Below are 144,179 nucleotides of genomic sequence, written 5' to 3' on the forward strand. Positions count from 1 at the left end.
TTTAACTGGTCATCTATTTATTTTTCTGAGAACCTATTGACCTAATAGTGATCTTTGTTCCAGAGGCTGAAGGGCTAGAATAAATTATCATTTCTCTTCCTTGGAGATGGACAGAGATAAAAGAGAACATGTGTAGTCTTGACTTAAGCTCAGAAGACTGGGCAATATTTGGTAGAAACAACTCCTACCACCCCAAAATTCAGAAGTTTATTGACTTTAAGATTTAAACAAAATACTTAAGCACTTTCCTATTCCTAAGATTTAAGATGTCAAAATCAGGTCTAGGAATAAAAACCCTTCCGTACTAATAATTTCAAGGGTAGAACTCTACATAACATAATAGAACCTTATGAGCAACTCTGTTGCATTGAAAATTCATGTAAGCCACATGAGCAAGCCAAGCCTTTGAGGACAGGCCCCAAGAATATGAATTCTAAATCGCAGGTTATCCTATTGGCAACTGTGGCCAAAAATTTAAAGTACAAGCTTCTTGTCATGTTCTAGAAACCTTTCATGCTGTAGCACTTCAAATTTTGTGGTTTCATCTTATCTACTACCACCATATTCTTTCCACATCCTTTTTCCTACTTTTCAAGACATAGCAAACTACTTGATACATAAAAAGTGCTATTTGCTGAGAATTTCTAATGTGCCTGACAGCTGTCATGCAACTGTTCATTTCACTGTACACAATTTCATAAGATGAACATATCACTCACTGTTTTATTGATAAAGAAATTTAGTAAAGGCCCAAGTGTGGTGGTACATGCCTGTAATCCAACTATGTGGGAGGCAGAGTCCAGGCAAAAGTGAGCCCATCTGGAAGAGTGAACTCCAAAGCAAAAAGGGTTGTTGGGGGGCTCACCTGGCAGAGTTCTTACTTAGCAAATGTGAGGCCCTATGTTCAAACTCAAGTACAGCAAAAAAGAAAAAAAGTGAAAGAAAGAATTTGATCCTTAGTTTAAGTAATTTTCTTATCATATAATCAGTAATTAGTATTTTAATATGAATTAAATGCAAGAGAACCAGATTAGATACACATAAAGCAACAGGAATAAATCCTAAAAACTTGATCTGATCAGAAAAAAACAGAATCCAATATTCAACGTCATTTACTAAAGTTAAAAACTGTGTTTAAAAAGCATTAAGTAACATTTAGCAGAATCTTTGCATTTGATTAAGTGGAGAAGAAAGAGAATAAGGTATGTGCATAAAATAAAATGGATGAATAAAACAAAACAAAGGGCTTAGCCAAATATTATATGCTGCGACCAGGAGAGAGAGAGAAAAAAAAACTGCTATTATAATATGTTAATAAGAACAATTATGAATTTCTCTATGATGTTTTTAAATGTAAAACGCAAATTCTTTGTGTATGTTACTGAATGAAAACATTAGTTGTCAACAGTTGAGATTTTAGCAACCCCTCTTTATTATTCCCAAGTGTACTAATGTCTTAGTAGAGAGCTGGGAGAACAGTACTAACTTTCCAGTTGTATTTGTTGTCTACTACATGTTTGTTTTTAAGCATTCTTTTTCTTAAAGTCAAAAATCTCTGAAATGGAAAGTTGTTAGACGTTAATTTTCTTGGTATACTCCTTAATTTATTCTTTTGACAAAATCATGTCTGTATCTTTGTCTCCTTAGACATATGTTCTAAAAATTGTGCTAAGTTCCTTAATAAATATAAAATATTCCTGATGATTATGAAGTATGACATTGAAGTCTCTCAAAGTCTGATCATTTACCTTCAAAGCTTATCATGGGCAGTATTGAATTTAGTCCTTATGTCTACATCTACAACAATTAAATCTATGTCATCACATGCAGGTTGTTTTAATTATGTAACCTCAACCCATCATTCCAGGAAAAACTATCAAAGAAAGATGAAACTGCAGCCCTGAATAGCAGAAAGTGATAGTAGAATGGGACTATAGCAAGATATTTGATCTACATTAGATTATTCTTCTATGTATTTGCCAACATTTTACTTTCCTTGGTGTTCATCTGAATATATATTTCTCACCAAAATTACTGGCATAAGAAAATACTTAAAATGTGATATCTAGTCTAAAAACAATCTAACGTTCTTTTTCATTGTTGTTGTTGACTGACTAAATCTGGTTCTAATATTGTGTGGAATTTCCAAACATGACCCTGGAACAAGGCAGAAAGCAAATGTCAACATATTTCCTAAGGTATTAAAACTATCAAGAGGAAGTTCTAGTGTTTCCTTAAACACACACAATGTAAAGTGAACCAAGATATGATGTCATGCTTTGTTGAAATATTTATTTTCATTACAACTCATACAGTTCTTCAAGGTCAAAATGACACTCCTCTTACTAGAAAATATGGGATTTGAATTACATAAATCATTCTTCACTGTTTAGAAAACAAACCATGAATTTACATGAATTTTTGACAGAATTCTAGGGACTAGATGGTATCAAAATTCAACGATAAATGACGATATTTCTATTTTAAAAGCTTCATTGGAAAAAAGTTAACTTTTGTGGTTATGTTGAAAAAAAATGCAAAGACCAGTACAGCCTATCCTTTTTTCTTTAGAAGTTGTGGAGGCCTTTTTTTCAGCAGTGTGATTCCCTGACATCCCCCTACTCTGCCATTCTACTAAATTTCCCCTCACATCTTCTATACAGCCCCCTCCCACATACACAGGACAGAAGTGGAACAAGTGGAGAAGAAAATGATGAGAGTAATGCCGAGGGAAGACAGCAGCGTGTTTAACATCACAGGATCAGAGGGAGCCCAGAAGCAGAACCTAGAAAAATCCTTTCACAGCATGCAATATAGAACAAAAATCCCCAGAAAACTCAAATACTACTATTATCATGTTTCAAAACAAGAAAGCTAAGAAAGGTGACAAAAGGACCCAAGAAAGGAGAGCACATACTTTCAGCCACCTGTGTGTCGGGTGGAAAGTTTTCATCAGAACCCTTTAATTCTTTCCTTTGATGTCTAAGCCCAATCAAGACAATAATGTGTCCTTGAACCAAAATGAATCCTCCAGGATAGACTATCACTCTGGGTGATAAACAAAGCTTTTAAAGACATAAACTAGCTCTGTAGGAGGCCTTCACTCACTCCAAGAAATCTTTTGATTAAAATAAAAATGTATGTAGGAGCAAAGTTGAATGAAGACATACAAAAAGCTTTATTTCATTTGGAAGAAATAAACATGAAAATGAGACCTCTTTGATACCTCTACAAGGGTAGACAAATTGATCAAACCAGCCAGTAAGAAGAGAAGAGAAAGAACAACTTCTGTCAATTACCTCAAAATTTTTACTTTTAAGAGAATAACCATCAAGTGTTGAACTACCCCTAAGTAATTCTTTTCTACAGTCTTCCCCAACTTGCACAACAGCAAGTAAGAGCATCTGCTCAATGTCTTTAGTAAGAAAGCTGAAAAGCCAACGAGTTAAAGGAAGCTTGTGACTTCTGATGTAATGACATTCTATTTTGAGGCAGCCTTCTCAGATGAAGAGATGAATACTGGGGCAAATCAAGAGAAAGAAATCAAAAAGCAGGTGAGAATTGCATGAATAATGGAAAACAAAAGGAAGAAATTGGGACTGGATTTCAACATGAAGAAAAGTTCTAATGGAAAGGTTCTAATTCATCAGTAGACAGCTACAAAAAAAGTGGAATCTTTTGCTGCCCAATAAGACTGGAAATATGGAAACACTTGTTACTAGGCAGTTCACAAAGCAAAGCATGCATAATAATTGAAAAATTTAACCATCCAGGAGAATATTCTAGCAGGTATTAAGTGTATTATAACATTTCTGACAACAACTTCCACGAAGAGATCCTATATACGCACAACTCTTTTTTCAAATCTGAGGGCTGAAATTTCCTGGTAGGAGAAGTTCAAAATGGAGGATACTGTTCGCATATTAATATGTAATTTCTCAGAGAATGCCAAGTACTTAAACATGGCAGAGAATCCTGTCACACCAGTTACTTCAATTTCTCCCAAAGGACATCTTTTCTAAACACCTACATGGTGTTCAGAGAGGAGGCAGGTTGAGTTTGGTGACAATTGGTTGAGCCTGGTTAGTTACTGTCTTTCTAGGAAAACTGAAATAAATGAAAACCATACATGAATCAGCATTTCTAACCAGCCACAATGTTCTGCTGGAGACTGATGGTTTGTAGAGGAAAGATATTGTGGTAGACTTCACTGTAGAGGAGATATAGAACAGGTTGTTTAATTTTCATTTTAAATTATTCTTGAAAATTTTTAAAAATGAATAAATTACAGAAATGTTGAAATGCCAATGTGTAAATAAGAAGACAGAATTTAAGAATTAATTTTAATATCCTCTCCTTATTTATCATCTTGCACTGAAATAAAAGTGAGTATGGTAAAAGCACAAAAATTGAACACACATTCTTACTATTCAAATTACTGGGTCAAGCCCTCAAATCAAGTGTGTTCAGAAATTAACAATTCTTGATTTGTCTTAATAAGTAATAAGGAATGGGAAGGCAAAAATAAGAAATAAATATGCATTGCAAAAATTTGCTTAAACCAATGTATTTTATTTTTTCTTATTAAAAAATTCTCATTTTAAAATTATAACTGCTAACAACCATAGACACAAATACATTAACAACTAGTACTGTGTGTTGTTAAAAGTTATGTATAATAACCTGTATTGCTGAAAAAGTATTAAGTGTTTGGAAAAAGCATCAAAAACATCTATAATTGTTAATGTCCATATGCAAGGTCAAGCAATTTGAACTACCTTTTTCAAATAATTATAAAGATTCAGGGTGATTAATTTCTGGTTTTAGGTGGTAGAGAATATTAATTTAAATGAATAATCAATTTAGAAATTACTTTAAAAACACCTGGCCCTTAAACATTTTTAGCAATTTTGTTTCCTGGCATAAAATATAGAAACTTGGGGAATACAGCTCACAAAATGAAGGAAAAAATTGCTGGAAGTATCCTAATCTCAGCAATTAGAAGCAAACACTATTGAGTGTCAGTATATTTGAGAGCGAGAGAGAGAGAGAACAGAGCTAGGGAGACTTTCTCATAAAATTGGATTTTGACTGTTAAAACACTATGTGAAGGATTTACCTTGTCTCATAGCAACTTCTCAGCCACTTTTCCTAATAATTTTGTTTTCACATCTTTGAGTTGTAGTCATTTCATTTTGTTGCAACAATTCTCAAATATTTAATTTCAGGCTCTCTTTATTCTTCTGAAAAACACCGAGAACTCCAAAAACCTTGTGTTGATGTTGATTATCTGCTCATAGTTCTCCTATTAGGAGTTTAAAAATCACAAAAATTTTAAAGCTAATTAACTCAGGCAACAATAGCAATAATAAATAGCATGTTTTGGTGAAGATAACACTCCTCAACAAGTGTTTAAGAAGAAAAAGTTACACTGGTTTACATTTTTGCAGACTCTTTCAGTCTGGTTTAACAGAGGAGAGTCAGCCTAATACCTACTTTTCTACTCCACCTGCTGCAATATGGTGTTTTGGTTGGAATATAGGAGGAAAATGCAGCTTTATGTGGCTATGTTGACAGAAAAAGAGTATCACAATAGCCTTTTTGAAAAATTGTGAATATTGTTCTTCGATGCTCCATGCACACAAAAAATACCTTCTTCTTCTTCTCTTTCTTCTTCTTCTGGCAGTTCTGAGGTTTTGAATACCATCTGAGTCATGCCCTCAGCACTTTTTGCTTAGTCATTTAAGATAATGTCTCACACTTTTCCCCTGGGCCAGCCCCAGACCACCATCTTTCAATCTTCTTCCCTCTACCTCTGATGTAGTGGAAATTATAGTATGCATCATCATGCCTGGCTTGTTTTTGCAGTTAGGGTCTCACTAACATTTTTTTTTCTTGTCCAAGGTGGACTTAAACTGCAATCCTTCTATTACTGCTTCCCAAATAGTTTGGATTACAGGCAACAGCCAATGTACTAGATCCATGTGTATTTTCCTAATGATTAATTACCAATGGGAATCAGAAACCATGTCAGTATACTTTTTGCAGCATTGACCTATCTTATACTTTAAATGATCTTTCACCCTTACATGAGTTTCAATACCTTTCACTGCTCTGAACAACTTGGTTCTCAGAGATACAGATCCTCCAAATGTTTGACACACTTCATTGCAAAATATTTTCTAAATTATACCCATTGCCACCATTGCTGATTTTATTTTAATAAGATTTAGCAAAATGTATGCAAGTTTTTAAAAAATTGTGATTTTCACTTGAGAGCTCAATATTTATCATTTGCAATAATCACAAACAGCTGCTTTCTTTGAAGTGATGCTCAAGTCAGTTTTGGGATAATATCTGCCAAATATCCAAGTCTGAATAACCGTGATTTGTATATCAGTAATTATTTCAAGTAAAACTGGTGCACTATTAGAAAAGTGGCTTGCTCGGCTCATAGCTCAACCATGCAAGTCTTTTTCCTCAGGACAACCATCGCAATGCAGCATGTGGGACTTGCCTTCCAATTCTGTCAAGCAGAAAGAATTGCAAGCAAAGTAACCATCAGTCTTTAATGTTATTAAAAAGTACTTCAGATTCACCAAAGACATTCTTAAGAGAAAATGGCATTTCCTTTTGACATCAACTCACGTGAATGCAGATTACAGTAACTATGCGTTTCATTTTGTGCTAACGTCATGCTCTCTATTGAGGAATAAATAGTTCTACTCACATTGTTTTGGCACTAGAAGTACACAGATACTTTGGTTTTGGAAAAAACCAAAAACCAGATACAAATAACTGCTGTGAAAAAACTTCTGAACCTGTGGACCCACTGAAAGGCTTGCAAGGACTCCCAGGAATATGTGCACTTTATTTCCTGAACTTCTGTTTAGAGAACTTTTCTGATAGGATTCCTGGAGAATATACGAGCTTTCTCCACTCCTGTTTCTATGTATTTGTTTATTTATTCATTTATTTACTTATTTACTTATTTACCTTGAAGGTACTGGAGTTTGAACTCAAGACTTCAAAATTGCTATGCAGACACTCTACTGCTTGACTCATATCTCCCCTCCCTTTTGCTCTGGTTATTTTGGAGACAGAGTCTCACTTTTTGCCTGGACTACAATTCTCCTATTTTAACCTTCCTGCCATCACAGGAATACCAGACAAAGGTCACCATGCCCAGCTTTTTTTCCATTGAGATGAGGCCTTATTAACTTTTTGTCTAGGGTTGTCCTCAAACTTTGATCCTCCAAATCTCAGCTTCCTAAGTACCTAGGATTACAGATGTGAGCCACCATCACCAGACTTCTCATTGTCTTATTTAACAAAAAAATTAACCCAGATGATTTCTTAAAAATTCATGTTGGAAAGCATCCTCTCCTTCCCCAGCCAACCATCAATGCTAGCAAACCTGGCCACTATTCCTCAAGATTGGGACAGCCATGGGACTCAAGGAAAGACTGAGGCATGGAACCACCACAGGACACTGAGGAGCAAGCCAGCTTCAAGCAAGGTGGTACACTGGGCCAGATCGTGGAATAGAGCAAGGACATTCATGAAGAAATTGACGAAATCCAAATAAAGTCTGAAATGTGGTTCATGGTAATATAAGAATGTAGGTTATTTAGGTTTGATAAAAGTCCACCATGTAAGATAGCAACAATGAGAGAAACTTGGTGAGGACTACATAGGGAACTTTCATCATTATCTTTGCAACTTTTCAATAAATCTAAAATTATTATGAATTTTAAAATATTTAAGTTTTGGAGGAGAAAAATTTTAGGGAGATCATATTATTCCTGCTCAAAATCCATTTGCTGCCAATCTCACTCAAACTTGAAGCCACAGTGCTTAAAATTCCAACATAAACTGGTAGATACAATTATTCTAATGTCCTTTTCTGCTAGTCTTTCCTTACTCCAATTTCTTCCCCCTTGCAGGGCTCTGGAGTGGTTTTCTGCTGCAGTAAGCATAGGTCTGCCTCAGAGCCTTTGCACTTGCTTTTCTCTCTGCCAGGGACATTCATCTCCCTGACAGAAGAAGGGTTTATTCTCTCTCGCTTTCTTCTAGTTCACCCTATTCGATCTGCTTTGACCATCAAAATACTCTGGTGGTCCTTATTCAGTTTTTTTCTGCTTTAAATTTTCCATTTGGCATTACCATCGAACTTTTGCTTATTTGTTTATTGTCTCTTCATCCTGGAATGTAATCTACTTGAGGACCAGGTACTATTTTTCAACATTATGTCTTATTTCAACATTACATCCTTGATTAATTTTATATGTATGCTAAAGTCTTTCAATGATATTAACAAAAATTAGAAGGGTTTTGAAAATTTTCTTTTCTTAAACAAAATAGTTGAAAAATATATGTTTGTTCTCAAAACTGTGATTTCTACTTGTCAGAAAAATCCATAAGTTTGATCTTAAACTTCTCTATCCTATAAAGTTCTAGACAGATTCAGGGGAAAATGGACTGAATATCAAAATGGGACTGCATTTCAAGGGTTTGTATCATTAACTTATATATTATTAATATGAATTAGCAACGTGAATGTTACATCTTATGAATTCTTCTATTTCTGGTAACATGTCAAGAATGATTGGTAGAAAACCTGTTAATAGATAATATAGATAATATCTTTGGGACAGTATTAATTTTATCTATGTGTAGAACACAAAAACAACCTGGGAATAGATCAGAGGTCTTTTTCCTAAGATAAAATTTTTCTTAAAGGGCACATTTTTTATGTTTATCTACTTTTTTCCACATGACATGTAGATCTGCATCTTAAAAACGTATATTCCTTTGTTTTAATTCACGTTACCAGATAAGTGACAATCTAAGTAAAAAGCACACAATATTAGAAACAAAAGTCCTTCAGGGTCTGATTGCATTGTCCTTCACTAATTGTGCCTAACAATTTATTCAAACTTTGAAACCTTTTTAAAAATTATGCTTTACATCGTTTATAAATAACAATAGAAAACTAAAGGCTACACTGCTCTATTTTTAGTTACCGTATTTCTTAAAAGACAAATGGTTTTCTTTATAGGTTTCCAGAATTATCAATGATAAAAGAACTTCACTGAACTCTTTTTTCTAAATTTGAGATCCACAGATGGTTATGATTGGCCTGAAGAAAAATAATGTTCTACTTTTAATATTGACAGAACTGATACACTTAAAAATGTGAGACAATGGTTCCCTATCCCTACTGCCTCCACTGCCCTGCTACCCCGAAAGTTGAATCTGGATTCTGGATAATTCAAGCTTAGTAGACCTGACAATAATACTTGATATATGGCAAGGATCTAAGTGTTTTGAAGTTACCAAATTATTAGAGCATACAAAAACTTTCTGAAACCATAAATACAACCAGTTGTTTCATAAAAGCAATACACTTGCTGCCTAAACAGAAGTGAAGAACCCCATTGATTTAATCCTACCTCTGAACTAATTCTTTTGGCTTTTTAATTTGTTTTCTGAGAGGTAATTTTTTTCCATGATGATATTCCATACATGCTTACAGCATGCCTTAACTAATTCTAAACTTTAGGTGTATGTGAATTGTCTTGTGAAAGAATTGCATGCCATACACTTCATTTAAATTTGCTTTCCTTATGCTGCCTTTGCTTCTAGTCAAGATTGCATTTCAAGTTCATTTTTTGAGATTCTCTTCTGCTCCAAACATAGCAATGTGCAAAACAGTATGGAATAAGGAGGAGGAGGAAAAGCAAAAGAAGGGGAAGAGAAAGGAGAGAGAGAGAGAGATGACATTTGATGTCAGCAAGCTATATCATTCTGCAGCAGAGGAGACTGGGACTGGTGAGTAAACAAAGGTGAGTCTTCAAAATGCAGGTTGCCATAGCAGAAATTTCATTTACTATGATGTAATGAAGATTGTACACAACATCGTGAATGTACCTGAGCCAACCTTAGTTCCTAAAACAAATGTCTGGGATATGATCTGTGTTCCCTATCCTATATTCCCAAGGTTCTTTAAAAGCAGGATGAAACTAGCTGCTCCAGGTCACTTGAGACCGTGGTTGAAATGTCATCCATACATTGAAAGGCACAAGGAAGGGAACTTGGACTTGCAGTCAAGACCAAACCCAACTCAGGTATTGGTCTTCTCACACTGAATGCCTTGCAGGGAGGTTTTCATAATGAACAAAGACAAAAGATAGGGTCTTCCTCTGGAGCACAGGCCATTTTTGCTTATTTTCAGTATAATAAACATTATCTTCCTTCAGAGCAAGGGAAAAGTATGCTTGATTGCTACCAATAGAAAAGATTTGGGTTCCCTAAACATGGGAAACTTAACATTCTGTGTACACAGGCATAACTTACCCTCTTTGTGTTGTCCTGTGGGACTCAGAGCTCAGAGAACTGTTATAAATGCTAATACTACACATATTGCTATTGTTCTTTAGTATAAGGCTTTTTATCTTTGATCCAGGAGGCTTGGGTCTTTTACCAGTATTCAGGAAATTGTGGCAGGCTAACTTTTTAACTTGCAAATAGAATAAACTCTCAACCTCTTGACAGTTGTTGACAATATTAAAAGATTGAGGTGACTCTCCATTAAATCATATGGAAAAAGTTTTAACACAAAGTGTTAAGGAAAAAAAGAATCTCAAAACAATGTATGTATATGTGAATAATGCATATGATTATATGTAACAATATGCTTGTATATATTCTATCTACATATAAACATGTATACACAGTATACACACACATATAAAATGTATAAATGTTTGGGGAAAATTCTGAAAGGGTATGTATCAAATAATTACATATGATTACTTATTTATTAGAGAAGAAAGGTGATCGGACATTTGGGTTACAGGTGATTTGAGTGATGAATAGAAAGGAGAAAAGAGTTCACGCAGTTGGCTCCTGGTCCATCCAGTTTCTTTGTGAGTGGATACTAATCTCTTTGCTAACTGGACTTCCATGTAAATAGACTAATAAAATTTGTCAGGAGGAAGGAACCTTATTCACAAAATTCCCCCATCAAGATGATCCCTAGTAAAGGATTGATTATTCCTAGTAATTAAATCCTGGATTTATAAGTTTATTAAGAATGGTTCCTTGTAAAATGTATTATAAATTATAAAACTATCTTTGGTATAAAATGGAGATATTTCACAATTTGAATGCTCCTGACCTTATAAAGTAACCCTGCAGGTCATTACTTGGAGGCCTCATATTTGATTCTGGGTCAGAGATAAGAAGTGAAATATAGGAAGAAATACCTGGAAAGCCACATGGATGTCCCAGAAACCTCTCTGTTTCATCATCTGTGCTTCTTGATTGAAGTTAGTTGTAAAGCTTGATATTAAATGTGATATCTGATGTCTATGAATCACTTTAGCAATCTGATGCTTTATTTTTTAATGCACTACTTTAAACTATTATGTTTTGATTGTTTTTGACAAAGCCATCAAAAATTTACTAAACTGTTTTTAGTACCTCTTGTAATATTTGTCTAATTAGAACTATAATTTTCTTCTTTTTATATTCTTTCCTTGGATTCTATTTCAGTTTCCTCCTGGGCATTTTTCTACCTTTCTGATAACTCTTCATTTAATAAGCATTTACTTTATTCTAGATACTTTACACATTTTTATACTCATAATACACTCACATGTTTTATTATCTCGCTTCATTTATTTTATAAAGGAGAATAATGAGGCTCAGAGAATGAGATAACTTGCTTAAGACACACATCCAGTGAATTATAGAACTCTTGGGAATCTTTTAAGATTCCAAAGTCTGAAAATTTATGTCTTTACCCATTTTTTTCCTCTCTGAGTATTGTTGTTTTCTTAAAGTAGATTTTCTTATACTCCTGTTCTTGGTCCAGATAGGCATTTTAAACTTTTTTGGATCAAAAGCCTGTTCAGAGTTTGCTGAAAATTAGACTTAATTCCTGGAAACACACATGTAGAAATAAATATAAACATTTCATACTTCTTATAGATTTATAGTAAAATATGGTCATGTCAGAAGGTCCTTGTCTACACATTTGCTCTAGTGATCTCATCAAGTCTAACAGCATCAACTCACACTTACGTGTGTCGCCTGTAGAGAAAACTTCGGCTGCACTGGTTCACATCTTCCAAGTGCCACCTCAATGTTCATTTGTGAAAAGGGCAGAAAGTTCCACGGGGACTTCTGCATATTTCATGCTGACCAAATTTAGCACCAACAAACCCTTAACTAGTTTTCTAAACACTTAACTAGTTTTCTGGGTTATAACTCAAATTACTGTGAGAGCTAGGTTGGCCAGATTACATGTGGGATGTTAACACCTTTGGGAAGATAACATAAGCCAATGGTGTAAGAATTTACACATTAATAGCCTCACCTCCTGTCCTTCAGATACACATTTTGTGGCCATATCTTGCACCGTTCTAGGTAGTTCCTGAAGGAATTTGAGCCCCGTGTCTGTAGTGCCAAACTCAATGAAGTTCTTAAATGACTTTTTCTTCTTTGCCTATCTCCCTCTCCCAGCTTGCTCAGTCGTGCTCTCAGAATTGCTTCCCAAAAACCCTAAATGCAAGTTCTTATTTCAGACTGTCCTTTAGAACAATCCAATCCAAGCTAAAAGAGAAACTCTCAAATTTGCTTTTCTAGTCATGGCCTTTTTTTTTTTTTTTTCTGTTGACATCTGTTCTTGCTTATCGAACTTCTTGAAAAACGTTGAATTTTATATTGTTTGGGGCCTTCTTTCTTAGCACAATCCATTTATCTAATGCTCTTTATCATGGTTAATAATATTATCATGAGGGAAATCTGCAACATTAAAAACAAAACAAAAACCCTGGTGCTACCCTTGAATCTTTCCTCTTTTTCATTCTCTTATTACAAAGTCCCATCTTCTTGATTTTTAATTTATCTCCTGAATGTCTTGGTCTACCACGCTAGGCCCCTGTTCTCTAACTCATTGCCACAGTGTTGGTAGCCTTGGGTTTTAGACAATCATTTCCCTCTCTAGTTACATTTGTATGTGTTCTCACTTTCTTCTCTCTTCCTAATTTTCAATATCTTCCACCTTATTTGCATAAATTGTTATCTCCAAAACAGAAATTTGAAACTGTCACTTCTGCTTTAAATTATTACACATACAATAAAATCTGAATTCCTTGGCATGATTTACAAAACAAAACAAAAAGGCAAAAAAAAAAAAAAGATAGAAAAACTCGACTACCCAGTTTAGCCACAGCTTAATTTTAAGTCTCATGGTGCATAGGTTGTTTCTCAGCCACATTAAACACTCCCTGGTGTTAGAAGACTTTGCTCTTCTCCCAGTGTTCTAATTTGTAGATGCCTTCCTTCTGCCAGAATGTCCTCCCTCCTCTCTCTTGTCTGCCATAAACCATCTTTCAAGAACTGGCTGAAATGACATTTTTATCATGCTTCTTCGTCTTCCCAAGCTGCAGTCTTTTGAAGTCCCATTCAGTTTTCACATTTCTCTACGTAGTCTCATGATGTCTTTTGATGATTTGCTCATGTACTATTTCTCTCAGTCTACTATGTGCTCTATAATGCAAGAACCAGCTCTGATTTATCTTGTCTTCCCAGTGCCTAGAAGAAAGTGCCCACTTCAAGAAATGTGTGAAACTCAGTTGAACGGTCCTGAAGATGTCAAGAGAGTAATAGATGTTGCACAAAAACTTAGGGGAAAGAGGGTGATGTACTGAAGAGAGCCTATATATAAACAAGTCATTTGGGAGAAGTGAAGAGAGATAAATAAAACTGGGGCTCAGATATAAAAAGGAAAGCCAGAAGTCAAAAGATAAATGTCCATAGACAGATTGTGCAGAGAAGATCAGTACAGATGATACACATAGATGTTCAATTTCAGAGCTGGCACTAGAGCAAAAAAAAGGAAAGCCCCCTGAGTGATTAGTGCTAAGTTTACAAACACTTTCAGCTCTTAAACTGCCATGACTTCAAGATTAATTTAGCTCAACATTTCAAATTATTCCTTTAAAGTTATTGTGCACATAAAAGTAGCAAGTACACAATAATGATAAGTGATTTAAATGCTATTTCTACTTTAGAAATAACGTCATTTCCCTTTTGAGAACCTTGGTGCTCTGGGATTGTAACTCATGAAGAATGTTGGGCATGAGTTTCTGAGTTTCTCATGTTTTACCTGATGGAAAAGCCAGAGGTGGAGCCCCATGAATAGTGCTATTAGGCTGCCAAAAATTCTCTGAAACTTTCACAAATTAAAAACTCAACATTCTTCATCACACAAGTAACTTCAGAGGAAATAGTTTTGATTTATAGTGTTAATTCATTTTTCCAGATGATATTAGGCAAATAGAAATGATTTGAAATGCTTTCTCATTTTAATATAGAAGATAGGTTAACGAGATTCCAGACTTGTTATGATGTTTTAACTTTGTGAATTCATAGGAAAAGGATCTCCCATGGTTTTGATGAGAATAATATTTTTCCCACAAGGATAGTGTTCTTTTTCTGTGATTCTGTAGTGACTGGACAGTCTCTAGGGCCATAATTTGATGTTCTATGAATCTTTTTTTTGACACACTGCCAATGATCCCTGCTAATATTTGTTTAGTACTGTATTATTGCATATCGGTCTCTACCATGTTTTCTGTTCACCTGGGCTATTTTGCCATGGATGTCTTCTCTTGGGAGGAGATAACTAGAGTTTCATGCCAGTATTATTCTGTAATTTTGCTGATATAGGTGACTATCATCAAAGACATACATATACATGTGGTTCACCAGAATATGAAAGAAATCTGTATCTCTGGCTGAGTTGAAAGCAATCAGAAGATACAAAACATAAACTAGAAAATGACATAAACATAATTTTTAAATGAGTGAATACTATTAACATGTTGCAAATATAAGCTTAGAAAGTGATTTATGAGGTGGGGTGCAGTGACTCTCCCGGTAATCTCACCTTCTTGGGAGGTGAAGATCAGGAGGATGGTAGTTTGGGCCAGCCTTAGCAAAAACAGTAAGACCGCATCTCAACACAAAAGCTGGGCATAGTGCATGTGCCTTCATTCCAAATACACAGGAGGTCTAAGTAGGATAATGATACAGGCCAGCCTGGAGAAAAAACATAAGATCCTAATTGAAAAGTAACGAAAGCAAAAAAGGCATGGCTCAAGTGCTAAAGTAAACCCTGAATTCAATCTCCAATACCATTGAAAGGAAAATAAAGAAAAAGAAAATTGATTTTTATTCTTCTCTTTTGATGAAGTCTAATAAAGGATATTAATATTTCTTTTGTAAGAATATATAATATATATGTATTATACACACATACATGTATGTGTGCCTAAATCCATACCTTCTAGCTCTCTCATTACCTTGTAGGAGTTCTTGGACCATAAACTACCCCTGAGGATTGATTCCGCACGCCCTCAAATATGACTTTTCATAAGCCAACTCCTTTAAAAATACTTTTCATATATTTCTCAGACTGCATGTCAAATCAGTCCCATGCAAACAGAATACTTTTACTACTTGCTTTAGTGCACAGTGTTGAGAGGAAAAAATTTAATATATCTGAGACATCTACATTAACGCAATGCTGGAATTCTGAAACTGCTTTTATCTGCCACATTTCTCAAATGAAAGCGGCAGCTAATTTTTATGGTAGTTAAGCTGTGAACCTCACTCACAATCTCGCCTGTGTGGATGTGCCCCTTCGGTGTTATAAGGCAGTAGTCTTTATTCTGCATCTTGGACTTTAAAAGTTGCTATGGATATATGAACCTATCACGTGGTCATGTCTACACCGGCAAATCTTTCCAAAGTGTGCAGCAAATTCTTGACAGAATTTGCAGGCCTTTCAAGAAATTACAGTAAAGTTTCCTGGCATTTCCAAGGCCTGCTTATAGAGGAGACTGTGGTGTAGCTAAACTCCCAGAGACACTGGAAATGAACTTGTCAATAGTTCTGAGTAAGTTTGCAGCAATCTGCCTGTTGTTTGCATCTCCTGCTGTCTACCTTATAATAACTTTGTACTTCACACACAGGGAAAGTGTAAATTTTCCAGTTTGAACAGAGGCTATAATTCAGTATTTTGAAGTAAATATTGTGAAAAGAGTTAGGCTAAGTCTTTCAGAGAAGTTTACCATTAGCAGCCAAAAAAAAAAGGCTGCAGATAAGCAACTTCTATGAATGTTTAAGTGGCTTGGAAAGGGATTATGTTTTAAATATTCTTCTACTTTTATGTAAATTGAGTATGCTAGAATCCTTGCTGTGATACTAATAAACTCCTTGTATCACCCACAGTCAACAATATCTTTTCTTTAGCTGTCCTGATTATATGAATGACATTTGCTATTGGGAAATCCCCTACAGAGTAGCTTGAGCTCATATGTGCCTAGCCACAATACCAGTAATGGCATGATCCTGAGGGGATTTGAAACCCTACCTCAACAAATTTATTTCTGTTTTTCAACATATATTCAAAGCAGTACTTTGGCATTGTAATGTGATTCTTGACAGGGCTAAGGTAAATTCATCATGCTAAACTGAAATGCTTCTGGCAGATGTCTACTCTGTAGCAATCAAATTGTGTGTACTGTAATATATGACAACCACAGTGCTACTTCTAGTTGTAAAACTTACAAGTATAATACTTTATTAATGCAAACCTGGAATGTAATTATGCACTGTATTATCCCACCATATTTTTTCACTTAGAAAACTTTTTTGCAGACAGTTTACCAACTTAGAAATAGTGGGGATTTTTAAATGAATCTAGAAAAAAATATAACTTTTTCATTACAATGGTATTGAGGCATTTTGATACTTCTCAAAATCACATGCCTGTTGAAGTTTAAGAAAGCATAAAAGTGAAATGTTTTCTCTTATTAAATATAAACTTTGCTTTCCATGGAAAAAGTCATTTGTCCCAGGCGAATGATCTTCTTTAAAGAAATGATTAAAATGCCAGCACTAAGCACTGAAATATTTATTACATAGATAGTTTTTGCAATAATCTCTGTCTAGATATCTGCACCGACTTAGTACAATTTATCATATTTTAGTCTAAGAACCTAAGACTTATTTTGCTTAAAAGAAATTGTAACCCAAATGAATGGCACCTTTTTGACTTCTTAATAAATGGAAAGTCTCAGTCTGTAACTTCTGTTCTCTGTCCTGCTTGTTCAAGACAAAAACACTCATGGAATCAAAGTATCAAACCTTTTAAAAATCTGAAAAATTTAGGTTTTAAGGTTACAGTTTGGGTACCCATTGTGCCTTCCATAATTTTAACAAGTATTTGCATGAACAGATAAAAGCCCTCAGCTCCTATTTGATGATCCAGTTGCTAGATGCAAATTGAACTTCTGCCTGGGGAGCTGCATTGAGATTCCCTTCAAATACCAGACTCTACCACCAGGGACAAAAAGAAGCCAAGTGAATTGCTTTTGCCCTGGAGGCTGTCTCCACTTCTCTCTTGTTATTCTTAATAATATTCTTTAAAGACCTTCTTGAAATTTCATCACCATTTTCAAGGTGAATTTAAGTATTTACATTTTAGTGTAATTATTTTTAAAAACAAATTTTCCATTCCTTGAGCATTTTGTACTTTATTATGACAACAAAGTAATTAAAAGAAGTATGGGCCAATTTCTTAGGACTAAGGAAACATAATGTGTGATGCATAGAACACAAGACAAATTAGGCAAACTTTCTGGGCCAGTAAACACCCTCCCAGCCTAACACAAAAATTGGAACATGCACAATTGAAAGTTTGAATCAGTTTGTGCAAAAAGACAAAGACTGGCAAGAATATAACTTTGGGAAATGTACTGACTAATTTTAGAGCTGCTGAAGGCCAATCTAAGAGATTTGAGTCATATAATACCAAGGACTTATGACAGGAACTAGACTTATTCGTTAAGCTGGTTACAGAATTAGTCATTTAACCAATCAATTAGCAACCAGTAGATGGCTAGTGATTTGTTGATTTAGTTTAAAAGGCTCAAGCCAGAGGGTGTGTGTAACCTAGTAGGAATTTTCCTCTCAGTTATTATACTTCCCTTATTCAGTGTGCTGCTTAGGACTGCATGACTGATTCTGCCCATTATTTCAGTTATTCATACCGTACATATGCATAAATATTCCCGAATTCATTCACTTAAAAATATACAAACATATACTTGAATATCTCTTATCTGCCTGGCACTCTGAATATCCTTTGTCCATGTCACTTTGATCCTTGTCTTCTTTTCACTTCTCTGCTATTTACCGTTTATTCCCACATACACCCTGGCTTACATACAGCATTAGCATCCTAGGGAACCAGAATATTTCACTCTGATACTTATCTCTATCTCCCTAGTTCACCTGCCTTAACACTATATATGTTGTCAGCAAGACCATATAAACTGTCATAGGAATAATGATGAAGGTTCCTAATACTGATGAAAATGTTTACAAAGTACCTTCAAATTCATTATCATGCTTAAGGAAAATATGACACTTGTGGCCTGACACAAAAGTTCTTTAAGACTCCTATGAACTTGACTTTTATATAACATTCTTGTGGTTGTTTTTTTATGTGAATACTGGACATATTTAACAAATTCATTCACCTGGGATAGTCTTTTAAATGTCTTGCAGAAATGTGTTTAATTCAGTTCCTTCTTCTTGATCTAACCTCGTAGCCAATGCCATGGTTCAGGTCCCCATGATCTTTTGATCTTTTGTTTAAATCAACGCTTAGCCTTTCAAGTGCTTATGTGACTTCATTGTTCATTGCCTTATCATCCATACTGCTACCCTAATAAGAACATGATCAAAAAGTAAGTTTGATCTCACCATGTCCTTGATTAAAGTCCTCAGTAGGCTTCATATTCCCTGCAGGACAAGGGATTTTAGGTGTTGTCTTGTTGTACTCAGCTCTGCTTCTTCTCATTACCCCCTGCTCACCATCCTCTCCAATGCTACTGCAACTTTCAAAGATGCTGATGGTTGTTGACTTTCTCCAAGTCCTATTTTGAATGTTTCCTCATCTGGGAAAGCTGCATGACTCTCTGAGGGAGACTTGCTCTCTCCCTCTACTCTCAAAGCAATTATGTATGTCTCTAAATTGATGTACACTCTCTCTCTCTCTAAACTTAGAAGTTATTGATGAACACCATAACATCATAGGGTCTGGGTACAAAGTTAGACAACTAGATGTTCCTTGGTTGTGTGACTATTTGAGGAATCAATTAAACTGTTAAAACTTTACTACTATTATACTATTTTATCATAGAAGTATTTGTCACTGAAGACATAGATTTCATATTAACTTGTCATATTACTATTGGTTACATTGATATAGAATCCACCCAAAAGAATGTTTCTGGAAGATTCATTTCCAAGCTAAGATTTTTGCTGTGGGTTTGTTTATGATGATACTGATTTTTGAGTCATTTCAGGTTGTGCAGAACAAAGGAAAACCTCATCATCTCTAGGGATCCTACAGCTTTCTTTGTAAACTCAATCATATCATTCACAGTAATGATACCCTCTTTCATTGTCTCCCTCACTACCAGCTTGTAATAGTATCAAATGATAGCACGGAGGATGGTGATCATTGAAACAGAATTATTGAAACAATCACTAGTGTATTTGGAGTACTTCTTGCTATAGCATATGTACCTAACTGTCTACTTTAAAGAGACCTAAACATCCAAAAGACCCATATTAATGACATTACTTTGATAAATTTTAGAAATATGCAATGACCAGATTCGATTCACATACATGCATGTGCCCATGCACAAACTCACACTCCCTTACTACCTCATTAGTCAGAATACTGGTAGGAAACAGATGGCACACTCAAGGGACTTAATTGAAGGGAGTTTAATAAGAGTTTGTATGTAGAAGAATAATAGGTTGTGAGGAAATTAAGGAGGGAGTTCAAAGAGTTAGGAACCAGCAAGAGTGAGAAACTATCCTTCTTTATGCCTGAAGTGACAGGGGAGAAAGCATTAGAGATGGGAGAAGAACCACCACACTCAGGAACCTCAAATGTGCAGGAAGAGGATGAGAATTAGTGACTTGGCTCTGTCTTACATATTCTGATTTCCGACCAATACCAACCCTCAACCAAAGGCCATTGAAAGCCAAAAAGAAAAGCACAAACAGGAGGCAAACAGTTATGATTTTCTGTTTTCTTCAGGGTCCAAACCAGGGTAATCATTCAAGGCAGGAAATATGGGAGATAAGAAACAAGGTAGGCAAGATTTCAGTCCCATATGCCTATTCTAACTTCAAGTAAGAACCATGGTGATAAAATCTATTTATTATAATAAGTAATATGTAAGATTTCATAGGAAATAGACCAATCTAAAAGAAAGATCCATGAATACAAATCAGGTTTCCAAGATCTATTACTAACTAACAAATGTTACTTTAGGAAACAAACTTCAGCAAATTGTCCCAGTTTTTACATCTGTAAAATGGAAGTGAAAATGTAAATCTTAAAAGAGTCACCATGTTTGTGAAAATCAAATAAGAAAATGGATATAGTTTCTTTTTGAAAAGTTAAACAGCTCTCCAAATGTCAGGCCCTATCTGTCACTTTTGGATGCTATCTTATAAAGCTGGTCCCTGGGTACGTGCTTGCCAATCATCACATCCTCTCTTTTTGACTATCTTTCCTCTACATATGGAGCACTTCACCCAACTCTAACTTAAACATGGCATACAAAGAAAAGATAAGCAGTAAGAAAATCCAAATGTGTTGGCAATACCACTGCATGTTAAAAAGAAAGAACTAGATTGACGTTGAACTTCGTTTTCGTGGTGCATAACTCCTCTTTCCATAGGTCCTATTAACTTCAAAGGGAGCTCCATGCATGTAAATGATTATATTTATTGGATGCGCTAACTCCTTCTTATCCTCCAGGCACAATTAGAAATATCATAGAAAAATGAATGTCAGAGACTTGGATCCATATTTGATATTCTATGGGAAATTTCCCATAGTTACAGATGTTAAAAATCCTGCCCAATGGTCCAGTTATGAATTTATAGTATTTCCTCTTCCATATCCTTAGAATTATTTTGTCTCTAGTTTTAGAATATTCTTCTAATATTAAAGGAAAAAATATTCTCTTTTGGTCCAGATAAACTGGTGATGAAATCTTCACTGTTGTACAATTTGTTATAGTCATAAAAATTTAGACTACAGCCCCTGTTTTTCCTGAGATTATCCCACCAATACTTAGAGCAACTCTGTTTCTACTTCAGGTTCGCTTTGGGAACTGCTATTAGAGTCAGTGTCTAGTCTGACTCTAATTCCAGGATGTTCAGTTTAATATTATATCTACTAAACTATACAGTAATTTATATGGTTATTGTAAATTCAGGCCATTATCAATGTTGTTAAGTAGATAGAGAGATTTCTAGTTGAAATCTCCCAAATCAATGAAAACCCATGGTATTCTTATGGAGCTCTGTACTTTTTACACCAATTTGTTGTTTGTTCATTTTAAATTCAGCAGTTTCATGCCTCATGATGGAAGTGTCTCTAGTACTGACTGTGACAAATAACTTTATGTCCCCACTCTATCCTATTAGTAAATATAAAGGCCTTGTGAATGTTATCACAGACACATTTCCTCAGCAATATTGTGTGTATATCTGTACAAACTCATCTAAGAGGGCATGTTAACTTTTTAACTGTACACTCTTTTAAAGTGAGACAAGAAAGAAAAAAAGAAGAATCTGCTCCAGTACTTAGAACTATTATGAAAGAGAAAATGTTATAATTAAGTGATGAAGAACTCGTATTGGAAATACAGCCACATGTGATGGGTGGTTTGAAAGATACAAATACTTCTTTTAAAAATGTTCTGTAAGCAATGTGGTACAAAACATTCGTTGTAACTAGCCTTACAGACAAACAAAACCTATCAAAGTAATTTGGATCCATTTTGAATTACCTGTAAGCAGTAAAAAAGTCAGGGCAGTTTAACTTTAGTAAATATTTATAGAGCAAAACAATCCAAACTCTATATAACAATCAAATTTCTAGTAAAAATGTGTGTAAGTAGGTTTATTTTGAAAGGCAAAGTCCTACTCCCAGTGTCATAACCAATTAAATTCTCCAGGTAATGACCCCATTTGCATAGTGAGTAGAACCCACAAGTGGGAATTTTAATGGGTACACCACCTGAGTACAGTAATTGAGAGTGACACAACTTGAACTAGTTTTGTGCTTACCCCACTGAAAATTCTACTCATATTATTTTTAATGTCAAGCTACAAGTCAAATTTCAAGATGATGGATTTGTTCTTTTTTAAGCACTGAGTCTGAATAAAAGAAATACTTTAATTCTGTTATGCATTGCATATCTTTGCTTTAACTAATCTGTAGTTCTGTTTCTCACCATTGCTTCATTTTCTTCAGTGATTGGAATTTAATTTTATTCATTAATTTGTGAATAATTAGATAAAAAATAATGTCCTCAGAATCTAAATTGGTTTAGGATTGCAATTTAATGTACTTTTACCAGAATATATATTATAGTTAAGCTGGCAAAAAGGTTTACTAAATTGTAATTGTGTAAATATGCCCAATTATTCTTTCTGATGACCTAATAAATTCTAATACCGTATGTATTCTCGGGGTATTTCATTCTTTCTTCACCTCAACACCAATAAAACACAATTTCTACACAGCTGATCAGAGATCCCTTGTCTTCTGAAGGTGTTACTTTTAAAAGATATTCTCCTTATCTCTAGGGCACTATTCACGTCCTTGAAAAAATTGTGCATTTTGATTGAGGGATCATAGATGTCCACATTAAATTATATAATAAAGGTGATTTTTAAACTCTTTAAGAGTCAGTCACATCTGATGAACTGTGCTTTCTAGGTTTTTGAGATGACATTTCAAAACTTCTTTTGTTTCACTCTAAGATTGCTTTCGATACTGTTTGTAGGTGTTTGACACCACTCTGCCACATCTGTAATTGGCAGAGCATCCAGCAGTCAGGCTCTGTACATCTTTACACTGCAACCTACCAAGTTAAGAAATGTATTGCTTCAATATAAAACAGCAGGCTGTTTTTAGACATAGTTACTAGTGCACAAGCTTTAATATGGCTTGGCTTCATCCTATAATGAGATCTTTTGGTTCCCTGCTCAACAGGCTTTTATTCCTTTGCAAAAGGCTATGAACTATGTCAAGTGGATCAGCTGCTTTTGTACACCCTCTTTCTTGGCTTTGGAATGTAATTCTTTGCTTCTACCCCTTTATGCATCAGACAGAACTTAAGAACCTTTTCAATTTTTCAAGCTAAACTTAGAATTTGTTTGAATTTGCTTTTCACCATTTTCTTAATAATTACATTCTCAACTAAACCTCACAAAAAGAACTGCCTGGAAGTGAACACCTAATTGCAGAGCTATACTTTGTTTTTAACACATGTATCTATACCCCATGTTGGTAATGTGTCAAAGGATGTTTTTTTAAAAATGATTTCTTCTCGGGCACCTCACAACTAAATTCAGCTTCTCTTGTAGTACTTAAAAATGAGATGAATATAAACAAACACTAGCAAAAATTTCTAGCCACAGTGCAACTGGGAGGCAGGAAATGACTTAATGTTGACCTCTGGCTGCTTAAGAGCTTTAGCTGTGACTCTCATTTAGCTCTCTACTATCTTGATGAAGAACAGAGTGGTGCAGACTTTTGCTTGGAAGGAAACTGCTTTCCAGGTTGGGTTTGGTCATGGCTTTGCTTATATTCCTTTTCATCCCAGTTTGTCTATTGACTTCTTTAAAATTTTATCATGCAATATTTTGACTCATTGTCCATTGGCACTTTGCAATGAAAAATACACAGTAGGTTTAGTCATCAATGATAGTTTTTGCAAAACTGGCTCTCCATATTAAGGCTACATCATGACATTATCTCTTATCCATACCTCTTCTATTTCAACTCAATCTTCTTAAGATATTTAAATAGCTAAATAAACAAAAGCAACTTCACTGCTGGAGCTGAGAGTATTCTCGACACTTCCTTGAGGTTTCTAGTGCCAAACAAGGCACAGAGAAAACACTTATTTAGTTTATTGCTTATAGAGGTGCATGGAGCTGAAAGAGTTGAAAGGACTCCTTTGCAATATCCAAATTTTGATAAAAATATAAATGTTAAATGTGGAATAAACTCTATCAATATATTAATCATTACTTAAAACTGGTATGATCTAAAACATTAATGTAAAAAATGAGAAAAATGGCATTTGATAAAATTTTACTTTGAATCTCAGACTACATTTAGTAATCCTATAGGTTTACAAGTCACAAGTAAATGGAGGAGGCAAAAGGGTCTTGAATATTTGAAAAATAATTAATAAACTATTCCTTCAGAAGAGGGGTAAATCTAAGCACTTGATTCGCATTCAAGAAGGCAAGCCACAGAGTCCCTGGGCTCCAGCCCTAGTTATGTTAGGCACTGATGCTAGATGTTTATAGCTTAGAATCTAGGGCACTGAAAGAGTTTACATGGATAAAGAATGGGAAGTTATTGCATAAGATTATTCAGATAACACTGTCCAGGTGAGGAAAATGAATACATTTTGTTCTGTAAGAACAGAACAAAAAATCAGTTTTCTAAATAGTCTTCTCCTAAATAGTCATACTGTCTTGTTTTAAATATTAACTCTAAAACATTTTCAAGTATTGTGCCATTGGAAATACTGCACAGAAAATCTTGTGATGATTAATTTTTGAATAATCACTCAAAAATCCAACACCTAACTTTAAAAATGTTTCAGTATTTTTACTTGCCACACATTTTCAGAATATATAAAATAATTTCATAAGTTAAGATTTAATTCCCTAAATAAATAAATGAAATCAAGCTACTAAAAAAGTACAAAACTTGTATTTTGACATATTGTGACTTTTTAAAAGAATACTGCATTTTGATGTGATTTGTAAAATAAGATATTCTGTATCTTCCACAGTTTACTTATGGGCATAACTCATGTAGTTTACATATGGAAAGATTAGGAAATCTTCAGAAAGGGATGTAACAGGGTAAAGAAAAACTTCAAGTTTTAAATTATTTTTCATTCAAATATAAATTGATTAATGTATTAATTAGATATGAAAGTAGGCTAAATAACAATAAAGAAGTCATATTTTTAATTTTACAATATTCAGAATATTACAGGTCCAGTTTAAAAATATTTAAGTTTCCCCATTTTAAAAAGCGACCAAATATATAATTGTAAATTGCAGCACTTAGCCATTATGGTCATATAATTCAACAACACGTTTTGCATACAGAAATTCTAAAACATATTGAACCTATTTTCACATTTTCCTACTTTTCTTTTTTTGTTGTTTTCTTTTGAATTATTCAAGATGCTTTATGGAATGACTGCTTGGAGTAGACAACTGAGGAAAGCACTAACACACAGAAAATAACAATTCTGGTATTCACCAATGTTCTCTGTTACAGAGAAACATTCTTTCAAATGTTCTAATATATTAATCCCAAACAATAGTAAGTTGTACTTAAATATCAGACAAACTACTTGATTGAAAAATTTTTCAGAATAAAACTCAAAATGGTCTAACAATTCTAGGAGGTTTTATATGCCTAGAAATAGATGTTAGGTTTACAACCTAATATATAAATAAGTGTTGGTATATGGAAATATTGAGATTCTGGTTATATCTGATGTAACAAATGAAAAACACTCTTTGCAAGAGGAAGACGACAATTGTTTACTAAAATTATATTTATAAACCCAACTGTCTAAAAGTTGTGTGTGTGTGTGTGTATGTGTTTGTGCAAATAGCACTAAGAGGGACATTCAATAGTTTGCTAACTTTTTGTTCTTTTTTTAAAGCTCTTAAATAAAAATAACAATATAATTAGATTAGAAACTAGGTTTCATCTCAAAGGAAATCCATAGGTGACATTCTCATGTTTCAGGCTTTAAAAAAAAAAAAAAAACTAGTCCAGTTCTCTTAAAAGCCTAGATTTGCTACAGGCTTCCTAAAAATATGCTGTTGTTACTATCAATTTGATTATCAGCCAGAAGAACTGAAATAACTAATAATTCCAAGGCACACTTTCAAAACTCCTACAGTGACTTATATTGACTTAAACCAAAGTACAATTTTGGAAAAGATCAAACTCTAGAACACATGAAAATTTATTCTCCCTTTCATTTGAGCCACACAGTCTCTATTCCTTAGTAACTATGTATCTAGTTACTGACTTATTTCATTACACTAAAGGATCTTTATAACATGCCATATTGGTTTAATTTAACATAAAAATTGTAACACTCAAATTTGGTCACAGTAGTGGACTTGTAAGTTTCCTCCTGCCTTGGAAGGATTGGTTTGCATCTAGAATTAACTGTGCTTAAGAAATACATCACTGGATAAGAGACAAACCAAAACAAATAGACCATGCCTCTAACAGACTTATATCTCCTAAAATAAAAGAAAACCTTTAAATAAGTGAAGATCAGAATACCAAGAATTTAATATAAAAATCTAATTTAAATAGAATTTGCCAAGTGTTCCAATGTCTTTGTAAAACATAGCTATGTTAATAAGGTATTATGTTTTCATCAAAAATGTTATCAGACCATTTAAGTTATATGTAAGAAAATGAATATTCTTAGTTAATTTGAATTTTATAGGTTTTTTGTTTTAAAAAAAAAAGCTGTATTGCTACAAGTAAAAAGAAAGTGTGCTGAAGGCATTTTTCTTTTAACTGATTAAAGGCACACACAGCTCAGGCTGTCCACTAAAAACTTTGTCCTAAATCTAAATAGCCCATTCCAGTAGCAGATGAATCGCTCATCCTAAAAGGCATCCTCAAATTTCACATTCTCTTCAAGCCTTCCTCAATATTCTGGTAGTTCTCATCTGTTTGGTCCCTTGGCCTTTTGTGTTTCTCTCTTTTATAATCCTCTCTTCAGTATTCATTGTAGTATGGCTCATTCTTTTTAGGTCTCTATCCTCAGCTACACTGCACACTGCTGTGGATGGGAGGGGAATGATATTCTTCTCACAGCCTGGTCAGCAGAGCATCCACAATCTGCACTCAAGTCTGCTGAGCAAGTGGTGCAGGCGGACAGAGTATAGAGATCAACACAGGATGCCAAAGACTTTTCTTTAAAATAAAGAATGCTTACTTTTAACCTCTAACAGATAAATGTAAAAATAAGTGGTCTGATTTAAACACCCACTGGAAAAAAATATTTGGAGCAAAGGGCTCCTGAGAATGGTTAGAAAAAAATGGAACTATCAAGAAAAAGGAGGAGACACTTAACATTTTGGGGTATATGTGTGTGTCAAAATGTCCCTCAGTTATTAGAATCTATTAAAAGTCTTCAAAAACTAGTTAGTTAAAGTTTCACATGTTAAACCATGTAGATTTGGTGAGAGAAAAAAGCTTTCAGAGATAATTAAAAATGAGTTAACAGTGCAAATACTGAGTTACTTCAAGAGAATCTTACCACGTGCTTTTCTTCCCTCTTAAAAGAGAAATTTTAAAACGTTCTCCAGTTTTAACACAAACAAAAGATAAATATTTACGAAGGAAAACAAATTCCACAGCACTCCATACAGATTTCCAAACAGTCCGATGATTCACAACAGGCATCCATGATGCCACAATCCATGTCACAAGGGCAGTTACAGTCGTCCCCCATCTCATCTCCACAGCAGCAGCAGCAGGCTTCCGAGGTGCAAATGCCACAGGAAGCTTGTCCCAGGACGATATTGCAGAGGGTCAGGAATTCACAGAACAAGCACGCCAGGATACAGTGGACGCAGCAGTCTTCATTGTCAGTTGGAAGGGGAATATGTAGTGAGAGAGAAAAGGAAACAATATATGTCATCAATAGACTGAATAAGAATCAACCAAACTTACAACCCAAATGACAAGCAGCCCTTGAAGATATTGTGATCTGAGAGCTCTAAAAAAAGCTTAAGTAAAATTTTAGATGAGTGATCTTTAGGAGATACATCATTAGAAAAAAATAATTGCACTTGTGTGTATTAGTGTGCACACGTGTGTTAGATTATTAGTTGACACACTGTGCTGGCTGTTGGCCCCGGGTACCATTTCCTTATGATTCTCACCCACTGTTAATATGGCCTGTTACAACACTGGGCTGGAACAATTCTGTAACATTTATTAAACAAGAATTTCCTTCATTTGCTCCACAAATACAGTTCAACACTGGAAAGAAGAAAATATGAAATATTGAGTGTATTATTGAAAATTTAATTTAATTCTTAAACAAACCAGACTCCATTAAACTGAGACCCATGTTTTATTTTCAAATTACCCCAGTTTCTCATTTTCAAATTTTTGCTTCTAAATGAATTTAAAGAAAAACAGTGAGGCCTTCAATAGGGTCCAATCATTGTTAGTAGAATAGCTCCTTTACCTATTTCTAACAGAAATATAACAAATATGAATAATAAATTGACTTTACCGCTTCCTTTGGTGGCAAAGGTGAACGAACTTTGCATTCCTATTATTTCCTGATGCCCTTCTAAACAATGTTTAACAAATTTCACAAACTGGTAAAAAAGTCAAAAAAATCAAAGAACTCACAATCTAATTAAGTTTACTATATTATATTCACAATTTCTAAAATTATTTAAGATTTTGGGTCAAGTGGGAGAGACAATTGGAATAATTTCTGGAGGACTTTAACTCATGCAATAAAATCTTTTAAGATCAATGTTTGAGACATTTGTTCTAAATCAGGAATATTTGTGACTTCTTTGTAGGATTATTTCTGGTTTATTTTGTAGGGTTTTTTGTTTGTTTTTATATTCTGTGTGATGCAAGTTTTAATAAGGGAACTCTATCTACTTCCTGCAACAGTAACAAGAGACAACAATCTTACCTTTGTCCTATTATCCCACGTCCTTTAGATTTATTGCTTGACACTAAACTTGCACACCTTTAATGGAATTTCATCAAATTGTGTGAAAACCAAAAAATGTGGGGAACCTCCTCTCTAAAATAGCTTGTTGATGGTGGCCCTGCTATTATGGGGAAGAATGCCCCTCCTTCTATAATGCCATGCCATTCTGCATGTAACTGTGAAATGACAATTCTTCTAGCATCACCATTACAAATGTAACAGATAAGGGAAAGCAAACCCCCAAAATTTCAACTCTGCAGGACTGATCTTAACCATCCCATTATAAGACCCCAAGTCCTTAAACACCCCCATGTTTCTTGGCAGTCTCGATTTTAAGAATTTATAGGGTGAAAGAAAATTTCACTCTAAGTGCCAGAAGGCAAGAAGGGGAGTCAGAAAAGAACTCAGAAAGGACTATAGAGTTGTTTGTAGCATTAAAAGCTTAAACAGCACACCAATATTTTCTTTCCTTCTTTTTAGTGTCACATCTATCTCACAATGATGGCTCTTGCAGAAACTGGAAAAATATCATGAAGTTGTGACAGTTTCTGGGTCTCTCCATCTTCCTCTAACGTTGATATTTGGCAGAATCCAATTATTTCAGAAGAACCCTCCATGGCCTTGCAAAAAGTTCTGTGATTTCAGAGTGTCCAAGATTTCCCTACATCTACATTTTTTTCTATAAACTTACATCCTATTATCTGTTTGCTATTTCTCTGTCCAGTTGAGATTTTCCAGGATTACATTGCCATCATGATTTGTAAAATATTTGAAAAGTTAAAAAGAGTTACTTGATAAGGAAAGTGGTGTTTGGAGACAGGTGTGTAGCCTCCTGTAATTCTAGCACTGTGGAGGCTGAGGTAGGAGGATGGAGAGTTTGAGGTCAGCCAGAGCTACATAGTGAATTCAAGGCCAGCCTGGACTACTTAGCAAAACTTTGTCAAAAAAACAAAGAATGGAAGAAAGAAAGGAAGGTAGGCAGGGAGGGAAAGAAGAAGAGAAAAAGGGAAAATGGAAAGAAAATATCCCTGATTTCAATTGTCTATAGGCCTGTCTAATTGAGACCTTAACTTTCTATTCCACTGCAAGAATTCTTAAATTTTATACCTGGGAGAAGCTATCTGTAAAAGCTTACTTGGCACTGAAGAATAATTAAGTGAGTATTCTTAAAATGCCAGGAATAGTAATTGAACATGTAGATTGTTTATATACTAATCAAACATTACATCACACATACAAGTATTTGTAACAAATATCAATTATAAAAGAAAACAAACTTGCCTCAATCAGCCTTAGAAATGGAGAGTTTTAGTGTAAGTTTCTACACAATCTATCACAATGGAAATCATACTGTATGAATTCCTGTGATTAGCACTTTTTGCTCAATATGTTTGGGATTTGCTCATATGTTTGGGATTTACTCATATTCATGTAGCTATAGGGCACTCATTTTCCAGATATATAGTATCCTATTAAATTAACATACCTTAATTGATTTATCCATTCAAATATTTATGGATAGTTTGGTTGCTTCCAGTGTTAATGCTATTTCAAACATTGCTATTTGAAACAATTTTATGAAAGACTCCTGGAATACACACGCTAAATAACTAGCAGTAGAATCATTAGGTCACATGATTGCATAAATTTAATCTTACTGGGTAACACCAAACTTGTTTCAAAAGTAATCGGATCTAAGTTTACTCTTACCAACCAGGCACAATACCGTTTACTGATACACATTCTCACCAGTCTTTGAAGTGGTCGTGGTTTAATATATGCTAATTAGTTGAGTGTGAAGTGGCATTTCATGGTGGTTTTACTTTGCATTTCCTTGCTTATTACTGCATTTACTTAAGTAACATTTTTTCATGTCGGTAGACTATCGAATTTCCTCATCTTTGAAATGGGTCTTCAGTGTTTTCATGTTGCCCTCTCACTATTCTGTTGAGTTGCTTCTTTTTTCTTACTGGTTTGTAGAAGTATCTGATATACTCAAGATACCAGTCCTTTGTCAAGTATGATTGTCTTCTCTCAATATGCAACCTGCTTTAGTTAAAATAAAATAACAAGAGATGACTTGATGTTTAGACCTTAAAGAGTTTGAGGTGATGAAGCGAAATACAAATTAAATCTTACATTGTACCGAAGATATGGGATTACATGGTGTAGGAAGTGAAATGGCAGATAGACAAATTTTAAGAATCAATCAATGAAAAGACAAACAAGAGGCATTAACAATATTTGGTAGCAGAGTGAAATAAAATTATTAGTGTCTGAATCAAAATGTAAGCCCAGCCACACTTAAATGTAGAAAGGGAGAAAAACAAAAGCACATAGGAGGGAGAGACTGAATGGAATTAGTGTAAAATTCACAGCCCTCAGGAAGAAGAGCAACAGGAGTGATGGTTAAACCAAACAACTCATTCCTACTCACAAAGATATTCATTCGGCAATTAATATCTCTTCTAGATCTTAGACTGTAATGACACATCTTACCGAAATTAAAAGCCTTAGCTAAGAAATGAATCTCTTCAACCCCTTTTTAGCCAACAAGAGCTACAAATTAAGTAATTTTAAAATGCTTTACTTTTAGTAAGCAAAGAAAATGAAATAAAAGGTCTTATATCTCAAACATTCCTTTTGCAATGTATCTTCTACAACATAAATTGATTTCTATGACTAAGACGTAGGAGCGGTTGCTTTACATAGAATGGGAAATCCAGCATCAATGCAGAAAAAGTATTTGTTGTTTTCAATATTAAGAAATTTGTTATCTCAGGAAAAGAAATGTTTTCATTACTTCCACTTAAAATATATATTTAGGAAACTTACTTGTACTAAACTGTTTTAAGATCTTTACAAAATATTGACTTTTTAAATCCTAATAATATTATTAGGAAGTAGTACTGGTACTATCCCCAGTTTGCCAGTGTAGAGAGAGAAACCTACAGAAAATTAGAAATTTTACCAAGGTCATAGAGGTAGCAAGTACAGGTCAGGTCCTACTGGGTCAGTGCTCTAACCCAGCAGGCCATATTTCTGGGGATCTTCCTTGGAAGATCAGTTACAAAAAAAAAAAAAAAAATGCTGCTGACTTGTTTTCCTCACCATCTATCTGTTTTTTAGCCTTAATTCATGTTCCTTTGTAAAAATGATCCTGAAATTCAGTTTTAATGAAGATTTGATAGTAAGTGTTAACCTTCAACATGAAATACCAGTCATCACTCAGTTGGAGAAGTGATAAATTGCCAGTCACATTGTTGAAATAGGCACAAGAGAATAGGCAGCCTGAAGAGAGCAGGGGTCTCAATGAAAAGAAATCTGCAAGTCTAAAACACAGAAATTAAGGTTCACAAGACCTCAGAAGACTAAGCTCTTTGTGTAAACATTAAAATTTACAAAACATAGGTGTATCTTAAAACACAGATTCTATGTAATTTACTAGAAATGCATTTTGGAAAAAGAAACGAAAGAAAAAAGTACTTAGGTTACTCTGAAAAAGCGAATCTATTAACAAGCACCCAGAGAAGATAAAGCAAAATGCATTTTAAAGATTATAGAGATATTAGGTAGGATGTATCTACAGAAAACAAATTCATTTTCTATGTCTAGTAAGTAAAGAAATTAAAAAATTGATACCTAGGTCCTATCAAACCAATTAAATAGTCTGATATTTATTCCTTATCCCCCAAAAGTTTTTGTGTTTTTTCAAAGTCGTGTTGCATAAAGAGTAGTTTGTAACTCAGGGTGACAAAAAGGCTAAAATAAACTGAATAAAAATAAGTGTTCTGTCCTTACCACTGACAAGGAATATCAGGGTTATAAAAGGCATTAAGATGGTGGTTTTTTTTTAAACAAAAACAGAATGTAAGAAATTCAAACTCAGCTGGGCCTGATGGTCCACACCTATAAGCTCAGGCAGGACTCAGGAGGTTGAGGCAGGAGGATTGAGAGTTCGAGTCCAGCTTGGACTGTATAGCAAGATCCTGTCTCAAAAAAACAAACAAGCAAAATATTTTCAAACTCAGGAAGAACTGAGTAAAGAAATAAATTTTTCAAAAGATGAGACTTTTGCATGCATGTGTTTCTGTCAGAAATAACTTTTCCCCCCCCCGTTCTTGAGGTTTTCAGTTTTTATGGTTTTATTCAGTCATGATTTGCAGTATTGCCAATAGTGTTTAACCTTTGAGAAGCCAACTGGGTTCTGGGAAGGATGCCTGTCCTACACAGTGCCAAACAAGAATTGCACAATTCAGTATCCTGAGAGGAGAATTCAGCACAACAAGTGGTGGCTACTGTAAATTTAGGAAAAACAAAGGAACATACCAGCAGCCAAGCAGCCAAAAAGAAAGCATAAAAGGGAATCCTTAGCACAACATTTGATTTAAAAACCAAACCAAAACCTAAAAAAAGAAAAAAAAAGTTCACTGTTGGAATTTCTGCAGTCTTGACCAGAAATGTAATTTTTGAGGCCTATGAAGGGTCATCATTGTTCTGGCCATGCAGCTTTCCTATCTGTCACCATTAAGGTTAACAACTGAAGTCAGATTAAACAACATCTTAGACGACTGGTGAAAATACCTACAACTGATCTAAGGACATTTGTACTGTTTAAAATGAAACCGAAGGTTCATTTCTATAAGAACAGTCAGATTATAACAAAATTATCCCAAATTGATTTATCCAATCAGTGTGTGGCCAAAAATATACCAGGAGTTATAAGGAAGGCAGTTTGTTAGGGGCCCTGATTAAGAGCCATCAAAAAATATTTATACAATAAACCCAGCTTTTCTATAAACAAGTTTTCATTTCTTTGGTTTCCTTCTTTGAAGATGTGGTGTAACAGGTGCTCTGAATTTCTTGGAACAAAGATACCAAACAGCTGAAGTGGAATACAGGAAAGAACAGAGAGCAGAGAATTCTGAGAATCACCCACAACCCATTTTTAGTGAATGTAGATTTGTATGTGTCTTATCTTGACTAATCTCTAATAGAGTTTCCAATGACTTAAAATGCTTGAAAATGCTTTCTTAACTGGATACCCGACATGTAAACTACATACTGAGAAACAGAGGTTCGTTTTCATTTAACAGGCTAGCAATATGTCAAAAAGCAACCATGGATTAGTACTAGTGCCGAGTTAAGTGCAATTAGTAATTCAGAAAATCGCTTCGAGATCACACCTGACACTGCAGCTCTACCATCACTCTTGGCATGCTAAGACTCACATCTGCCCAGTGGTGGTGTGGCACTATTCATTGTGCAGGGGCCCAGTTGGTATGGATGTTCCTCCTACAGCTTCACTGTGCCTGTTGTTTCTCATACAGAATCAAAAAGCAGATTAGAAGTAGGTTTGGGTTATTCAAAATCACAGCCAAGATGGCTGAGTAGCTAGCCTTTGAAAATTCCAGCTGTGAGGGATGAGACAAAAACATCTTCAGGGAGTTCTGCTCATCAAGTGTGTGTATGTGGGGGGTGGGAAATATTTACTTATTCTGTGCCTCAGCTCCAAGTATCTCATCCCTTAGACAGGGGACACACAGCATTTCTGGCCAACAGCCCCGAGACTGACCTTCAGCTTGAATAAATTGGCCTGAAGTGCACCTCCTACACAGAGCCCTCTGGCACACAGCTATCCCAAGAGCTCATGTGCCTTCGCCAGAAGAGTACAGTCAACATTTTCCTAGTGGAGAACAAAGTGAGGTAGGTCAGGAGGTAAAAAGAAAGCTAAAGAGCTACATTTTTTCCACTGTAGCACACACACACACACACACACACACACACACACACACAAAAGACCACACTTTGGGAAACTGAACAACATTCTTTATTATTACTTCTCTTCTCCACAGATTCAAAAGAATCTTGCAAAACAAAACAAAACAGTTCGTCCTCCTATGTCCCATGAAGGGACTCCTCAATAACTTTTCTACCACATGTCCAACTCCTGGAATATAACCCCATTCTACGGGAGGAGCATTTGTATTTTAAATTAGAGCAAGTAGATAGTCCAGATTTTTTGTTTCTTTTCTTTGTCCTGTTGGCTGACCCGTGGTTGATGCATATTCCAAAATCTCTGAGAGATCTGAGCCAGTATTTGTAACACCGGCTTAAGGAGTCCTGTGTAAAGAGTTCCATTTCACAGTGGAGGAACATTACACATCTATCAGAGTTTTTGTTTCTCAGAAGCTTAACACAGAAATTTGAAGAGGAGTAAAAAGTTCGTTATTAAAGTGTTAGTGTTCATTTTAAAAATTTTACATATAAAGTTAGTATTTGGGCAGAGAGAAGGGAAAAAGGGGCTAAAAAAGCTCAGTGTTGCAAATAGTATTTAATTTATTTATTAAATCTTTACAACCTTTTAACATCATAAATTTGATAGTGTGAACATTCCTCATAAGTTATAGTGAAGATGAAAAGGTACAATATCTATAAATGCTCAACAAAAAATTTAGCAGGTAAGAGCTTGTTAAATGTTAGTGATGATGTCAAAATATTGCTTCTAGGAAGACCACACCTCCCCTCTTACCTATATCCCATCTGCTCTTAGTACCACCCAACATGGGTCCGTTCTTGATGTGACTAAGACTTGTAAAGGGCTCTGTGCATAGTTCACAAGCATGAAAATGCAGAAAGAACTAAGAAACAACTCAAAGAGATAGAATGCACAAAAGGCAGAAACAGAAGTCTGCCCAGAAAGAATTAGTAATCTTGTGTCTGAACACAGCAGAAGATTTAAAAGAGATAATGTATTTTTTTCCATATTTCAATTATTATCCATTTTTTTCAGAAGCTAGAAAGCAAAAATGGAATAAGATCATACGTTCCTATTCAATGTTGTTTTAAGTTGGCCAGCTGAAAATATCTCTACTGTAAAACATGTACTAATAAACAATGTTGAATACAGTTTGGGGATAATAAAGTTTAATTTAGATCTTTAGAGCATTTTCTTAGAAAGAGTCAATGACCAACAGTCTGCTCCAGTTAGTAACAACTCCCTTTGTAGGCAGAACAAAATAAATGAGACTAAATCCTCTAATTTAATATTTGAATTAAAGTCATGTTTAAAAAATCTCTCAAATGCTTAATTTAATATTTTCCCCAATTTTTATTTTCTCAGCTGTGTTTATTTCACAACTCATATTCCAGCTTCACCTCTTCATATTATTTCTTGGTTTAAACATTGTGCAAGGTATATAATGAAATCAGGTTTTTTAAAATCATCATGTTCCTACTATAATGAAGTCTAGGTAAGATTTCAATGGTGATGATGATGATGATAAGCAAATTAACACCTACCCATATCTGATGCTTTCAGTCACTGACATTAGCCTATGACAGAGAGCAAGAGAATTGGCCAGTCATCATGAAGGTGGTGTAAACAAACATAGCAAGAGGAGGCTGAGGATTTCACAGCATTGGGAACAAGCAAATTCTCCAGGCACTTGATTGACCATGGCTCACTCAGTAAGTGTCCAAAATGTACTTTGCAATCTAGAGGGCTGAAAGGTCCCCAGCAAGGCTGTTCCTGCAGGCCAGAGGCAGCATCCCAGGCAGGAGGCAGGCTTCCCACAGGCAGGAGAGGCCTCTCCTAAAGAAGGCCTCGGATGCGCTCCCCAGCACTGACAGAAGAGACAGGCCCCAACCAAAGAAGCACAGCAGTGTAACACACACACCAGGGAAGATGAAGAGCAGCAAGCAGAGTGACAGGCTGCGGTGAAATGAGACACCAAAGCATGTTTCAAAGCAGTGCGCAGGAGGTAAATCCTGTTATTTATGGAATTAATTTGTGAGTCAAGGATAGCATTGTTACTCTTTCACATCCCCTCCTCTCCACCCATGTTATCTATTATTACCATGAGACTTTTTTTTAAGGCACCATCATAAGCCTCAGAAGAACAAGCCAGCATGACTTGAAATTTTAAGGAATAAACACATCCACCTCAATTTAGTGTACAAACAATTCTGGAGCCAAAAATAATGTAGGAACATGTTGTTTGCCAGTACTCTCAAAGTGACAAAAGTAGAAGAACCTGTTTGCCTTGTACAAAAACAATTTTGTAGTCTTGTGTATTACTTTAAATTATGGAAAAGAAGATAAAAATAAAAATCCTCTTACTGAAACAGCTTCCCATTCCTTTGTATTTCTTCCTGGACACCCCCCAACTGAGTTTTGTCTGAGTCACAGCTCATTATCTACCATTACCATTTGAGTAGGCAAACCCCAGCACTACAAAAAGAAATCTGCAAGTGTCTGGGGATGTTACTGCTGTTTGTATTTGGTTTAAATGAGGCTATTAGCAACAAGGAAATAGCATACTTGGGGAACAAAAACAAAGGTATTTCAATTAATAATCACCCCTCTCTCATCACAAGTAGCAGGGACAGCCAAGTACTATCCTATTCATGAGGTCTGTGAGACTGGAAAATTAAAACTGGCTTTCTGGTCGAGGCTCTATTATTAATTGGCTGAGTAATCTTGAGAAAGTCATTTGACTCTGTGTTGACATGCATACAGTGCATATCAATTAGAGATCTCCAAGCTCTTTTGAAGCACAATACGTATATCAGGATGGTATAATCTGTAACAAGTAGGTTTGCTTAAGTCTAGCTCAAAATCTTCTTTTTGCCATTGCTGGGCTTAATGCTAAATACAGATTGAGTATAAACTGGAGAAGCCCAGGAGCAGAGGGCCATAGTGCACTACGAGCCCAGAGAGGCCTTATGGCAGAGAGTAAATGTGGGACCAGCAAGTAAGGTTCACATAAATGATGGACAATGATCAAAGTAGAAACTGTGTACTATGGTTTACAGAAGACATGAGCTACAGCATTAGCCACAGAAGACTTTCTGAAAGTGGTGAGGTAAAAGGAAAGGGAAAAAATTGAGTAGATAAATAATTCTTGACCAGCACAAGAGCCCAGAGACATAATGTTGATGGTTAAATGTTCATTCAACAAAACTCCATTGAGAATTTGGCTATATGGCAGACACTGCCCTAACTGTACAGATGAATCTCAAGGAACACACTGTGCAGCTAAGAAAAATTGCAGTTGTAATGCAGTATGGTAACAACTGTGAGCCGGATAAACCCATGGTCTAGGAGTGTAAGTAAAGATTGGGCAAGCTAACATGCCAAGTGATTCACAAGCATTATGCTCTCATCAAAGCTAATCTCATGAGGTGCACCCTGGGCTCATTTTAGAGATTAGGAGACAAGGTAAAAAAATTCATATAATTAGCCCAAGGTATGAAGCTATTAAGGGGAAGGTTGAGGATTCAAATTAGGTCTACATGCTTCCAACGGTTGTTCTGATCATCAAGATATGTTGTCTCTGTGTGTTATTTTATTAGTTTTTATTTTTATTTGGCAATCCTTTATACAGTGCTTCTACTTCTCAGGTACCGTCATAGGTAACTTATAAATATTTGTTCATTAAATTCTCATAACAATTTTATAAAATAGATGCTATTATTAACCCTATTTTACCAATGAAGAAACTGAGGCACAAATAAATAGAATACTTATTATTATTTAGACTTGTAAGATGGAACTCTGAAGATTATGAGAAGAAACCACAGGGCAGAAGGAGAAAGTCAAAGATCAGGGGAATTCCTAAGCTAGGTATTGAAGAAGTGCATGCTAGGTGAAGCCAAAAATTTTAAAAAAGAGAGATTGTTCCAGCTAGTGGGACAAAAATATGATAGTTTTAGAATAAATTGGTTCAATATTGCTGGGGCCAGTGATATCAGATAGAACACCTTCAGTTTTCCATGTCAGAAGCAAGTAGCCATGATAATATAGGGTCAATGGGGTCAGGTAGGTGGCTTTGAGGAAATATAAGGGGATAGAGTGAGAAAAAATGGAAAAACACTGGTGGAAGCAGTGATGGAAAGAGTCAAGTATGACTCCCTGGTTTCTGGAGCCCTTTACCAAGGAAGAAATGTAGGTAGAAAAATGTTGTAAAATTGATTATGTGAAAGGTGTTGATGTCTACATGAGATATGTTAAGTTTGAAGATACTCAAGGGAGATGTTCTAGAAGTGTCTGGAGCCTGGTCTGGAGCTTGGGCAGCAGGTAGATCTGGGTTAGGGAGTGAGATGTGGCTGTAACCTTCATAGTGAATAGCATTATGTCATTGCTCTGGGAGGGGAAAAGGTACAGAGTGACAAGAGATTAAAGGAACTAATAGCACATTTGAGGAAAGGACCGAGGAAGAAGAGTTGCCAGAGAAGACAAGGCGTTAACAATGGAGTAGAAACTGGAAAAGGGAGGTGCCACAGAAGCAAGAAAGAAAGCATTTCAAAGAGGCCATGTCAGGTATTCTGGCCAGAGAAATCTCAATGATGTGGTAAGAGTGGAATGAATATCCATGAGGTGAGGTGTGACTATAAAGGCAGGAAGGAGAAACCAAGAATGCTGATATCCTTTCAAGAAATGTGTCAAGGGACCAAGAAACCTGAGGAAAAACTACAAAGGGACACCCAAACTCAGAAAGGATGCACACATGCATACACCCTCACACACATACATTTCTATATAGGAAAGAAGCACAGAAGTTTACAGTTCCCAGGATGAGAGTTCAAACAAGGACAGAGCTACTGAAGGACAGGGCTACTGACAGAAGTGAATGAATGACTGATAAAGGGCTCTGCAGTAACAGGAAATGTGCTGACACAGGAAGACAGGCATTTCCTCCTTTGAAACAGAGGTAAAAACAGTCTCAGCTTTAGGTAACCTTGTAGGAGGGCATAGGGTAGAGAGACCCTGAAGAAAAGCTGATGGCCTCCTCTGCCTCTGGAGAGAAAGGCAAAGTCAGAGAGTTTCATTAAGGAAAATAACAATAAAACAGGACAGTAACTGTGGAAAACAGGAGCAGGCAGGTCTGCTTATCTTCCTAGTTCACTGTTGTACCTCAGGACCTGGAAGAGTGACCATTACAAGTAAATGCTCATGAATGACTTTACAGATGAATTCTAGGGGAATTCTGAGAATGCTATTGACACCTGAGGCCACACATGCAGTGAAAGCAATTTTTATGGTTTCCAAGACTTCTTCAAATTATTACTGCCTGATATAGACAGAAGTTGTAAAGACAACATGAATTTCTGGTTCTGAAACAGGTATGCCAGGGTTGTGAGCAACTTAGGAGTTTCACCAAGAGATCCAAATCTGTATAAGATAACAGAATATATGAGAAGCCATGTTTAGATAGACAGATGATAGATAGATAGATGATGGATGGATGGATGGATACATACATACATAAATACATAGATACCTAGCTTTCTTTTTTTAGTCAATCAGGATTTACGAGTCGACAGGCCCATATTTACTTTTAAAAGTGAAGTTTTAAGGGCAGTAGAAAAAAATCTGAAGCACTCAATTAAAGATAAACTAGGACCCCTCCACAGACTCTAGCACATAGGCCTTGGTATACAGCAGACCCTTAATAAATTGTTGACTTTATGCAACTCATTTGTATGGCCAGGGGTAAAGATGGCTTGCACTTTCCCTTCAACATCTATCTCCTGTCAGTCCACAGAACACACTTTCTAGGAGTTATCTACCATAGATATTGAAATGTTAATTCCAAAATAACTATACTTCTGTTATTCTAAAATGCAATTTCTGCATCCCTTACTGAGCATAAGTATTAGGAGAAAAAAAAACTTCAACTTCCAGTGTCAAGTTTAAATTATGTTATGCTTTGGGGAGATATTATTCCCTGAGAGGTCCAGTTCCTCCAGTTTGATTTCCCAAGAGAAGTCACAGAAGAAATTTAGACAGGTTTAATATGTCTTTGGAAAACTAGTGTATTAATAAATTTTACTCTTTTCTTTCAATTATTGTCATATTTCCCCCAAACTCTCAGATTTCCCAGTCTTCTAAGTGACAACAATTATTTATTTATATGAATATTTTTCTTCTTTAAAATAAGAAGCAGGATTAATTTCCCAGAGCAAACACTTTTATAATTATTACATTTTATTCTTTTAATTGCCTCCTACATCTACTTCAGAGGATGACTGCCACCTTCCTTCCATCTTCCCTTCATTCAAGTACACAAGAGGAAGGGAAACAAGTACAAATTACTAGAGCCCTGTGCTTGGAAGGAGGCCTGGGGTCACACTAGTGGCATACCAATTCGAATCCCACAAGAGCCCTGAGAAAATGTGTCACCAGGTTGTTGACTTGGAAGAGTTTCCTCTTGTACTTATTTATGGAGCTCTAAATAAAGATAAACCAAATTGTGTCATACAAAAGCCACAAAGTCAATTTTCTCCCATCTTCTGTATCCTGGCATTGTTGACTATGTATTGGTAAAATTATAGCTTTAGAATATAAACATAAAAACAAGAGTTACTTAAGAATTTACTATTTAATGTCATTTTAATGTGGAAATCCTTATCATTTCAACTTCACATGAGCAAAAAAGAATCTAACAACAAATCTATGTTTTCTGCACTGTGAAAACTACATAGAAATGCAAATTTACAAAACTTATGTTAAAAAAGAAATCATTTTTGCTACAAAGATTGCTAAAGCTGAAAAGGGGCAAGAGCAGATATTTCTGGATTTTTGTTGTGCTGTTAAAAAGAAAATATTTTAAAACTTTTAAGCTAAAATATTCAGGATTTTAAAGGCAATCAATGATGTCAAAATAATTACAATAATAAAAGTTGAGGTAGAATAAACATGTGCTTCTTTTTAAATATACTAATAACAAGATATATACTCAACTAGCAAAAATGCTTTGTCTTCCTTATTATGCTTATGTCCTTTCTTCAACAAAATCAGTGATAAGGGGAGAACAGGACCTGCCTGAAACTGAAGGGGAGGGGGAAGGGTGGGGGAGGGGAGTAGGGTGAAGAAATGACCCAAACAATTTATGCACATGTAAATAAATAAACAAACAAATAAAAAAGATATAGTGGTGATCTGATAACTACTATAATTTTAGAGTAATTAGCATAAACAATATTTTATAATTTCTACAACTATAATATGATATGAAAATATTAGGGACAAAGTCACAGATACGAATGCTAATACTAATGATACTGAAGTAATTAATAATTGAAAAAAAGTAGTAAATTTCACTTAAAGTTAAGAGGTTAGTGAACTTAATTTTTCTCATCCACTTGCTAAACACTCCTTCCTCCACCCACTCCCCCTTACCCTCCACCAAAGCTTAGGATCCCTGAACTTAAGGGTAAATGTTTCACTCATCTAGCATATTCAACTTAAATCTTTTCTCTTTCTTTCATACATATATATTTATGCATGTGTATGTACACATACACATATATGTATAACTTCTATAACATATACATACATATAGATAGATAGATACCATGATCTCCCCTTTATCTCATTCGCACACTCTGGTAGCTGAGAATTACACATATAAATTATAAAATTGTATTAATTATAAAATAATAAAAGATGCTCACAATTATAAAAGGTTTTCTTTCATAATTGGTTAATGATATGTGTATTTTAAAAAGTAAAAGCATTTATAAGAGAGAAACAAGTTTTTCTTTGTTCCTTCAATTGGCTTTGGGAGTCAGGGCCATTTGGGAACCTTGACTTTTAAAAACTTCTACACATAGCTAAGTAATAACATGTTTTGAAAATAGAAATCAATTCATAAGCCACAAGAATTGAATTCAAGCTAGAAAAAAACATTGTTGAAAAAGTTTTGAGTTTGACATGGAGATTTTTGGAGCTATTTGTTTTAAGATATGTACCTATATTCCGAAACAGCAAGCTAATAGAAAACTATCTCAAACAAACATTGGAACATTGTCATGGATCACTTCCATTTGGACCTTATCAATTATAAATAAAATTATGCAAAGTATCAACCAAAACAGGTAAAGAGAAGAGAAGGAGAGAAAACAAGCAAAAGAAATGAGAAGAGAGAGGAAAGGGAGATGAGGGAGAGGGGTGGGAAGGGCCACACACAGAGTATGGACTTGGCAGGCTGGCTATCCAAAGATGGACATCTCTTATTAAAGCACAAAACAGACATTCTCCTCCACAGGATGGCCTGTTTCGCTTCCTGTTCCTTCACAGTCTTCATATGGAAAAACTCCACACTCAGAGTTAACTGTCCTGCAATATTAAAATTCTCATTTCCCAAACATTTCAGTATCTATTTAGTTAGGTAAGCAATTGATCTTTGAGTATATGGAGATGGAGTCAGGGGAAACACAAAAAGAAGAATTGAAAAAGCATAGTAATAAAACACTGGAGGGAAAACAGGAAATTTATGAAGACACAAAAGACAGTAATAAAGAATGAAGAATATAGTATCATAAGGGAAAGTTTCAGTTCAAGACAAAGGAACATGAATATAACTATAACCCAGCGAGGCTTAAAATTTTAAATGTTCTCTCTTCTGAAGATTACCAATAAGCAGACTACATGGTGTTTGGACATAAATTAAAGTTTGGATTACACAGCTTGTTTAAATATACCAACTCTTCCATTCACAAAAATGCAATTCATTTTTCAAAAAATAAAATGCTTTAACTGAAGTGGTAAAATTTAGGCTAAAGTAAAATACAAAATCTAAAAAAAAGGTTTTGATTTATCATGAACTGAAATTTTACTATCAGTGATTACCTCAAATTTTTAAAGACAAAAATTGCATTCAGAATTGGTGGTATAACTCATTTTCCTAGCATGTGTTAGACTCTGGGTTTGATTCCCAGCAAAACACACACACACACACATACATACATATATTCAAAATAATCTTCCAATACTTATTCAATAAACAATACTCTGATACTATTTTTCTCTGTGTATATTGTTTATAAGCTACAAAATATTCATGAGTCATCACCCAGTTTTTGTCACATGATTCAAAACATCTTCCACATCCTGTGTTTTCTTCCAATAACTTCCTTCTTTGAATTGTAGTATTCTCCAGGGTCTAGTGCCATTTTTGTAACTATGAAATAATTTTCTGAACCATTCTAAAATGAATAGAAATGTTCAATATATTTATCATCATCCAAATGGTAAATAACTTCTTAGGTAGAAGGTCTCCAGAGCTCAAATCTACTATTAAAAAAATCCTAGCAGTCATTGGAAAGATCTCCACCTAAATGAGTAGAAAGTATATCATATGTATAAGGTACTGTAATATGAAGGCATTATAAAAGATCACTGTCTACTCATTCTCACTTTTTTCCTGGTTCCTCTTCATTTGCCAACTTCCACATAATGAAGTGGCCCAGGGCTCAGTTCTTGAAATATTTCTGTACTTTATCTAGTTTCTGGGCAGTAGTTCTTAACCCTGCATTCATATTTGAATTATATGGGAAGCTTCCAAAAGATGTTGACTCCTTGGACACATTCCATTTCAAATGAATCATACTCTCTGAGAGCAAAGTCCACAGCTTTATTTTATGTTCTACTACATTTCCCCTGAAGCTGTTACTCCAAATACACAGATGCCTGGGTTGACAACCCCAGCCCCAGGTGACCTCAGCCATTATACATTCTGTACACTGACAATTCCCAAAACATATCTCGGGCTGCAGACCTTTCCTCCAAACTCCAGCCTCCCCTGTCCTACCACATATTCCATATTACCACTTGTATAGATAGGACATCAAGCCCAACATGTTCAAACCAAAACATAATCATCTTCCAATAACTGAACACTTTTCTACCCACGGTCTTCATATTTTACTTAAGGATAGCTCCACTCTTTCTCAGGCCAAAATACTGGGAGTCATCCTCAATCCCTGTCTTTTACTCCCACTAAAAGCTAAGTCTTCAGCAAATCCTGTTCTACCTTCCATATCTCATCACCTTCACCACTGCCATCTTGATCCTCTCCCATCTGAATCACTGCAACAGTCTCCCAACAGGCCACCCTTCTCAGTCCCTCGTGTATCTGGTATACTCTGAGCAAAAATGTAAGGTGCTATTTAAAAATGGTATATTGGATGACAGCAGCAATCTGCCTACTACCTGCTGCAAGCTTCCAATCTCAAAATTAAAAATGCTTATCAGTCCCTTCCATATCTCTTTAGTTCTTGGAAATATTTGATTTTAAAATAAGTTTTCTGAATATATACAATTGCTTTAATTACTTCAAGAATAATAAAAATATTAACAATATCCTATTATCTGTCTTATAAATTTAAGAGAAAAAACATAACTTTCTGCCATATTCTCAAAGAAATGAATCAAATCAAAATGATCACACTCACTGTATAAGGAATCACCACAATTAATCACAACTCTAGTTAGGTTAAGTTTTAATCTTTTCAACTCTTTATTCATGAGAATAAATCAATGAACAGTAGGTCATACTATAGCTAAATTTATTTTAAATATATTTTAAAATTAACTTACTGTCTTCTGTTTGTCTGAATTATGCAAACTAGTTACCTGGTTTATCTCTCCTTTACATTTCTTCTAACACTAAAACTATTTGTTTTATTTCTCATACCACGATATGTGTAAAAGCTATGATTAAATTCAGTTGAGGGCCTTATGAATGCAAACTATAAAAAGCTATTGACTTCCATTAATTTGTGGTCCAAAACACAAAAGTCAAAAATCTAGCACTCAGAATCACAAGGCCCTGTCAATACCTTTTATTAAAATGCAATCAATGGTCATGGAATGAGGCAGATGTAGGCACATGGGAAGGCTTTTTAATCACCAAATTTTGTATTTCCTCATGCCAAGTCATTCCATAGAAATTACTATGAAGCCTTTCAAAATTAGTCAACCAAACAATCCATATAGGGAAGAGCCAGTGGGGTCAACAATTCAGCAAGTGCTTCTCCTTGCTCAATTCTCTTGGTTTGATAATGGTTGTGTACTCAGTTCAGTGAACAGATTTGAAGTTCTAAAGAAACTATGTACTGACTTGTCAAAAAAGGTACACTATTCCTTCTTATACCTCAAAACATTTCCACTCTCCTGGATCTTTTCAATCCAAATACATTCAAATCTTTCCATCTTCAAACAAAACAACATAAACCAATAAAACAATCTCCTTCCACCTACATCTTTGCTCTGAACTTTGGCTATTCTAGAAGTGTTATTATCAATTTGATTCCTAATATTCTATAACCCACAAAATTCTGGCTTCTCCATGAAAAATGGCTCTTAAACAAGTTCACTAAATGATATCCATGTTGTTAAATCCAGCAGAATTATTACAGGATCCATCTTACTTTCCTGTCAGTGATATCTGATGCACTTTGGTACAGATCTCCTCTTCTTTCCCAAGCCTCCCTGGCACCAGGCTCTGCAGTTTGTCTCACTGTTCTTGCTTTCCTCTCAGTCATATAATCGTCCTCTTCTCTTTGCACTCTGACCTCTTCCCTAGGCTCCCTGTCAGTGTGGGCTCACTCTGACTTACCATCTGACATCACCTCTGGAGAAAAGTCTGAACTTTCCATGGGACTGTTTCCCAGACTTGCAAGTTGAGCCCACACTCCTGTCCCTCCTGCCCCACTGAACTGGCTGGCCTCCACTGATCTCTGAGTCACTCAGGTCTTAGCCATCTGAACTTTCCTCTGAAATCTCTTCTTAAGAAAACTCAGGATTCAGTTTAAAATGACTCCTCTGTGAGAGCAAATACTAGTAAGTCTGCTTGGTTCCAAACCTTCTCTCGAGCCCAACAGTGTTGTTCCAAATGCATTTTGGAACTCTTCTCTCCGATTATGTATCATCATTTCAAATTGACCGGCTATAGGGAAAAAAAATTTTATGATCAGCTGCCAACTACATTTGGCTATATTTCTTCCAGTTTCCTAATTCCTAGTCATTTCTCCAACTAACTGAGCTAAAAAATTAATGATAGTCCTGCTCAGAATGCATATCTGACTGCTATTCCAATTCTACCTAGAATTATCCCTGAACCAGGATCCGTCATTCAGTCCAGAACCACTAAAGACAGCCTGTAGGGTCTCTACCATGCACCCATACATGGTAAAACTCTTTGGGTTAAAAACATACTTTATTCTCCTGCCTGGCTGCTGTGCCTAAATAACGTTTGACCTGAAAAACACAAACAAAACAAAAAATCACCTACAGTTTTCACTAGTGTATTAAAAAAAAAAAACACAATAAAAACCTGAGTGTACAAAAAGGGACATAGATTTATTCAGTTCTTCCCATTTCATTTGTTTCTGAGTAGTCTCTTCACCCAAGCTCCCAAACTCTAAAGCTTCCTGGCCAATCTATCCGTAATTCCATTGTTTTACTTCCTCCCCACCCATCTCTTAAGTGAATGCTAAAATAATTTAAATTGTTAGATCAGTGGCCTGAGACAACTTGGTTACAAAAACAAAAACAAAACAAAAGTACCAGAGTTGGAGTCCAGACACAGCTGACAGCTTCTACCTCTTTCTTAAGATGCCTTGTAAAAACTGCTATAAAAGAACAACTCTGAGAGTTGAGGCATATTTTGAGTGTCTCCATTTCAATGTTAAATTACATATATGTCAGAACCTTGTCATATCTTGTCTTTGCTCTGCATCAAATGAATGGATATGAGAGTATGAATTACATAGTTAACTCACATTCAAATTCTAAAGGAAATGGATTTAAATGTTTAATTTGGACTCTATAGAAACGGTTGCCACTTATAAATTCTTCTAATAACTTTTAATTTTTAAGACAGCTGATTAAATATTTCAAGTAAAGAAAAAGCAGTAACTTATATTTGTAGAATGATTTATACTTTGATACTGTCAACTTTGTTCATGTTGATTTCTTTACACAAACACACCCGCACACACAGGAACTCAATGTACTTTTCTTGTTCCATTTAGTGTGCTGGCTATGCAATGAAATTTGTTAAAATCTTACTTTCCAAGGAATTGGCAAATATTGCATTACAAAGCCCAATTCTAAACTTCTCTCCAACACTATTATTTTTACCTGGACTGGAAGATACTGTACTTGAAGAACCAGAACATAGCAAAACAAAAACTCATCCAGGCAAATTAAGTACTTTGAGGAATACAGTGACATAGCTTGCCAAAGTCACAAGAAATTTGTTTCTGGAGGCTGTGATTATAAAGCCTCAGATCATTAAGGTCCTAGTATGACTCTTCCACTAAAATACTGGTAAATCTACAATTATTGGCAAAACTGAGGCCCTTTATGGGAAAAAATAAATGTAAGATTTTAGTATCCTACTGAAACTAAGAACAAACAATTCAATATGAAGTTTACCATTCTAATATTTTTCTGTTTGTATGATTTGGGAATGTGTAGTTGTCTAAAAACATACGGAATAAAAAGAAAGCCTGGGATTTGGCAGCAGTCTCCTGGAGGATGATGGCTGTTCCCTTCCTACTGGTGAGTGTGCCTTATTCCCAGGTATATGGTGAGGAATTGCCACACCATTTCTAAGAGAAATGCTCTGAGAATGGAAGAAGAAGAGTCCAAAAAGGAGATGGAGAAAGGTCATAGAGATCAAAATTTAGGAGATTAGTTTATAGAAAAGACTAATAACCGGACTTCAGTATGTTCATAGGTCCAAATGTCTCTGGAAGGACTTGCTAGAATTTCAAACTCAACATGTCTAAAAACAATTCATTTTATTTATGATCATGGTTCATAACTAAAGTTCAAAAAGACTAGAAAGGCAATCAGAATGCAAATGCTTAAATTATTGCAGTATTTGGTACAAAAAGATACCCAGGTTCTACCTGCTTGCAACCCTGGAATTAATTTTACTATGAAGAGAATAATTTTTCAAAAATTATATGCAGGAAATAAAATGATGTCCTTCAGAGAAGTCATTTAGATCTGGGCTTTAGCTGTAGAAGAACAGGATCTCCCAAGCCACCAGTGGACTACTCTTTTCCTAGCCCAGCTTTTCAGCAACAGCCAACTGTTTATGGTTCAATGAACAAATCATTCCTAAAACTCCTTCAGTCTTGAATGTCTCTCCCTCCCCTCAGTTCCCTCCCTGAACTCTGCCTTATCTTCCAGAGTCTATCCAGGCATTGCCTTTCCCAGGAAGCAAACTTTCATGACCCCTCTTAGAAATGATGATCATAACAACAATAAAAACCTACTGAATACTTCAGCTGGACTAGCCTGTGTTCTAAGAACGAGGCAGTATTAACTCTTCTTCATAACAGTCCTATGCAGTAGGTTCTAATAGTATCCCCATCTTAAAGATAAGATATGAGGAACAAGAGGTTAAGCAACCTGCCCAGGGACACACTATCTGTCAGTCAGTGGTAAAGCCTATATGGTACACTGATTCTAGAGTCTGTTTTATAATCAGTAGACCACTCTGCTTCTACGTGATTAAAAATTAGAGGCATCTCCCTGTACAGCTATCTTTCAAACTAGCAAAGATGCCATGTTTTTCTTGTTATCTTTTATGTTTTTTCTTCTACAAATTTAGGGAACTAGAGAGTGGAACAGGTTCTGCCCAGAGGTGGGGGGGGTGGTGGCAAATAATGTCTACACATGTAAGTAAATGCAAAACCAATAAAATAAAATAAAAAAAACAATTAGAGGATCCTTCTGGTTGTGGTAGTACATGTCTGTAATTCCAGCTTCTCAAGAGGGAGATTCCATCTCAACAAATAAAGCAGGAATGGTGGCATGCACTTGTGATCCCAGCTATGCAGGAAGCCTAGGTAGGAGGATTGCAGTCTGAGGTCAGCAGGGCAAAAACCCTACTTGGGGAAAAAAAAAAAAAAAAACTAAGGTAAAAAACGTCTCAGGGTGTGATTAAAGCAGTAGTGCTCCTGCTATCTAACAAGCACAATCTCTGAATTCAAACCTCACTACTAAAAAAACAAACAGAAAAAAGACTTGAGAAGACCCTAATTAATGCTATGGGTGTGGTGTTCTTCACTGTCTTATTCAGAACTTTTGTTCATTGATAGGCTAAAATTGGGTGTGTACTTCTCTATAAGTACTAAATCTAGGCTATCAAGTGTGATATATAAATTCAGGAATATTATCAAATATTCCTGAAAGATACTATAAAATATTTTTGTTGGAAGCTAAATTTCATAAAAATATGTAGCTCTAACCAACACACTTAAAACATATTAGGATTTATCATTCCTATGAAAGGAAAGTGTCTTAGAGTGTAATGAAAACCCTTGGCAATTTGAATATTATATGATACTAAATTATACTATAATTATTTCAAAGGTCAAGAATCTTACACATTTAGTACTAAAACTCTCCACCTGGGTGATGCAATCAGAAAATTTAAGGATGTATGAAAATATTTAATTACACAAAACAAGTAGAAATCTAATAATTTAATAAGCTTTGAGTAAATGTGCAGTATTTTCCCACATGAGGGTTTTTTTTCTTCTACTGCAAAAAAAGGCAATTTTTTAAAGAACATTTTTTTAGTGATTATGAGCACACATTTTATTTTCCAGGGCTAGTCTCAAGGAAGAGCAGGATAAAGTGGTTTGGAATAACCGACTGTATCACTTACTAACACATGGAAAACTGTGAAGATATTATGTTGGTTACCACTGTAAAAAAAAAAAAAGAAAGGCGGGGATTTATCCCAATCCAGCATTGTCAGGAATTCTCAGTCTAGTGGGAAGAGAAACAAATGCAAAGTATAGGGATGAGAGTGGCTTCTAAAATTTTTAAGGAAGGGCTTTATGAAGGTAAATATATACTAAAAAGAAAATTCCTACTTGACTCCCAGGTTTGTCACCTGCTGTGACATTGGAATGGCAAATAAATTACCTTTCTCTCAGAGAACTTCAATAAGGGAAAGGAAATAATGATTAGCAGCATGGACTGTGGTTTTTTGCTGGGTACCTGTTGACTTTGGTGGCTTCACTGAACCCACCTGTGCCTCAGTTTCCTCATTCATAGATAGAATTCTGTGAACATGTCATTCTGTGAACATTTAGTCCTCCTCATGAGTGAAGCATGTGGAATGGCTACTATTACATAGTAGGTTATCTGTAACTACATGAACCAATGGAAGCTTAAAAAGAATGTGATGAAGTGCAAGCCTACTAGCACTGGGGCCTTAGGTAACCCACAGCTAAAGATATATTACAAGGCCTCACCAATTCACAAGCACAACTATGCAGCTGGTTCAGTCCTTACCTGTATACAAATGATGGGCCCCCATCCTAACAGTGTTTATCACACGCGGTCAGCACAGGCTCTTAGTGCTGCTAGTGCACCATCATGAAAGAGTTAAACATTTAATTTTACCATCTGAACCAGAAAGATGCCCCTCAAGTTGTCAATATTATTTACATGCAATATAAAAATAACAAGCACAAGGACATGAAACCAAAAGTAACACATATTGTCCAAGAGAGCATGGTTAGCTGCTTCTGAAATTTTCAGCTAATATTACTTTGCAATTTGTTTGTTTATTTGCTATAAGAACAGCAGAAGCAGATTATGAAGATGTAAGAAAAATGTGAAACAGAAAGCCACAAAACTGAGAAAAGTCTAGCCACTAAATCTTCCTGTGGTCATTGCTTTTCAAAAAGGTTTCTATCTGTTTTTATTCACATAACAAATCAAGCCTGCTCAAGACCTACTGTTCTAACATGTAGGTCTCCTGAAACCAGGTGCCATTCTGGTCTCAAAACCATTTCTGTCATGCCCTGTTTGCTCAGACTGTTTCAGATCTCCCCAAAACAAGGAACCCAAAATTGTGTAGAGCAAGAGACCTGTCCTGAAAGCAAGACAGCTTTGCTATTAAAAATAGAATCACAAAATCTCCAAGCCAAAATGAACATTAAAAATTATCTAATTAAAACCCTTCATATTATAAAAAAAAAAAAAAAAAAGCAAGGCCAGAGAAACCAGGTGCCCCAGATAGCTGGTGATGTTTTCCTTTTACTTTGTCATCTATCAGCTCAATGAATTTACTTGCTTGGTTTTGTTTTTGTTGTTGATTTTGCAACACATTCCCAGGGAATAAACTTTACTTCAAGATTGAAAATCCAAAGAAATAACAAAATTGTAAGGCACAAGCTTAAAGAATGGCAAAATGAAGAAAATATGAAATAAGTGACGAGTTTTTATTCAGATTCAGGCAATCAAGAAAGAAACCCACACTTGGTAAATTCTATAGCCTAGCAAGGAAGATATGCATAGGACCTTTCACAATATATTTATACACTTTCCTTTGTATTTCATACTTTTCATTCCCTTAATGAGGGAATTTCCTCATTCCCTTTTCTGAGAAGGAACAGAAGAAGGCAGGAAGGAGAGTAAGGGGGAAAGGGAGGAGAGGAAGAGAAAGAATAGAACCATATTTCATTCAGTGTCGATTATCCTCCTCCTTCATGTTACTTATGATTCTGCATCTTTAACATCAGAAATAAATTCAGACCTGATATTTTAAGCAAGCAATAGTGAAAAATTCCATAAGCTATTTCAAGTTGGATTGATATGCAAATGCATTCTTTAGTACCAAAATACGTAAATATCAAATGGAAAACAAGAGGTTAAGAATGCAATAACTAAATTCAAATGTATAAAACAAGTAGATTTCAATTGCATTCAATTATTTCACCCAACCACCTAGAAATGAAGATCCTCTAAAGAAAATTGCATTGCCTTCCCAACTCCTTGGAGAGCCAGTTTAGTTAACAGCCTACCTATACTTCAGAGATGACCATGTAGCTTACATGTCAAACTCATTTTAAAATGTCAATCATGTCCCTTTCAATCTAATTAGTTTGGAAAGTAGTGTCACTGACCTGGAACTATGCAGACCATTTATTATCATATCATTTGATCAACCTAACACTTTGCCTCAGTTGAGTTTAAGACACCTGTAGCCAAAATGTAATATCCTTTCTCCCACTCATTATTGGTAACTCTCTCAATGCAATTTCCTATTTACAAGTCCATGAATAGGCATGGCAAACTTCACAGGGGCATCTCATAGAATATGCTTTTTAAAAATATTTCAGAGCAATTAAAGTAGAAAGGTAAAGAGAAGTAGAAATATATATATGTATATATTATACATTTATATAAATATATATATGCTGGGAGAAATTTGGATAGTTAACTATGAAGGAGATTTTTCTTTCTACAATATGAAACAATGTACCATACAAAAAGAGTCCATAGTTTGACATCATATGGTTTGTTTTATAATAAAGAAAAACATGAAAAACATTCTCAGGTGCATAGAATTTAACCTGACTTTAACCAGGCCAAGGACAGGATGAGGTAGAACTGAGGAGTGGGAACTAATCCCCAGGTCAAAGAGTACAGCCAAGTGTCTCTGAAGGAACCAAGGGCCAGAAAATGAAGAAGTTGGAATGGGGAGTATACATGTGTGTGTTGGGGGCAGGGGCAGAAAGGGGTTGGTGAGAGTGGCAGCAAGGAGGCTGGAAGATAACTGTCAGCAAGAAGGGCGATCACCTGCTCCATTCATTACAAAAGTAGGAAAATTATTCAAGCTTTTTCTCACTTAAGCTTTGCATATCAAGAACTAATTTGCAAGACAAAAATATAAGCAGGTAATCTTATCTCTGCAGTACAGAATAACAATTCATCAAGGAGAGAAAAATGCACAAGCTCAGCTATGCCACTAATATATTGCATTCTTATCTTTAAATGTGAAACTTTAAAAATGATTTAAAGTAGTGACTGGTCACTCTAAAAGATGACAGTGTAAAAGCAGGGTGTCAGTTGCCAAATCTTCCTTTGCTGTACGGAAGTAAGCAGCATTTTACCAAAAATTCTGTTTGTCTGAAGGAAAAGCAAGAATGCTCAATTTTGTTTGTTTTATCAAATTATTACTAGTGAAAATGATTTTACATCAAGTTTAATAAAATATTCATATATCTCAGACTTACCTTCAGGGGAAGAGTCTGCCTTTTGAGAAAAGACAGCATTTACTTTATTCTTCTTACTGATATCATTGTTTACAGACAAGCTGGACTGAATTTTTCTATGCATTTTTTGAGAAACAGGAGCTGAAAGTTTGCGATGATCTGAGGATGCATGCCTGGTCCCGTGTCGAATTCCGTTTCCATTGCTCAGATTTGTGTGGCCCCCATTCTTTATCTTGCCAGTTTCCTCATCACTGCATTCCTGTGCTGAAGTCTGCAGCTGAGGCAAGCGTTGAGGTTGGGCTAAGTTAAAAAACAGAAAAAGTTCATCCAGTTAGGAAATGGAAGTTTTTTTTAAGTTATGAAAATACATTCAGTAATAGAGATTTGCTTTACCCATGATACCAAATCTAAAGAGGAAAAGGAGGGAGAAAGAGAAAAGGAAGAGGAGGAGGAAGAGGAGGAGGAAAAGGAAGAGGAGGGAAGGCAGGAAGGAACATCCATAAAAGGAAAAAATGGAAGCTGGTTCATTAAAAAGTCACTTTATACAAGAACATAAGTAGTAGAACAGAAAAAATATATTTTTGACATTTTTAAAGCATATTTGAGTTAGAAATCTGAAAAAAGCAAATATATACTCATTTAGCAAAAACTGGTTATTTTCTAGATGCCAGGTCTTGGTTTGCTAAAGATATAGCCCTAATAATGATAAATTACTCAGTAATATTTTGAAATAAAAGTAACAATCGATTCAGGAATACTAAGCTGTCAATGAAGACAGCTGAAGACAGTTTTAAATCCTAGAGAAGGAAATCTTTTCTATATTTATTCTTTAATTTTATTAAAATAAATAATTTATGAAAAATTAGGAAAATATAGGAACTCCTTTAATTTGATTCAACATATTTACCAAAATTGAACACCAGCACTTTAGAAGTGCTCCCATTTGGGTCAGAACCAAACAAAGAATGCCCAGCTTTATCCTTTCAAGCAACATTATACTGGAAGACCTGAAAAAATAATACTCAAGGAAAAGACAAAGACAAGTCTGAGTTGTATACAGATTGAATGGTCTGGGATAAATTAAGAGACTGTAAATTCTCACAAATTAAGGATTTAGAAAGATTTATGCAAGATCAGTCACATAAAAGTGTACAATATTTCAACATGCTGATACTAACCAATTAACAAATAGATAAGAAAAAAATAACTCAATGATAATCAATATAAAATTCCAAAAACCCAAATGCCTTTCCACCAAAAAAGTGATAAATATCTAGAATTAAACTAGAAAAAATTATAGGATACTACTGATAACCACAGAAGAATGGTTATAAATATGTTAATTCTGTTAATATGTTAATTCTTTCAGATTTATTTAATTAGTGCAATTCCCATTAACATTTCCATGGGGCTTGTTTACAGAACTTGAAAACCTGATCCCCAAATAAGAAAGAGTAATCAAAAAACACCAAGGAAATTTTAAGGGGAAAAAAAAAAAAGAGAGTGGTAGGACTTGACTTATTAGACATGAAAATTTATTATAAAATTATAGTAACTAAAGTAGCATGGCACTTGACCAGGCATGGACATAGAAACCAATGAAACAGTGCACTCCCAATATGTAGGTGTGTGCACATTCATGTGTGTGTATCAATCATATGAATAAAATTGGGATATATTAAATGCCTACATATGAAAGCAAATCTTTTTTAATTTAAAATGAAAATATACAAGACTATTTAATTGCATGATACCGAAAAGGACAAATGAGTTTGGTTCTTTAGACAATGAACTGTAAAAGCAAGTAGGGTAAATATTCACCACTTGTGTTGCCCAGTGTTTCTGAACACACAGATTTTGGTAAATTCCTGTGTCCCAGCCCTAAAGTCCTCTACAGCTAGGGGGCAGGTGTATGAGTTAAATTCTTAAATTCTGTCCTTTTACTTTCAGAAGGAGAAGAATGCAAGGCGTCAACCACACTAGGAAGGTGAAGTTTCTCAGCACAGTCAGTGGAGAGGTGATTTTTTGCCTTGGCAGTGGGGTACAGTTCTGACTGGGCATCCTAGCAGATAAGGCACTTAATGTGAAGCAGAGGGGTCTCATCAGGGAAAGCCTTACTGAATGAAGGGGGGTGATCTTTGGTCATGTGACTCTGGGGGAATCTGTGTGCTGTGAATAAATTTATTTTCTATTTAAATTAGCCAAGATGAATCCTGGTTTTTGCTAAAAACACTGATGAACTTATCGGTTTATATTGGTTAAGTAATTAGATTCTTATTAAAATCAACATATACCTTGACTGTGTAGATTTTAACCAAAGCTTTGTGAAAATTTTACTATTCCATAATACCTTGGAATTTCAAAATTTCAAACTACTGTTTTAACCTGTTTATGATTATGAACAATCATGAAATGTAAATTACATATGACTACTAAGAACCCTTTGACTTTCCAACTTTTGCGTATAAAGCTGGGGTGACTGTACATAGTGGTAATAAATGTCCACATGGGAAAGATTATCACCTGGGGACGGGCTAAGACTTGGTGCATATTTTTACAAAAAAGAAAAAGACAGTGTTTATTTGAATAGGTCTTCAGCACACCATCGTTTACATCAGTTCTTGTTCACGTATCCTATGTATCATGAAGAAAAAAAATTTAACATATAATATCAATCATTATATAAATATCATAATATCATCTACTAATGACTGTATACTTTTAAGAAAGAGAATAGATTTTTTGTTTAACAAATAAGGCATGCTTTCATGCTGTCTATTAGCATTAACACCTGATTTATAAAATTGATCCTGTTACACTTTTCAATCCTATAGTGATAAACAAAGGGGAATAATGGTCTAAAAAGTAAATATTTGGGAATACCCAAAGTAATGGTCATAAACGTATCAAAACACCTATGTTCAAATGAAAATGAAACAGAAGAAGAAGTTACTTTCCCATGTAGCAGCTGTACACTGGTCCCTTCTCATGATCAAAATCTAGAATCAACGTATTTAAAAAAGGAGATCTATTTCTTAGGAATGTGCAATCGTTTGATTAAGAGATTAATCTGCTGTTTCTGTAACTTCTTGTATCAACTAGAATGACACCCTCATGATTGCTATTGAATCTAAAGCTAGTTATGCATGTGTATTTAAAAGATGCCAAAGAATATAGTTAAACCTAATGGGATATTCTTTTCACAACACATTTTAGTAAGCTCTCCAAATAAATGGAATGTTTAGGGCCACTTTTTCTCTAAAAATAATAATTCAAGCAAACTGAGAACTTGGTTAAGTCAAAATGTCATTGACCAATGCTGGGGAAACTTCTTTACAATAAAAATAACCCATCATACTCCAAGAAAATTTAGAATTGTTATATAGTAGGTAAACATTCTCAATAAATAAAAGTGATAAAAGAACTATGCTGCCACCAAATTCTAAAACTGACAGACTTGACCTTTTTCTTCTATCAGAATTGACTCTTTACAAATTACCGAGTACTGCTGATGTGATAGTATAACGTCCTTAATGATTCACGTTTCAGTCTTCAAACTCATATCCATTTCTGATGGCAGATAAATGATAATACATTATTTTTGTTTCACTGTCACAAAATTATTTTTACTATGCTCTGTATTATGGCCAGGTAATCAAATATTACCTGTTCACTTCATTTTTTAACATTAAAACAATTTTTTAGCTGAATGATTTTGGTATTTGTGTGCAGTAAGTCAAATCTGGATAAGCCCCAGATATTAGTTATCTCAACAGACATTAAATTTAACTTTATGGATCATTTGTTATGGGTATGACTTTAATCTTACACTAAACTTACAACTAATAGCAGTAGGAAACATGATTTCATTTTCAAATAAAGAACAAAAACATTTGATTGATTAAACCACAATTACTTAGTTTAAAACAGATTTCTTTTCCTTATTGTGTAGACGTTGTGTATGGCTTTAAAAAAAAAAAGAAGCATGCTAATATGGGAATGACACACTGCTTCTTAAAACACAACTGATGTCTAGGGACCCTCGCTCTCCCTTTAATGATCCACTGCTCTCATTCAACTGTCTTTCTTTTTTCAAATCTTTACATATGTGACAGCTCTCAAAAGTAGACCATGGACCATCTGGCATTTTCAGAGGTGTAACTTGTGCAAATTCAGCTCTATTGGGAGTGCACTGCTAACTTCTGCCTGCGTTATAAAGGTACAATAGAATGTAGAACTTATGAGTTGTTTTGAATTATTCATTTTTGCCTGTATATTCAAGAAATTTTACAAACTCTGCATTTTGTACTACATAATCACATGCATTAAAGGTACAAAGAAACTTTTTGACACCTCTTTTCTACAGAAAGCTGGCATTTTGTTTGATATGTGAACATTCAGCATCTGTTATATCACTCTAAACAGGATGGGTGCTTCTACAAAAGACCCCATTTTAAATTTACTCTATATGAGCAAAAAATGTATTCTTGATATTCAGTAACGAATGCAATACACATCAAAATTTCAAATGCCAGTTATGAGAACATTCAGCATCTTCAAACCTGGATAGCATTGGTCACCCGCTTACCATATGTGTAAAGATTTTTTTTAAGTCATTGCTCACACAATGCAGCATGATTGTAATTTTAATATCCATGATGAATAGTTACAAATGTCTTAAGAAATACTGTGCTTTCTAGGTTCAAATGTTTTCAATCAGGAAGGAAGCCAACAGAATTAGCTCTAGTAATTTTCAACAATAATGATAAATATGAGAATAAATAAGTCAATAGCATGAACATCTTTTGATAATATTTTTTTAAAAAGCCAGATGACATTGTAGCTTGTTATGAGTATAATTGAAACTGCAGCTTCTGGGGTAGCAGTATAAAGCAACATTTTGCTGTAGCATATAATCTATTAGCAAGTGCAAATAATTTTCAGTCGACAGCCTCTTTACACAAGTCAGATTTAATAAAATTACAAAAGAATTCTCATGCCACTTAGCCAATTTAAGTGGTGATATACACATAAAAATAAAGGTTAAATGCTTAGTTAAATCCCATTCAAAAGATCGATATTGAATATGGAAGAGGATGACTTAGTGTAAATCTAAATTAGTTTTCTCAGAAACAGTCACAAAGTTTTTACTGGGTATTCCATGCTATGCTACTCCATGGTCATTACGGAACAAAAACAAACACAAAGAGGAATGATAGAGACTTTACATAAGTGAAGAAAATATATTGACTATGTACAAAAACATTGCATATATTGTATACATTAAATGTATGTATTACATATATTAAATATAATATATGTTATGTATTAAATATGTTACATATTTTAAAATATGAATCTACATAGACTAACAGGTTTAAAAGGGAGATGAAAAGTTACTTCAATATGACTCTGAAGATAAAACTAATTCAGTTTTTGTTGCTATGTAATGTAAATTTAGACTAAAATCATTTAAATTAAATGTGATAATACTCCGTCTTTTTATCAGCTTGACTCAAATCCTTCTCAAAGTGCAGACCCTGGGTAGCACCAGGCATTTTCTATATGGGTTTTCTTTATTCCCCTCTATGGTCCTTTGAAATTTTTTATTTACTTCTTGAGCCTCTGAACTTTTGTCACATGTCCTACTTTCCATCTTTATTTTATTTAATGTATATATTTAATATACTGGAATTTATTTTGAAATTCTAAATTGTCTTTGATCAACCCGAGGATCCCAATCAAATTCTGTGACTCCATGAATGAGAACTCATAGAATGATTGTTTAATGATTATGTCACATCTTACATCATTTTTAACATTAATTCAGTTCTAATTGCTGCCAAATAAATCTCTAGGTAGCAATAAGAACTACTACTACTCAAAACAAAGGGATAGAATGTTAAAACTTGTTTGGGGAGGTAACTGTTTATTCTGCTTAAGCAGATTTAAATAATGTAAGAAGACAACTAGCTCCCCTCCCCAATCCATTTTCCCCATTGTCCAGGGAAGATCCTACTTTCCACCCTTCCCTTGCAGGTAGATTCAGTCATGTGTCCATGGTCTCTCTGAAAGAATGAGAGCATAATTATTTCTGCCGCTTCTAGGCTTGGGTCTTAGGGCTTGAGTGTGTCCTCTATATACTGTCTTTTTGTGGTAACAGCAATCCAGCTTTAACAACAGCTGAAGGAAATATCTTAAGAGATGGGAAACCAAACTGAAAGAATCTCCAGGGCACCAAAGAGCAGAGCCTTTCATTAACCTGAAATGCTCACCGAAAAATGTTATGTAAAAAATTAACTTTGACACCACTGATGCCATGGAGTTAATGCTGGCACTTGTCCCCAAGCATTAACAACTTTTCTTGAGACCTATTAAGCACCATGCACAGTGAATATAGGTAAAATATACGTAAATTGCCCATAGCCAAAATGACTAAAACACACCAATTTTTACAAAAAAGAAAATGTTTACATATTAATAAATAATCTATCAGTAGTAATGAAAGATTGCTGCCACACACAACCCATACTACATTTTAGAAAGCAATGTTTAAGGTAAAGGATCTGATTATTACTGAGGTACAATGATGGTATCAGGTAGTTTTGTAGGAAAAAGACTCTATCCCTGCCTTACTTTGCCATTTAAGATAATTATATAAAATTCAATCAAATTTCCACCCTTAGCAAAGTGTGGAGGATATCAGATATGGTGACCAACCACTGCAAACTGAGATAGTCACTTAGGTATTGGATTCCTGCAGGTTTCCTCAAACATGATACTGGTAACAACAAATGATGAGAAGCATGTAGATGTTGAACAAGTTGAATTAGGGTTGAATTCTAGAGTCTTTCCCAATTCTAGGTCTTGAGAAAGTTACTTCACCTGCTGTGAGCATTAAGGAATTCACTTGGAAAGGAGAAATATAAGTCCTCTGAGTACTGGAAGGCCTAGCTTCCCAGTCTTATAACCCTGATTTTCCCTTCCCTTATTCTCACCCACATAATTTCCCCCATTTCTTTCTTATTTAAAATTTGTCTTTTAGTTTTCAATTCTATATTACTGTGTTACTAATTCTGTACTTTCCTGTCAATCAACCCAAAACTTCTTTGCAAATAAACATGTTTCAAATGAATATGCAAACATTATCTTTCATTTTTCTGAAAAATTAAAGCTTGACAGAAAAGCAAATTAATAATAATTTTTGAGGAACATAATTGGCATTTTCTTTTATGATTTGTCTCTAGTACTAATACATCCTCAGACTATAAACCAAAGAAAAACAAAAACTACTGCTACATTCCCGCCTCACACTTGTTTTTATCCTCAGCTTAAGTTAGCAGGTTTTATTATGCATTGTTACAACAAGCTTTATGTATGTACTAAAAATACTTTCTTCCTATATAATCTCAGAGCAATATGATATTTTGCTATATCTCTTGTTCCTTCACTCAGCAAGTATTTTCATCATTTGAGTCAACTGATAAAAGTGACCTCCACCTACAATGATTTATAATTGTGTAAGGAGTATATCTAAATAAACAAACATATATGTACTTATTTTTTTAGAAAACAATTACCCTAAATAGTGTTTGTGCTTGAAAGAAAACATACTAATTCAATAAATAAATGGCATACAGGTGTGATCTTACCTTTTGGGAGAAGTACAGAGGATTGAATTCAGAGCCTTACACTAAGCAAGCACTCTAAGACTTGAATGACACTCTTTACCCTTTTGTTTAGTTTGTTTTCCAGGTAGAGTTCCATGCTTTTTTTTTTCCTTTACTGTTGTGCTGGGTGGGGGTACATGGTGGCATTTTACAAAGGTTCTTACAATGTATACATGCTTTTGCCCATCTGACCTCAAACTTTGACAATCTTGTCTCCAGACCTCCTGAATAGCTGGAATTATAGGCGTGTACCACCATGCCTTCCTCCCAAATCTATTTTTTATGTTGAAATTTTTATAAGATGGTACCTTATAAGGAATAATGTCTTTAAAAAAAAAGGATAACTGCTGAGTTTTCTAATAGGTGATAATGGGCATATTCAGGACAAATACATCTGTGAGTTTTTAAAAGATATAAAAGACATTTGTTTTCTAGAGAATCAATTGATGGGCAAACGGAAGTTTGAAAAGTCCTGCTATTACTGAATATCTTTCAACAAACAGCAGCTTTACTCAGAATTCTCAAAACAATAGAAAGACAGTAAGTATAGGATGACTACTAATGCTTTCATGTCCAGCTCATCAGTTAAATATTTTTTCAATTTTATTAATATTTTATCATATGATTTATAGGGAAAGAGTCTTTAAAATGTTACCTGTATAGCTTCGTATACATTATTATTGAACAAAATGCCTAACAGGCTACATCAATGGGGTAGGATATATTCAATTATTATTTTGTAAATGACATTTCAGAAATACTTCACTTAATCAAGCTCAGCTTCTAGAAGCATTAGGCAATGCATTCTACAGTAAAATTATAGTGGATATTAGTTAAAACTAGGGGCTAATAATAAAGCCTCAGATGTTTGAAGCTTCAGAATTCACCTGGAGGCTTTACACACTGATCATAGCATTTAAAGACCACAAAGCACATAGGAAGACCAACCTTTAGGAAGCAAGCAGCAATCTTAGGTTCAACTTTATACATACATTGACATTTGAAGAACTGCAGAAGTGCTTTCTGATATAGGTCCTACACCCAGCCCTGTGTTTGGCTCCCTTCAGCCTTCTCTGTGTGATTCAGATTTGGATAAGGCAAGGATACCAATCACAAATACTCTGATCCAATATTAAAACATGCATTAGGAATAGCTTGCTGAAATGTGAAGCTAGCTAAGTAAAAGAAAGAATGGAAGCAAGCAGATCACTCCATCTCTGTGCCACCCCAAAATTAGAAATATTAAACAGTAGTGAAGTAGTTAGTTCAAGGTGCCTTTAGTTATTAGGCTGCAGACCATGTGTATATTGAGGCTGGAGTGCTACAGTTCTCTGCATGTACTTATTCATGGATTGACACCTGGACTTCAGCAGTTACAACAATAAAATGACAAACTCCATTTGTCCAAGGTAAAAGCCAAGTAACAAAAACAGGCAGCATTATTAAAAGCTGTTTCACTTGCAAGCAACACAGCCACTGCTAGCAATATGCAAATAAATATGCTACAGTATAAATATAACTCTGTACAAATTTTTAAAAATCATTCTAGCCAGAGTACAAGATTTGGTAACTAGAGGAAAGACTGGAATTCAGACCTCACATGCCTTTCAGCAATTCATAGATGTATAACCATAAGGAAGACCTGGTAGTCAGTGATCTGGGACCACTGAAGTAGAGATAAACATATAGGTTAGTTAAATTGCAGCAAACAAATTATTTGTTACCATCTAAATTTAATATGCTTACTAAAGTGGTAGAAAATGGAATAGGATACATTAGGGAGGAGAAAGACGAATGGTGATAGATGAAGGCTTTTGCAAGGGCCTCCTTTCTCCCTTCTCATGAGTAGTTCAGATAGCTCATTCCATGGGATGAAGGTTGAGGAAGGAACAAAAGCTCTCTACTCACAGAGGTAGGGTTAGTGCCAAGAAGCCAATGAATGGGATAGGCAGATTTGATAAACAACCAATAAATATATTAAACAAGTTGTATTGCTAGGGAAAAAATTCTTTAACTAGAAAGTAAAAGGTTTGTGACTGTTCCACCCTGAGGTAATCCCCAAACCTAAGACCTTGTTACCAACTACAGAACTGATAAGGTCTTTCCAAGGAAATTCATTCTGAGGCTCCTTTCTCAAAGAAAGCTTTGATGGACACCAGCAAGGGAAATCCTTTTGGCAGAAAATCCTATAGTAAACAAGTCTGCTGGCCCCAAAACATAGGTCAATGTCAGGGAACAAACTGTATAACAAGTTGTTTAGGATAGGCACTAGTCATATCCTAGACTAGTACTTTACTTTGGGTTTTACACTGTGGTTGTCCTATGCTTCCGTCATCACTCAACAGATATGTTTTAAGCTACAAGATGCAGGACCAGGAGGAACTATGTCCAATTTTGATTTAGGGCAAATTTCTGTGTCATTTACCAGGAGGAAAAAAATCATCCAAGGTCTTTGGAACAATATGACACTATTTCTAGATATATCATCTGAATGTGACTTTGATTTGTGTCTCATGGGGAAAGATGAAGTGCATATATGTTTGTGAGAGGGGCAAGTGGATGTCATTAAGTAAAAACAATATGAACTTATATGTACAGGAATAAAAAGTATTCAACATGTTGGTTAGTCAAGGTCAGAACTAGAGTAGAATGGTCTATGACCAGAGCAGACTGGTCTATCCAACATCACCCCTTTCTCTGGGTAACAAAATAGATATTAAATAGAATGGGACCTAAATTTACTCGTACAAATTTTTTCAAAAATAAAGTGGTTTTAGTTACATACATCTAGTATATAGAGCTTGGCAATGCCGGACATTTGCTGACTTGCCTTGATAGCACAGAAAGTTTCTTAAAAATAAGACACCATACTTCTAGAATTCAGTCAACCTTATCAGTTACATACATGCTGACAAAGAGCCTTGCATGATGTTCAGCACCCAGTGGACACCCAGTGAAAATTAACTGATGATGATGAATTATACTAGCTTTTAAGCTGTCACTTGATCCCAGCATATTAACAACCCTCCTGAATAAATCAAGCAACAGTTTGGTACTCCGTACCATTATAAACTTCATCCTTTACCTTCATGAGTCTAGGGAATTGCTATAAAAGCATAATATGAGGATAGTGGAACTGTAGCAAGAATTCAAGAAAATCTCTCTGTTATAACAAGGGAATTAAAAGACTCAGTTATAGATATCATAGGATGTGTAAAGAAGTACATAAAAATACTAGTTAAGTAACCTTTTTGAAAACAGAATCAGAAAAGTCAGTGCCACATTATATATTTAAAATGGTTTTTTTCCCTTCTTATAATAAAAGCGAAGTCAAATTAATGGACAAGAGAAAGTGGTAACTCTTTGAGATTAAGACAGTGGAAATGCAAATGAAGTTCCAGTTAGGAGATACAGAATTAAGTAAAGGAAGATGTAGCTTGCTTACTAATCATAAAAAAAGAAATGAAATTTATTTCTGGTAGCTAATACAAAATAAGTCAAAAGAAAAGCAAATTCCATTATTATTAATTCCCCCCAGAGCTTTGATGTATCTCATAACCCTCAAAGTTCATTGGTGAGTAGGTGCTACTGAGAGGGCATCAATAAATTCCCTTAAAATATGACCTCAGACAAGGAAACCTCTGTGCTTTAATTCTAGTAACAGTTCTTATTACAGATGATCCTCTCTCTGATATAATTTGAAAATATAGAACTGAAAGCAAAGTTTTAAGAATTGACTCAAAGACCATCCAGGCCCTAGTACTCATGTCCAAACCTGACAGAAGATCCTGGCAATTTTCCTCTGTGAAGAAGTAATGAACAGGGGTTAGGGTGTAGCTTAGTAGAAGAGTGTGTGCTTTACTGAGCTCAAGGCTCGGGGTTCATTTCCCAGTACTAAAAAAAAAAAAAAGTAATATAAAAACTGTATAACTATACAACATTATTAAGAAAATTGTGGCCATAAAGCTTTTCAAATCTGCAGAAGTAGATTCACATATATGAATTTTAAATTATTTTTATGTGTGAATAGTAGGTTCTGACTAAAACATAATAGGACAATTTCCATGTACAAATGAATAAGTAAAAATAACATTCTCTTTTCCTTGTCTCTCCTCCTGAGATTAAAATCTTGTCCCTCTTATAGGGCTGCTTTAATTTTTTGGAGTCCAATTTGGGAAATGTCAATGATATACTCTTATCTTCATATATGGAAACAATGTTAACCTCAGCAGGAATAAAATGTTACCCAAGACATAAACATCAGTGAATGGCTAAACACAAAGGAGCAAACACTTTACCACATTTGAAGATTCACGTGATTGAGATCACTTATACAAATGTTTCTTCTCCTAATTTTCATCATTAAAACTCACTAAGTCTATCAAGGTAACTGACTGGACTAGGTCATTGAAAAATATTTGTTATTATATACTATGGTGTCAGGCACCATTTTTAAGGATAAGGGATATTACAGAGAACAAATTTACAAAGACCTTGCCCTCATAGACTTACGGATATTTATTATCTTGAATAACAAAAAATCCAAAGACAAGACAGCTCTAGTATTACTACTTTCACAGCTTAATATCATTGATGAGAAGTTCCCAAAGGTAGGGAAAATAATTGTATTTAGATAACATCACTCAGTTTATTTTTCCCAACTAAGATATCAGAGTGAGCACTATGCTCACAGACCCTCCTTGTTACAAAGACCAGTGGCACCTGCACGTCATTCCTTAACTTTGGGGATTTTCTCTGAAACACAGAACACTAACTTTTACCTTCGAATTTTGAAGATACAACTTGTTACAGTAATATCCTGCTAAAAGTAAATTTATTTTCTAAATTTGCTCAAAAGTTTGCTCTCATTTATGAAATTCTGGAATTCAGTCAACTTTATTTTTCAATTACTTAGTAACATTTGATGAGAGTACAAAACACTAAAGTAACTTTAACTCTAAACTTTATCTTTAGGTCCAGCATCCTTTAGAATTGCACATACCAAAAGACTATACTTCAAACCAACATTGTAGAGAGGTGTTATTCTTTTTTGTATCTAATAGACTTTAATCAAGGTTCTCTTCTAAGGAAAAATAGAAAACAAAACTAAGAAACAGTATAAGAAAACAAGAATACAGTGGGAGAAAAACAATGAAACATTAAAGTAGGGGATACAACAGAATAGAATAAGACAAAGAAAAGATGATGATGATGAATGAGAAAGAGAGAGATTGTGAGACAGAGAGAAAGAAAGCATTTGAAAGTGAAAGACAATGCAGATTACAAAACTGGCTTTTTGCTTCACTGCTTATTCCAAATAACCTGTCACCCACATATTCAGTAAGCCCTTCTGCCATATGCCTTGCCAACAGATCTTTCTTTCAAATGCCAACTGTGCTCCCTATCTCTCCTCTCCCGCCATCTTCCTTGCAACCATGAGTTTATGTCCTCTTTTATCTAGGTTGTTGTGGTCTCCTGACTAAAGCTCCCTGCCCTCCAGATTTTTCCTTCCAGCCCATCTTCCACATCACTCCCAAAAAACATTTTTCTAAAAAATAAAAACAAATGCTGTTTATATGAATGCCCTAGATGAAAGCTTCACTATTTACCTAATCCTAGGATAAAAACATAACTTCACTAAATCCTTCTCAATGTTGCCTCCTTCTCATGTTCCATCAGTTTCTCTTAATTTCCCATGGGATAGCTGCACTGAATTTCTCCTTCTCCTCAAACATGTCATAGTCTTTTCACATTTCTGTGCCTCTCACTCACTACTCCTCTCTTTAAAATGTTCTCCATGGTGGTCTCTTACCTCAAACCTAGGTCAAATTTCATCTGACCTCCTCCTTTGTTGGAACTTTTTTGGCCCCAATTCTCTGCCTTTAGAGCAATTGCTTTTAAAGGTCCCCCCTCTCTATAAAATTTATGTGCTTTTATAGCAAGAAATGTGTTTCATTCACTGAATAAGACTTTATTAAATGTGATATGCAGATACCATATACATTCAATACTATTCTGAATAGCTACTCCAGCAGCTAGCCACTAGAAAAATAACACAAATAGGATAGAAGGAAGCAAAGTTCTCCTGCAGAGAACTTTATATTACCCAATATTAACTGTTAAATAGAATCTTAATAAATACATAGTGTTTTCTTAGAAAAGACAATAAGGAAAATATAAGCGCAATTATCTTCCCCTGTACCTCCCTGACATAATCTGATTTCTTCTACTTTCCCTTGATGATTTTTAGAACCTGGGGCAAGTTATCCAAATATTTGCCTCAGGTAAGTATTATCCCTCCCCCCCATTCTGTAGTCCTATAAACCTATTGTTATTTCTAATTCAAATTAATTTGAAAAATGAAAATGTCAAATTTATGCATTATCACAAACCTCAGACCAGTGTCATCAATATTGTTTTGTATTCCAACAGTAGACAAGAATCCATAAATAAAAACTGAAACAACAAAAAATTTTAGTACTTGATGATAATAGTGGGTGGAAGTGCCCATTATGTGTAGAATTGTGTTCCTGTTGCTATGAATTCTTTCATCAAGTGCTTATTTTACATCTATTATATATCAGACACAGAGCTAGCACCAATTAAATAGAGATAAAGAAAAAGACATTATATATGTAAATAAACAAAATATAAAATTGTAAATTATGGTTAACTACTACAAAGGAAAAGTATGACATGTAACAGTATTTTTCCAAAAGCAAGGGGGAATATTTTAATTTGGATAACTACAAAGGGCATTTCAACATAGAGATGCAGGGAAAGGAACCTTGCAAAGAGGAATACAGGTCAGACTAGCAACATGTGCAAAGCCCTGAGGCAGAATAGGCCTTAGTACACTAGTCCATGGGATGAAAAGCCACAGAATTACACATGCTGCCCTTCAGACCACATATATTTATCAGCTAATTCAAATGATAAATATTAACAAACACACTAGAAAATCATGGAATGTGCTTCAATAAACCTTCCTGGCAATATTCTTCCAGATATTGTGCTTCCTTACTGTGTAAGCCATTACCATAATATATTATTCATTTGCAAGACCACTCTCAATATAACTGATCAGAAGTTGGCTAAAATACTTACTTTGATTTGATTCAAGGCACTCGCAATAAAGGAGCTTTTAGGAAGTTATGTAAAGCAGTCATCAATTGTATACAGATGTAAAATACAGCCACAATTTGGAATATTAGGAAACATTTATAGAAATCTTATACTTTAATTACTTTCCAAGAAAGAAAGACATAGGTTCATTTCTCTGAAATGGGCCAGCCTATTATGCTGACATTCAGTGAAAATTGTTCTTAAGCTGGAGAGAAAAGCAGGAATGATTTGATGCTTTTTAATAAAAGGATGTAAGAGAATCATGCTCTTAAGGATCTGCTCAGATTTGAGAAATGAGACTATAACTCTGATTTGTATTTATCTTTATATTTTATTTTAATTTCCTAAACCAGCTTCCTCTTGCTCCATTAAAACATATAATTATCTAGCACTGGTTCTCAACATTTCTCCAACTTAAGAGTTTATTTAAGTAGCAAGTTTGGTAGTATCTTATGCGATTTGAAAAAACATACTCCTCTTGAGAGTCTTATCTCTTGCCTTGTATGTTCCATGGGAGAATCATAATTCTCATGCTGGACAACAGATGGTTAGAATGCTAACCAAGAGTGAGTTCTGTCACAAAGTCAAACTCTCAAGAGAGAACAAGGTGGACAGTTTGAGAGTGAATTGAGTAAGTTTATGTATGTGGGCCCTTAAAAATTCCTATTAATTTCTAGTAATTATTTTCTATTAACATAGTTTTTCAAATCCCAAATTATGGCTTATGAATTGCAAGTGGTTACTATATAGTCTCATTGTTAATGAAAGATCATTGTCAAGAATTTTAACCCCAGTTCTATCATGAACCACTTGGGTGTCCTTTGTCAAATGCCTCACCATTTTCATCCCCAATTTGTCAACTGAGAAGCTGATTGAACCATCATTCCTAAGGCATCTTCCCTATCTTTAATATTACAAGAGCATAAGTCTGTGGTTCACTGTAGGTGAACAATATGCAAATAAAGTAATATCTAGGAAGAAATCTTGAAATCATCAATGTAAGGGCCCACTTCACTAAGGCCTTGCAATTTAGAGTCTAAGCCATCTTAAATAATACTTATCAACATTATTATTTAAGTTTTCTTCTTTTGAAGAGAAACAAGTAAGAAAGAGTAGAAGGTATGACACCGTACACAGAAATAGTCTTTGAGAACTAGATTAACCACAAGAGTAATAGTAATGATTGAACACTTTTCAACGTACCACAAATAGTGATTAACAAATAAATCACACCAGCTCTGTTCTAAGCCAGGTGTCAGGGATTCAAAGCTACTACCAGTGATGATGGCAACCAGCAGGAGGTAAGATTAAATCTCTGCCACTTTTTTTTCCCAATTGGAAAACCACTAAACAAAAGAGAATATGAAAATAAACTTTTTCTCTACTTATTCATAATGTCTGCTTCATGACCATCAATACTTACCAGGGAACGTTAAAAGTGTTTGTCTCATAGGGGAAAAAGGAGGGTATTTCATCCTTCAGGTACTTATTCCACTGAGTTCCTTGTGTTATGTAGGACATTTTCCCATAATGTCTCTACTTACTATCTTCCAGAAAGTTCTTGACATATCTGATCCATCCAGTATTTTCTTATCTGTTCTCATTCTCTTTAAATGTATGTCTTTAAAACATATTGTTGATTTATTTGTCATTTGAATGGGTTTTCTCAAAATAATGGAAAGGATACATTTAACCTACTGTGCTGAATAAACATGTTTTATTTCATAAAAAAAAAAAACCCTCAGGAAATTTGGCAAAAAGTTAACCCTTATTATATCTGAAGGGTTGGTTCATTGGTGCTTGCAATATTTTATTTTTTTATATGATTGAGACAGTCATGATACTTAAAACTGAAAATTAATCTTAAAGAAGGCTCCGTTCAGCACAGTGGCTCATTTACTAACACTGGGCAGATAATTTTATCAATACATATTTGTGGGCCTTTTGGAATTAAAAAAAGGAGGCCATGGTATTTATCTAGTGGAAATCAATGAGAGAATTCAGAGGTTATGCTTCACCTTTCTCTACTGGTTTCTGCTTAACATCTCTGGATACACCTGAAAACATAGTAGAGAGGTTCTACTCTTGTCATGATGTAACTCAAAATGACTCTATACCTCTCCTTTAACCCAGTTACTGGTCTCTCTCATCATTATGTGTAATTAACATCCATTTAGATATTTAGCCTCTTAATAAAGTATTTCCATTTAGACTTTTATGGTTAACCTTTTACCCACTGGATGAAGTGGTGAGGAAAGCAATTACTTTCATACATATTTCAAAGATGCAAAAGTTGGATGACAAAGTGACTTGCTCTATGTTTCATAACAAAGGAGCTTCTTTCAGGATTAGAATCCAAACCACAAGTCCTCACACACCCCTTCAAGTAAATAAGCTTTCTTGAGATTCTGGATTATGTGTTGCCTGCCCCTTTTCCATTTCTTGTTCCTATCAAAATGGAGCCAGCTGAAAGTCAAATTTTGAGTCATTATTTCATTTTTGCTTTTCTTCCAGATATTTTGTGATTATTATTATTTTGTCTATTTAGAAAGTGGGAGTCAAACTTATATGCTTGTCATGTGTACCTTCCCCATATCACAAAAGCACCTTGCTGTATTTGTATCCATCCTCAATGACACCTCCAGTTGCCCCAAAGTATCCATTCATAATTATTAAAAGTAGATGAGTTTTCAGCAGTTAGTTCCCAAAGCACACTAGAATGGACTGCAGCAGACCTAGATTGCTGGAAACTTTCTCAGGTAAAGCAGCTCTTTGGAAAATTTATAAGATTCCTCTCAATAAAGAACCTTCTTTTGTGACATTTTCCAAGAAGCTGGGTTTTCATGTAGTGTGGCAAATGTATACATAGGGAAATGTTTCAGGTGGAGATGCACATAACAGTGAGTCTTTCTTCTAAACAAACCATCCATAAATATAGTCACATTTGTATTAACATGCTAAGATGCAAAAATGGTACTATACTTTCAATTAAGAGCGAGAAGCACAAAACAATCTCTAAATGATTTTAAATCATCTTTGACCCCCAAGAAATGCTATTCTAAGACTATAAACTACCCATTTTTCAACTCCCTGTAATTTAGTGTTTCACATACTAAAATGGACACTAAAATCTGTCATTATTACTGACCAGACTATAATCGTACTGACTCAGTCCTGCCAAAACTGTAGATTCTTACTCTCAGTGCTTAGTTATCCAATTTTGTTTTTAGGCCCAAGAAGTAGTGGCTGGACTTTTGTTTGTTTGTTTTTAGCTTAAAAAAAAAATTGTAGCAAATAACACTCCCACACAAATGTGCTTTTCCCACATTCAGTGTGTACTCCATGAACTGCACTATTCAAATATTTTTATTTTAACAGTGCAGATGTCATCAGAAAAACACACTAAATTGAAGACTTAGTGCTCCAAGAAATGCCTCATTTTCTTAAAGCTAAATGAATATAAGGAACTTATCATGAGCCCAAGGTTTATCAAACTGAGTATACCTAAGAAAGACCATGGCCAAGGAGAAATGAAGTTTGGCCAAATATTGGACTCCATTTCTCAGGAAGAAAAGTCTTGGACACTTCAGCTACAGAGTATAGACTTCAAAGAGATGGCAAAAGACGAGAAGATACAGTATGTTATTTGTGCATCTCAAAAATGGTGGAGTAGACAGTAAGTCAGTAAACTCTTGTCACATATAGTCTGACACTATCTATATTGTGTATAAGATATAGATAATAGATAAATAGTCTAATTTATTTCCAGAGTAAAACTGAAATCTTTAAATGAACTCCCGCCAGGTGAGAATGATCACATGAAAGATTAGTTTAGAATATTTATTCCTTTGACAAAGAAATTCTTTCTATAGAGGCCATTTCTTCATTTTTATGCAATAAAATCTAATTATTATAACTTCTATTCCTTTGTTTTCTCCTCAATATGTTTATTTACAACTCTAAGTTTTCTTACTTTGTGAATGCTGATTTTACTGCACTAGATCCATTGTCCAGTGCTTTATAAAAAAAGTCACTCTTAATAATTAAGCAGCCAAATCCTATTTAGTGCTTAAATATTGTGATACAGATTATTCATATACAAGCAAATGTTTATTATTGGTTTATTAGCTACAAATAATGATGCCAAAGTTGTATAGAAGTAATGTTTTCCCAGCATTCCTGTAAATACTTGCTATTATCCTCATTTTAGTGACTATCCTAAATAAGCAAACTAAGAACTTTTACATAGTAAGAATGGTTTAAATGGCCCCTAATAAATCTTCTCAGTCTTATGCTATATTTCCATACCACTGAAAGAAATAACTGATATTGCACAAAGTTTTGAAATATACTGTTCTCCAAAGAACATGATTCATCAGCAATTTATTTTAACATCCACATCTCCCTCTCAAAGGGAATTGAAACTAATTATGCATTATCCCAAGTGCCTAGGAACTACTGACACTGTACAAATTCATATATTATTCAACAAGCTGGTCTTCTTTTACTTATTAATATCACTCTTAGGTAAACTGTATCTCTATTATAAGAGATTTTGCTTTACTCCAAGAACAAACTCTAGTTATAATAGTCAGGAAGATATTCTTTCCAATATAACTACAAACACTTGGTTAAAAGGCTACTTATTCCAGAAATTTTTAACTGAAAGAGAAAGCTGACTCCAACTCAAAACAGAGTATCAAAAGAAGATGAAAAGAAGCAGGTTCTTCAGAAAAACAGATGGAACAGTTTTCATTCTTAAAAATTTTAATAAACTTTGATTTTTTGTTTAACACATCAAGAATACTAAGATATTCAAGTATTTCATTATGACTACATCTAAAAGATTCTGTTTTTGTTGTTCTATTTAACAAAGTTATATGTGCAAATTAAATAGTTCTTTTCCAATATTATAAAACTAAAAGTGGTGCATAGTGAAACTAAAAGTAAGAAACATGTATGAACAATGAGAATGTCTCTTTAGAAAACAATTTCACCAAAGGCTAAGATTCCAATATGTGGGCTTTCCCAAACAGAAAGCCACACCTAATGTTTCCTATGGGTCATCAGTTATAAGAAACTGCTTTCCAGAGAAAAAGAAAATCCTCTAAATGTTGAAATAAGAGGTTGATGTTCAGATTATTATACAAACTTATATGTTTTAGGGATATAAATTTAGTTGAAAACCTTAACTGGGTCTTAACCCATTACACATTGGAATTTCCCCCAGGAGCTTATGGATGTCTAAGTGCTATTCTCAAATGACTCCAAGTTAATTGTTCTGGGTTAGGTCCTGGATATCAGCATGTTTTTTAAGCTCAAATGAAGAGATAAGAATCACTGCTTCCCACAAAGGGATATGACTATGGAATTTTATTTCTGCCCCAACCTGTATCTTCAGCTTTAGTTATCACAATTTCTTCTTGCTGCAGATGAAAAATACCTACTGTCATACCACAGTAAGACTGTGACATATAGAGAATCTAATCTGTATGCTTAGATTCTCACCTGCCTCTTGGAATGAGACTAAATTCTAGAGGGAATGAATAGTTCTGAAAACAAAAGAAGCCTTTTTCTAAGGTGTCAAGTTTACATTAAACCCAGGAACTGTCTTGAATGTATCACAACAAAGGTGAAATTCTGAAGGAATATAGTATATTCCAATTTTTTTCAACTTTCTTCTGATCCAACACAAAGGCAGGATATAGCCTCAACAGCAATAGTGGCAAAACTACAGTAATTTTCAACTAAGGAAGTTGACTAGAATTTGGGGCTAGGAATCATTAACAGTTTGAGAAGACTGCCCTGTCCCCAGGGATGTTGGTGTAATTTCTAAAGGACTCTAAACATCATCCTTACCCTCACTCTGACCCCTCATCCCTGTTTGAGAATTCCTGTAAGCTTAAGGGCTACATGATGGAAATCAGAATGTTAGCTATGTAGGTCTGGACAAGCTGTTTGACTTTTCTGAGCTGTCTTATCTGTAGATAATAACAGCTTCTGATAGGCCAAATTAGTTCATCAATATGGGAAAAAGCACCGTTAGTATAAAAAAACTGCAGTAGTAACATTGTTAGTACTATAAGTAAAACACACCCTTTAACATACATTAACTGGATGGGTATGGTGGTGTATACTGTAATTCCAGCTATTCAGGAGACAGAGACAGGAGAATCATAAATTTGAGGTAATCCTGGGGAAAATGTAGACCCTATCTCAAAAACAAAATACAAAAAAAAAAAAAAAGTACTAGGGGAGGTCTCAAGCTTGCCTAACATTCCAGAGGCCTTGGGTTCAATCTCCAGAGTCACAAATCTGTTAAATACATGTGTATACATGTGTGAACTATAGAGTGAAAAAATTTACTCTTTAAGAGAAATAGAGTTAATACAGTTTTAAGAAATTACTGCAGCTTAACTTTCTTATAGAGAAACTAAATGTCTTCAAAAGGTAAAAACTTTAATTTATTCAACAATTAACACAGGAAGCAATGAGAACAAAATATTCATAACCTTGGGCTAAATGCCATGAAAGCATTTAGCTGAATGAGATGGCAGCCTTACCCTTAAGGAGTCTTCAGTCCAGTAATGGAAAACAGAGTCAGACACAAGTAGACTGCAATTCTGAAATCAGTGAGTACTTCAGGATTGACATAGATAAACACTATCTTACTGAGAGAGAACTCACACTAGGATAGTAAGTGTTAAAACATTGAAAGTAAAATGGATCAAAAGTGGAAAACAACTAGAAGTTGAGAAGCAATGGCATATTAACTGAAAGTAGAGAACAGACATTTGTACAAGAGCTAACCCTTCCATGACGTAACATTCTTCTTCTAGGATCCTCAGTGCTGGACACCTTATATCAGCAGATTCACACATTATCTGCTATTGGAGTGCCATTGCAAGTATGCTCACATGGCATAAGGCTGCAGAATATAGTGGCAAAATCAGAGATCATTTGTAAATTCCAGCTGGCTGTGAAAATAGGCAAAATCAAGGAGGAGATGAGATACTATGGAGAAAAAGAACATAGCAGATTAGACATAATTATTTTTGAGGTAAAGAATAGGGAGAATGTAAAAGTGTATTTCTGGTTTCAAAATCTTAAATGGAGCATATTTGATGAAAATAAAGTCCAAGGTATGTCCATATTGTATTTGTAAGCCAGTAAAAGGGAAATAGATAAGGTCCTTAGAGTTAAAGAAGTTAAGAATCAGGGCTGAAGGCATAATTCAAGTAGTAAAGTGCCTGCTTTGTAAGCACAAAGCCCAGTATCAGAAAAAAAGAAAAAAAAAAGTCCGGGCACACCCACAATCCTAGCTACTCAGGAGGATTGCAGTTTGAAGCCAGCCAGGGGAAATAGTTTGAGAGACCCTATCTCAAAAATACCTAACACAAAAAGGGCTGGTGGAGTGGCTCAAGATGTAGGCCCTGAGTTCAAGTACTGATACAGCAAGAAACAAAGAAGTTAAGAATCAAGGTTGTTGGGTAGCTGATACATGCTTATAATCCCAGTTACTCAGGAGGTAGAAGCAGGAGAATCATGGTCTAATGCTGGCCCAACAAAGTTAGCAGAAGACCTTATTTGAAAAACTAAAAGCGAAAGAACTGGACTAGAGGCATGGATCTGAGTTTAATCCACAGTACTGAAAAAAGTAGAATCAATGTTATTTCAAAGAAATTAAAAGAAACTGTACATCAGTCAAGCACTGAGAAGTTGTGACTTAGAAAGGGACCACATAAGTTAAGTCCAAAGTAGAGCAGAGGCAGGGATAGTCACAGTCATATCACACTCAATGACTAAGCTTCAGCCATCTGATTTTTACAGTCACATGGGAATCCTTCACTATACCTGTCCAGGAACTGGATAGGTAACTAGTCCCAAATTTAAGTAAACTGAAGATTTCATAGTCTGAAATTGTTCTGTCTGCCTTTAATCAGCCAAGCAAATTTGGACCTTATGGCAAAAGTCAGTATTATTCAAATCCCCTTTATAATGGAGATCTTAATGATTATACAGATTTTTTATTTCATGGGAGCATAATTTTTGAAATTTAATAAATTGAAATGAATCTTGTTATTTAAAGTATTAAAAGCACTAATAGCTTTACTCTGATTTTTTTGAAAATGCAGGACAAATCAAAAATCAACCACCTAAAATTTGGCTAAAATATTGAAAAACTGAGTATGTAAGAATGTGTTTTATTTTATATTTCCAATAGTAAATACTATATACAGAATTATTTGATTTGATAAGAGTGTAAAAATTGACTAGATATGGGAGAAGATCCCAAAGATATAAGAACCTAAATCACAAGAAATGGTAGGAAAGTGATGATTACTCATTGTCACGACATGGGTTGGTGTGTTGTTGGAGGATAGGACTCTGCTAGATGGTACGTTCATATTTTTTTCATACATACAAGAAAGGATAGGATCATCCAAAGATGAGCTGGATGGTCACACTGGCATGAATCAATTATTCATGACAATTTGAGATGGTGGGAATTTTTTTCCCTTAAATTTTCTGATCCAAGTTCTCACAAGTTCTCAAGAACCATGGAAAATGTATTTAATTAAATAATGTTGCAAAGCAGAACAAATTTCTCCACCCACACTCTTCTATGTTTCACTTAATGTAATTTTCACCCTCTAATATCACCATCTATGTGTTTTGAGAGATATTTCCCTTGACGTTTCTGTATCTTGAGGCCAAAACCAAAGAACCTGGGAAGAATCCAGTTTTTGATGTAAAACTGTGCAGCACGAACTCCTCAAGAGTTAAAGAAACATAAGACAAGTTACATTACTGATTCTTAATTGTGCTCAGATGAAGAAGGAGTAGAATTCCTAAAATTGTAGAGAGGGGTTTTAACAATACCCCCCATTGTGACATACCCTCACCCTCTGTACTGGGGCTAGCGTAAAGGCAGAATTACGTCTCACTCCTTCTATAGCCTATGCTTGGATGCAGGCTGAGAACAACCACTGTGTTGCAGAGTTTGTTCATGGCGCCTACTCCTGTATGGAACACTTGCTACTTATGCTTGTGACTAATAGATTAACTGATTTGCCTAAGTCCAGAAGAACTACTTCAACCTGAATTTCAGGAACTTACTGAGAATAAAAAACTATAAAGTTAGTATACAGTATCACGCTGGCTTCCTTTCTGTGTAACCTGGGTAGTCACAGAATATCCAGGACTTAGAAGGGTCTTGCAATTGGCTTCATGCTTTGTGGCTGTTCTCTTGAAATTCATGGTGATATTTGAATGAGAGGCTTTATATTCTCATTTTGCACTGACATCCATGTCTCAAATTACATAGCTGGTCCTGGTTTTTTTACAGAACCTGAAGGAAACGAAATCTGCTACAACCTTAAGCATGTGGTGTAGGAACCCAAGATCTAATGTGGTTTTAGGAGGCCAGGCCTTCAGCTGATATTTTTTGCTCTACAGGAGAATCTTATTTTTAAAATATTATTGCTTATGGTGTAATATAATAATTTACTTCATAAGGGAAAATCAACAAAGCAGAAGAGAGCACACAGAATGTTAAGTCTGTGTACTCATATGTCTCCATTCAACTTCACATAAATCCCTGGAGATACTAATATAAAACAATGTATATCTCACCGTAAGGAAATAATGAATACACATGTAATTTGATATAATATATATATATGGTGAGAGAGAGCGAAGACACATACTAACATATCTTTTTTCCATGCCAATTTTATATATTTACCAGACAAGATGAAGAAGATTCCTCAGAGTCTTACATTAATGATGACCAGCAGCTCCAAAGAATTTCTATTGTTTTTCACCCATCCAGAAGCCTCAGCTTTGAAAATGTCAAACTACTACTTTATTCATCCACAACCAAAAAACCAGAGATAACCAACTACTCACTTTACTATAAGGCATTAAGGTTCAGTGAGGAACTCAGGAGAAATGTAAAAAACACATAAAAGCCCTAGTGTTGCTTCCTATTGGACATGTTGATAGAACAAGCATCTAGATCTCTGCTTCCCCACCTGTTTAATAGGGTGTTCTTTACAAGGTTTCCAAAGCTAGCACCTGGGGCTTGAGATAAACTGTTTCTGTTACAAATCCTCATGACCACACCGTCAGCCCTGCCTGATGTTGTTCTACCTCAGAAATCATAAATTTTATTTCCTATTATCATATTCCAACTTCTCTCCACATTTTCTATTCAGTTACTACTTCTAGAACTGTTTTGTTCTTTTTATTTTTTAAACTGTAAAAACCTTTATGGGTTGTTAAGCAACCCCCCACCGCCCCGTTTTTTAATTTACAAAGCACTCTTATCTTTACTTCCTTCCCTTATATACATAACCAATCACTTCAAACTCTCTTTGGAAAATGTCCTTAATTTTTTTGTCCCATTGTCCTTCAATCAATCATTTGTCCAAACTAAAAACTTTGGCCTCATTTCCAGCACCTGTTGTTGTCCTACCCCATATGTCTGATTTATTATCCCCCAGTAGGATTCTATCTGCCATTATCACAGACCAAGACACCTTCCTTTCTCAGCTAGATTCACAAAAAAGTCTTCCAGTTGGTCCCTTATTCCTTCCATTTCTCATTTATTCTCCAGACTATTGCTTGAGTAATCATTCTAAAATACAACTAAATTAAAATACATACCTGGTAAGGGCCCCACTCACTTCAATATCCTCTATCTTTACTTAGCCCTTCAGCAGATGGACCTCTTTTACCCATCTTACACAAAACTTCTCTAGCTCTCTCAAGCTGGTCATGTTCTCTCTTACCTCTAGGTCTGCAGGTGAGCTGTACTTTGGACTTGGCCACTCTGATCTCCCTGCTCCCATACCTGCTTCAGTTATCTAACTCCTTTAGGTATCATCAGTGACGTCGGTTCCTCTGGAAAGATGTCTCTGAGTCCCTCTCCCAATGTGAGAACTTGTGCTTCTCTTATGTAAACATAGTACAGACTGAACTCCCCCTGGAGCACCCCAACACACATAATCCATCTGTCTTTCCCACAAGTTTTTACCTTTGAATGCAGAGGCCATACCTGTATTGTTCATCAGTATTTCTCTGACACAACACAATGTCTTAATGTAGTCTTTTTTTTAATTTATTTACTTTTATTGTCAGTACTGAGTTTGAACTCATGCCTTAGTTATGCTTCCAGTCCTTTTTACTCTGATTATTTTTGAAATAGGGTCTTACTTTTTGCCTGGGCTGGCCTGGACTATGATCCTCCTAGTTTATGTTTCCTGTCACTGCTAGGATGACAAGTGTGCACCACAACACAGATAATTTTATCACTGAGATGGGGTCTCAGGAACTTTTTTCTGGCCAGGGCTGCCCTCAAACCACAATCCTCCTGATCTTAGCCTCTCAAGTAGCTAGGATGACAGGCTTGAGCCACTGTGCTTAGCTTAATGTAGCTGATTTTTATTCAGTTTTTAAAGTTATAATTCCAATCTCCAAAATTTGATATAATAAACATACTCTAAATAATTTATGTTTAAGTTCATAAAGTGTTCACATCCAGGAAGTTTGAGGTTTGAGAGCTAAAATTATTTAGACCGTAGCATTTGTGCTCTTGATCACTAAATGTTATTTATTTCTTCAGTGGTTAGCATTTTTTTAGATGATCTCTAAGTTGGTTCCCAGGCTTAGCTCCTCTTGGAGGCTTGAGAAATTTCCAAATGGCAAAGAAATAAATCTGGCGCCCTCAGTGAACCCTCACCCAACAATTACACTTTAATACCATCTCATCTCCCCCAATAAAGATCAAATGAGTTTAGGAATACCAGGAAGAAATTGAAAACATTTGACAAAAAAAAAAGGTAGAAGATAGATTACAAAATCAAATATCCTACTACACAATAACAGTAAAGGGTAAAGTAATAAATTTGCATAATAATAGAGTAATAATGACAACAAATGTTGTGTTTTACAGTTTGCAAAGCACTTTACAATATTCTTATACAATCTTCAAGAAAGCAAATTTGATCAATTATCCAGGCATTTTAGAAAGGATCTAGAAAATGACTAAAAAGATTAAATTAAAATTAAAAAGACACAACTTTTTTTAGGGAAAAGACAAAAAGGGATAATTAGACAACATCTACATCAATAAGTGAAAAATAGTCTCTCTTTGTCTCACATTCTGCAAATTGGTTTATATACATCATGTCATTTCATAATCCATAAAATCCCAACTTGAGCTTACCACACTGTGGGCATGAATATCAAGGTTCTCAGAAAAACTTTTCAGATACCCCAGTCCTTCTGAGCACATAAACACAATGGAACCATGTTGAATAAGAGAAACAAAATCTTGAAACTGATATTTGGACTCAAGGATAGTAATAATACATACTTATTAAGCATTTACTCACTCATCTCTGTGTTAATAAAGCATCCAATATGTATTTTCTGTACTGTCCTCAAAATAATATAATGAGGTATCTAGCATTAGCACTTCCATTTCTAAAAATGAGAATATAGAACCCATAGAGTTTTGGGTTTACAACAGTAGTAATGATATAACCAAGGTCAATGAGGTCTGAACACTGGCAGTTCGTTTTCATTAGCCTCCCCACCCTGACTTTAAGATCCTCAAAAAAAAAAGATGGATGGACAATGGTTCTTTACAATTTCATGGGAAGAAGCCAGGAAAGCATGGAGATATACACACCAAGGAAAGACGATGTCAGATAACTTAATCTCTGTTCTAAAACACAACCTAATAGCTGCCCAACGAGATAGAGTAGTCCATCAAAAATCATCAATAATTATTCACCCAACCTTGAAACAAAACTGTTAGTATGATTTTGGAATAACTGATAAAGATTCTATTCTAGAATAATAACCAAAGCATTGGAACTATAGCCACAGAACCATTTGGACAGCATATGAAAAACTGAGACTCTCTGATAGTCAAATGGAGGAAGATGAGGCACTGAGCAAGGCAAAACTCAGGATGACTTGAGCCCAATATTGCTCCAAAGCATGAATGAGCATGAAATATTCAGGGGGAAAAAATCTTAGATTACCTTAAAAGCTTAACAAGCCATATCTGCCAGTCTTCACTGGATGGTACTTATCTGGGGGCTTGTTTTACTTAAAGTGAATCCTAAAGAAAACCAAATAATACTTGTTGAAATGTGCATTCAAAGAGAAGAGCCTTGGAAAAAATTTAAATCTAAACCTCCCAGTGCTCTTTCCTTGCCATAAAAATAAGAAATGTTCTAAGTGTATAAATAGTGTACCTGAGTATCTACTTTTCTTTCAGTGTTTTACATAAAGGCGGCATTCCCTGAAGTGATGAAATAGTATTCATTAAAGGGTGATCAGCATTAAGTTGGCAAAGCCTACAAAAAGAAATAATACAGTTCCTAATAACAGAGTCTGTTGATGTGGAGAGGAAATTCAGATGATGCAAAGAGGAAGGTTTCAAGTAGCAGGACGAGTGAAAAGGCCTGGTACAGCAGCTGGGTGAGAGTGGGCAAGTGTGAATTGAAGAGCGGCTTGCATTCTGCTGCCAATTAAGTGCTTACTATTATGAGAGCTAAAAACTCTTCAAAACGAATAAATGGGTTAAATAGAATGGGGATTACCATTTAAGTAGAGCATTCTAACTTTGCTTCAGATCCTGGGAATTCTATAAAATCACAAAGGAGAGAATTAGGTGAACAAAATAGTTTAATTTAATGGGAAATTTATTTCAGAAGAGAAGCTAAGGAAAATTTCTGGAGTTAAGTAATGACATTTAGAATTAGGAGACGTTTATGTAAAAAGCAACATCCAAGGATAAAGTTAAGTAATAAGAATTTTCAGAAAGACCTAGAAAAATCTGAGATAGAGACCTGAGGCACTTTATAAAGAGGAACAGATAAATGTAAGCTCTTTATAGGAAATAATTAGGATAGTAGAATTTGACCTAAATTAAAGCAAAACATTACACATGCCAAAATATAAGCATAGGAGCACACACACACACACACACACACATACACACACACATACACACACACACATACACACACATACACATATACGAACACATACCCACACACATACACATACACACATGCACACACATACACATATACACACATACATTCACACACATACAAATATACACACATACACACACACAGACAGACACTCACTCCTTCCTACCTTATAAGTGCCCCAAAGACTGAGATATTTCAAAATGTTACTTCTGTGCCTTTTCTAGTCTAATTAAAATGTGAAATATTGCCTATTGCCTGTTATCAGCTTATGCATATTATGGGTTGAATAGAAAAATTAATATTAATTAGGGGTGTCACTTCATGGCAAAATTTATTTTACTAAGTCAGTGGAACATTGATTATTAAACAAAGTATTTAAAAAAGGCATACCTTAAAATTATACAGAGCACCATATATGCTAATCTGAGGAGAAAAGCCAAATTCCTAACAGTGTTCTAATAAAAACAAGTTTTATTTAAACTCCAAAATCTAAGCTCTGGTCCAGAAATTAAATTATACACTGAAATATTTTCTCAAAATATGAAAGCCATTTAAATCATAAAAAGGATAAAAAAAAACATAAACAAAAAAAGAAACTTCCAACTATAAAATTTCCTCAGAAGTCCTCTATTGTGTCTTTAATTCTTTACTAATTTGATTTGAATCTTTTAACAAACTTAAGTGGCCAGAATTATACTTTTTAAATTTAAATTTCATAAGAAAGGGAATCACAATGCACATTCCCTCATCAGATTGTGTGTGGCCTATTTATTCAAAATGTTGCATTCCATATGGATTTCCTCTCTTTTATTTATTATTTCCAGAAAAGATTTTCTCTTATAAGCAACTCAGGGGTAACCAATTTGAAATGCAAACCCTAAAAATCACAGTACCACAGGTCTTTCACCTGCATTATTTTCTTGAAGGACCAGGGAAGGCAGACTTCAGTGTGGAGCATGACCAAATGTGAGCCACAAACTGGTGGTCCACTGAGGTCAGGGTTAAAGTTCATGGAATAATTTGGAAATTATTCTCAGCTTGGATCTCCTTTATGAAGCCTGAGAATACACCCTTTAATTAAAATGCAATTTCCAAAGCAGCCACGCCCTTGACTTTCCAGAGCTCAGTTATTCTCAGCAAAGAAAAGTAAAAACAGCCCCATCACAGTGACAGCAAACAGTCCCCTGTAAATTATGCCTTAAATGTCCAACCAACAAAGAAGGCAGTAGGCATCCAGGACAGGAGAGATGTAAGCTGCCAGCCTCTCCCCAATGCCTTCATAATCACTCTCAAGAGCAGGTAAAAAAATAAGTCATATTCAACAGAGTTACTCTCCTTCATTTCTGGTTTATGCAGCTGAGCTGTCCCATGAAAGCTTGGAAAGAAGAGTGGGTTGTGCATTTAAAAATGTTCCCACACCCCAGCCAGGCTCATTTTTCTGATGATCCCTCCATCCAGCCAACCTCACACTACAGTGGGAACACTAACATCAGTTTGTGAGAGCCACACAGGACTATTGGCACAGGAGCCAACCTGGGCCTGACTCACTAAGATGTTCCCTCCTGTCCCATGGAGCTCTGAGCCAGGGCCTATTGTTAATTCAAAAAATTTACTGGGACCCAGAAATGTGCTAGATACTGAAGCAAGAACAAAACACACATCTCCCCTAACCTCAGGGTTAGGAAAGGCAGATATTAAATTATGCAGATATGGCCAAAGACTCTATGGAGAAAGCCAAACAAGGAAAGTCAGGAAGTAAGACTAGAGGAAGCTACCATAATAATGAACTTTCCAAAATTGAATCAGGTTTAAAGATGATACAAAATGTTTCACTTCTGCAAATCTAGACTTTTTTTTTTCTGTAGATCCAACACAGTTGCCTTGGTCTAGAAAAGAAAAGTATGACCACAAAAATAAGAGAAACAAGAATTTTTGAAATTTATAATCCAAATTCAGAGTCAAATGTCATCCACAAACACTTGGAAAGGATTGAGAGCTCATGTTTCTTGCCCAGAGTGGCGTTACTGTCTTTGTCCATTATCTTTTGTATATCCATTCACCTGTCAATGTTCCCAGCAGTTCTCTCAGTGGGACCCATATATCTCCCCCTCTCTGCATTGTTTCAGTGCATATTAGTAGGAAACTAAATACGTGTTCCCAATTGCTCTGTCCCTCAACACTGCATGCATCATTATCTCCAAAAAGAAACTATTTCCTGCAATATTTTTGATCAGTGTTCACTTAAGCAGTATAGACAAGAGAGTAATTCATTTAAAATTCATTCTCTTTAATGGTATGAACCCTGTGACTACAATGAGCTTCACCAAACAGCACAGACAGATTTAACACATTAACTTAACTCTCTATATCCTACACAACAATGTTTGTATTTTGTTTTTTGTCCTAAGAGATACAATTCATATTATCCTATCCTAAGGTGGGCCTTGGAAAAGGAGATTAGTGAAATAAATCAATTAAAGGAAACACACTTAAACTTCTGTTTGAGAGAGAGAGAGAATGTTCATGCTTCCAACAGGTAGAGTTTATACTTTCACTCTGATCTCTTCTACCGCTTATAAACTCTGGTTGCTAGGAAATCACAGATAAAATAAGCACCAGTACCTCACAAAACCTTACATTTCACAACAGTCGAGTCAATATTTAGAAAAAAGATAACTAATATATGTTTTTGGATAAATGTTTACTTGAAATAATGTTTATTTGATTCTTTAGAAAAAGCTATATAAATCTTGTTCCTCACTAATTTCTTAGTTTAATTTCCTTCCTTCCTATTCCATTCTCTAATACAAAAGTATATAAAAGCCAAATGACTCTAAAATTAAACTAAAATACTCATTTTTAGAGCTTTTGTTTGAAAACTGGAAATGCCCTTCAATAGTGTTTTCATTGTTATTCTTTGTTCTGTGCAGAGTCAGTCTCTTCCCCACCAACTCTCTTTTTTTCTTTTTCTTTTTTTTATTTTCAGTTAGGGCAAAGTATTTTAGAGAAGAATGTTCCAAGTTTCAAAGTAAACATAAAATTTGGTACAAGAAAGGCCCTATATTATGAAGCTGTCTAAACTAATGAATTAAGTTTAAATAAAATGAAACAACACTTGATTCTCAGAAATTTATTCTCCTCTGTCTGCTCAGGAAAACTGGGAATGAGACATGGTAATTTATTTACTGTGAATAAGTTTCAAGTGTCAATCAAGCATGGTGGCTTATGCCTGTAATCCCAGCTACTTGGGAGGCAATGTTAGGAGGCTCATAGGTCGGGATCAGGCAAGCAAAACTTAGTGAGACCCTATCTCAAACAAGCAGGGTGCCTATAATGGATGCACACCTGTTATCGAAGCTATGCAGAAGGATGAGACAGAAGAGTCACAATCCAAGGCTGGTTCAGGGAAAAAGCATTTGACCCTATCTGAAAAATAACTAAAAGGAAAAGGGCTGGGGCCTTGGCTTAAGTGGTAGAGCACCTGCCCAGCAGGCAACAGACCCTGGGTTCAAACTCCAGTACTACTAAAAAACAATAGAAGTTCAAAACATTTACTCCTATGCTCTCCCAAGTGTGGCACAGTGTTTGTTTTTACACATACATGTTCGCTAAATGGAGTAATTCAACATATGGCAAATTCATCATGAACCATGTGGGAAAACTGAGTGACCAGAACATAAGATTCAGAGGGTTTACAGCAGAACCTCACACAGAACCAGCATTCTAAACCACACCCAAGAAATACTGGTATTTCAAGGCCTACCCAGAGTAACAAAAAATTACACGGATGCTTCTGTATACAGTCTAAAAAGCAATCTTAGGAAGACAGAAAGTATTAAAACAAGCACAAATGGCAATAGAATATCAATTGTAAAAACATGCATTGAATCTCTGTACTAAAACAGGGGTTGCTGGAACATTCTCAAGATCCAGTTTATTGTCCTTTAGTTTTTGTCATTGTGGTTGTTGTTTAGGTTTTGTGGGGTTTTTTTGTTTTTTTTTTGTGGTACTGGGGCTTGAACTCAGAACCTCATGCTTGCTAGGCAGGCACTCTACTACTTGAGTCATTCATTATCCTTTAGCTTTGACTTATTTTTAATGGCACAGTCCACACATACTTAGAGTTATCTGATTTCCACTGAGCTGCTGCTTAAGAAAGAGCTAAGTTTTGATTAATCTTTCTCAGAATAGAGTCAAAATTTACAGGTTAATTCTTCTTTTGTAGAAGCTGACAGCAGTATTTATATCATGCTCTGCAATTTAAAATACCAGTGAAACAGTTGTAGATAAACTTTGTTGATGTACAGATTTGTAGCAGAAGTATATGGAACAATTAACTGAGAACATATTGTCAGTCATTTCCCTGAGTCACTTAAATTTTCTATAAATACTTACTTCTGATAAGTTCACCATCTGAAGGATTTCCCCAAATGGATTGGTCCTGCATCTCTTCATGTGTGAAGTGGCTGTGGGCAGCTTGAGTTATATCTTTTGCAGTATTGTCTTTATTACATTTTTCTGAATAAAAAAGAACATACACTTATTACCATTTAATATTACATGTTTTTCTCTATTTTTATTGTATAGATTTTTCTTAATGCTTCTAAGTCTGTTGTAATTAAAGGGAATAGGAGGAGTATACCTCTATTGAATATTGTATACATTGCTAATAACATTTATATATTGAGCACCTACTATCTTCTTAGTATTAAAGAAACAAATGACTGCAGTAAAAATACTCTGTTAAGATTATGGTAATCAAATAATTTTTAACATAGCAAGTGATATGCCACAATATAGAACTGTGGAAAAGTTATGTCAAGGATAAAATTGAGTCAGTCCATATAGGTGTGACAGAAAAAGCATCAAAAGGAGAAGATACAGTAATGAATCATGGAGATGAAAGCCAGACTGCAGAGGAATGAGGAGTAACTGGGTAGTGTGGAGGTAGGAAATCAGCAGTTCTCTCTGTAGAAACTTAGGGGAAAAGTCAAAGACTGTGCAATGCATTCTTGGATAAGGAAGGTGTTTAGGATGAAAGATTTATATGTGGGTTTATTTATGTGTTCTCAGTTAGAAAGCCAATATGTAAGAAAGTACAAATTGGGAACATAACTGAAATGAAATAAAATGCAATCTATAACACAAGGTAAAATGCATGCTCTGAAAGTTCCAGATCACCAAAGAGATTTGGCAAGAAAGAAAAGAAAAACTCATCAGGATTCAGAGATCAAGAAAGACACTACGCAAAATGGTGTGTGTTGGATGATCTCTAAAAGATAAAGAAGATTTACAAGTGGCAGAGAGATGGAAGAATAGCATGGAACAACTTCAAAAGCAGGCACTTGGGCAAGGTTCTGACTCTGTGCTGTGAAGTGCTTTCAGAGGGACATTACAAGATAAAACAGTAAAGGCTTGACTAGATACATGGTGTGGATATCTCAATACCATGGTGAGAAATCTGTACTATTTCAAAACCAAGATAATTAAGTCAAAGTAGCCATTGAACCTTTATAAAATGCCTAAGCAAAGGCAATTATTAGGAAGATTAATAAACTTATGCACACCAGTGATTCTCAACCCTACCTTTAAACTTTAATGAACTTGGAAAGCTATCTCAAAAAAGCAGATTCCTGGGCCCCACCACCTGCAATTCTATTTCACTTGGCAGAGAAAGGGCTTCACTCGGATGATTACACTGCACTTCCGTCAGAGGCTGGACACATTTAAGAGGGAGAATAGAGGAAGGGAAACTTGGCAAAGTTCACATAGAAATTGAAAAGAGTTTAATCAACTAAATAACAAGAAGAGAAAAGGGGTAAATATAAGAAGCTAGAGTTTGCACAGTTAAGGAAGATGCGGTTAGAGATGACTGAGTTTTCAGTGTGTATTTGACTAAGAAAAACTGGACATCAGGTGAATATTTTATTCATTGTATATAAGTACTCATGCACACACAGATGTACATAATGGATGTTTAGACATTGTACATGACAATGGTGATACAACAAATGATGAGTCAGCTCAGGCCTTCCTGGAGTTTATAGACTAGTTCAGCACTAGGCATTTGAATTTACAATCTAGAATAAAAGATACAACTAGAAATGGTCATCTTCATAAACTTGATTACTGAAGCCCTTCAAATTAATGAGCTAAAAAAGTGACTATATTAAAGAATACCAAGAAGAATCCCTATGATTAGCAAGGAGTTAGAGAAGTAAAAGCAAGATGATGTCAAACTACACAAGCAAAGAAAGGAAGCATATTCAAACAGAAGCGGTTAGTCAACCGTGTTAATATTTCCAGTGAAAGGAAATAATTTTCTGCACATGCAAAAACTTCTCATGTATCATGGGATCTCACAAAAATTAAAAAGTTCTGCCATGAAATACAAGAAAACAGATAAACATGAACTAAGGAGCAAATTCAGAGGCTAAGATCTTAAAAAAAAATAGGGTCTTGAATTCTAAGTGTTTTAGAAAGTGAAATCATATTCAAACAGCACTAAAGTATAAATTAAAAGCATGCTAAACCAATATGTTCTAGATTTCTGTAACATTTACTTAGCATTATCATAGGGAAAATGTAATCTTTGTGAGTTGTGATAGTTTCAACTAAAATCTTTACTTTCTTAAACAACTCCAGAAATATTTCCACTGCTACAGTCAACTCATGGCCTTTCTGAGATTATCAATAAGATTTTTATACAAACTCACTAGTATACATGAACTAACTCATCAGCTGAGTTTACATCCTTGCTGTACTGTCATGTGGCTGACTGCCGCCAGGTGTCATGCTAGTAGGCTTGATTCAATTAGGAACTTTAATTGAAGCTGAATTAAATTAATTATATAATTTTGAGCTGTTCAAGTTTAATTCCATTAAAATTAATTCATGAAACCAAGGCATTATGAAGCATTGCTGACTAAAAGACAGTAGGTATGAATAAAGCCTCTAGACACACTTGACTCATATTTGAATCATGTCCAATATTCAAGTGCTAAACACAAGCCCTCTCAACTCTTCATGGAATAAATGAAAGTGCCATGTGGTCCATGTACCACATGGATTTACAACTATTCAACCCGTTACTGAGAGAAAATAAAGGTCTTTCTTAAGGGATGTTTTATCACACTTTTTAAAGTTTCCTTATCTGGGAAACTGTAGGAGCAGATGATCTCTAGTGCCCTTCTGAAGTCAAAAAGGATTAAAAAAAAAAAAACTATCATTCTCTGTCTCATTATACTCAGAAAATAAGAAATTATATGTAATCACTATTACATCACAATCATCAGTCTACTCAACTTTGTCTCTTTTGAAAACTAAACGTCTCCACTCAAAAGTTGGTCACTGGCTTTTGCTATGATCCATACCACCCAGTTTAAAGCAAGGCTCAGAAAAGATTCCAAGTAAAAATTTTAAGTTGACTTTTGTGAATTCTCTATTTGTGTAAACTAACTTTCTGCAACCACTTGAGTGCTCTATGACATTCAAATTTTTGCAATAATATTTTGTTAATTTCTTTTTACCATCTAATATTCTTTTAATATATCAGTTTAATGGACTACCCAGATGGCAGTCTTATAAATGGTGTGCATTTAACAGATGATTAAAGAAATGCACTGAGGACAAACCAGGATTTACTTGATAGAAAATTATGAGATGACCACCATGATATCCAAATATAGAGCCAACCTGATTACAAATTTCAACTATTTGGGTAATCCACTACTTTTTAGGATAATACTAGTTTTTAACAATAGGTTTCTGTTTTCAGCACAAGTTTCCTGTGTCACTTCTGAATTGTGAAGCAGAGGACTCAGTTTTGGTTCAATTAATTCCATTCTGGATATGTGGAGATATGTAGTTGCATTTCAACTACTATGTAGGCCTCAAAGACATAGCCCACAGGTGACCAGGTAGTTTCAGTGATGTATGACATCTACAAGACCATATCAACAATGCTATTCTTCCAAGCCAAAGTTTTCTGCTTTGGCTCTGGGTCAGAGCTACATGTAGAGCTCTTTATATGTACAGTACAAGACCCAAACTCAGAAATGTCAATTAAGGTGACACTGTAGGGTAGAAGGGTGATGTCATTGAGATATGTGATCAGGTCTGATGGAAACTGTTATATATAAGCTCAAAACTATTTCATAAACTATACATACCTTGCTACTCATCTCCTTGTCACAGGATTCCAAGTAATGAGAAAGTGAAAATTTATCCAATCATCTAATTAATACCAGGGTATTTAATTCTGTCTCCATGTCAGAACAACAATGAGAATATTAAACTTCATTTATTTATAGTACTAATAAGTTCTTCTAATACATGGGATAACAGAAATATGTTTTAGACAGTGAAAATTGAAGGTACTTTAAAAATAGCACTAGATCTAAGGATAATCATACACTATGGTTTCTGCCCCCAAAAGACTAGCTCCTCAGCACTCTAGTGTGCTTACTCTGGACAGGGAAGCAAAGACAGATCTTTAGATTAGGATAAAGGCTAGTTCCTGTCAGCAAACCTACCAGCTAGGGAGACCATGCACTCACACATATGAAACAATCAAGTGACTCCAAAACAGAAGGTAATAAAAACTGCCCTAGGTCATAATTCTGGCTCAGATACTGACCAGCTGTGTGATCTGGACAGGTCCTCATTCCTTTCATTCTCTTCATCAGGAAATACGGGCCTCAAGTTGCATTATTGCAGAGACCTTTCTGACTCACAAATTCTGTTAAGTGTGTAACTGTGATTCTGCAAAGGGCTGAATAACAGAGCCAAAATCTTCTACACACAATGAAGGGTGTTTAGAATGGAGTAGAACAAATCATAAAAAAGCCCTTGTAAGGCATTAGATCTGAGATAATTCTCAAAGAAAGTGACAAGCATGAATTAAGAAAAAGAAAAAGTCAAAAGGAAAAAAAATAAAAGTTCTAAATGACCAATTTAAATACAGGATGTCCTACTCAGAAATGACTATCTATCATACTTGATCAATACCCATTATTTTTTGCTATTTTTCTAAAGAAGATATGAAAAATGAGAAGCAGTCCTCTCCAATTTGATTATTACTGCTGAGAATGGGAAAGATTGTAGAAAATAGAATTTCCATTTAACTTAAAATTCTGTAATATTGTACCTAGCTGACATTACCCAAATTCAAACCTTGATAGCATTAGTTGTTTCAGACAGTTGGGGAATCAAATAATTGAACAGTAATAAACAAGAGAAAAATCTAAGAGCATTAAATAAATTGGTTAATAATTTATGTAAAATACTATATGTATCACATAATTAGCCACTCAGTTGGTATGTAATTGTTAGTTATGTTTAAAATAAAGAAAAAGAGATGGAAATGCTTCTTTTTGTTGAAAGAAAAATTAATGAATTTTTTCAATTATCATACTATTTAGGCAATTCTCAAAGGACTCTAATATGTAATATTTACTTGATCTTCAGAAGCATTGATGATGTGATGAAGAAGAAAACATTAGCCTAGTTTTACTGATGAGAAAACAGAGTAAGTCTCGGAGTCAGATATTCAACTGGAAATTGGATGATAGAACACAGATGTAGAAAGGATCCTGCAGCTCAGCTAACTTCATATCCCACCCAGGAGAGAAATCTCTAGTAAAATAAAAAGACTTTCTTGGGCTTTTAGGAATGGAACCACACACAGAACACATTCTATCCGTGGTCAGTTTGGTGCATTAGTAAGTTATTTTTTTTATTTTGAGCATAAATCCACCATCAGGTAATCTATAACTAGTCCTAGTTCTGTCCTTTGTAGATAAAAAAAGTGAATTTAATCCACCTATTTAATCCAACTTTTAATGGGGTATTTTTCCATCAATTTAAAATCAACCAAATATATCATCTCAATAACTGAATGCCTCTAACAAGTAATAGTAATGAAAGAACCCAAGACTATTGCTTCAGGATGAAATTTGCTGGTCAAAGTTACTACACTAGATACTTTATTAAATGTTAAAGCCTGTGAAGTAAACATACAACAGTTTTCCAAGAAATAAGGGCAATGTAACCATTTAAAAGTCTAGATCTTTAAATACTCCATGATGAATAAAATAGAATAAAATAAACTCTCTTTAGGGTGTCTGGGGGCAGAAATGCTATCCCTAAACTCTACTCTGCATTAGAGAAGTGTTCCAAAATCAGGGTGCCTGGAGCCCACACTGATGATGTGGACTCCAGGTGTGTCAATCTCTGTCAGATTCTTCATCTTCAAAATGGGATAACAACAGTACCTACCTTATAAGGTGGGTAATGAAAGCAGAGTGTCTGGTTTATAGCAAGTGCTCATTCATAGTGGCTATTGTTATTACATTAAGTGTTATTGCAAGAATCAATGAAACAAAAAACTGGTTCTTTGAAAAAATAAACAAGATTGACAGACCCCCCCCCAGCAAATCTGACTAAAATGAGGATAGAAAAAACCCAAATCAGTAAAATCAGAAATGCAAAAGGGGAGATAACAACAAAAACCACGGAAATCCAGGAAATCATCGGAGACTATTTTGAGAATCTATATTCCAATAAATTTGAAAATCTTGAAGAAATGAACAAATTTCTAGATACTTATAACCATCCGAAATTGAACCAACAGGATATTAACCAGGATATTTCGTGATATCTACAACACGAAATGAAACTGAAGTATCAATAAAGAGTCTCCCAAAAAAGAAAACTTAGGACCTGATGGATTCTTTGCTGAATTCTATCAGACCTTTAGAGAAGAAATAATACCACTTTCCTTAAACTTTTCCATGAAATAGAAAGGAAAGGAACACTGCCTAACTCATTCTATAAAGCCAATATTACACTCGTTCCAAAACTAGACAAAACCACATCCAAAAAAGAGAACTATAGGCCAATCTCCTAATGAACATCGGTGCAAAAATCCTCAATAAAATAATGACAAACCGAATCCAACAACATATCAGAAAGATCACCACGACAAAGTCAGCTTCATCCCAGGGATGCAGGAGTGGCTCAACAAATGCAAATCTATAAATGTAGTACAGAACATTAATAGAAGCAAGGACAAAAACCACTCGATCATCTCAATAGATACAGAAAAAACCTTTGATAAGATCCAACACCATTTCGTGATAAAAGCACTAAGAAAACTAGGAATAGAAGGGAAGTACCTCAAAATTGTAAATGCTATATATGCCAAACCTATAGCCAACATAATACTTAATGGAGAAAAACTGAAACCATTTCCTCTAAAACCAGGAACGAGACAAGGGTTCCCACTATCCCCACTCCTATTCAACATAGTCCTGGAATTCCTAACCGGGATTATAAGGCAAGAAGAAGAAATAAGAGTAATACAAATAGTTAAAGAAACTGTCAAAATATCCCTATTTGCAGACTACATGATCTTATACCTAAAAGACCCAAAAAACTCTACCCAAAAACTCCTAGACACCATAAATAGCTTCAGCAAGGTGGCAGGATACAAAATCAACTAACAAAAATCATTAGCTCTTCTATACACCAACAATGAAAAAATTAAGAAAGAATATATGGAAACAATTTCATTTACAATAGCCTCAAAAAAAAAATCAAATGTCTAGTAGTAAACATAACAAAGGATGTGAATTACCTCTATAAGGACAAGTATAAACCTCTGAAGAAAGAGATTGAGGAAGACTACAGAAGGTGGAAAAATCTTCCATGCTCATGGATTGGCAGAATCAACATAGTAAAAATGGCTATACTCCCAAAAGTAATCTACATGTTCAATGAAATTTCCATCAAAATTCCAATGACATTGATCACAGAGATTGAAAAATCTACCTAAAGTTCACTTGGAAACACAAGAGGCCACGATTAGCCAACGCAATACTCAGTGAAAAGAGCAATGCAGGAGGTATCACAATACCCGACTTCAAACTATATTACAAAGCAATAGCAATAAAAACAGCATGGTACTGGCACAAAAACAGATATGAAAACCAGTGGACCAGAATAGAGGACCCAGATTGAATCCACACAGCTATTCCCACCTCATTTTTGACAAAGGTGCCAAAAACATACAATTGAGAATAGACAGCCTCTTCAACAAATGTTGCTGAGAAAAGTGATTATTTGCCTGTAGAGAAATGAAACTAGATCCATGTTTATCACTCTGTACTAATATCAAATCAAAATGGATCAAGGACCTTAATATCAGACCTGAAACTCTGAAGCTAGTACAGAAAAGAGCAGGATATACTCTGGAAGTGATAGGTATAGGCAACAACTTCATCAATAGAACCCCAGCAGCTCAGCAACTAAAAGTAAGGATGGACAAATGGGACTAAATGAAATTAAAAAGCTTCTGCACAACAAAAGAAATGGTCTCTAAACTGAAGAGACCACCCACAGAGTGGGAGAAAATATTTGCCAGCTATACATCAAAGGACTGATATCCAGAATATACAGGGAGTTCAAAAAACTAAACTCCCCAAAATCAATGAACCAATAAAGAAATGGGCAACTGAACTAAATAGAACTTTTTCCAAAGAAGAAATTCAAATTGCCAAAAAAACCCATGAAAAAATGCCTTACCATCTCTGGCCATAAAGAAAATGCAAATCAAAATCACACTAAGATTCCACTTCACCCCTGTTAGAATAGCCATCATCAAAAACACCACCACCAACAAATGTTGGCAAGGATGTGGGGAAAAAGGAACCCTTGTACACTGCTGGTTAGAATGCAAGCTGGTGCAACCACTGAAAAACAATGTGGAGGCTTGTTAAAAACTAACCATAGATCTGCCACATGATCCAGCAATCCCACTCCTAGGGATATACCCAAAGGAATGTGACTCAGATTACTCCAGAGGCACCTGCACACCCATGTTTATTGTAGCGCTATTCACAATAGCCAAGTTATGGAAACAGCCAAGATGCCCCATTACTGAGGAGTAAGAAAATGTAGTACTTATACACGATGGAGTTTTACTCAGCCATGAAGAAGAATGAAATCTTGTAATTCACCAGTAAATGGATGAAACTGGAGAACATTATCTTAAGCAAAGCTAGTCAGGTACAGAAAGCAAAAAATCCTATGTTCTCCCTCACATGCGGACTTTAGATCTAAAACAAATGCAGTAATATTATTAGACATGGGTCACATGCTAAGGTAAGGACACATACAGGAGGAATAGGGAAAGGTAGGAAACCCAAAACTTGAAAGTGTTTGATGTGTCCACTGCAGAGGAGCTAATATAATAATCTTAGAGTGACAGAGGTTAATATGGGAAGGAGACCAGGAAGTAGTGAAGAGATCAGGTAGAGATGAATCAATTCAGGTTCTAATACACATGTGCATGAAAGCAGTGCTAAGAGTCTCTCTAGATAACTATCCTTACTTCAAACTAGCAAAAACGTTATGTCTTTCTTATTATTGCTATGTCTTCTCTTCAACAAAATTGGAGAAGAGAGCAGAATAGGTTCTGCCTGGAAGCAAGGAGGTTGGGGGAAAAGGATGGGGTGGGGGCAGGGGGGAGAAATTGCCCAAACAATGTATGCACATATGAATAAATGAATAAAAAAAGTTTTATTGCAATGAACATCTTCAAAAACTTGCTATAAACATATAATAGAAAGGCTACTGATGGCAGTATTTCTTTGTAATCCCTATATGAAAAAACTACACAAGCCGTCCTTTTCCAGAGTGCATAAAGAAAAAAACTGCTTCATCTGAGTAGCCATTATTTTGACTTTCCGGTGAACAATAAAATTCCAGAGAAAAAGTATTTTTCTTTATAATTCAAATTTACTACCACAATTGAATAACTAAGTCTGACCTTACAGTCTCTATCTGTACATTCTGATTACTCCCTAAGCCTGGAACTCCTAGGCTACCTATATTATCCATAATTCTGTTTTCATGTATGTTTTAAATGCACTCTCATAAGCCATCTCAAATATTATGCTGAATTAGACGAAGATGTGTGAAAACTCACAAACCAATCATCAAATGCATTTTCTACCTTTGCTTACTAAGTGGAAGACTTACATAAATGATGGTACTTGGCAGGTATCTTTATAAAACCTCATAAGTCCCTATGTAATTACCTCTCTTCAGGCTTCATTTTAGGAATTTCTGCAGATTAGGCCTCATATATTTAAATATTTAATGATAATCTATGACAGATACAATCTGAAAACATGTACATAGTTACTGCACAAAAAAACTATATTCATACCTTCTGTATCTGTAAACAAAATTGCTTCAAAAATATTTTTATTTTTACTCTTTCATTCAAAAACAAAAACTATTATAATTTTTGTCTATTCTAGTTTACGAACTCTTAAGTAATCTGAGACTAAAATCTCTGGGAAAAGTAAAAAAATCTGTATTTTCCCAAAGGCTCAGAACAATATTGAAATTCTACAAATGCTCCCCAAATGTAACCTTTAAAAAACCAGAGATAAGGCAGCTTTCAGGAAGACCTGGGGCTCTAGAATTCCACTTCTTCACTGATCCAAGAAAAAAAAAAAAAAGGGAAAAAACCCTCAAGTCTAATGACCTTTAAGGAACAATTCAAACTTAACTTACTTTGCCTAACATTCTAAAACAGATAAAAATCTCATTGTCTTAAAAAAAAATGTTAGGATAATAACATCTTAACAGACAATTGAGCACAAGCATAAAAATTCACATTTCACAAATACAAGAAAGTTATTATGTAATCACAGATGCATTATAAGTATTCATTGAATGAACTGTATACTTTAATAAACTTAATTAATTCATTGTTATTAGTAGTTTTTTAAATGATAAGACTTCTGAGAAGATCTAAAATGCATTCCTTCGAAGGGTTTCTTATGTATTTAGAAACTTAGAGAATGATTAGATTCAAAAGAATGAAAATAAGACTGAATGAAACAAGAGAGACTGACATCGACTCAGTTTATAAGTCTGTGGTGGTTAGAAGAGAGGATATACACAGTGAAAAGTGAAAAATGATAATAGGAATATGCAATTGAATATGAATGTACAAAGAATAGTCACAAAATGCAGCAATAACTTAAAATACGTCTTAGTAAATTAGTGTTCTAAATAAATGAGGGAAAGAGGAGCAATTCTGCGTTTTCCACTTTAAAGCAAGGCATAGAAGTTAGGTAACAGCATTCTGATTCAGAAGACTAAGCATGTTTTATAAATTATCTTAATCTTCAGTATCTTTTACATGGAAATGTGTATTTCCTTATCCTAAGAACATATTTTCAGAATGGCACAGAACTCCTACCTCCTCAAATTTGGGTTCAGTTATACTTACTCAACCAATAGGAACACTCATTCTAAAGCCGAGTATTAATAATCTCATGGAATTTAGAGTTAGGATCTTAGAGGTCCACTAGACCAAATAACAACAATTCAGATGAAGACATTCAACACACAATATCCCTAGTAACAGGTGAAAGACAGAGGCAATGAATACCTCAGGAATGATGAGAAAACAGCCTCAGAGGAAACAGCTTACTCCAGTTAGGGGTTACTTTAATTACTCAGAGACCTTCCTCAGATTGTCTTATATTTATTTCGCTTTAACCTTCACTGATTTCATATTTTGCTCTTTGCAAAGTCAAACAAAGTCAACAAACCAAAGTCTCAACCTCACTCCATGTGACAGTCCTGTATCAAAAAATATCTCATGTTCTTCTACCTTCCCTGAGCTAAATAACCTCAGTTCATTCAATAGTTTCTCAGACACTTTACATTCTATTCATTCTTACAGGCACAACAGTCATCTTAATCTTATCCTGAAAACTATCTATCATGAAAGAATTAGTCTGATTGCTGAAATCCAGAGATGATCTCTCTCTGGCAGTTTCCTTAAATAGCAGCCTATGAGCACCATTGTAAAAAGAAATGGAAGACTGTCATCTTCCCATTTTTCACCATGATGACACACACCCATCTTCAGGCTTTCAGTGGGATCACTTTTTGGGAGGGGGGGTTGTCTTTTTCAAATAATTATTAGCATATATTAATTGTACAAAACAATGAGTTTCATTGTGACATTTTCATACATATGTATAACATATTTTAGAATCAGTATTGCAAGTGCATAGTTTTAAACACTTTTCCATTAACTCTCAGAGAGAATTTTGTCCAAGAACACTTTCTTTCTCTTGGTTCTCTGATTAAGCAGTAAACCCTAATTTGGCATGATTACAAGAATATAAGCCAGTGGAAATCAAAATGAAGCTAAAGGGGGTTCTTTATCTAAAAAGGCATTTTAAAGTTATGGAGTTTGATTTTGAAGTAAGTGAGAGAAGAGGAGAGGATCATTTCAAATGATGGTAAAGGCACAAATAAAGCAAGGATGAGTAAACTAGAAGTACACTGAAATTGACTTCTTAGACTTCATAATGATGATATGGATTCAATTTGAAGTCAGGAGGAATTTCTTATCTGTTAATTCTCATAACTCCCCAAACCAGGAACCTCTCATAAAATTCACGAACCAAGCATTGTACCTTCTTAACCTATCCTCCCTAGTCCTGGAACACTAGGTTCACTGGATTCTCCTCACAACACACCAGCTCATTTTCTTCTGACTCTGAAATCTTTTCTATCTCTTTAACTTCCACAGTTTCAATTGCCTCTAGGAGGATTTGTAGATCCATTTTCCTGGATATCATACATGGACATATCTTCTTGAGTAATTCAAACTCAACACTTCCCCAAATTCATTACTACTTTTCTTCTCTCCCTGTTTCTCCAACTGCCGTCAGCACCTTGGTCAATGGGAGTTACAGAATCAACTCTTTATTTTTCCCTTACTACTCCTTTCTCAACATTAACTAATTATTGGACTCTGCTAGTTATAATGCCCCAATTTCTCACAAATCTATACTTCTATTTCATGTCCACTAATAGTTTCTCGATCTCTTCCCTCTCCAAGCCAAATTACTTTTTTATGAAAAATATTGAGTATATTGTTCCTCAGTTCAGAAATTACACATCACTTTGCATGTTGAGGAAAAACTGATGCAGTTATTTTAACATTATACATACTTTAATTTTGTAAACTCTTATACTTTGCCCATATTTATTTAATTTCATCTTGCATCTCAGTAAGAAATAAACAATAAAGCCCTTTAGAAAATGTAATAAAGATTCTGGGTGATGAAAGAAATAAGAACAGAGTAGGGTCTATGTTCATAGATCCCCAAAGATCAGAGGCTGATCCACCATGAAAAAGTAGGGATCTGTGCCTTGGAATAGAAAAAGTAAATAGGGGAAGCTGGCTTATGCTCCAGAATTATAACAGCCAGGTAACAACTAGCTATCAACTAATCTGCTCTGTAATCTTAAACTTATATTTAAATAAAGACTGTGATCTATTTTGGTAGACATTCATATCTCATCCTCTCTAACTAGTTTACAAATTTCAGATAGGCACAACTATGCATTATGCATTCTCAATCTTCACAGGCTCTTATTCAAAGCAAGCAGGCAAAATTTATTTGTGAACAGGGTTTTCCCTTTCAAATAAATGTCAATAGTAAGATATATGTGCTGTTACAAAAATTAATTTCAGACTATTTCTGAGGCTACTAAAAACTTTAGCAGAACAGCACATGTATGTGAATCATCTTTCTTCAGATCATGTGGGTGGGGATCTGAAAATAGAAGTAGATTGCAAGCAGAAACCACAAACCAAATTAAATTCATGTTAAAATAACTCCTCATAGATCCTACTTAGTAAATCCTAAGTGAATAGAAGTAGAAGTTATAAAGTATCACTCATAACTCAATTTCAAAAACTTAAGGTTAAAAAGCTTTCCTCCTTCAGGATATGTATGCTAATGTAAAAAGAAGCCACTGAAAGTTTAACTAACTTCAGTAAGGTGTTAGTGGGAAGACAGAAACAGGAGAGAAGGGAGAAGGACAGGAAGAGAGAAGGGAGGGAGACACACACACAGAGAGAAAGAGAGAGAGAAAGGTCTAAAACACTGTTCACATATGTTGCTCTGATTGAATTTGAAGGGAAGTAGCTTCTTCAGTGTGCTCCAATGAATCAACAACATTAAACTATCCAAAATCTAGAATCTAGACAGTTCAGAATCAGTCACCTCCTAATAAAAACTGATAAAGAAAATAAGCATTGTAAACATTATAAACAATATGTCCTCTGCCTTTAGACTTTAGACAAAAGAACTCACGTTAGCTCATAAACATTAGATGGAATTAGAATTTTTTTCTCTTTTGTTTCTTATTGTCCTATGTAATTTTCCACTTGCAAACAGCATAACTTCAGATTGTATCAATTTATGTTTCCTTTTCCCCCTAATCTTTTATTACTATAAAAATATAACATATAATACTAAGTAAATAATTGCACTCTGTTATTAGGCTTTCTTTCCATGAAATCACCTCAATCAGATCCAGGAAATAAGGTTCAAAGAAACAGGAAAAGCTCTTACACACCCCAAAATTCCATCGCTTCCCTCGTAGGCCTGTAAAGGTCAATGGATCACATATATTAAATCCTTGTACATGGGCTGACCAAACAAAGCAAATGAGCTCTGTCTTTGCTCAGCAGATTTCTTAGCTTGCCAGTTGTAATTCTGGTCTTTCTGGCTGCTCTACCAGCTTGGAAACATGGTCAATTAATACAAACACAGTCTTCCCACATGAGTGACACTTGTCCCTTGTCTTCCCACTGTTTCCACCCTGCTAATTCCATCCTGTGCTAATTCCAAAATCCATTCTCTCTGCTTCTATTCCCAAGCTCCCACAAGTTCCCTTCTGAGAAAGGCAATCACCCATGCTGATCCATGTCCACTGGAATTCATGCCATTCACTCCTCACTAAGCCCTCAGTGTTACTGAGCAGCCCTTTTGTTTACCCAAGACTTACTCCCTCTTGAATTCTTCCCTCTTCCAAAATTTTCCACACATCTCAAATGTCTTGACTCATCCTAACCTCTTAGCAAATGTTACCATCTATGTTACTGAGAAGATCTAGGCCTTCATAGTCTCTTTTTCTTTTTGATATCAATTTTTTTCTAAGATTATCACTTGTCTTTTTCTGCCATCTCCATCTCAAAGGGAAACATTCCCAGCATTCCCAAAATTGGTAAGAAATTCCTTCCCAAAATTTTGCTTTCAATTTTAAATACCCACCACATCACTTCTCTACCCCAATCCCTATTGTCTTTGATCTCTATACCCTGGCTTTCTTCCCATTAAGGTGTGGTGAGAATGTTCAATCCATCCATTCCAAAGAAGCCTTCTGTATACTTGTTTCTCCTTTAACAAATGATTAATCTTATCTGCCATAACCACCAAATATCCAAAACTTCTATAAGGAACCATTAAGTACCTTTTCTATACTCTTTTGCTACTCCTCCCTAAGTGTATCCATTCCCCAAGGTTTGGTCCTCAGTTCTCTCCCTCATTTTTGTGCCCATTCATCAATTCCCTAGTGGTGGATTTTTAGTCTGTGAGCCTGATTCTCACCCCTGCTTAGATACAAATTCCTGTTTCCAGCTGTCTATTGTTTATCATGGCCAGAGGTAAGTTCCCTGGACTAAACCAAATCAGAAGAAGAAAAAACATCTTCTGTTATATTTTACCTTAGCTTACAAAGCAACCTATGAGCAAACCTTAAATTCCTACCTTTCCACCATCTCTCATGTTAAATAATTTACCCAATCATAAAAAATCAATTCATCAAAATGTGAACAATGTGTTTTGATCTAAAGAGATTCAAAGATGTGCAAGTAACACTGATGCCCTTAAGGGGCTCTCAAAGTCAGCTAAAACTCTATTCTGTTCTTGCTATTGTTCTTAAACTCATTTCTTCCATTTTCCTACCACTAGTACTGTCCTAAGTCCTCCACTCTTTTGCTTGACTATTATAATCACCTTCTGGATAATTGCCACTTCCACTCTTGTCCCTTCCTCCAAAATTTACTCCTCTTAAAATATCAATTGTGTCCTATATTTACTTACCTTTCTCAAGAACCTTCAATGGTTCACCATTGCTAACAGGAAAAATATACATGCTCTCCAGTAGGAGAACCAGAAGGTTCCTAATGCCAATTTTACCCTACCTTTACCCTCATTTTCTGCTCTTTCATGTGACCCACGTAATGCTCTTTGTGAAGTACCCAACATTCTACAATAACCCCTTCCAAGTCTTGCTTTCTTCCATTCATCTCCAGAGGGCTAAATCTTACAACCATGCTTCCAGGACGAATTCAAATTTAAACTTTTCTTTGAGGTTTTTTCCTAATCTCCTACCAAAAATGCTTTGTCTCTCCCAATTTCTGCCATCACACTTTTTTTTATACATGTACTATGGTCCCTATTTCTTTCACATGCCAGCTACCCACTCTGCTCACAGCATGCTAAACCTTAGAACTTTTTGCACTGTTCCCAATTCAAACAGTTCAACATCTTCAAATGTTTTCTTAAATTTACAGAGGTATCTTCTTTAACCCCTTCCTTTCTTCTTCCCTCTCCTCTTCCTGCCCTCTGTCTTCCCTCTCTTCTTTGTTTCTTTTTTCCAGGTTACCTCCTCCTCATACTCATTTGATTCTTTTATTTAGCAAAGGGAAAATGAATATGCCCAATTGATAAGCCTTGCACTTGTAGAGCTAAACTTATAAAATGAACATTAGTTCCTTTACCCTTAAAAGGAATTAGGACTATAAGGTGCTTAAAAATGTCCCTAAATCCCCTTCCAAATCCAGACAAGTATCCCTGTATTTTTCCAATTAAGCCTATCCTTCAAGCACCTATATTCAAAAGCTTATATTCAGTTTAACTTCATTTGTGATTATTTATAAGTGGCTGCCAGTATTGTAATAGTATATTCTCTGGAATATAAAAAATATAAAAACTTTAATAAAATTTAATAAAATAAAATTTCACTCCAACAATCTTTTGAGATTTACTATAGAGCTAAATATAATTTATCACTGTTTCTATGAGAAAGTATAATCCAGGTTCCAAAAGTCCAAATTACAAATGAATATAACCCATGTGAAAATTGAGGGCTACTTTCTTTGTTCTGCAACATGCTGGGGTCTCCAAAGAATAATGTTAGACAGCAGGACAAGACTATTTGCTGAGGTAGGAGAAGAAAATATTAAAATTCTATTATTTATTTCCTTGTACTTTTTAATTTTTACTCTTGTCTTTTTCATACAGTGTTCAGAATGTATTCTATTATATTACATATAGTTTTGAAAGGGGACTTTTCTGAGGATGAATTCTCAGAAATTCCTTGAGGATGAATTGAGATATGTGATGAATACTTTGGAAGTTACCACTAGAGAGTTTACATGGAGTGGTATAATTTAGATGTTAAAACTTGGAAAAGGAATTGTTTTAGAGCTTTTTGAAACTTTTCCCTTTCTCTCTCCCCTAAAAAAAAAAAAAGTCTATTCTTTTCTTACAAGTTTCAGTAAGACATGTCTTTTTACAGATATAAGCCTCTAAATTAGTGAGTCAGCTAGAATTGAGAAGCACCTGGATCTTGTTTAAATGCAGATTCTTTGGTCTTCTACACACAGAATCTGATTCTGTAAGTCTGAAATGAAGCCAAATTGTAAGTGGTCTAGAAGAGATAAAGATAGCAGCATCTCTCTGAGAATTATTAATGTTTTGGGCCAGATCATTCTTCACTGCAAGGTTGTGCAATCTTGTATCCTGTTGGTTGCTGGGTAGTATCCCTGGCCTCTACTCACTAGTTGCAGATGACACCAGCCCACCATGTAAGAACTACCAAGCCTGTCTCCAGACACGGCCTAATATCTCCAAGAGGGGAATAATCATCCCTAATTGAGAACCAAGCCATGCAAAGATGATACATTTCTAGAAATGTCATCTTGAAAAAGATAAAACAACATAATAAAAGTAGAAGAATACAGATATGTTTTTTAAGCATATATATATATATATATATATATATATATAAAATAAACAGGCTTCCTGAAAAAGGAAATCTGATTAGCGCCTATAAACTCCTGACAACCCAGCTAAGCTTCTAAGTCAAAGCTCTTCTTAAGTAATTTCAACTTGAAGATCCTCTCCCTTGCTTCTATTTTAGATTATTTTTAATTAACTTCACTGGCATTTTGCATCCTGCTATGAAAAGTCCGCCTAATAGTCTCAGAGGACTCTCCCAAGAGAAAAGAGTGCATTAAATCACACATTATCACATTAAAGTATATTCCAGCGCTCAGAGTCCAACGGTCTACATCTTGGCAAGTGCAGTGGGGTGGGGGTTGGGATGGAAATAGGCTCAAGTGATTCACAATATCTGAAGCCTATTAACTTCAATGCATCTGGCCCACATGAAAAGTCGTATTGATTCTCTACTTCAACCACATTTATCACAATGACATATATTTTATAATTTGTCTTTCCATCTAACTTTTTGCTACTGACCGTGCTTAGGACCTTGGGCAAGTCACTTAAATTCTTTGGATGTCCTTTCCCATATTAAAGGACAATTGGAAGAATCACCTAAAAGAAGACCCAATCTCTCTTCAAACAAAATAAGTATGTCTCAAATTGTCCTTCACCTATTGAGACATTTACATAAGAATTTCCCATAAAATGGTAAGTCAACATTTCAGATGTTACCTATAAACAGGGAAATAGTTTTAAGTCACAAGTTACTTTCTATTCTCAATAGCATGATAACAAATCAGCTGCTTAGCGGCCACATCAGCCTGCAGATGAAGTTGTTTTGTTTCACTTGGACAAACATTGTGCTTTATTAGTTGCCAACTTTTAAAAATGTAGAGATGACACATATAAATAAATCTACAATTCCAGTAGCTCTTAAAATATCAGGAGATATTAACCCACATGACAATAATTAGCTAGAACTGAGGTGTGCTGCCTTCTAGCCCCAGAGTTCACCAGGTCCCTGAAATCCCATTTATCCTTATTGTCTGACACCTGTCCTGGTTCCCTCTTACAGCCTGGAGAATGTGACTTATGTGCAAGCTCTGTAACAATTTTCAAAATACACAAGAAAGATTTCTAATGCTCTGTAATGCTTTCAAAGTAACAGTAATGCTTCCAGAATCACAATAAAAAAGGTAGATGTTTTTAGAAAACAGAACTATGCTCTCAATAAAACCTTTCTAATGCTTAATGCTGAAAATTACAATGAGTTACACTATAGCTTCCAAACATTACCTAAAAGGATATGAAATGGAATACTACATTTGATGGGGAGTTCAGAATAAAGAGAATCCCTAGAATTACATCCAATTTCAAAGTCCTAGGCCTTAGATTAAAGTATGGAAAATTAATTGCAACATATGATACATGTATAGGTTATTTATCTTTATGTAAATATTATGCATATATATGTTTAATTCTGCAGGGGAGCACTTGTTCAAATCCTTTCTCTTCATGATATTTCCTGTTAATTTTTTTAAAACATTGGTTTTTCTCACTGACTTTAATATACAGAATTTTGGACAGGGCACTATTAGGGTTTGAAATCAGGGTCTCCTGCATGGAAGGCAGGCACTCTATCACATGAACCATGCTCCAGCCATTTTTTGCTTCAGTTGTTTTTCAGATAGGGTCTCTTGTTTCCTATTATGCCTTCCCAGTAAAAAAGCTGCGATCATGGTGTGTACCACCACACCAGACTAGAGATGGTGAGAGGGCATCCTTGCTAACTTTTTGCCCGGGCTGGCTTTACACCTCAAGCCTCTTGATCTCAGCCTCTCAGGTAGCTGGGATTACAACAACCATGTGCCACCATGCCCAGTCCTTAATGTACAGATTTTTTAAAAATTAAGTTTCAATTCATGATGCAGTAATGTCCTCACTGAGCCTTATGCTCAAGAACATCTTTGTTCTTCAGAAAGGATGATAAAGAACTCAAGAACAGAGGAAGAGAACAAGAGATCTTGAAGAAAGGTTTAAGAATAAAGTGGCTTACAAGAAAAGCTTCTTCACAAATGTCTTTATCAATGAAACAAGTCTGATGCTGATCTTGAAGCTTTTTCCTACACACTCACCTTATGAAACCTACCTATTTGAAACACAATACTTTAAACACACACTGAGAATTTTTTTCTTTAAAAATTAACTTTATATTACATTTATGATTAAAATAGTCCTTATATATGACAGTTTTGAAGCAAAGTTAAAGTAATTGAAAAGCAATGATGCTAAGAAAACTGTCAGCTACAATGCAACCCAAGAGTTTCTACATTGAGAATGTGTGTTGTATGCAGCAAACCTTCTACTTCAGGATCTTTTAGATGCCCTGCTTCTTGAAGTAAGATCATCATGTGTTACCAGGCAGCTCTACATTGCACAGATGCATTAAGTACCACTGCAACTTCTTCCAGCTGATTTTAAAAATGCATGTATTAAAGTTGGATATTGTACAGATTAACTATTTCCAAATCAAAGTGCTTTCCTTGGGTGTTTGATGTTGATTTCTGACATAAGCATTGTTTAACAATAGTGATTAACAGCTCAAGTGGGAGCATAAACAGCCCATCAATGAGTCGATATGACTACTGAGGGCATGCCTAATGACAGGAAAATGATTGTGTTGACAATACAATGTGTAGAACATGGGCTGCTTCTAGGAAAACATATGTTTATCATTCTTGTTCTCGGCTTTTCTGCAGCTCATCATTTTTATTTTCTCTGTTTAGAAAAAAATGAGCCACTCTTTCAGAGCAAAATGATAAACATAATTCGATTTAACAGCCCTGAATGCCAGAACATTTTAATTTAACCATGGATGTTTTCTGCTTTTATCTACTGTGGCTTGAAAATGAAGCTAACTCTTTTCCATTTTTTTTTTCTGCCTTAAAAAAAAATACCAAGGAACTCATTACATTATTATGAAGAGTAGCTATCAGATATGCTTAAAATCACCAATATAAAGTTGTTTTTTTGAGCCCTGGAAAAAAAATATCTCTTGCCTATCAGTGTCAGAACTCTATGATAGAAGATATCAGTGTCACAATTCTACATTAGAACTGTCTTTAGAAGAAAATGTATGAGAAGCCTAAGAGCCTTGCACTGTCACCAAAGAAAACCTGAAGTTTATTACCTTCAAGAGAAGACATTCTCTAACTTTAAAGCCTGCTATGAAAGTTTCCCAGAAACAATAGTTGGGTTTTTTTTCCCCCTTTAGAGGAACACAAAGCTAATTAATTCTTGGAAAGTGTTTCGTTAAAAACGTTTATTTCAAAACAGTTATTGAAAACATATGCATGACCCATTCCAAAGTAATTGGTCACAGAAACCGGGATTATCAACGGGAGCTGGCAGAGTAGCCCACAAGACAGAGAGATGAAAAGGAGAGCTCCCCGCTGCGCAGAGAGCAACGGCAGTCCTGTATCTGAGGACAGCACACGAACTGCAAAGACCTAGAGAAGGAACCCACACATCCAAGTCCCAGGCCCAGCAATGCATGTGTTCAAGGAGGAAGCCATCCTGTCATCCAGTTTCTCCGCAACCAAAGGAAGGGGGAGTGGAGGGACCAGCCCATCCCGCCCTCCTATCCGGTTGTTGATCTGGGACAGGAATCCTGAGCAAACTTGCTTGAGTACCGCGAAGTGGGCAAAAGTTCCCAACTACGAGGTGGGAAGCCGTCCTCACAGCACCCAGCCACCCACCCCCATCCGTACGAGTGGGAGCAAATTTCTCAACGCAAGCATGAAAGAAGCCCGCCACGCGCGAGCGCGCACTCACCCTGGGCCGGGGAGCCCAGCCGGCCGCCGCCCGCCTCGGCCGAGCGCTGCGGCCCCGCGGGCCCGGGAGCGAGGGCTTCGCCCGCGCCGGACATGGGCCGCGCCGCCGCCCGCGCGCCGCCCGCGGGGCGCACCGAGCGAGGCCTGTTAGGGTGCAGGGAGCTGACTGCTTCTGGCGGAAAAGAGAAAAGCAAAGTGTGTTTAGAGAGGAGCCCAGCACCCCTGCGGAACATTCCCTCCACTTCCCGCCCACAAACTCCACCCCGGGGAAGTTTTGATTTGAAATCAGCCAGGAAAACTGTTCAGAGTTGGAGTTGACAGCAGTGGGGACTCAGGGGGTGGTGGGGAGGGGATAGGACGAGAGATCTAGTTGGGGAGCTGCTGGGGAGGAGACCGAACCCCTCCTCTTCCCGGCCCGGGGACCAGCACCTACCTCGGCATCCCCCCACCCAATTGCTCAGAGCCCCTTCCTCCTTCTGCGCTTCCGACCCAGAAAGTTAGCAAGGCCCGGGCGGCGGCCGCATCGCGCCCCGGTGGCCTGACGACGGCGGCGGCTGCCCTGCGCGTCCCTCCCGCCCCGCTGGGCTCGGCCCAGACGTCGCAGTGGCTGCAGCTGCTGCGGCGGCGGTGACTCCGCGCACTCCGCCCCCTCTTTCAGCCAGCTCACTCTGGCCTGCTCTGCTCCGAGGAGGACTTTCAGCCCCCTCTGCTTCTCTTTCCCCCTTCCACTACTCCTACAGTCCTCAAACACTTCTCCCTCTGTAGCTCCTTTTGATCACATCCGGATCGGGGCGGCCTCGAACTCTTGGCAGGCGGCCCCGCGCCTCGGGGCGGCGCGACCCGGGCTCGGCCGCGAACTCCCTCGCGCCCAGAGCTGTCTGGGTCAGGAGGCCAAAACCAGACTTGGCTAACGCGGGCTGCACACCCCAGCGCTGCGCCCACTCGGGACTGGGGGAAAGGAGGGAGGGACCTGGTCCCTGGCTGCCCAGACCTCACCCCCGCCCAACTAGGAAAGTCCCCCCAAATCCTGTTTTATTCCTGCCCTCAGACCAACTGAAATATCCAGAAGGAAGGAGAAATCTTAAGGGTGGACAAGGAAAAAAAGAAAAACAAAAACCAAAAACTATTACAATAACCTTTCTGGTGAACGTGTGCATCTAAAATCTTAGCGCCAGCTATTTAATCTCTTCATCTCTGCCTTATTTTTCAGTTCTTTGTTTATTTCGGTCAAACAGGACCTTGATCAGGTAAAACCAGTTGCAGTTGCATGAATCCCCTGTAGGCATCCAAGCACCCAAGGTTGACACCCTTGAGGATGCCCTGGCTCAGGTCCAGGGTCTGACTGTCTTCACTGGACCAGTGGTATCTGTGGGGAGAAAAACTTGTGGTCGGAAGTAAAAAGCTGATCCACTCTCCATTTATAAATGAGACATTCTGATTGTGGCTTACTCTGATGAGTTAAGAACAAGTGTAATGTGCAGGTAGAAAGTTGTGAAGGAAATATAGAATTCAGTTGAAGAAATCTCAGAAAACATCTCTGTGAACTCACTGGGGCAAAAGAGAAATCACAGCTAGGTTATCAAAACTGAAGAAGCTGGGCACTGGATTTGCCTTCTGTCTAGTTGTATGGTTAATCCTATCCCAGGAATTTCATTTCTTCAGAAAGACCACTAGAGTTGATCCCATTCACTTATCTTTAATGAGTCAATACATCCAAACTTGATTTCAATTACCCTGAATTTGAAGTTATCCTTCGAAGACTTCAAAGTCATCAAGACTGAGGACAAGCATTTAGACCATGCCCCGCAAAGGACAAATGACATTTTCCTCAATTACCTATAACTAACAAATTCCTTTTTAAAAAATAAAATTGGAGACTTCAGAAATGACATTATGAAAGTGCTTTTACTTTCCCGAGAACTTGTCTAGAGGCCCAGACTATTTGAAAACTACTTGTTGGACATAGATCGATTCTGAGAATGATTGCCTTGCCAGTAGAGAGTTCGCTGTCTATGGCAGCATGATCTGTACTCAAAAGAGTTGAACAGAAAGGAGCTTCTCTGGAAAATTCTGTTTTATCCCTTGATTGCTTACATATCTCTTTGCTCAGTTTTGTTAATTCTCTCACAAAGATGCTAAGATCTAGAATTATCAAGAAGTCATAGTATGCTTCTAGAAAGTCATAGTGATCAATATTTGTCAGTTTGACTTCACACTGTACTTAGTGTACAAATCTAACTTTCCTGCTGAGATGATAAGGTAAGCATTTTTAATCTTGGTCCCAGTTCAATACTCCTTGAATTACATGTAAACATCTTACTGCAACAAAGAAGAAATAAAACTCAAATAAAAATATTAAGAACAAATGAATGGCTATGTCGTAGAACCACCAACTTAGTCAAATGCTGTAACTTGCCCTTCTGTGACTTTAGACATATCAGTCAACTTCTCTCTGCCTTGGTTATCTCATAAAGTGAGAATGATGAGAGAAACTCTCTACTGCGTTTCCCTACAATGACTTAATAAGGTAATTCTCCTACTGCATTTGGAAGAATGCCAGTTATGTGGAAAATGTTCAAAACTATTAGCTCAATACCTGATGGTCTCACAGAAGAGAGTAAAATAGTGCTAAACAGATTCTAGAAGGGTGGTGGGAAGGAGAGATGGGAGAGGATGGTTAATGAATACAGGGTTACAGCTACACAAGAGGAATAACTTTCAATGATCTATGTCACAACAGGGTAACTGTGCTTGACAACAATTCATTATACATTGAAAATAGCTAGTAGAGAGTAGAGAGAATTTTCAATGTCCCCAATACAAAGAAATTATGTTTGAGGTGATGGATACACCAATCAAATTATGATACATTGTATACAGCCTTGAAATACCATACTGTGCCCCATAACTATGTACAATTAACATGAGTCAATTAAAAATATTGTAAAATTGTATCTCTTATTGTTAGGATACAGCAGAAGCATTTTGAAGGGTAAAGTCAAGCATGGCATAATGACAATATCACAAGGACCACATCAAAATGTCACATAATCATGCCATGTACTTTTGCATAAACTAGAACAACAAATTCTTACAATACTAAGATTGCATTGCTAAGATTAGAGCTCAAGTTTGTCCAACTCCAAACTCAGAAAACTCTTTTCTCTCAGGAGACCTGGGAGTGATTTTAAGGCTATGAAGCTGGTGTCTGATATGCCAGGAGTTAAGTGTGGGCTCCTGAGAGTTCCCCAAGCTGCCTTAATTCCTCATGAGTACTCTAGCATTCAGCTGTCATTCTTTCATTCTGTTTCATGGACTGAATGTTACCTTTTCCTAAAATTCATGTTGAAATCCTAAGCCCCACTATGATTGTATTAGAAGGTGGCCTCTTACAAGTAATTAGGTTATGAGATTAGTACCCTCATAAAAAGACACAAAGATACTGACTTTTTTCTCTTCTCTTGGTCCTAGGAAGATCTTATCACCTCCCCAAGGTTCTACTTCCTAATACAATCACCTTGATGATTAGGATCCAACATATGAAATTTGTGGGAACATAAACATGCAGAGCAGAGAGAATGTATTATCCAAATTATGGTTATAAAAACTACTCTTATGTGGTGTGTGAAAGGACTTGAACATACTGAGATTAGAGTTAGGAAGTTCAGTTAGAAGACCAGGAATGATCCTGGTGGTGGAAATGAAATCAAGCAGTCAGGGGTAACAGATGAGAGGGCTAGAGGGGTCAAGTGCACTTCTAGGTTTCTGAATGTAGGAGGATGATAATAGTACCAGCTATGGAGATAGAACCATTCAGAAGAAGCGGGTTTGGGAGAAAGCTGCTGAGTTGATCATGTAACTAATGTAGGGTCTACCAGACAGCTGGTTAGAACTGCTCAGTAGACTACTGGATATGTGTCTGAAATACAGACTCATAGCTAGTAATTTACTAGCTTGGGGGTTATAAGAGTACCCAAGATGAATGCACAGAATAATAACAGAAGGCTCAAGACAAACCTGCGCCCTGAAACTCAATGCAGATGTGTCCCTGAGGGTCCTCACACCCTCCAAGTGTCATAATATTTCCTGGCTTGGAGACTTACTGCTACTTAGGCACTACTACTACCAGTACCTCACTGCCTGTCCCACCCAGACACCTCTGGATGGCCTGTATTAAGACCAGACTTTTGCTGTGTTTCATATTACAGAAATGTAGATGAATGGAAACTTTTCCTGGGGACTGCCTTCCAGTACAAGTAAGCTCCCTAGTCCTAGATCAAAGCCCCTGCCTCTGAAATCCCAGTGACATGCTCACTGGTGATGTACAAACTAATCATGATATAATAATGTATGAACACACTGTGCAAGAGTTCTGACTTGAACTAGGACAATAGAATAAAGAACTAATTATAATGCCTTATAACACATCCTTATGAGCTACTTAATCATTTATGACAGATTTGTGAAGCATTTCTTATGCACATAGTATATGCTACATTTCATATTAGGTTCTAGACACAAAGAAATTTGATGTCTTGAAAAGAAGCTAAAAGGGCTGGCAGAGTGGTTAAAGTGGTAAAGTGCCTGCCTAGCAAGCATGAGACCCTAAGTTCAACCCCCCAGTGCTGACAAAAAAAAAAAAAAAAAAAAGAAAAGAAGCTAAATTAGCTTTTACTTAGACAGAAACGTTTCTGTTTAGGTAAGATCAAAGTTAGCATTTCTACGTAGATATCTAAGTTAGAGGGCTGAAAGTTAGCTGTTTTAATTGTGTGTGCCTCCCAATGGGTGAAATGTGGACAGAAAATATTAGAATGAAAATTTATATTTGTTTTTATGTTATTACTTTTAATTTATATATTTTCATATATATTATAGAGTATATGACATATTAGTAAAAAAAATGTGTGTATGAATTGTAAATTAATATACGTTAGGGGTTCATACTCATAGTTCATGTTATTTTGTTTTAAAATGGTGACTTAAATGTTTTAAATCATGTAAGGAACATTCAATCAGTCATTCCCAGACACATCAAGAGTGATTTTTCTAGAGGAATTATCTATCTCATTTATGTAGAAGTTTAGTTCCTAAACTGAAGGAACTAGAAACCAGAAAGAAATTCCAACATCTCAAATAACTTTTATGACCTTCACAAAGTGACAACACAAAAGCCACTGACTTTCTCAAGTCTTGGTCTTTGTGACTATATACCGCTAAACAAACTTTATTTTCTATTGTTTTCACTCACTGTATATTAGAAGAAGAAAATTTAGGGCAGTAGGTCTATGAGGAGAAGAGATTAGCTAAGGGAGCTATTAGGTCAGTAAAAATGACAGGAGGAAAAATGACAGCTGACAGACAAGGAAGCTACAGGAAAATAAACACGTCATAACAGTGCCTTTGTGAATTCAGCTCAGTAAAATAGTCAATGCGGAATTCCTAACAAGGGCCTGAATCATTAAGGAAAGAGCTGGTTATGTGGATGCCATAGACTGTTTCTCAGGGAACCAGTCAATATTTTTATTTTTTGGGAAAAAAATCCACCAAAAGATGCTCAAATTTTTAAAATCTTTCTACATGAAAGAGTACATTTTACAGAATGACAATTTTTTAGCTGCAATGGAAATTAGCAATCCTGATTAGACCATGTTATTTTAACTGTGTTGCTCCACCTGCTAGTGCTATTGTACATGAGGGAAGGTCAAGTGGAATGATGTCTGGAATCCCAGTCTTCAAATAGAGCACTGTGTTCTTTTTCTTCATAATGTATTAGTCCTTCTTTTCAATTTTTAACTAAAAACAAACTGGTTCTTCCACTTTTTAAGAGATTGAAAACCACCAATCTTGATTAATTCCTTCTTTTGACATATGAAAAAATACAAAGACATGAAGTTCATTCATTTAGTTCAACAAACATATCGAGTAAATGTGTGTTTTATTTGTCAAACCGCATGGCAGGTGCTAACGTTTCAAAAATAGAGGAAATACTATTTTAATCCTCTCAGAGCTCAAGGCAAGTATTGGGGAAGGCACAGAATAGCAGAGGGACGTTCATTTATTTCAGCCCTACAGGAGCACCCAGGAAGTGGTACCTGACTGCTCAGGCGTGGGTGGGGGGAACCAGGGGATGGTTCAGAAAGAAAATGATACCAAGCTGGGAATTGCTGATGAGTAAAAGTTGCCTGTCAAAGAGGTCAGGAAATTCCAGATAGAAGAGAGAGCACTTTCAAAGGTACAGAAATATGAAAGTCCCAGAGAAGTTAAATTACTTAGCAAAGATGGTTTTGTGAGTTAATTACAGAGCCAACACAAGAGCCTAAGTGCTTCAACACTGTGGGTTTCTTGCTCTAGTTCTCTTTAGAATGATGTAAAGAAATCCATCATTTCTAAGAGATGACAAAACAAGGGCACATGTGATCTTATATTTAGGAGTTCCAAAGATTTTCTGTTGTGAATGTGTGACTAAAGAATCATGCACAAAATCTTTCGTTGTTGAATTATCTTGACTTGTCCTTTCCCTCTAAGGCTCTCAGTTAGGGCTATTTTAGTTGGCTGACTTCTCTGGCCTGGGGCACTGGCCTTCAGGGTCTCCTTGCTGTCATTGTGCTTTCCTGCTTGTGTTTTGAAGGAAAAGAAGATGAGAAGCCACAGAGAGGCACATGTCACATAAGGACAACATGATTGAAGACAGAAATGAAAGTGGGCATAAGAGATGTGGTAGACAAGAAAGCAGACTTTTGTTTCACACATAAAAAGTGAATCTAGATATACCAAGAGAATAAGAATGGTGGGAAAATGATAGCTACAAGACACCTCTGAAAATGGTGACTGATCTGCTGAATCTGCAATTGGAAATAATCCTAGCATGAGGATCATAATGAAATATTTAAAATAATGAGGAAGATGCAGACTTTTTTGTTATTATGTCCCCTAAATTCATTTAGATTCTCAAGTAGGGAGAGAGTTCATCTCTGAAATTTAAACCACTACCTATATTTCTACAAATTTTATATTAAGAAATAAATACTGAATAAAAAAATATAGGATTATAACTGAAGAATATTGTTCATCCCAACACAATACCTTTAATCACTCTGGATAAAAGGCAAAGTTTTCTTGAATATTCTTCTCTTTCTTACTCTGAACAGTCCCTATTTGTCTTCCAAAGCTTTTGGGGAGTGTAATTTGGAAGTGAAATGTCCCCAAGGGCTAACATGTTAAAGACCCAGTCCTCAAAGCAATGTTCAGAGATGGGGCTATTGGGAATGGATTGTAATATGAGGACTCTGACACAGTCAGTGATGGATTAATAATTTGATGGCATGATTAGGACATGGTGGAAGCTAGGAAGTGGAGTCCAACTGGAGCCCAGTTGGAGGAAGTAGGTCACTAGGCGGCAGTGGCATGACTTTGAAAGCTGTCTTTGTCCTCAGTCTATCTCTCTCTCTTTCTCTCTTTCTCTCTCTCTCCCTATCTCTCTCTCTGTCTCCCCCACACACACACACCTTTCTCTCTCTCTCTCCTGGTGAGTTTCTCTCACTCTCTTCTTCCTGGTGGCCACGAAGTAATCAGTTTTGCTCTGCCATGCCCTCCCATTACCATGATGTTCTGCCTCAACATAAGCCTATAACAGTGGAGCCAGTTGACCATGAACTGTAATCTCTGAAACCATGAGCCAAAAAATGATTTTCTCCTTTTGTTTTCTCAGGTATTTTGTCACAGCAATGGAACACTAACTGACACAGAGTCTCACATACTCTTATGACCAGAGTTCCAAGTTTTAGACTCTGTTCAGTTTTGTGTCAAGCCTATAAGGAACAAATTTGACTTCATATATTAAACACATGTGTGAGTAACTCATTGTCTTCATAAGTCCAGGAGCAACAATTCTGTTCCTATATTCTTAATTCTTCCAAAATGTATCTAGGCCCAGAAGGAGACATGAAAGGTTATTTATTGCCACATTAACAATAGTTGTAGTAATAATAATGATAATAATAATAATAATAATGTCTTACCTGAACTATATTGGTAGACTATCAGGCAATACACTAAATTTCTCAGAAAATAGATGAAGATGTTGTGAAGGTACATAGGTTGGGGTACCTTACACGTATCTCTAAAATCACTGAAGTGGTGACCACCAAATATGTTCACATAGTGAAAATAGTCAATCTATAAAAAGTTATACTTTCCTCAGTTGAATGGTGGCTCCTTAAAAGATAGGTCCACACCAGAACCTATGAATGTTATCCTATTTGATTAAAGAATTTTGGAGATGAAATTCAGCTAAATATTTTGCTCTGTAGAAATCATCCTGGATTGTCCATTTAGGCCCTAATTTTAGTGGCAAAGTCCATAGACAGACTTAGAGGAGTAGCTACTGTAAACATGAATTCTGAGACCTGAATTAAATGACCACAAGTCAAGGAATCTGTCAACTTTTGGAAAGCAGAAGCATGGAGTGGATTCCTCCTAGAACCTCCAGATGGAGTATGGTTCAGTGAACACCTACACTTCGGACTGTGGCCTCAAAACCTATGATAAAAAATGTTGTTTTAAGCTACTGATGTTGGGGTAATTTGTTTTAGCAGCAAAAGAAATTAATCTAATTTCTTTAGAAATATGAAATTGAGCTATTTAGGCACAACATGTTAATATTAATTATTTAAAAGTACTGTTTTGTATCAAAAAGCAAAGCAATTACCTCTGAATGCATGAACGGATTCTATCCTTTCACCAAAAGCCTTTTACCATGCTAACATCCATCCATCCCTATACTTTGGTGGCTATGGCCTATCTCTTAGCATTAATTATAATGACCACCATGTACAAAGTCCTTTAAAATGTGCACATTCTTTACCATCCATCCTTCAATTTTATTATTGTGATAACTGTGTGATATGTATCAAATGCACTATAACCTGCACTCTATAAAATGAAAAGCTTGGAATTTATCAGAAATTAGCATCTGATTATCCATCAAATATTTATTGAGTATTATTTATAAGAGATCTTTACATATAAGATCTCTTGTTAGATCCTGGCAATGCAGAATACCTTGTTTCAACTACAAGATATCAGATTCTCTGTTAACACTGGAATAAAATGGAAAACAAAGCAAGTGTGCTTTCACTATAAAATTTAATCTTGAGACAGATAAACTTTAATTAATTACACATAAAATACATAAATATAAACTGGGTGCCTCATGGGTCATGTAAGTAATCCTAGCTACTCAGGAAGCTAAGATCAGGAGGATTGTTGTTCCATTCCAGCCCAGGCAAAAAAGTTCATGAGAACCTATCTCAAGATGGAAAAAAGCAGGGCATGGTGGTACACACCTGTTATCCAGGTATGTGGAAATATAAAATAGAAGGATCATGGTTCAGGTTGCCCTGAACAAAAAAGATTACTTTATCTCTAAAATAACAGCCAGAAGGGCTGGAGTCTTGGCACAAATGGTAGAATACCTGGCTAGCAAGTATAAAACCCTGAGTTCAAACCCTAATATTGCCCTCCCAAAAATGCGTGAGTATCAATAATGGTTAGTGATGAAAATTGAGGGAATGCTGTAGAGGATATAGAAAGGGCAAAGTACAGAATATTAGAGTTGGGGAAAGCCCCAAGTAAGGAGAAGATTAAAATATAATATGATTCATACAATTAGGTAAGAATAAGTTCCCATGATAGAACAGAAGAAACAGCATGGAACCTAATATGAAGAGAAAGGATTGTAAAGAATGGAATGGGTTTGAAGAAGACTTACTGGATGAGAAAGGAGTTAACCATAGGAAGAGGGAAAGAACAGAAGAGCAACAAGCACAAAGACACTGGAGAAGGTGGAAGGTAGCTCATTCAGAGAACCCCATTCCTAATTCCTGTCATATTTCTTACAACATGGATACCTCGTTTATACATTTGGGAAGTTGTGGATTCATCTCAGAATTCTATTAGAGAGCTTTTTGTGTTTTTCTTTCTTTCTTCCTTTTCTTTCTTTCTTCTCTTTCTTTCTTCCCCTTTCCCTTCCTTTCTTTCTCTTCTTTCCAGCAAGATTATTCACTCAATTTCTCTCAAGTGATCAGACAAAATACTCCTTTGAAGTGTGTCCAGAACCATACTGAACTTTGGTGTTGGAGAAAGTCCAGCTGATAGCAAAAGCAAAGGGAAGGGAAGAGTATGAATGACTTCAAAACCAGACAAAGGCACTTAAGGCTACCCAGACATTTTCTGATAAATTGATACTTGTAAAGAATGTGGGATTTTCTGAACATCACCTTTTAATGCCATCTTTAAAACTGAGTCTACACGTTTAATGCAATTCCCATCAAAATCCCAATGACTTTCATCACAAAGATTGAAAAATCTACCCTAAGTACATTTGGAAACACAAGAGACCATGAATAGCCAAGGCAATACTCAGCAAAAAGAGCAATGCTGGAGGTATCACAATACCTGACTTCAAACTATATTACAAAGCAATAGCAATAAAAACAGCATGGTACTGGCACAAAAACAGGCATGAAGACAGTGGAACAGAATAGAGGACCTAGATATGAAGCCACACAACTATAACCAACTTATCTTTGACAAAGGCGCTAAAAATATACGAGGGAGAAAAGACAGCCTCTTCAACAAATGTTGCTAGGAAAAGTGGTTACCTGTCTGCAAGAAACTGAAACTAGATCCATGTTTATCACCCTGTACTAGTATCAACTCAAAATGGATCAAAGACCTAAATATCAGATCTGAAACTCTGAAGTTACTACAGGAAGGAGCAGGAAACACTCTGGATCAAATAGGTATAGGCAAAGACTTCTTCAACAGAACCCCAGCAGCCCAGCAACTAAGAGAAAGGATGGACAAATGGGACTTCATAAAATTAAAAAGCTTCTGCACAACAAAAGAAATGGTCTCTAAACTGAAAAGACCATTCACAGACTGGGAGAAAATATTTGCCAGCTATACATCAGACAAGGGACTGATATCCAGAATATACAGGGAACTTAAGAAACTAAACTCTCCTAAAATCAAAGAAACAGTTAAGAAATGGGCAACTGAACTAAATAGAAGTTTTTCAAAAGAATAAGTTGAAATGGCCAAAAAACACATGAAAAAATGCTCACCATCTCTGGCCATAAAGGAAATGTAAATCAAAACCACACTAAGATTCTACCTCACCCCTGTTACAATAGCCATCATCAAAAACACCACCAACAACATGTGTTGGCGAGGATGTGGGGGAAAAGGAACCCTATTCCACTGCTGGTGGGAATGCAAGCTGGTGCAACCACTCTGGAAAAAAATTTGGAGACTTCTTAAAAATCTAAACATAGACCTGCCATATGATCCAGCAATCCCACTCCTGGGGATATACCCAAAGAAATACAACACAGATTACTCCGGAGGCACCTGCACACCCATGTTTATTGCAGTGCTATTCACAATAGCCAAGTTAGGGAAACAACCAAGATGCCCCAGTACTGATGGATGGATCAAGAAAATGTGGTACTTGTACACAATGGAATTTTACTCAACCTTGAAGAAAAATGAACTCTTATCATTTGCAGGTAAATAGGTGGAACTGAAGAACATCATTCTGAGCGAGGTCAGCCAGGCTCAGAAGACCAAAAATCGTATGTTCTCCCTCATATGCGGACATTAGAACTTGGGCAAATATAGCAATGTGGTTGGACTTGGATCACATGACAAGGGGAGAGCACATATGGGAGATATAGGAATAGGTAGCAAACCCAAAACATGAAAGCATTTGATGACCCCACTCCAGAGGAACTAATACAGAAAGCTTAAAATGACAAAGGTTATCATGAGCAAGGGATCAGGAACTAATGTAAAGATCATTGAGTTAGAGTTGAATGAACATGGGTTGTAACAAATGGGTACATGAAAGCAATAGTAGAAATCTCTCTGTATAGCTATCCTTAACTCAACTAGCAAAAATGCTTTGTCTTCCTTATTATGCTTATGTCATTCCTTCAACAAAATTAGTGATAAGGGCAGAACAGGACCTGCCTGGAACTGAGGGGGAGAGAGGGGAACAGTGGGGAGGGGGGCAATGTGGAGAAATGACCCAATGTATGCACATGTGAATAAATGAAAAAAAAAAAAAAAGAAAGCAGAGCTCTGTTACCATATTTTCACCTATAAACTTATTTGTCTAATATTCTTGCTATTAAATAAAGGAAATAGCAACAGTTATGCAAAGAAAAAAAAAAACCTGAGTTTAATTCCCCAAGTAAGCCTAACTCCCTTCAAAACAAGGCTAAGGAGGATTCATAAATAATTCAAATTATGAGTCTAATTTTTTAGCTCAGAATAAGCACATAGATTATTTCCTTTCTTCAGCCTTGCTAAAAAGTCAACCTTTCTAAGAGTCAATAGTTCATAATTCAAGGATCCACATCTCTGTGCGTACCCTGTCCTTAGGTGTCATTGTAGACAATGGAGCAAGGTAGAAAGAAAGGATTTGGGATTTTTTAGAGAGTCCTACATCACAATGCAAAAGAAATCTAAAGTACTGCATCAAAACAACCAGCAGCATGAAATATTTCCCTACTGGCCTCTGACCCAAAGGCTACAGATACATAAAATATTGCACATTTCAAATGAGATAAGATGAAGAAAATTCACGTTTTGGTTTTTGATGAGTTTAGAATCATTCTTTTGGTATATTAAAGTTCACCCAAAAAATGATAACCTCCATTTATAAGAATATTCCTTCCATGATTATGGATGATAGAGAAGTTTGAGCAACAAATATGTTAATAAAATATTTACCTGTATATTTGGTTATAGTTATTTGTATTCAGTAGAAGTCAATGCTGATTTCAAAATATTGAATAAAAGTGATAGTTCATTCTCATATTCGAAATACTTTCAGTCTAGTTTTGTCCCCAGATTTTAAGTGCTTAATAATAGTGATATGCTTAATAAATTTTTAAGTAATTAATAACTTGAAAAACTGACTTTAAAATTAAATGTTGTTTTCTGATTGTTTGAGACAAGTTCTTTCATTGAACTATCCAACCAATAAGCACTGACTTGTTCTTGCAAACAAATTACATCTACACATCATACAAACTTTTAAAACATACCACAAATAAATTCACATTTCTGAAAATAATCTAGTCAATTAAAAATCAAATTAAAAATAACCTTATGTACATTATGTTCTCTTTATAACCACCTCTTTATAAATTATAATGCAAATTTAATAATGTATAATACAGGAAGATTATTTTGTTCCACTGCCACTGCTATTTATTATGAAGGTAAATTTAAATATTGTTATATTTCTCTATAACATCATGAAAAATTTTTAACATTATTAAGGTAAAACAAATCTCATGTAAGCTGAAGGCCAAAAAATGTAAGTTTCCTTTAAATAGTATGTTAGTAAATATCTTACCAGGTGGCCTTCTAAGCTTCTAAGCTTCTAAGATGAGCTTCAATGATTCTTACCTTCTGTATGTTAAGTTCTTTCCTTTAATTTGAGCTGATTCTAGTGACTTGCTTCTAGTGAACACAGTCAGGCAAAAATGATGGGAAATTTCTCCTTACAAAGGCCTAGTACTTTCATCTCTTTTTTTCTGTCTCTTTCTGTCTCTGTCACACACATACACTGGTTCTGACTCTTTCTCTTTCTCTCCCAAAGGAAAGAAGTAAGAGAAGTCCTAGATACTTGGGAGGCTGAGTTGGGAGGATCAAAGTTCAAGGCCAGCCCAGGAAAAGAACTGTTGTGACCCCCATCTTCAAAATAACCAGACCAAAATGGACTGGATATATGGCTTAAGCCGTACAGTGCCTGCTTTAAAAGTGTGAAGCCCTGAATTCAAACTCCAATCCCATCAAAAAAAACATATAATAGTTTGCTGGGGGACTGGGGATGTAGCTCAGTGGTAGAGCACTTACCTATAATCTACAGGTGAAGGGAAACCAAGTCAGAAAATCTAGATCACATTTAAAGTCTTCTACCCAAGGTGACTTTCCACAGTGGTGTAATTCCTGTGAGTAAGTAAGGGTACAGTACCATGTTGTTTATGGCAACACTAGTCTTACAGAAAAGAACTGTAAATAATGTGAATGCCTGACATTGAAAGAGCAATTATATATATTATGTTACAGTCCGTATCACAGACCAGTTTGCAGTCATTAAAAAAAGTTAAACTTCAGTTGGAACTATTCTTATGGATGTTGTTGAGCTACAAAAGCAAAGTACAAACAAATGTATTTAACACACTATTTTTTAAACTGTAGACCAAAACAAACAACAAACAAAAAAACTAATACTAGCTGTTCCTAAAGTACTCACCTCTAACAGCTTTTGAGCTTTTACTTCATGCTGGGCTCTGTGTTTAGCACTTTATCAGCAACAGCTCATGGAAATCATCCTGACTGACTACCTATGAACATTGAATTCATGAGATTATTTCTTGACTCTTCAATTTGTCTGTCAAAAGCTAAGTATTGTTTTGTTTATTTTTTGTTTATTCATTTGGTCCTGAATATATAACATTTGGTCCTGAATATATAATATTCCTTGTTTAGTATAGTAGTTAAGTAGCATTTACTTGCATTTTTATCACTCAATGTTAATCTTTGCTTGCAAATACATTCTTTTCCTCATAAACATTCACTCAATATTGCTAGGTCATTTAGTAGCTTTTGGTAGTGAGAAATGGATGAGAGATATACACATACATACAGAGGGGCATTAGTGAATCATGGTATTATGTCTTTGGGCAAGTCACATAACTTTACTGAGTATGACAATAAAAGAAAGTGGCTTCAATAGATGATTTTTAAGATCTTCATCTTTTTGAGTTTCTTATTCAAAACTTCTCATGAATATTCAGAATTAGAAGTCTATATTCTTTTCTACTTTTATCCTCAAATTTGTAATATGTGTTGAAGTGTGTATTGCTTCCAAACTAATTATTCCAAAATTTAGTGGCTTAAAACATTGCCATTTATAAGGCATGGTATCTGTGGGTTGGGAAGCTGAACATGGCCTATCTAGTCCTCTGGCGCTGGGTCTCTCAAAGAGTAGCAATCTTCTCAAAGCTCAGTTAAAAAAGATTCACTTCCTCAGTCACTCTCAATATTGGTGACAGAATTCAGTTCTTTGTGAGTGGTTGGACTGTGGGCCCAGCTCCTCCTGAGCTTTTGACTAGGGTCCTTAATTCCTTGTCACATTGCGGCTCCACAAACTATCACACAGCATGACACTTAACTTCAAGTTCATCAACAGTCAGCAGAAAAGCAAGATAAAGAATCAGAAAGACAGAGTATAAGCAAGACAGAAAGCACAGTAATTTTAACCTAATGACAAAGATGACAACACATCACCTTCACCATATTCTAGTGGGGAGAAGTAGGTTACTAGATCCAGCCTACATGAAGGACAGTGGAACACTTTGGGTAAATACCAAGAAATAGGGACAACTGGGAGCCATGTTAGAAGCTTCTTTCCACAGTGTGTTTAAGCAGCATAACATTTCTGTGATAGTCTCTGTTGATTTCCTAATGCATATATTTATATACTTGAAAGCCCTATTGTTAGAAATAAATATAATACCTAGAATCTGCTCAAATCTGCATTTCATTTAACAGCTTTACTAAAATGGAATTGTGTATTTGTGTTTTTTTTCTAAGAAATCTTTGTGTAAATTTAGATCATAGTTTTCGTGTTTCATCTTGTTTTAATTTAATATATTGTATTTTAAGAAGATAAAATTTTGACATAAAATTATTCTTAATGTTATTTTATTACCCATTAAATATTTATATGGATATGTTATAACAATCCAGTAGTCATTCTTAATATCTCCCTCTGTAATCTCTTTTCTTAATCTGTCTAGCTAAGAGCCTATCAATGTTGTTGACTTTTTTCAAAGAACCAGCTTTCCATTAAAAAATATTCTTACTGCCCATTTCATTGATTTCTACTCTATTGTTTTTCTTCTTCTCAGTATATTAAATTCAATTTTCTCTACATTTTCTAGTTTCTTAAAGTAGGTCATTGATTTAGAACTTTCTTTATATACAAAGATTTGAAGTTCTTACTTTCCCTCTAACATGGCCTTACCACCAAGAATTAATATATTTTTGAAACCACTCAGTTAAAAATACTTTCTAACTTTCATTGCAATCTCATCTAAGACCCATAAATTATTTAGCAGTCAGTTGTTAATTTGCAAAATTTTGTCTTTTCCATGGATGTATTTTGGTTATAAATTTCTAACTTAATTTTGTTGTGGTCCTGAGAACATGTTTTGTATGGTTCCGTTTCTAGGTAAACACAAGAAACCCTATGCTTGAATCTAGTGTTCAATAGTTCTTCAATATCAGTTGCTAAAAATGTTATATTTTTACATCTTCTATGTGTTTATTAATATTTTTGTCTCATTTGTCTATCAATTACTGAGAGGGCAGTATTGTATATCTTCTTTCTAAGATACAATTTTCCTCAGGTCTTTTGCATTCATATATATTTTGCTGAATATATCAAGCCTTAAACCTTCAGTCATTTCTTGGTGTTGTTAATGTCACTGGTAACCTCGACAAGAGAAGTATCAACCCCTGCCACCCAGAATATTAACATACTTGCTACTTGTTATAAAAGCAGTGAATTCTCCGATCCCAATATTGTCCAAAACATTGCCTGCCCATCTAGGTCCATCTATGGGACTCAGAAAGAAAGGGAATTGATGCAAGAATGCTAAGTCTTGTGCTGCTTGCTGTGAAAAATAGTCTTTTTTATCTGACCCAAGAGTCTTGTATTTTTAGTCATGAAAACATAACTGGCAAATTTAGTATCTTATGTGTAAGGCAAAATCAAATTCCAGACCTCGTATTTCTCTATGATTATGCAACTATTTATTTCTCCTTTTAATTCTACAAATTACTGACAAAGTAAGATACCATACTGGATGAATCCATGTAGAAAGGAACTGTAGGTAGCCTCTAAAAACTATTGTAAGTCTCTAAAACTCAACAGTGGCCTCCTCTTGACAACCAGAGAAAATCTGCGACCCTTAGCCATACAAAGAAACGAATTCTGATGACAACCCAAATAAGCTTGGCAACATATTTTTCAGTAGAACCTCTAGATGAAAGCTCAACCCAGCTCAGACCTAGATGTGGCTTTGTAAACTCTGATCAGGGAACTTACGTGTGCCTAGATTCCTGATTCCTGGGCCTGTGAAACAGTAAATGCACGTTAAGTGCATGTTGTTTTGTTTTATGCTGCTAAATTTATAGTAATTTATTTCGCAGTTCTAGAAAACTAATGAAACCTCACCTGTTTGCCTTTTCCTTGAGAATGTATCAGTTTCCTGGTTTTTGGTATGTTAAGCAATTTTATATTATATGCTGGATATTCGGAATGCTATATTATAGAAACTTCAGATTTTATCTTATTCCTTTGAAGACAGTTAATATTTTTGTTTTAGCTGAAATTAACTAGAATAGGTTTTCAAGCTCCCAACACAAACTAGCCTGTGATATCTCAATTCTCAGTTCTGTATTTTTATTGTTGTTATTTGTTTGGTTTTTCTCCTTCTCCCTGTTACAGAAATTTGGGCAAAATTTATACGCTGAAACATGTATAACAACTTTGGCTCTTTCATTTTCAAGGTAACACATTTTTGGCTATGCAAGTGGCTACCTTGAGCTCTGCATTTTGATTTTGTAGGACAAAAAGACTACAAATTTTCCCTTGTAGCTTCATCTTTCTGCCTTTAACCTAAAATTTATAAAAACAAGGAACACATATAATGCTGTTTTCCTTCATTTAAATTTTAACTCTCTTCCAAAATCTTCCACCCTTTGTTCATAGTCTTTATTCACAATGATCATGTGTTCAATTTTTGTATTTTCCCTATATGGCAGTAATCTGTAGGCGGACTAATCTCTTAGGAGGTTTTTCATCCATAACAGAATCAGGTTCACCGAGCATATGCTTTAATCAATAGATCACAGGTGCAAATATCTTCTAAGTTTTTCATGTTACTAAAATATGAATTATAATATGCAACCTAAATCACTTCTATCTTTATGGAGTAGCTAATATCCTATAACAAAATACTACCCATCACATTACTGTGAAGCAATGTCAAAGAACTCACAAGGCTGGCTAAGTTTGTAGTAGGTATTTAATATGTATTCAGACTTATACCAGAATGTGTCTCTTTTTATTGCTTCAGTATTTTCAGTGAATGAGTATTAACAAAACTGTTTAATCCACATTTTGGACCTTTACTATATATTGAACCCATTATGTGTGTCTATTATTCTTCATACATATTCAGAGCATATCTTATAACAGTTCCTTTGGAACCATTATCCACATATGTTGTGAATGCATATTAACAGTCGAATACATTTACATATTATGTGTTCATCATATTGAATACATAGTAAAATGTTAATAAAATATAGTTATAATATTCAAAAGCTATTTACTTAAATGTGTTACCATTCTACTAGTCATTAAATATTGTTTCTAAATTTTGTAGTAGAAATGAGAAGAAAACACAAGTTTCCAGAGAACTACATTATCATATAAAAAACAGAATACAGCTTACATTGGTAAAAGAATTAGCAATATTCACTGCAATGACCAAATTTTTATCAAAAGCTCAGTTGTGGAGCCCTTGTTTTTATAGGCCCTGAAAGAGATGCAAAAGTTTGGATAAGCTTCTGAAAGATGAAAAATTCGGCAAGTTGTAAATGAAATGACATTTTTAGCCATTTAACAAATGAAATGGTATCATAGCTAGCTAGTTGTTCACCAACCATGAGAATTCACAAATAACCTAAAGTCACAGTATGAATCTAACATGTCCTCAGTTTTCTGATTAACTTTTAAAGACTAGCTCCTTGCTGAGTAAGTTAGAGCTACAAAAGCTGTGAGTTTTTTGTGTTATCATAAATACCTTGGGTGTTGCAGGGCCATCACTGAGGCCTGAGTGACTTTTAAGAAACCCAAGAGCTCCTTAGAAAAGTAGAGTACTGGAAGTCTTATTAGCACAATGAGATCAAATTTCATGACAGCACAGAATGGAAGAGACCGTGACACACAGAAGCATCATGAAATCTAAGGTGCCAGGTCAGAAGATTCTAATTCTGTACTGTCTTCTTCCTCTTCAACGTCTTCTTTTTCTTCTCATTCATTGCTTTCTTTTTTGGTGTTAGATATTGCACCCAGTATCTTGAGCATGCTATGCACAAGTTCTCCCGCTGAGTTCTAAAATCATTTCATAATCTAGATAACATTACTCCAGCCAAAAGTCATTCATACCACTCATATGAATAATAAAAAATGCAAGTAGCAAATTTCTAATTCTCTAAGTAAATATAATTCTGTATCAACAGCAAAATAAAGCCATCATATCATTCCAAGAGAAGACATTCTATTAAGTGCAAAATTTTACATTTATAGTGAAGAAGCACTTTCTTCAATATGCTAATCAGGTTAATACCAAAATTATTGTGGTTGCTAAAAATATATGTGGGTATGAGGACTGAATTTAGAGACAAGGAATAAGAAGCTTATTTGCAGTTCATTTATGTTTTAGAGAAAACAATGTGCATTGTTATGGATGCATGGTAACATAGTCTTCTTTTATCCCAAATATAGTTTATTCTATAAATTAGCCAATTTCACCAGACTACATTTAGAATTCTTCCTTTAAGTAAAATCCTCCCCAAGACCAGGTACAAAATGCATAAATATCAATGAGTAGGTTATTTTAACATTTCCTATTGGTTTATGGAAACTTCTTCAGTTTTGGACCTTGTCCTTCCATGGAGTTAGAGGGTTTTAAGAAACCACTCAACTTTTAGAGGTTAGGAGCCAAGTCTACTTTACACCTCAGTGTAACTTCTATGTCTTGCAGTGTGTCTGGCCAGTAGTTGGCACTCTGAATATTTTTGAATGAATAAAATAAATGAAATTCTAAAATGCCCTTCCCTTTTGATACTATTTTGTAGTGTCATATTGACAAACTCATGCATGTCCAAGTGTGTAAAGATTGCAGTGATAATAAAGATATATGTGGCATATGAAATAGAATAATAAAAATAATACATGGCATTTTTCAGAACATAGTATCAGACAAAGACCCACAGACTAGACAATAGCCATGAATCTGTGTTATGTTTAAAATTCTTCTGCTACCTTGGAAGTTTTTCATCACTGGACCTCACATCAGTATCAACTAATCTGTAAAACTACTAACATTCGTTAACTCTTAAGTTCTTTACAGGAATAAAATACATATTATGGTAAAACCTCAAATGTCATGGAATATTTATTAATTGATGATAAAGTAAATGCTCCAAATTGAGTTTTCAAACTATTACACAATTTTGAGGTATACTGGTGGCATAGACCCACAAAGCAAATGTTCTGATATTTGCACTTTAGCTACAAACTATACTAGTCACATGCTCCATTGCTTCCTCTGAATTTTTTTTCATTTTACTTGTTATCATAGTACTCAGAGATATCATTTACTTTTGTCGTTCTTTTAAATAGAAAAGGAAAGATGAAGTAAAGGATGCAAGTAGAAATGACAGATGGAGGCAAACATTTCAATTCCTACAAAAATTTTGCCAGGTTTCCACCCTTTACAGAGAAGGATAAAATTCTGAAAAAGTATACATAGAAAAATGGTCTTTGAAACTAGAAATCCACTAGGCAAAGAAAAATTGAGATCTAGTTACCATCATGTGAGATGAAAGTTAGTTCTTGAGAGTAAGTACTGTGATTTTTTAAAAATTTTGTTTCTCCATCATTTCTAAAAATTTCCTAGAACTTATCTGTGTCCTGAGCAAAATGCACTTAATTAATACATGATGATTAAAAAAAAATCAAAGAAAACAACAAAGGTTTTGATAGAACACATAATTAATGTGTATAATCTATATATATTTAATTTATACAACATTAGTTCATTTAATCCAATTCAATTTATTAAATAGGTAAAAAATATGCTATAGGTTGGGTATTGAGCTAAGCAGTATTAAGAATTTCAAACAAATAAGATAAGATTCTACCTTAAGTGATTTAACAGTAAGCTGAAGGTAATGAACAGGAGTTGTAAGAGATAAACTGCAACAGAAAGTGTTATCTGTATACATAGGACATATTGAGATGTCTCACAAGTACCCAAAATAAGTAGGATTCGGTGACTGTGATAGTTTAAGAAGAAACTATAGCATCCTCAACAACTCAACTCCACCTTATTGTCATTGATTTTAGTCTCAACCATTATTTGTCTCTTCACCATCAGCGTCATTACTGATGAAACTCATTCATGTTGCTCAAGGAAGAATCTTTATGTCTACAACTGGCAAAAGCAACAAAAGTTGGATGTGGTAGTATTTGCCTATAATCTCAATAGACAAGAGACTGAAGCAAGAGGATCACAAGTTTAAGACCAGCCTGGACAGAACCCAGAGCCAAGCACACTATAATGACAATGAGGATACGATGACAATGACTCAATATTGATTAAAAAAAAACTGGGCAAAGCAATTTACCAGCATAATTTCCTAGTTGTCTTGAATACCCTAATAATTATATATAATTTCCTCCCATTTTTAAGAATGGAAAACCAGGATGCTGAAAAACTATGTTATTTGCTCAGTCATACTGCTAAGCATTTCTACAATTTATTTGACTCAATGAATCCCACAGTTCTATTTCTAGCAGAAACTGTCCTGAATCTTCTGTATGAATGTTTACAAACTTAAAATTGAAAATGTACAGCATGGCGCTTATTGTCTTCTTAAGTTTGATTTTCAGTCTGCTCTATTCTTTCAAAAAATGTACTCACTTTCTTTTCTACTCCCATACCCTTTCTTCCTCTGCTTTGGCACTTGCCATCTTGTGCCTCTAGCTGCCTTATAATGGATGAAATTGGAAGACAATGGTGTAGTTGATCACTTTAGCAAAATGAATGCAGTCCTTCCCTCTGGTGATCCATTCCTCAGCACACATGGAGATGAGCAGTGCGTGCAGTTATTCTCAGAGTTATATTTTGTTGTCACATTGACAACAGGTCAATCTCATTGCTTCTGCAGTATGTTATGTATTGTGCATGAATGAAATGACTGAAGATGAGACTGGTGTAGACAGTGGGAAGGACTCAAGTCTTTGGGTTCAGATGAGTGTTGGGCATGAGGAAACTCTATGAGCAGTAGTATAATGTAAAATACATTTCAGTGGATTCTCTTTCAAAGGTTGAATTTTGCTAGGATTGCATTTGATGCTTCTATGCAAAAATCAGTGCTTTGTATTACTTATATTTCTTAGCTAACTTTGTCAATGAGAATGTTAATTCCACATTTAAGTTTCAGGGTTGCAAGCAAAGAGTAATATTATGATTCTAAATAATTTCCTACTAAGATTTAAGACATCAGTGAAAAATTAAGCATATCATGAGTGCTGTGTTTTTGAATGTCTCTCGTTGTGTAAGCATCCTGAGGAAGTAAAATAACTAACACTATGGTCTTCTGTGACAAAGAGAGAGCAATGTACTGATCCTGAAAGATAAAAACTTACAAGGCTTTTGCACAGTCATAGTTGTTGAAATCTGTGATGAGAAGAACTACTTGTGGAATACAATGTAAATGTTTAAGAGTAGATGGTCAGGAAATGTTTAATTGAGAGGCAGGAGGTAAGAAGATAAGACATTGTCTTAGTAAAATACCTGTGTTGCTGTGACAAATACCTGAACGAGACAATTTAGAGCAGGAAAGATTATTTGGATCAGTTTCAGAGTTTTTTTTGAACACATGTTTAATGTCAAATAATTTAGCATTATCAAATGGAAATTTGTACTGAATTGGAAAGATATCTGAAGCAAAATTTTGGATTGAAGAATAAAGATATAAATAACACATATATGTGGAAGTATAAGTGCATAATGTTTTTTTTACCCCCCAAGGTCTCAGTGTAATTTGAAGAACTCACATCAACTGTGTATTCAGTGATAAATACACCTAAACAATTAACAGTGCTTCTGAGATTATCTCAGGGCAAGTGAATATAAAATATGGCCAGGGTAAGAAAAAAGAATATTTTTGTTTTACCCTGTATTTTTTACTGTATTAAAACTTTTATATTAAGGCTGTATTCTCTTATAATTTGCAAATTATAACAATTTATAGCCAGCAACTAGTTTTAGTCACACAACTCTATATTTCTCTACTGATATACACCTATATGAAAATTCACTTTATGAGGATTCTAACATTTTATAAAGGTTTAATTCCTCCAATGCAGATGAGTAAGTAGTTTTTTTAAATATCATTATAGGCTATGTCTTCTATATATTTCAAATGTTACCAAATGCCTACTATAGTATTCTACATATAATGATGATTGCTGATCATCATTAGAAAAAATAGAAATAACAAGGAACTAAATTAAACCATGTGTCTTGATATAATAATGTTAAAAATAGGTTGAGGTAGCTTTTGAAAGGAACAAAAGTAGCTCTATAAGTTTTAAAAGATAATTTTTAAGGCCAACAGAAACTCCTACATTCATTTATTTAAATAGTAAATAATTATTGAGCATTTATTCTTGGCCAAGTGTGGCTGAAGGCACTTGAAGTTCAATGATCAGACTAGTACTTACCTTCATAGAATGTGCAACCATACTGAACACAAAGGTGGTAGTGAAGATCCAAGAAAAAAAGTGTAACATGGTGGGTAGCCACTTGTAATGGGCTTGATCAGACCTGTTGTGGGCCTAGGATAAGGCCCAGATGTGCAATTGTTCAATTGTAGCACAGTGACAACTCAAGGGGGACCTTGAAATGCCCTCCTCAACATCCCCATCAAGAGCAGCATAAAAGGTAAAAGTCCCTGGTTCTGGACATCTAGGTTTTAACTCACCCTTCACTCTGCAAGGGCTCCATTTAATCACTGAGATGTAGATGTGAAAGAAAGGAAAGAAACAAGGAGATATACATCTACCCTCACGGCTCCATAAGCACATGAAATTTCTGCCTTGTTGGTTTGCTGGGTCAATGGTATAAACCAAGAAAGATGAAACCTGAATCCAAGTGCCTGTTGTTATTCTTGCCAATCCTTGAACTGAATCAGCATTTGAGTTTCCTCTCAGCCATATAATGCATCAAGAGAGACAACCTTGTAGTTACCACTGATTTTCAATTGAAATTGTTTTTATGAGACTTTAAATAAAATACATTTTACTAGCCAGGGCCCTCAAAATAGAAGTACAAGAAACATCTTCAGTTTTCTTGTTTTTGATTTTCAGTGCTGCAGATCAAACCCAGGGTTTCACAGATGTTAGGCAAGCACTCTCACTGTTATATCCCCAGTGAGGCCACATCAGTGATTTGGTATCCAATATGTTAATAAAAATCAGAGAGAAAGACAGGAATATAAAATGTAAAATGGTTGATGTATTTTAAATGTTTGTATGTAACAAATTAACTTTTTTACCCCACATAGAAAACTCACTTAAAATAAAAGTGCCAAAAATCCGAGTCTAATGGCCTTTAGTTTTGAGTTAGGCCCAGAGCAAATGTCTAGAGTGCATGAATACTTACCTCATTCTTTGGGCCCATGACTAACTGCTAGTACTCTTCATGCTGAATTGTGCAAGGTAACCTGACATGCTTTGTAGGTTGCTACTTCTTATTGTCATTCTCAACAGAAGTAAAAGTTAAGTCTGGGCTCCATTAAGAAAATTCAACAAATCAGAGTATTCTAAACATAAAATCATAGACTAAAAAGTATAGGTTAGTGGACACGATCTACCTGAATCCAAAGTCAGTAGATATAAAATGAGGTTCTTCAGGGAGTTCGAATGAAAGAACATTTTGAGCTAGGCTATTATTTTACTATTAACATTTTGCTTATCATCTGGCCTATTTTGTCCTGAGCATAGATCCTTTGTTTTATAGTCACAGTCAAAGTATGATTATTCTTTACTTTTTTTCTTCATTTCTAAAAGCTGAAATACAGAAATTTTTTTAATATTCTCAAAATTCTAAATCGTTAGATTCCTCAAAATTATAATGTGTGTGTGTAAATGCACAGAATATGTTATAAACTCAAAAACAGAAGGGTAGTTCCCCATTGCAATAAAGTACATTAACTAAGACATTACAGGTTTATATTTTTTAGATTAATACAACTTCTGAAAACTATACTTATTTAAAGATTCAGTAATGATGTTAGAGAAAGTATAATCTCTATGAAGCCTAAAAATTTCAATGGAAGAGAGAGAATTCCAACTGCTTTTTGGTAATGTAGGTAAAAGAAGTTTTACACTGATCATAAGGACTTTTAGAACTCAATTCACAAATTTGAAAAAGTGGTTCACTATCTATTATAGAAATCCTGATGTGAAGTGTTCAAGGGATTATATGTGAGAATAAATTTAAATACCAAGGAGACCAGTGGAAGAAGTGCTTATGAAAGCCTTTTTTCTCTCCTAATAGTATGTAAGTATTCTGTATTTTTACGTGGAAATATCTATTTCTATTTTCTGTGATATAGATGACTGGTAGATAGATAGATAGACAAATAGATAGATAGATATAATTTGTTACATTGAATTTAGTTCTTAAATACCTAAAAAATACTACATTGCTTTTTCCATTGCATGTATTAATTGATTAGTTATCAGTCACTAAAATGAATGATATCTAAAATGAATGTGGTCCATGTGAAGAGAAGAGATTTCTTAAATTACTATAAAATATTCTAAGTCAGTAATACTTCCCTATTTACACATTTTCTGAGGCAGGAACAGAGACAGAAATGCAAAGGTGGGGCTTCAACTAGGGTCTTATGAGAGTTTTACAATAGATAAATCATTTAAGATCACTAATGACTCTCTTAAATACAAGTTTTGAAAGAAGATCCAACTTAATTTTTACATGGTCTTTTCCAAGAGTGACATGAATAAAACAAAAATTTAGAAGCCAAGGATCTTTCTATAGAATAGTCCTCATAAATATGATTGAATGTTTGAATACATACTATATCCAAACTTTTTGCTGAAGTGCTGTATAGTATTAGATGCCTCTGACTGCACTTGTGTGTGGTGCAGTGTCAGTGAAACACACTGCTGAGAATTTGAAGTGTACATTTTTCATCCAGATGTTTTAATTTCATGCAGACACCAACACTGACTATTAACACTGATGATTGAGGAAAGGCATGACTTTTCAGAATGAAGGTCAATTTTAAATTGTTTTTATTTCCTTTCATTTTTGTCTCATTTCACTCTATTCTGTATTATTTTATGACAAGAAAATGAAACAAAAGGAAGAGGAAGTTTACACACATTTTATTTTAAGTTACAGTTTATATGAGCATCAAACATGAGTGTTTTATTTAATTCTTTGGGTTGATACTTTTCTGGTTTCCTGAAATATAATACCCATTAATCCCTGTTTGCAGACACCTTGAAATATTTATTGAATAATACAATACAGATTCTAAAACATAATCTTCTTTTATGAATACTGGCACAATTTCACCCAGCTCTGTGGAAGATTTAAGAAAAATGGCAGGGCAAGATCAGACATTGTTTACATCTCACCTCCAGCAAGATATAACTTTACTCTTGGCTGACCTTTAAGCAAAAGCAATGGTTATGTAACCACGTAAGCTAAAATCTAAACAGGAAAAGACAAGCTAGGGGTCACGGAGCTGGGAATGAACTACAAACTTACTCTATTTGTTAAACTTAGATTTTTATCATGTTGTTCAAAGAAACACTAAAGTTCCCCAAATGGAAAAATGTGACCAATATTTTATCTTTGCTATCTGAATGTATACATAAATATTTCAGTATTTAAAAAAAGTTATTTGGAAGTCTACTTTAAAATGCATTGCAATGCTTTGCAACATTAAACAGCACTACCTATTGAATAAATAAAATTTTTGAATGAACTACAATCTGTCTTCATATAAATATTGGTTATAGTTAATAATGCCATGCATATTGTTTCTGAAACAGATCTGCTGGGGTTGTTCTGAAATTAAACAGACTTACCTTTGGAAAATTTTAAGAGCAGCCTTTCCAAGGGGAAAATAAGTATCTTCTTAAAGGCTTTTAAAGCTTTGTGATTTGCAACATATAAATCAAGTTAATAATGATTGTATGGTAAATGCAATAGAAAAAAATATCATGCCAAGGAGCAAAAACAAAATAAGAGAAATAGTTGCATACAGGGATAATCTCAGATTTTGAGAAATTTTTCTTTAGTAATATATAAATATCTTTAGAAAATAAGAGCTCCTTTTTGATGTCCCATGATGGGTATTTTTACATTTTTTTGTTTTTTCTTTTCCTTTTTTTTTGTAGAGAGTGCTGAAGTTTGAACCCAGGGCCTTGTGTATGCTTAGCCCATACTCTACCACTGAGCTGTACCCCCAGATAGAATTTAATAGTCATTTAGTAGATTTTTATTTTTATGTGTAATATAATTGTTAGTATATATGTGTACATTTTAAAAATCACTTAAGCAATGAGAATATACCATAAATTGTTATTGAAGCAATATGAAGAAAAGCTGGAATATGAGAGATAAAATTGCACTGAAAATATAGGAATGAAATAGCATATTAGGTGCTATGTATCTGCAGAGGAGCAAGACACAGATTGCTTACAACCTAGTAGGCAAGATGTAAATATGAGATAAACAATTAAAATATAGTGGACAAGTAGTATAATGGGAAATTATATCCATGTTTCCAGAAGTAGGAACACCTCAATGAGTCTTGGCAAATGAAGTGGTCCTTAGAGTGGGAGTGTCAATGAGCCACAAGGGGTGGTGGCAGCATTGATCACATGAACATTTTGAGATCAGCACTCTGGTTGCACTTGGAGAATGAATAGAAGGAATAAAAGACCAAAATTTATGAAGGCGTCTGGTGTGAGAGACTGTGGTGCTAACCCAGGTGAGAGTTCACAATAATATAAAGGAAGGAGAGGAAGAGATGAGTCTGGAAGCTGTTCAGGACATATTGGATCGAAGATGTTCCGTGAAGGAAGGAAAGATAGTCATGACATTTGTGGAAATATGAACTTGCAAAGAGGACTAGTTATGGAGAAGGAAGATGACAAATGCAGCTTTAGAACTACTACCTGTCTTGAAAATCCTGGAGATGGTAACAAATAACCAATTGGATACATGGGGAATCTGAATAGGTATTATGGAGATTGATGTATAAATGAGTTTTTTTTTAAATTGTCACCTTTTCCAAAAATATGCAAGCTGCTCAACGAACATATGCCAATCTCATGCTTTTACTAAAGCAGTGATATTACAATCAGAAAGGAAATTATATGACTGGAATGTCCTTTTCAGTGAGGAATTATAAGAGAATCAAGGAATTAATTTTTTAAAAAGAAAGGGATAGAATAAGATCAGACTGAGGATGAAAAATGTAACAGGGCTAAGCCCAGAATCTGTGCTTAACTAAAGATACGAGATCTGATAACTGTTTTTATGTTCTTGTGTTTTGTTTTTGTTTTTGAAGCTAGTGGTGTTGATAAGACCACTCAGCTTTTGTATTGCAAGATTATTTGTATTAAAAAAAATGGCTATACCTATCTATTTCCTGGGGAGGAAGGATCCATAAATTACAGTTCAGGTTATTTGTCAGTTATATAGTTTAAAACTTCTTTGGCAGATAGGATTAAAGTGTGAGAATTGATCCTGAACTCCAGCTGAGGGGCCTATGAAATTATAAAGATAATACGTTCAGTACAACGTCTCCTGCTGCCCAATTTAAAGGTTCTGGGTAGGAGGTCAGAGGAAAGAGAAGGCAGTTGGATGGTACTATTTGAAATATTTTAAATAAATGTTTTGTAAGAGACTAAAGTATTATGTAAAGGAAGGAATTTTTTTCTAAGCAGAATCTTTATGCAATCATTTGATTTATGAACGAGAGCTTGCTTAGAGTCTTGGGGCTTCTGATCAATGCAGGTTTCAGCAGAGCATTATTTTCCATGCTATAATTTTTAATGCTTTCCCTAATAATTTTTAAAGATAATAAGAAAGGTTTTATTTTTTCTTTCTCTAATTTCCTCAACAAAATATTCTGTGATCTAATAATGATCACACAGAAAAATTTATTTACAACTTTCTAAAAGGCTACTCAATCATCTTGTGTTTTAATTGGTACTCAGAAGCAGTCCTGCACCTCTTATAGATTCAAAGAATGTTATCTATAAGTTGGCTGTGGGAATCAAATAAAAATAAGAAATATCAGATCCCTGGGTTTTGCTTTAGAACAAGCCAGGTATCTAGAATTCAGATGACTAAATGCATCAGAAAACCAAAATTCTTTGGATGCTTTGTTCCAGAGGGTTTCAAGTATTTACAAAGAGAGATACAGCATAACAAAATAAAAATAACTTTGAATTTATAGGGAGAATGAGAGAAACAAAAACATGAAGGAAAGGAAGAAGGATCTGGAAATAAAAGGGAAGACACAAGATGCATGAGTTGGTATCCACTTGCTAAAGATAAATTCAAAATGTCCTCTAAGCTTGTGACATCAGGGGAATCTGTATTGAATTATAAGGTTGACAGTGTCCATGAGGACAAAATGAAGCATTAGTGCAGAAATCTGTCCAAATTCTGATTTGCAATTTGAGAGGGATAGAGGGGATCCTTTACAGATGAATGGACAATAAGCTCACATCATTACTGGGCACATAGAGAAGGTTCTCCCTCTCCTCCCATCCCCTGCTGTGTCTAATGATGCCCCTCATAGAGGCAGGTGGCAAAATGCCTGTGTTGTAAGAGCAACTTCAGAAGTGGGAAAGAATTAACTCTTCAAATTCCCAATATGACTTCTAGCCTGAAAGGTTGACAGTCCTTAGGTATATTCTTATTGTTTCTCATTTACTGAAACATACAAGATAATAAACAGTGTGATGTTCAAAGTTTTTTATGTGTTGTTTATTTTGTAGTCTAAGAAACAAACCAAGAATTAAAAATCTCTGAAATTCAACTGTGACTGAGTGGAACCATCACTCACCTGAAAGTCAAAGCCTGAGTTTGAGTATGGCTCAACTAATTTCTAATATTATGATTTTGCTGAAGCAAGTCATGGATGACTTACTGAGGACCAATTCAGAAAGTTGTTTTGACAATTTGCACATAAACAGTGCAAATTATCTGAAATACCCTTACATTAACTGAAAGTTCTTTGCAACATGTTTTGAAGAAGTATTTTAAAATATTTTTATAGCTGCTGTAAATGATAATTTATCTTCATGTGACTGTATACTTGTATGAATAAATACATTTTAATTGTTATTATTAATTATATCCACAATTATTTGAACTCCCAGAATGAAAAAATCAACCTACTAAATATTTCATGTGAATTACCTTAAGTAATTTTAAAACAACACTTATGAAGCAAATCTTCTTAGCTTACCCATTTAAGTTACAAGGCAATATTTCTGACATGGAGTTAGAAAAGGACAAAAATAAGAGAAACTGCGAGAAGGAAAAAAAAGAAGTATTTAAATATAGAAAACTGTGTTACATAGTGGATTAGATTCTTTAAAATAATTGATATTTGTGATATCAGATATAGAAATTCTTTTACAAGAATCAACTTTAAAGGCCAACTTTAAAGAAGAACTGATACCAACCCTCCTTAAACTGTTCCACGAAATAGAAACGTAAGGAAAACTGCCTAACACATTTTATGAAGTCAGTATTACACTTATCCCAAAACCAGGCAAAGACACCTCCAAAAAGGAGAACTATAGGCCAATCTTCTTAATGAACATTGATGCAAAAATCCTCAACAAAATAATGGCAAATCGAATTCAGCAACACATCAAAAAGAACATTCACCACAACCAAGTAGGCTTCATCCCAGGAAAGCAGGGGTGGTTCAACGTACGAAAATCAATAAACGTAATAAACCACACTGACAGAAGCAAAGACAAAAACCACTTGATCATCTCAATAGATGCAGAAAAAGCCTTTGATAAAATCCAACACCATTTCATGATAAAAGCTCTAAGAAAACTAGGAATAGAAGGAAAATATCTCAACATTATAAAAGCTATATATGACAAACCTATAGCCAGCATTATACTTAACAGAGAAAAACTGAAACCATTCCCTCTAAAATCAGGAACTAGACAAGGATGCCCACTGTCTCCACTCCTATTCAACATAGTACTGGAATTCCTAGCCAGAGCAATTAGGCAAGAAGAAGGAATAAAAGGAATATAAATAGGTAAAGAAACTGTCAAAATATCCCTATTTGCAGACGGTATGATCCTATACTTTAAAGAACCAAAAAACTCTATTCAAAAGCTCCTAGACACCATCAATAGCTATAGCAAGGTATCAGGATATAAAATCAACATAGAAAAATCTTTAGCATTTCTATACACTAATAATGAACAAACTGAGAAAGAATGTATGAAAACAATTCCATTTACAATAGCCTCAAAAAAAATCAAATACCTAGGTGTAAACCTAACAAAGGATGTGAACAACCTCTACAAGGAAAACAATAAACTTCTGAAGAAAGAAATTGAGGAAAACTATAGAAAGTGGAGAGATCTCCCATGCTCATGGATTGGTAGAATCAACATAGTAAAAATGTCTATACTCCCAAAAGTAATCTACAGCTTTAATGCAATTCCCATCAAAATTCCAATGACATTCATTAAAGAGATTGAAAAATCTACCCTTAAATTTATATGGAAACACAAGAGGCCACGAGTAGCCAAGGCAATACTCAGTCAAAAGAACAATGCTGGAGGTATCACAATACCCGACTTCAAACTATTTTTTTTTTGACTGGTAACTCTTTAATAAAAATCACTGAAATGTGTAGACTATTCATGGAATTTTATAGTTTCTAAGAACTGTACTTTCTACAAACTATATTACAAAGCAACAACAATAAAAACACCATGGTACTGGCACAAAAACAGACATGAAGACCAGTGGAACAGAATAGAGGACCTGGATATGAAGCCACACAACTATAACCAACTTGTCTTTGACAAAGGCACTAAAAATATACTATGGAGAAAAGACAGCCTCTTCAACAAAAACTGCTGTGAAAACTGGTTAGCAGTCTGCAAAAAACTGAAACAAGATCCATGTTTATCACCCTATACCAATATTAACTCAAAATGGATCAAGGATCTTAATAAGAGACCACAAACTCTAAAGTTGGTACAGGAAAGAGTAGGAAATACTCTGGAATTAATAGGTACAGGCAAGAACTTTCTCAATGGAACCCCAGCAGCACAGCAACTAAGAGATAGAATAGATAAATGGGACTTCATAAAACTAAAAAGCTTCTGCTCAACAAAAGAAATGGTCTCTAAACTGAAGAGACCACCCACAGAGTGGGAGAAAATATTTGCCAGCTACACATCAGACAAAGGACTGATAACCAGAATAGATAGGGAACTTAAAAAACTAAATTCTCCCAAAATTAATGAACCAGTAAAGAAATGGACAAGTGAACTAAACAGAACTTTCTCAAACGAAGGAATTCAAATGGCCAAAAAACACATGAAAAATGCTCACCATCTCTAGCAATAAAGGAAATGCAAATTAAAACCACACTAAGATTCCACCTCACCCCTGTTAGAATAGCCATCATTAGCAACACAACTAACAACAGGTGTTGGCAAGGATGCTGGGAAAAAGGAACCCTCTTACACTGCTAGTGGGAATGTAAACTAGTACAACCACTCTGGAAAAAAATTTAGAGGCTACTTAAAAATATAAACATTTATCTACTGTATGATCCAGCAATACCACTCTTGGGGATATACCCAAAAAATTGACACGGATTACTCCAGAGGCACCTGCACACCCATGTTTATTGCAGCACTATTCATAATAGCCAAGTTATGGAAACAGCCAAGATGCCCCACTACTACGAAAGGATTAAGAAAATGTGATATTTATACACAATAGACTTTTATGCAGCCATGAAGAAGAATGAAATGTTATCATTCACTGATAAATGGATGGAATTGGAGAACCTCATTCTGAGTGAGGTTAGCCTGGCCCAAAAGACCAAAAATCGTATGTTTGCCCTCATATGCGGACATTAGATCAAGGGCAAACACAACAATGGGATTGGACTTTGGTCACATGATAAAGCGAGAGCACACAAGGGAGGGGTGAGGATAGGTAAGACACCCAAAAAACGAGATAGCATTTGTTGCCCTCAACACAGAGAAAGTAAAGCAGATACTTTAAAGCAAGTGAGGCCAATTGGAGAAGGGGAACAGGAACTAGAGAAAAGGTTAGTTCAAGAAGAATTAACATAGAAGGTAACACACATGCACAGGAAATTAATGTGAGTCAACTCCCTGTATAGCTATCCTTATCTCAACTAGCAAAAACCCTTGGTCCTTCCTATTATTGCTTATACTCTCTCTTCAACAAAATTAGAAATAAGGGCAAAATAGTTTCTGCTGAGTAGCGAGGGGTAAGGGACGGTAAGGGGAGGTAAGGGAGAGGGTAGGGGGAAGCGGGGAGAAATGACCCAAACATTGTATGCACATATGAGTAAAATAAATTTTTTTTTAAAAAGCCATGTTTAGCATCTGCAGATTTCAGGTAATTTGTAGATTTTCAGTATCAAAACTCAGGTAGCCGATAGCATGCCCCTGTATCTGATATCCACCCATGGGAGGTCCACACAATATTGACAGTTCATACCAGGGCATTCCAATGGCTACCATACAATTCATTGACAGTGCTATCAGGCTTACCTACTTACTAACAGTCATTTGAGGGCTGTATATATTTTGGGGAGAGTACTTTTTTTTTTGCTTTCAAATTAGAAATCCTGTCTTAAAATTATTCAAAATTAAAATGTATATGAATTCACAACTCATTATCAAATTGGACATTGTCAGCTTTATTCATTTGGGGGCAAATTGCATTCTAAGCAAAGAAACCAGCCGATAGATCTATCATTCTTTCCATCCAGACACTGTGAAAACTCAAACAGAACAAAATAGGATGTTGAGCAATAAAACACCAAAGAAATATAACACATTATTCTTTATCTTGAGTAATAAGTTTGCCCATAAGATTATTAATAGGTCAAATTAATTGTGATAACTTTCTAGGGCTGACATAACAAAGTACTATAGACTTATTTTCTCAGAAATTGAATAATAAAAATTTACTTTCTCAGAAATTTATTGGCAGATATATTTCTGACTTTACTCAGCAGGCCTGAAGTTCTAGACTGAGATGTTGGCAGGGATGCTTTCTTCTGACTTGTCATCATCTTTGGCTTACAGTGACTGTCCTCTCCCTAAGCCTTCACATGTGTGTGTCCCAATTTCTTCTTATAAGGCCACCACTCACATTGGATCAAGGCTCACTCTAATAACCTCATTTCACCTTAGTTACATTTTAAAAGATATTATCTCTAAATATGGTTACATTCTGAGATAGAGTGTTAAGATTTCAACATATAAATTTCTTTCTATACAAAAATATTACATATACAATATCAGTATAATGTAAAAATAAAGAACACCACCATGTGTTGGTAACCTAAATATTTTACAATAAATTCTAAGAATAGCATTGTAAACATATGCCAATAATAATTTAATATTTTTAGTGATTCATTATCTTAAGATGGCTGAGGAATATTAATTTGTTTTTCTGTTACAGTTGATACAAAAGCCAGTTGCACAGAAAATTGGTCCTGTATAACTGATTCTCATCAACACCCAACTGTCTTTATTTGCTAGGAGAAATCCACTATTTATTGCTAGGAGCTGAGAATCAAAAGGGAAAAGAATGTACAGACTCTAGGGACTTGATATCTAATTGCAGCAGCAGTATGGAGGTTTAAAAGAATAAATAACAATACAAGTTTGCATGTCCTAAATTACAAATAGAAGATTATCTGTCTTTCTGGATTTGAGATCACACCAGCCGGCTCTGTGCTCATTTCTAAAGGATTCCAAGAGAAAACTAATATTGTTTAGTAGAATAGAATTTGAGAAGAAACAATAGTGACATACTTTTTTGAAGGCCTCTGATAGCAAATTGTTCTTCCTTGCTTCTAAATGAAGGAGAAATAGGATTTTTCTCCCCAATTATTTAAATATTTCATGATTTGGGATCCATCCAATTGAGGTTTTGTGATAGGGAAATGATGATTGGATTAGGGATTTTTTTCCTACTTAGTTGATGTGAATTCGGTAAATATATTTTTACTACCCAAGGATAAAGAAGAGCTGAGCTAAATGACTGTCTGAATCAGCACTAATGTCTTTTTAAGGGCATGGAGATCTGTTCTAAATCAATTTTCTATTTCATTGTCAAAGTGGAAAGGTGGAAGGGAGAAAACTTTAGTTGTTTTGTGAACTATTAACTGAAGTCTTAGACAGAGTTGATTTAAAAATCTGTTGCACTGGTCAAACTATTAGTTGATTTTGAAAAAAAGAAGAAATTAGTATTCAAGTTAATTAGTTTCTTTTGCTAGTATTTTAATATAGTGAATATAGATAATATGTTACTTTTAAATACATGTAGAATCTGTCCCCAAAAATGAGTTTCATGAAGCATATAGTATAAAGGTTAAATTCCCAAGTTCTGTCATTAAAATACCTGGATGTGAATCCCGAGACTAAGCTACATGTGCTTTGACAGATTTCTTTTTTTTTTTATAATGACTGAGTTTTTGAGTTTTATCATCTGTAGATGGAGGTTCTGCGGTTTGGATTTATGTGTCCCTCCCCAAATTCATATGTTGACACATA

The 144,179-nt window shown here is 35.2% G+C and overlaps 1 protein-coding gene across 2 annotated transcripts; it reads right to left on the minus strand.

Annotated features, from left to right (window-relative positions):
- Positions 1–25,162: 25,162 nt before the first annotated feature.
- Mdfic (MyoD family inhibitor domain containing) lies at positions 25,163–109,209 on the minus strand. 2 transcript variants are annotated; one of them, XM_074064603.1, is made up of 5 exons: positions 108,777–109,209; positions 108,345–108,515; positions 86,995–87,117; positions 53,805–54,083; positions 25,163–27,850 (listed from the first exon to the last, which is right to left on the minus strand). In XM_074064603.1, exons 2-5 carry the CDS (start codon positions 108,436–108,438, stop codon positions 27,603–27,605), a joined length of 744 nt encoding a protein of 247 aa, XP_073920704.1. In that variant the 5' UTR covers positions 108,439–108,515; positions 108,777–109,209; the 3' UTR covers positions 25,163–27,602. The 2 variants fall into 2 exon arrangements, with proteins under 2 accessions (XP_073920704.1, XP_073920706.1); XM_074064605.1 differs by lacking the exons at positions 108,345–108,515; positions 108,777–109,209 and adding an exon at positions 101,071–102,309.
- Between the last annotated feature and the right edge of the window lie 34,970 nt (positions 109,210–144,179).

This window comes from Castor canadensis, chromosome 2 (assembly GCF_047511655.1).
Source record: "Castor canadensis chromosome 2, mCasCan1.hap1v2, whole genome shotgun sequence".
In the NCBI taxonomy this organism is placed as follows: Eukaryota; Metazoa; Chordata; class Mammalia; order Rodentia; family Castoridae; genus Castor; species Castor canadensis.

Coding starts and splice junctions, on each gene's coding strand:
- Mdfic (XM_074064603.1), bottom strand. CDS start 108,438: ATGTCCGGCGCGGGCGAAGCCCTCGCTCCCGGGCCCGCGGGGCCGCAG. Junction 54,084..86,994: donor AGATGGTGAACTTATCAGAA/GTAAGTATTTAT, acceptor TTTTTAACTTAG/CCCAACCTCAACGCTTGCCT. Junction 27,851..53,804: donor GGCAGACTCTTCCCCTGAAG/GTAAGTCTGAGA, acceptor CTGACAATGAAG/ACTGCTGCGTCCACTGTATC.